Source organism: Mustela erminea, chromosome 2 (genome assembly GCF_009829155.1).
Source record: "Mustela erminea isolate mMusErm1 chromosome 2, mMusErm1.Pri, whole genome shotgun sequence".
NCBI lineage: Eukaryota > Metazoa > Chordata > Mammalia > Carnivora > Mustelidae > Mustela > Mustela erminea.
The window spans coordinates 138721590-138865768 of NC_045615.1; the positions used below are offsets into that span (position 1 = coordinate 138721590).

General features: G+C 43.4%; 3 protein-coding genes and 1 pseudogene across 7 annotated transcripts; 1 reads left to right on the forward strand and 3 right to left on the reverse strand.

Moving 5' to 3' along the window:
- Window positions 1–22882: 22882 nt before the first annotated feature.
- Window positions 22883–46234, reverse strand: LRRC66 (leucine rich repeat containing 66). The gene is made up of 5 exons (XM_032334281.1): window positions 45910–46234; window positions 43440–43937; window positions 31756–31925; window positions 26617–26806; window positions 22883–25328 (listed from the first exon to the last, which is right to left on the reverse strand). Exons 1-5 carry the CDS (start codon window positions 46085–46087, stop codon window positions 23119–23121), a joined length of 3246 nt encoding a protein of 1081 aa, XP_032190172.1. The 5' UTR covers window positions 46088–46234; the 3' UTR covers window positions 22883–23118.
- Window positions 46235–46776: 542 nt separating this feature from the next.
- Window positions 46777–66444, reverse strand: SGCB (sarcoglycan beta). Of its 3 annotated transcripts, none has more exons than XM_032334285.1 (6): window positions 64292–66444; window positions 58330–58539; window positions 54567–54752; window positions 53744–53935; window positions 53299–53430; window positions 46777–49625 (listed from the first exon to the last, which is right to left on the reverse strand). In XM_032334285.1, exons 1-6 carry the CDS (start codon window positions 64385–64387, stop codon window positions 49422–49424), a joined length of 1020 nt encoding a protein of 339 aa, XP_032190176.1. In that variant the 5' UTR covers window positions 64388–66444; the 3' UTR covers window positions 46777–49421. The 3 variants fall into 3 exon arrangements, with proteins under 3 accessions (XP_032190176.1, XP_032190179.1, XP_032190178.1); XM_032334288.1 differs by lacking the exon at window positions 64292–66444 and adding an exon at window positions 63956–63997; XM_032334287.1 differs by lacking the exon at window positions 64292–66444 and adding an exon at window positions 61308–61476.
- A 7650-nt stretch (window positions 66445–74094) lies between these two features.
- Window positions 74095–113056, forward strand: SPATA18 (spermatogenesis associated 18). 3 transcript variants are annotated; one of them, XM_032334283.1, is made up of 13 exons: window positions 74096–74453; window positions 87513–87618; window positions 87732–87847; window positions 89210–89322; window positions 94098–94193; window positions 97537–97788; window positions 99293–99611; window positions 101246–101404; window positions 102263–102438; window positions 105443–105566; window positions 107351–107434; window positions 110563–110608; window positions 110904–113056. In XM_032334283.1, the coding sequence occupies exons 1-13, from the start codon at window positions 74367–74369 to the stop codon at window positions 110909–110911; spliced, it is 1686 nt and encodes a 561-aa protein (XP_032190174.1). In that variant the 5' UTR covers window positions 74096–74366; the 3' UTR covers window positions 110912–113056. The 3 variants fall into 3 exon arrangements, 2 of the variants coding, with proteins under 2 accessions (XP_032190174.1, XP_032190175.1); XR_004283455.1 differs by lacking the exon at window positions 110904–113056 and having other exon boundaries at window positions 74095–74453; window positions 105443–105616; XM_032334284.1 differs by lacking the exon at window positions 94098–94193.
- Window positions 95889–96443, reverse strand: LOC116585076 (annotated as a pseudogene).
- Window positions 113057–144179: the final 31123 nt, after the last annotated feature.

A 144179-nucleotide genomic window follows, 5' to 3' on the forward strand; every position in this document is an offset into this window, starting at 1 on the left:
ATATACAAAAACCAACTCAAAATGTATTAAAGGTTTAAACATAAGACCTGACACTTGACATTGGTCTGGCCAGTGATTTTTTTGGATATGATCCAGCAGCACAAGCCACGAAAGCAGAAAGAGACAAATGGGAACCACATCAAACCAAAAAGCTTCCGTCCAGCAAAGGAAACAAGTCAATGGACTAAAGCAACAATCTGTAGAATGGCAGAAAATATTTGCAAACTATACATCTAAGAGTTAATATCCAAGATACACAAGGAACTCAAACAACTACAGGAAGAAAATAGGTAACGCTATTAGAAAATAGGAAAAGTACCTAAATAGACATTTCTCAAAAGAAGACAAAGGAAAAAAAATAAATAAAAAAAAAACACATAAAACCTTCTATCTTCTTTGGCAGAGAAATGTTTAAATGTTCCGCATCACTATTCATGGGGGAAATACAAAATAAAACCACCATGAGATACCAGCTCACACCTGTTGGAATGGCGAGCACCAACAAGACGAGAGATGAGTGCTGAGATGCGGACAGAGGGGAATCCTGGTGCGCTGCGGGTGGGAATGTGAATGGGAGCCACCGTAATGGACAACAGTATGGAGTTTTCTCAGAAGTTAAAAATAGAGGGGCGCCTGGGTGGCTCAGTGGGTTAAGCCTCTGCCTTCGGCTCAGGTCATGACCTCAGGGTCCTGGGATCGAGCCCTGCATCGGGCTCTCTGCTCAGTGCGTAGCCTGCTTTCCCCCCTCTCTCTCTGCCTACTTGTGATCTCTCTCTCTCTATTAAATAAATACATAAAATATTAAAAAAAATTAAAATAGAACTATGTATTATGATCAAGCCATATTCCTTCTGGGTATATACCCGAAGGAAGGGAAATCAGGAGCCCGGAGAGCCATCTGCCCTCCCGTGTTCACTGCAGCATTATTCACATTAGCTAAGATGTGGCATCAACTTACTTGTCTACCAACAGAGGAATGAAGAAATTGTACACGCACACACATGAATATTATTCAGCCTTGAAAAGGAAGGGAATCCTGTCATTTGGGACAACATGGATAAGCCTGAAGGACATTATGCTCAGGGAAACAAGGAAGACGCAGAAAAAACGAACACTGATCTCCCTTCTTTGTGGGATCTAAGAAAGTCCAACAGAGGCGAAGAGCAGAATGGCGGCTGCCCGGGGTCGGGGGTGGGAGCGGGGGTGGGGGGTGCGGGAGGAGGCGATGTTGGTCAAACCCTACATGGCTGCAGTTACGTAGAATGAAGAGACTCTGGAGGTCAAATGCGCCGCATGGTGACTATGGGTAATACTCTGTATTATATACTTGGTATTTGCTAAGAGAGTAAGTCTTCAGTGCTCTCTCTCTCTACACACACACACACACACACACACACACACACACCCTACACAAACGCTAACTCTGTGAGGTGATGGCTACGTCAGTTGTGTGGATCGTGCCTCGTTGCGCCCACACGCACACACCAGAACCTCACACTGCACACCGTAAATGTACTTTCTATTTGTCAGTTACGCCTCAGTAAAGCTGGGGAGCAGGGAGGGGGGTGGAGTGAAACACTCATGTACCCGCTGGTGTTCAGCTGCTCCCCCAAGTGCCCTGAGAGCCCCCGACCAAAGGCAGAGCAATGGAGCAGCCAGGAGAGCCCTAGATCCTTGATCAGTTCTTATGTTTAAAATAACAGATGGGGCACCTGCGTGGCCCAATCCGATGAGCATTTGACTGCAGCTTTGGTCATGATCCCAGGGTCCCTCGATCGAGCCCCGCATCGGGCTCCTTCCTTCTCCCTCTGCCCCTCCCCCTGCTTGTGCTCCCTCTCTCTCTCTCTGACAAAAGAAAAATAAATAAAATCTTAAAAAATAATAAAATAAATTTAAAAAATAATAGAATATTACCCCTTGCTAAGGGGACTAAAGAAGATCGCACGTTCCCAAGCTCTGATTCCTCCTCTGAAGGTAAGAGTGGACAGAGCCTGGCAGGCTTCCACCAGCCAGGGGACACATCCGGGCTCCTCCCAGAGCCGCCCTGTCCTGGGTAAACTCCCTTGCAGCTGAGGCCTAGGACACTTCACTTCTCCTTTTCTGTTTCTAGCCTAGAACCTGCCTCAGCCCCAACTCCTAGAAACTGGAGTTTGCTGGTCCAATGGTTCGCAAACAGCCCTGAGGGTCAGGGCCCATCCGTGATGAACGTCTTATCTGCCTGCTGGGATGTGATTCGTGCAAGAGATCTGCTCGTGTGGGGTGGGTTTCACGGTGTTTTATTTTGTTTTAAAGAGGAGAATGATGGTTCATTTTATTTTTTTAATTTTTTATCTTGGTGATATACATATAACACAATATTCCATCGTAACCATTTTTAAATGTACAGCTCAATAGTGCTACATATATCCATGTTGCTTTGTAACCCATCTCCAGAACTGTTATCATGGAAAACTGAAACTCTCTACCCGTTAAACAACAACTCCCCAATTCTCCCCTTCCCGAGCCTCTGGCCACCACTATCCCACTTTCTGTGTCTATGGTTCTGACTACTTTAGGTACCATTTATCTGGCAGTGGACACTGGGATTGCTTCCGCGTTTTAACTACCGTGAATCGTGCTGTTACGAACATGAGTGTACAAATATCTCTTCGAGACACAGCTTTCAATTCTTTGGGGTATATGCCCAGAAGTGGAAGGGCTGGGTCAGATGGTAGTGTTGTTTTTAATTGTAGACCATTCAAGTTCTGTACCTTGTGCATAATTCTCAGCACTGGGGGCAGAGGGACTGATTGATTTCGGATGGAGGAATTTACAAAAGATAATGTCACAACATCACTCAGAATATCCAACGCAGGTCCTATAAATGAGAGGAAGCTGTACGTTAGTGGCTGGTTTTCTAACCCAGAAGAATGTGAGGGGATGGATTGGTGTGTCCTTCTAAATGTCATTATCCTGAAGGCTGCACACATCTTGTAATGGTGCTCAGAACACATTCCTGTGGACGATTCCCTGGGCGGCCAGTCGCCCTGCATTCAGAATGGATGTGATTTCTGGAAATAACTGAATGTGATTCACAGCCACATCTGGCGAACATGATTGGAACCACACTGGGAAATGCCAGTTTCCTCCAAAGAGAAGATATGGCAACAAAATAACAGAGCTGACTTGTAAACCTTTCTGAAGGCAATTCCCAGACAGAGGAATTCAGAAATATTTTGCGTCGTGGAAGCATTACAGGTAGAAGGGGGTAGGGGCACAACTTGACTACTCTGAAGGTAAAGGGACAAGTTTAAACTCTGCTGTGAAGATTGGGGGAAGAAGGGGGAAACAAAAACAAAAACATGGCTTTCCAAGGATACCTCTTGGAACGCCACACACGAATGCAGCTCATAGGCTGTAGCTTGGCCCACACTTTGGTTTTCTTTGGCTTTCAGAGTATTTTTTTTTTTTTAAAATACTCTGAGTATTTAAATTGGGAGATTTTTTTTTTTTTTTTTTTGTCTCAGTTTCTGACTACAGAAGAATCAGCAGAATTGGGCCTTATGGGCAGGCACGTTCTGGAGCCAGACTGCCCGAGTCTGGAGCCCTGCTCTGCCCCTTTCCACTCATTTGACCTTGGACTCACTTAACCTCTCTGTGCCTCAGGACTCAAAGTAACTCAGTGAGGAGTTATTTTTCTCATCTGAAAAAGAGGGGTAAGAATAGTATGTCCTCCTGGGGTTATTGCGGGCTTCAGATGAAGTGAGCTATCTGCCTTAATAATGCGAGCTACACTCTGGGGGCACTGAACCCCAGTGGGCAGTGCTAGCCCAGATACGCTGGGTAAGCAGACTCCTGTTGGACACAGTTCCCAGGGAGTCCCCTTCCCCCATCGATGTCACCTGCCTGGTGCCTGTAGGCATATGCCCTTGGCAACCCTAGTTTAGAGTCCTGGATCAAGCCAAACAGCCACATTTCCAGATAAACAAAGAAGGATCTCCCCTTCACCAACATCAGCTTGGGTCAGTTCCAGTGCTCCTGAACCTATAATCCTGGCCCCCCGCAAAGGCTCTCAACTTTGTGGACTCCAGTGAATTCTAGCAACGCCGTCGCACAAGCTCTCACAAGCACCCAGACTCGCAAAGCCAGTGGAATCTCTTCCTGTCAACTTGGACGGATATTCTTTCCGGGATGGCAGGCACAACGTCGCCTTGCTTGTGAAAACCACTGCTATTTCTTCCAGTCTCAATGGTCTTCTCTTTGTTTAAAATGTTAATCTGTTGAAAAAGAAATAAAATTTTAATCTGTTGAAAAGTAATTGAACTCTCTATCAGGAATGGTTGAAGCAGTCTCATTGGAGTGACCTCTCTGGTTTTTGTCTTTGCTCTGTTCCCATCTGCCAGTTGGGATCTGGGTACTCTGAGGTTTGGGGAAAAAGAATTTTCAGGAGGTGACCCTGGACCGCCCAGGGGCTGCTCCTCTTGTTGTCATTCTCTGGCTGTCCCTTGTCCCGTCTTTGGTCTGTGTCTCACTGGCCTGTTCCCATACAGGCTCTCACAGACCCCTGAGTGCCTGCGCCCCTGCACCGCCATCTCTAAAGCCCCACACGGAAAGCCACCTGCCCCATCTCTATGATCTTGGCAAGGTCCCCAGGCAATCCCTCAACTCCCCTCTATAGATGTTGCCTAAGCCAGGGGTCCCTAGAAAAACAGTCTACTGAAATCCAGAAACGCCAGTGTATTATCTGCAGGGAGGCATGAGGACAGAGAGCAGTCCCAGGGGAGCCGAACTGAGAGGAAAGGCTAACTCAGGCAGGGGACAGGAGATGGCAGGTGCAAGGAAACACAGGTGCGGGGATGCCTCCTCGGAGGCTGCGGGGGGCCTCCGGAATGTGAACACCGCTGGAGAGGCTTCCTGCGGCTTGGGATCATTGATGGGGTGGGGGAAAGGGGGGAGGAGGAAGGGCACGGAATTCATCTACTGGTTCCTTCTGGGTTCCTGTCTCTCCCAGTTCAGTCTTCCCAAGTCAGAACTCTTCTGCGCTCCTGGATTGTGTTCCCAGCTCTGCCTGCGGCACTCGCGAGAAGTCAAGTCCGTGTCAAGTGGTGCTGCCTCGGAACTGGGAAATGGCAGGTTCTGCCGTCAGCGACAATGCGTCCCATGGGGTGTGCATTTCAGACAGCTCGGGAGTAGGGTCAAGAGCGCAGCCCAGCTCAGGCCGTGTGGCTGCAGGCTGGACCAAGTGGCCTGGTGGCTGGTTCAAGCTGCCTCCAAAGAAGGGGAGAGGATGGGGAGGGTCCATGTGCCTGGCAGCGGCCCTGACTGTGCCCAGCAGCACGTGGCCCAAGGAGCCTGGGGAGGCACCTGCATCAGGTCCAGTAAAGGCCTCTGGGGGATGGCAGGACCGGCTGGGTCTGAGCCACACCACAGGGGTACGAGGAGCGGCTCTGGGAAGCTCACTTCCAGCCCCTCATCTCCTAACCATGCTGCATGGCTGAGTCTGCCTCTTGGCTGTGGTGGCCCCACGTCTGTGGGGAAATGGGGGCAGGGTGGGTCTGAGGTGTTCCCTTCCCAGAACCCTGACTGATGCCCTCAGCACTTCCCCGGGCTCATGTCACCCATCTTGAGGGACCCTGGTCTCATCCTCCTCCATACTGAGGAAGCACAACTCCTTCCTGCCTTCCTACTTGCGCTCTCCTTACCCCCTCCAGTGCCTCAGACCAGCAGGGGCAGCTTCCGACTTTCCACTTCCACGATTTCAGATCCTCCCGTCCTCAACAGCAAGCCTGTGGCCTAGGCTTGGTGAGCAGAGCAGGATCTACTCCATTCAGTGAAGGAACTTCCTGGGCTGGGTCCTCTGAGACTGGTTCTTGACCTCGTTGGGAGAGGCGACCTGCCATGTTCTTCCTAGGTGTGCCAAGAAGGCAAGCAAGGCTCTCTCCCCTTTTCTGGCTGCTTCTCAGGGCTGTGTTTGTAGGGAGCAGCCTGAGGGCTGAGGTGACCTCTTGCCACAGACGAAGAGCAGGCCTGCTCTAAGAGAGTTGCCTCCCTAAACTCCGTGTTTCCTGGCCATGACACACACTGTTCTCACCACCTTGTCCCCGGCCTTTCTTGTGGGCGCCAAGGAAGGCCCAGTGAACGATTTGGAGGTGGGGAGGGTTGATTATTTGTAGCAGTTTCCTCTTTCCCTGTTGTAGGCAACTCGACCCCATAGCTGTTCTGGAGCCTAAACACGTGCAAAACCAGGTGCTAACAGTGTCCAGAAACACCCAGCTCCTTACTGGCTTCCTGGCTCCAGGTAATCTGATTTGTGATTTGATAGGAGCTCTGACAGAGTAGTGGGAGGAAGGCAAAACTGTTACAGTCCCTACTTTTATAGTTCTCAAGATTATTCATCTATGCCAGGTTTGGGGGCAAGCCCAAGAAAAGATTTTTTAAGATAACAAGAGAGACTTAAAAAGTCACATTAATTACTGTGCTCACCCTCCCTGTCCCGCAGACAGAGGCGTTGTACTAATCTTAGTTCTATAAACCCACTCCTTGCCCTTGAAGAGTGCTAAAACTCAGGATCTGCTCTTTGCTAAGAACACAGAGGATTAGGATAAAAGGCTTCCATTGATGAGTGTCACTTGGGCACGTGGGCCATATGGAAACCAAGGTGATGTCCTAGCATGGGTGAGAAGCCAGGCCCGGTGCCGGACTTTGGCTAACGTGCTGATGGAGGCCGAGGAAGATACCGTCAAACTGAAGAGGTGAGAAGCAAGTGTAGATACCACAGGGACCTAGAAACCCTAGGAATCCTTACCTAACCCCTTTAAAAATATGCTTGGAGGTGGGTTTCCTGTCTCTAAAGCATAAAAAAGTTGGGTAGGAGTGCCTGGGTGGCTCAGTCGGTTAAGCTTCTGACTCTTGGTTTCAGCTCGGGTCATGATCTCAGGGTCAGGAGATGGAAGCCCCTGTTGGGCTCTGCAGTGGGCACAGAGTCTGCTTGTTAAGGTCCTCTCTGTCCTTTTCCCTCTGCCCCACCTCCTCATGCACACGCATGTGTGTGCTCTCTCACTCTAAAAAATAAAATAAAATAAATAATAATAATAATAAAGTTGGGTAACCATCTTTCAAGGGTGAAAATTGTCAGAGAGGCAGTGGTGGGTAGCCCATCTATTGAAATTTTATCAAAATGTTTCAAGTGAAGAAGACTGGAAGTCAGCAATAGTAAACGTTCTTCTCCTAATCTGTATTATTTTATTATTTTTATTTATTTGTTTTTTACATGGAGCTTGAACTCACGACCCCAAGATTAAGACCTGAGTTGAGATCAAGAGTTGGATGCTTAACTGACTGAGCCACCCTTCTAATTTTAAAATCTCAAACACGGGAATTCTTCCCAATAAATCACATATAGTTGTTATTAGGGAAGATTGAATGCATTATTTTTTTTTAGTCGTTTCTCAAAGTGCACAGTCTGGGACTTAGTTCTCATCATTAATGTGTATGTCTTTTCTAATGTAAGTAGGTTGAAAAGCACTATTTCTGGTTTATCTGGAGTTGAAATGTATTTGTTCTGCCAATAAATGTTTACTGAGCACTTACTCTGTGCCAAATACAGTCCCTGGCCCAGGGGTTGCCATAGTGACCAAGACAGATAAAATCTTTGCCCTTAGAAATACACGTCAAAACCATGATGAGATACCCCCTCACATAGGTCAGAAGAACCAAAATTAACAACACAGGAGAGATCAGGTGTTGGTGAGGATGCAGAGAATGGGGAGGAAGGGGAGCCCTCTTGCACGGTCGTGGGAATGCAAACTGGTGCAGCCGCTCTGGACAATGGTATAGTGGTTTAGAGCAAAAAGCTAAAAATAGAACTACCCTATGATCCACAATTGTACTACTAGGTATTTACCCAAAGGATACAAAAATACAGATTTGAAGGGGCACCTGCACCCCAGTGTTTATAGGAGCATTATCAACAATAGCCAAACTCTGAAAAGAACCCAGATGCCCACTGACTGGTGAATGGTAAGGAAGAGGTGGTGTGTATACACACACACACACACACACACACACACGCACATACGCGAATACTACTCAGCCCTCAAAAAGAAAGACATTCAGGGCACCTGAGTGGCTCAGTGGGTTGAAGCCTCTGCCTTCGGCTTGGGTCATGATCCCGGGGTCCAGGGATCAAACCCTGCATCAGGCTTTCTGCTCAGTGCAGAACCTGCTTCCCCCTCTCTCTCTCTGCCTGCCTCTCTGCCTACCTGTGATCTCTGTCTGTCAAATAAATAAAATCTTTGGGAAAAAAAAAAAAAAGAAGAAGGAAATCCTGCCATTTGCAATGACGTGAATGGAGCTAAAGTATTGTGCTAAGCAAAATAAGTCAATCAGAGAAAGAAATATATGATTTCATATGGGGAATTTAAGAAACAAAATGAACACTCAGGAGGAGGAAAAAGAGAGAGGGAAACGAATCATGAGACTGTTCTATAGAGAACAAACTGAGGGTTGCTGGACGGGGGAGGGAGGGGGATGGCATGGATGGGAGGTGGGTGTTAAGGAAGACACTTGTTAGATGAGCACTGGGTATTATATGAAAGTGATGAACCACTGAACTCTACTCCGGAAACCAATATTGAACTCTATGTCAACTAACTAGAATTTAAATTAAAAAATAAAATAAAGGGGCGCCTGGGTGGCTCAGTGGGGTAAGCTTCTGCCTTTGGCTCAGGTCATGATCTCAGGGTCCTCGGATCAAGCCCCGCATGGGGCTCTCTGCTCAGCAGGGAGCCTGCTTCCCCCCTCTCTGCCTGCCTCTCTGCCTACTTGTGATCTCTGTCAAATTAAAAAAAAAATCTTTATAAAAAACAAAACAAAACAAATAAAATAAAATACAAAATAAAGAACAAAACAAATTAGCAAAGGGGGAGAAAAGAGAGAGAGAGAGGCAAACCAAGAAACAGACTCTTAATTGTAGAGAACATGCGGATGGTTACCAGAGGGGAGGTCGGTGGGGGGCTGGGTTAGAGCGGTGATGGGGAGTAAGGAGGGCACTCGTGATGAGCAGTGTGTGTTGAATGAAGCACTGAATCACTCAGTTCTACACCTGAAACTAATATTATACGATGCGTTAACAGGAATTTGCACAAAAACTTAAAAAAAAAGAAAGATAAAAAAAGATGTTTGCCTTTAATGGGAAACCAGACACCGAAATGACAATTTTGTAGATAATTCTAGGAGGTATGAAGACAACACCAAAATGCGCTAAGGAATGCCTCGCGTGGGGTATGCTACTTTAGACAGGCTGAGATGGGCAGGCCCGGCGGTGAGGGGGGAGATGCGCGCTGAGGCCTCGACTGCAAGGAGCACCCACGGTGGGGAGCCCCGTGGTCCTCGCCAGAACGACGCATAGCGCCGGCCATGCAGAGGAAGCGACACATGGGAGGTCCCCTCGTGGTGGGGACCTGGGCGACTTCCTTCCAGGAGCAGAGAGAAGCCTGTGAGGCTGACCAGGCGACATGCGCATGCATATGCTTAGGGAGGTGGGGTGCGGCAGAGGCCCCACGAGGGGTGTGGGGGTTGGGGGGTACCAGGGGATAGTGACAGACCCGGCAGCTATATGGGAACAGAGCCTGTCCCAGTCATGGAAAATCACAAAAGGGCAGTGTGGACATTCACTTCTGGGTCAGGATTCACACTTAAAAACAACAACAACAACAAAAAAAACAAAACAAAACAAAACAAAACAAAACCCTACCTTGTTCTTGTTGAGGGGCAATCTTATTCCCGAAGAAATGACATTCGCATTTCCTCCCATGTGTGGTCTTGGCTCGAGCATGGCCCTTTATAACATGATGTCCTCAGGGACGAGATTTCCGCGCGTCCACGCCGAGATCGGAACCGTCGGAAATGCTCCGCTCCGCCTGGAAACTAAACGTAAATCGATTCTTGCTCATGGATCGGAAGAATCGATTTTTCCTCTCCCGACCCGAGTCAGGCAGTGGCCCATTTCATCTTAGCACGTTTGACTTCGAGTGAACCTTATTTACTTAGATGTGTGCGTTAAACCCTGCGGCGGGCTTCTTCTCGTGCTCCGGACCCGAGGTCCGGCCTCCCCAGCTTCTCCCTCCCGCCCGCGGGCCGCCTCCCCGCCCTCCGCGAACACAAGGCAGGTCTGTACTTCGGGCGGAGGAAGCTCGTCCTTCTGATCCTTCGCTCCGGATTCTAAGCCCTCTGAGGGCAAGACTGTGCGGATCGGGTCCCAGGCGCGCCCTCCCTCACTCCCCGCGCCCCCTCCTCACGCGCGAGCTCGCCCCCACCGCGTTCCGCGCGTCCGCGGTGTCGCGGGGATTGCACGGGAAACGACACGGCGGTGCTGCGCCTGTGCGCGACCGGTGCGCGGCCAGTTCTCCGGGTCATCGTGGCGCCCGCGGTGTTCGCTCTAAGTGTGCGGCGGGCGCGGCTGGAAGTCTCCCATCCGGACGGCCGCGTCCCCCGAAGTAAGAGCTGATGCATGGGAAGCCATGAGGCTGGGAGAAGGTGGAGAGAGAGAGAGAGTGTGTGTGTGTGGTTTGCCCACGGGTGGCTGAGCCTCCCAAGTGGAAAAACGCCAAGAAGGCTCTCCTGTCTGAAATGGCCAGCTTTTACAGAATCCACTTTCTTTCTTTCTTTTTTTAAGATTTTATTTATTTTACAGACAGAGATCACAAGTAGGCAGAGAGAGAGAGGAGGAATCAGGCTCCCCGGTGAGCAGAGAGCCCGATGCGGGGCTCGATCCCAGCACCCTGAGATCATGACCTGAGCAGAAGGCAGAGGATTTAACCCACTGAGCCACCAGACGCCCCAGAATCCACTCTTTCTGTTACAGGTAACTCTTTGCTTCTGTGCGAGGAAACACTTTTGCAATTATTTGGTTTTTTCACCATTATAGTGTGTGTGTGTGTGTGTGTGTGTGTGTGTGGTTGCCTGTTTCTTTTTCCCTCTTGGGTTAACTAACTGCTGGCAGGACTTGATGTCCTGTTTTCTACCCCCTGGATTTGGGTGTGAGTGAATTTCCATTTTTACTGCTTTGTAAATCATTGCCGAGGCTTTGGAGGAGGCACTTCCGTAGGCCTGGGTGGCATGGGCTGAGTGCCTGCTGGGCTCACTGCTCTGCCGGATCCGGACGGGCCGGATCCGGACGGATCTGAGCAGTGTTTGCTCTCCGTTGCCCTTGCTGCAACCACAGACCCTATCTGGCCTGGGAGCGTTTTTGGATCATTTTCTTTGAATATTAAAATAGGTAAACTCCAGGTGGCCCAGCTGAATTGGGATTTCAGGAAAACAATGATATCTTAGTAGAAATAGGTCCCCAGACGGCACGGGGCATACTGAACTATTAAAGAAGTATTTGTTGTTTACCCAAAAGCAGACCTAACTGGGCATTCTGTATTTTTATTTCCTAGATCTGGCAGCCCTGATGACAATCACGGTGGCAGCCAGCCGGGCGGGCCCACAGTCCCCTTCAGTAACTAGGGAGATGTTGAAGGGAGCACTTCTCCTATTCCAGGTCTTCTTCTGCTTGTGCTTGGTCTTTCTGTGGGAGGGGAGCGGGGCCCTCCGTGTGCAGCCGTGATGTGGGGCTGGGAGGAGGCAGGGAGGTGGGGCTCAGAGCGGAGGGGCCTCTGCCGGCTGGGTCACCACCTCTGTAGCAGGAACAAGTCCAGAACAGCTTCCAGTTGCTTAAATTAAAAGGAAAAGAAAAAAGAAAAAACTCGTTGTAAGCAGTTGAGCAGTTACTGTTCGTGTGGCCCTAGAGGTCCCCGCTGCCTGGCCACCCGAGGGAAAGGCCTTGTGGGGATGGAGGACAGGGAGAGGCGCAGGGGGTGATGGAGAGCGAGAAGGAACGTGGGAGTCTGAATGGAAGATGGCTGTGTGGAGCCCCGACAGGCAGGGCAGGGTTAGGAAAGCACAAGGCTACCCCAACTGCGCGGGTCGACCCGGTCCCAGAGAGTGGGAGGCAAGGACACGGGCAGGCAGGTGGTCTTCTTGGGAAGAAGTGTCTGCGGGGACATCCTGAAGAATGTTTTCTAAATCTCCTGGGTGGCAGGGCCTCCCTATGGGGCAGGACTGGTAGACCAAAGATAGGGACTGTCATCAGGGACGGGGGATGTCCTAAGTGAATCGTGGTTGCAAACAAGAGCTAGCTAAGCGACCTTGGGCACGTACATTGACTACTGTGTGCGTCGGTTTCCTTGTCTGCGGAATAAGTTGGAGTATATGGTAAGCTCGTCCAGCTCTGACCTCATTGTTTACCTGGAAACTGCTTCAGATTGGAACGACGCTCCCCCGGAGCCAGGCCAGTTACTTCTGCCATCTGTAAGAAAGAACAGAATGACAAAAAGGGAAAAAGTTGAATTTGTTATTTTCTGCATAATTATCAACATCGTTTCTCGTCTTCCATTAGAATCAGTGGCTCAGCCCTTGCTGAACGGGGTGGGGAGATCGTTTAGAGAAGGTGACCAGCGTTAGTAAACTGTTGCTAAGGCAAAATGAAAATGTAGCTATAGTGATAGATAGAGAGAGTGATAGAGTCTGGAAACCTAGATAATGCCATTTTACTGTTTCTCGCATTGAAGAAGTTAGTGACAACAGAGCACTTCTGGGTAGAGCATAGGTACATTTGCTCATGTTTCTGGGTTATATATATAAATAAAAATGTAAATAAATACCTATCTATATACGAAAACAGAGTGCATATGCATTCAAGACAGCATGAAAGCAAATATGGCTAAATTGTCAATAATTAGTGAATCTAAAAATAGCGAAAGTGTATGTAACTCTCAGTTTTTCCCAGCTGTATCCAGGGTAGTCACTATTCAAACCAAGTATTGCATTTGAATGGAAAATGAGCTTTTAAATCAATAAGATATAAGAAATGACTGTAATATTGACACTAGATATTAAGGACATAAAGTCTAGAGAAAGACTTGACTTCATATGAGTACAAAGAATTGATAGGAAATCTCTAGTATTAATAAAACTTTCTCTTTTCCAAAAATAGACACTGAGAGGTTATTTTTCATTTTTGTTCCTTTTGGTATTTTATATTTGGATTGAAACTATGTCTACTTTCTGCCCCAGATCCTGGGTAAAAGTTACAGGAGCCCCTGGCTTCAGACCTTCCAGCAGAACTGGTTCAAGTCGTGCTAATCCTCCTTGTTTATAAACTACACTTAACTTTTCATTAAAGCTCAAGAGTCAACTCTACATTTACTTTACTTTGATGAACTAATTCACCAAATAGGAATTATTTGAAATTGGATTTTTCTTTAAGTTCTGTTCACTATTTGATACTGGAATGTAGGGGAGAGGGTGGAACTTATGTATAAAACACGGTCCCTGCTCAGTGAGCCTATGGCCCAGATGCTGTCGGACACAGGTGGCTTTGGGACTGACCTTCTGGTTCCAGGGATGGAACTGGAAGCAGATTCTTTTTTTTCTCTAAAGGGGTGGATTTTTTTTTTTTAAAGATTTTATTTATTTATTTGAGAGAGAAGAGAAAGAGAGTGAGCCATAAGCAGGGGTAGGGGCAGAGGTAGAAGCAGACCTCCCCACTCAGCAGGGAGCCTGGAGGGAATCCTCGGATCGTGACCTAAGCTGAAGGCAGACGATTAACTGACTGAGTCACCCTGGTGGCCCTAGGAGTGGATCTTACGAAGCTTCCACGAGATCTGAGTAAAACCCCAGGAGGTTCCAGCGCCATCTCCAGCCCTTCTGGGTAGAGCATAGAGTGTGGTCAGCGAAGGGAGGGGAGAAGTGGTTGTTCTAACAGTCCCGAGCCTCCACGCTGTACCCAGCACGTCTCCTAGTGCACACCCCGTTGCCCTGGGCTACCCCGCAGCAAAAGTCAGCGGGTGCTCCCTGTTGTTGGGGCCAGCGGTGTGGTCCCGGTCCGTATCAAGGGAGGCCAGCTTGAAAGGCCTGGGCTGTGCTGGTACACAGCCCACTAATCCTGTAACAATCAATGGCAGAAAGTGAGACCCAGGCTTACATTTCACAAGCACAATATTGGGGCCTGAATTTAAACTGTTGTTTAGCAATCAAGTTTCATCAGCCAGCTTTTTTGTCCACTACTTTGGGAAGACAGTCGGATGACTCAAGGAAGCATGGTGTTTCAGGGAAGGAGTCAAGCTCCCGAAGGAGATGATCCCGGACCTCTTCCAAGATGCAGCTATGTCCGAAAAATAAGGGTGTTCAAAGCAGAATGAAATAGTTTCAAGAAAATTACAAGCTGTGCATTTAGGGAAAAAGAGAGAGAGAGAGAGAACAATGAGGAAGTTTGATGCTAGAACAATCAGGAGAGGCTTCATGGAAAGGGGAGCTGGATTTGGTGCTGGGTCCTTGAGCGCCCAGCTCGAGGGGGATCTAGCACAGCAAGAGCAGAATTAGAAAAATTAAAAAAAAAAACCCACAACTAATCTACTGTACTGGCTGCAGGATTCCTTGAGTTGTGGTTAGAAAACAAAAAACACCTGCACCAGGCTCAGCAGGCTGGTCTGGGGCTGCTCTTGGCTGCTGTGCCCGGGAGGCTCCCAGCTGTGACTTCTTCCTGGCACCCCCAGCGCACTCCAGCTAAACCAGCCGACATTTCTACTCAAGGGGCTACGTGAATTTTTCATGTACCTTTGTCCGCCTCCACCTATGCCTGCCTGCCTGTGACACCCAAGGTGACAGTCCAGGTACCACTGACTGTTTTCCTTAGTGCTCTGGTTCCAAGGTTGCGTAAGGTTTGAGTGGTCTCCCCACCTTCATTTGTCCCCAAGTCCTGCAGCTTTGATTACTATTTAAAAAAATTTTTATTATGTTGTTAGTCACCATAAAATACATTATTAGTTTTTGATGTAGTGTTCCAAGACTGATTGTTTACATGCAACACCCAGTGCTCTGGGCAATATGTGCCCTCCGTAACACCCATCACGGCGCCCTCCGTGGTCTGCCCTAAATCCCTCAGTTTGTTTATCGAAGGAGTCCACAGTCTGTCATGGTTCATCTCCCCCTCCAATTTCTCCCAATTCACTTCTCTTCCCCATCTCCCCATGTCCTCTGTGTTGTTCCTTATGCTCCACAAATAAGTGAAACCATATGATAATTGACTCTCTCTGCTTGTCTTATTTCACTCAGCATAATCTCCTCCAGTCCCATCCATGTTGCTACAAAAGTTGGGTATTCATCCTTTCTGATGGCTGCGTAATATTCCATGTATTTATGGACCACATTTTCTTTACCCATTTGTCTGTTGAAGGACATCTTGGCTCCTTCCACGTTTTGGATATTGTGGCCATTGCTGCTATGAACATTGTGGTACATATGAACCTTCCTTTCACTGCATCTGTATCTTTGGGGTAAATACCTTATGGATATTGTGGCCATTGCTGCTATGAACATTGTGGTACATATGAACCTTCCTTTCACTGCATCTGTATCTTTGGGGTAAATACCTTAGTCCCGTGGCTTTCAATGTGTGACTTTCCAGAATGGGAGATTTTTCAGAAATGCAAATATTGTATTATAGCAGGAAAGCCTGAATTCTTTATTCTCTGCTACGAGAAAGCAGGAATCTTTGGAGAGAAGCTGATTCCATTCTCAGGGTAATGGTCTAGCCTGGTGTAGAACTTTTATTGCCAGAAGGCAATGATGCTTTAGAAATTCTGGAGAAAGACACAGAAACCAGGTTAAAGGTGGATCTATTGGCCGCGTTACAACAAGTTGAATATCAAAACAAGAACAAAAAATAATGGTTAATTCAATATGTTAAATCATGAAAAGCAAGAGTCAAAAAAATTAAAAATTAAAAAGGAATTGAAAGAAAAAGAATTTTCTTTTTAAATAAGAAATATTATATTTGCATTGTGTTTGTTCAAATGAGCAAAGATGTCACTCATATTTAATTGTACAAATTCCTTCAGGACTGTAGATACATAGACACCCAAAAGGAGATGAAATATATGTCAGGAAAAGACTGGAAAAAAATGTAGCCCCAGGTTTGGACTGTCTTGTCTATTATGGTGACTGAGGGGCATTCATTATATGCTAAATTATAAAGACTCTGTAAAACTTAAAAACTCAATAACACTTTTCATTGTTCACATTACCCAGAATCTTCACAATGTTGTAGAACATTCAAGTGGGATGCTGAAAAATAGAAATTGGCAGAAGTTTGTTCAGAAAGTAAGATTCAGATAGCCAGAGGTCTTGTTCTCAAACTCTCGTCCATGTGTGATTTTTCAGGCAACAGAAAGCAGGTGAGTCAGGTAGAGCTAGAGACAGGAGGCTCTGTGATCCCGCTCGCAGCAGTCCCCAAAATGTAGAGGTGTGCGGATGCCAGAGATAAGGGAACCAAGCAGCCCCCCTTGCCTTAGGCACGTGAGGTGGGTCTCTTTTTGATGATAATTACCTTTGACCAAGAAAGAAAAACCAGACTCGAAAAAGGAAATAAACCACTGAAGGTGTTGTTAGTAGAGACATTAAAAGGATTTAAGGTCCCTGGTTAGCTTTGTATGAAAGACCAGCCCTAAAGGCCATTGTTGACTACCCGGGCACTCTTTTTTTTTTTTTTTTTTTAAATTAAATTAAATTTATTTTTATTTTTATTTTTTTAAAGATTTTATTTATTTATTTGACAGACAGAGATCACAAGTAAACAGAGGAGGGGTGGGGAAGCAGGCTCCCTGCTGAGCAGAGAGCCCGATGCGGGGCTGGATCCCAGGACCCTGAGATCATGAACCGAGCTGAAGGCAGAGGCTTAACCCACTGAGCCACCCAGGCATCCCCAACCCACACACTCTTGACAGCTTTTTCTGTATCTTCAGTTAATAAACTTCTACCGCTTTACTCGCCGTTGTCTGTATGATACATCCTTCAGCTCCGCGAGACAAGAAACTTGCTCTCATGCATCAAAGGAACCCTCTTCCCTTGCTTATTGGTGGGCAGGCTCGTGAGGCCTCCTCTCGTAAGGCCGTGGCCTGCCACTCGTTTGTTTAATGACCTATCAGTCTAGTGTAAAACACTAATGAAATGCATCAAAGCCTTTCATTCATAGGCTACAAGAACCCCTTCTCCTCTTCCCACGTTCATGTCCCTTGGGTCTGAAGGCACTTCAAAGAAGTCGTAGCCTTGAGTGGATTTGATTTTTATCTTTTAAATGGACCAGAAATGAGACATCTGCTTGCTTGCATGTATTTTCTGTTGAATGGTTCAAGTAGTTACCTGTCCTGACTCCCTTGATTTCCCTCTGCCCTGCATGACCACTGCAAAGAACCAGACAAAAGCTTCTGGAGAAAGGCCCAACCCCTCACGTCTTGAACCATTCTAGAGGGTTAATAAAAAAACTTTACCAACTTGATTGAAAATGAGTTTACTGACATCCAGAAATTCATGTAACACCGTGTGTCAACTATTTCAATTTAAAAATATATATATATTAAACCAGAGGGTTTAATAGGAGGGAACGTTAAAAAGACAATTCATTTATGGCATTGGTTGCTCTTCAAGAAGAATAAGATATTTTTCCCCAGTTTTATTGAGATTTAATTGACATATAACACCGTGTAATTTAAGGTCTGTAGCATAATGACTTGACTTAAGAAGACTAAGATCTTAATGTTTCCTATTTTGGGTTTATAGTCATTGGTCCAAGACTTATTTAATAGCTTTAGAAACATGTAAAGGTAAATTATACAAGGGACTCTTCAAATGTTTCTGGGCTGAAAATACGCTATTACAAAATGGTTAGGCCAATAAAAACTTGAGCTACTTTGTTAGAAAAAAATGCAAAAAAGATTTATCTTAATGAAAAGTAAGATAAGTTTTAAAGGTCATGTATGTAATCATAGAATGAGAGACCTAATCAAAATAAGTGAAACTAAAATAGAGGGGAAAATTGAGGTTAAGGAGATCTATGGAACTTTCAGTGGTTTCAGGTTGGAGGCAGTTTGCAGGCAGAGCCTAAAGGTGAGCAGCTTTGGAAATCTGGAAGTCACAGACCTCAAAGGAAGTCACAGGGCAGTGTTAGCCACGCTTACAGCAGGCACATTGAGAGCGGCTGTAAAAACTTATTTTATGAGCCTGGGTGGCTCAGTCTGTTAAGCTGCTGCCTTCGGCTCAGGCCATGATCCCAGAGTCCTGGAATCGAGTCCCACATTGGGCTCTTTGCTTGGCAGGGAGCCTGCCTCTCTCTCCACCTCTGCCTGCCACTCTGCCTACTTGTGTACTCTCTCTCTCTCTCATTCTGACAAATAAATAAATAAAATCTTGAAAAAAAATATATTTAATTAAAAAAACCCCTTATTTTACAAGCGCTTGCTGAGAAATAGAGATACATACCCGCCATGCCTGTGGTGTTTATGCCACATTTCCAGAAGCCTTTTTTTTTTTTTTTTGGAAGCGTGAAGAAAAACAAACAAAAATAGTCAAAACTGTGTATCCCTTTGCTCTGTGATGCCAGAATAGAAAGTAATTTTTCACTTCATAAAATAACCGCCCGCCCTGAGATGATTTTCTGCTTCATAGACTCCAGGTCAGAACTGAATTTCACCCAACCGTTGCAAGCTGGCCTACAGAAGGTCTTCTAGAACTCTCCTCGCGCAAAGCCTGGTTTTTCTTCCACAATACACAGGGGTGCGGTGGGGGGTGGGGAGAAGGAAGTGGTCCACTCTGCTCCGGTGGAATGAGCTGAGAGAGACTCACAGACGAGGTGATCCTTACTCTGTATCTTTTTTTAAAATTATTATTTTTTATTTTTAAATTTTTTCTTACTCTGTATCTTGAAAGCAGAGAAGGTATTTGCCAGGTAGGCGAGGCCGGGCATAGTGGAAAGGTCGGAGGTACAGACCAGAAAGTGGAAGCAGGGCGGGGTAAGGGGTGGGGCGGTGACATTGTCCAGCGCGCTTGTGACTTTGGGGGGCGGGAAGGAGGTAGGGCACAATGAAATAAATACTGGGTGGAGAGCTGCCTGGAAAGCTGGGCCAGATTCATGGACATCCTTGTACCTTGTACTGAAGAGTTTGTTTTCATTCCTTTATTTAATACATTGATATACTGAAATGTACTAAATGACAGGCCTTGGGGAGATAAGACACATTTTGTTGTTGTTGTCCATAGGAAGGTTATAGTATAGAAAGGGCAGACAGACATTAAACCAACAATTACACCAATAACTGGGTAATTTTACTTGGGATAAGCTCTGGTCTGCGAAGGACGATGCTTGTGTCATGAGAGTTTGTAAGGGAGACATCTAACTTAATCTGAGGATCCCAGAAGGCTTCTCGGAGGAAGTGACCCTGAACCTGAGCACAGAGTAGGAGCTACTGAGAGGAGGGCTTGCTTGGGTGGAGTTGTTGGGTGGGGTTGGAAAGAACATTGAGGGCGGATGTGACGGGGGCAAAGGCCTGGGAACAGGGAGTCCTGTAGGGCCCTAGAGGAACAGGAAAAGTGAGTCGCCTCCGAATGGACTCTGATCAGTGGAGCCTCGTGATCATATTAGCATTCTATAAACCGCCCCCTGGTGGAAACCTGGGGAATAGCAACAGCATGCTGGACTGAAGGTAGAGACCACACTGCCCTGTGCTGTTTTTCTAGACCCGGTGAGCGGGTCAGGGTGAGAGCAGAAGCGGTAACAGTGTGGACAGAGAGGAAGGACTAGATTTGATAGTTAAAGGGCTAGAAATGGCTGTTCTTTTTTAATTTTTTAAAAAAAGTTAAACTTTATTTATTTAAGACGGAGAGTGAGAGAGCACAAGCAGGGGGAGCAGCAGAGGGAGAGGGAGAAGCAGGCTCTCCACCAAGCAGAGAGCCTGAGGCAGGACTCACTCCCAGGACTCTGGGATCATGACCTGAGCCGAAGGCAGACGCTGAACCGACCGAGCCACCCAGGCGCCCAGAAACAGCTTCTCTTAATGACCAACGGATCAGATTGGGAGGAAGGGAGGAGGAGGAAGTCAAAAGAGTGACTCCAGGGCTTCTGGATGGAGCAACTGAGTGGGCCGTGAAATGGGGCACAGAGATCAGACGTGCTGGAGGGTTAGGAGGAGCCAAGGAGCTCCATTTCGGACACACTTGGTTGGAAGCGCCTCCAGAAACGTCCCATGGGCAGCGGGACGTGCGTGTAAAGTTCAAGGAGGATTTCAAAGCCGGAGTCCCCGAAACGAAACATTTCAGCCATTGGGTGGTGGCGGAACTGATGACTCACCCAGGGACTGAGAACTGAGTGCGAAGACAAGAGTTTCCGAGACCACAGCCTGGGTATTTCACAGGTGAGCCTAGAAAGAAGAGGTAGAAAGGAGCCGGAAGAAGCATGACCAGAGGGTGAAGAATCAGAAGAAAGCACAGCGGGATGTTCCCCATCTGCCGCTCCCGCTCCGCGTTCTTCCCTCCTCCGTCCTGCTTTGTGACCCCTGGGGACAGCATCTGGGAGCTCTCTTGCTCTCTGGTTTCTAGAGGTCCGAGGCTGGGACGCACTGACAGACTGACAGACAAGGGCTAGAAGAGAGCGAAGCTGGATGGCCCCTCCTGCTGGATTCTGGACTGTTGGTGGCTCTGAGCCTCTGCCCAGGTCCGCACTCCGTTGTGTGTGCGGAGCGGAGGTTCTTTGTCTCTGCAGACCTAAGGGTGGGGAAGGTGGTCCCTGTCGCTGGTCCTTCACCTTCGTTTGCGGAGCCTAGCTATTTAAAGAGAAGGCAGTTTTGTGAGGGAGCTGTCGGGTAGTTTTTTCTTCCTTTGATTTTTAAAAAATATTTTATTTATTTGTTTTAGAGACAGAAAGCTTGAATGGGGGGGAGGGGGAGGGCATGAGGGAGGGGGAGAAGCAGACTCCCTGCTGAGTGTGAAGCCTGATTCAGGGCTCAATCCCAGGACTTTGAGATCACGACCCTAGTTGAAATCAAGAGTCGGATGCTTGGGGTGCCTGGGGTGGTTCAGTCAGTTAAGTATCTGCCTTCGGCTCAGGTCATGATCCTGGAGTTCTAGGATCAAGCCCTGCGTCCGCTCCCTGCTCAGCGGGGAGTCTGCTTCTCCCTCTGTCCCTCACCCCGCTTGTACTCTCTCTCTCTCTCAAATAAATGAATAGATAAAATCATTGAAAAAAAAAAAAAAAGAGGGGCTCCTGGGTGGCTCAGTGGGTTAAAGCCTCTGCCTTCGGCTCAGGTCATGATCTCAGGGTCCTGGGATCCAGCTCCATATCTGGCTCTCTGCTCAGCAGGGAGCCTGCTTCCTCCTCTCTCTGCCTGCCTCTCTGCCTACTTGTGATCTCTCTCTGTCAAATAAATAAATAAAATCTTAAAAAAAAAGAGTTGGATGCCTAACCAACGGAACCACCCAGTTCCTTTTATTTTAATGTTGAAGGGACTTGGCTATGCTTTTAGCCAGTGGGAAGGAGCCACTAGACAGGGAAAGCTTGGAAGTGAAGGAATGGGAAACATGAATGGATCTGTGCCCAGGACTGCAGCAAAAGCTGACCGGAGGGATTAACCTTGACCATAGAATGCTGACTTCTTAGCTCAGAGCTGAGGAGTGTAGACGTGGATAGTCATAACGTGTACTGCAGTGGGGTGGGGAATGAGGGGGCTTCCTTTCTGACAGCCTAAATATTCGCAGTGAAAGTTCAAGGACAAGGAGATTTCAAAATAGCAATGGCAAGCAACAGGGGAGAAACTGATCAGGGACCACTGAAGGTCTCAGAGGTTGGCAAAATAAATGAATAAATGATTGGTCTACATGATATAAACCAGAAGGCAGAATGTGTGCAGAAGTGACAATGTCATGAGAAAAGTCTAGATTATGGAATTCGGTCTTTATATAGGCAATGGTGCGCATCAAAGGTTCTTGGGTTTTTGTTTGTTTGTTTGTTTGTCTTTTTACACCCAATGCGGGCCTTGAACTGACAGCTCAGAGATCCGGAGTTGCGTGTCCTCCCCACTGAAACAGCCAGGTGCCTGCATCGAAGGTTTTTGATTAGTGGCGAGATGAAGAGAATGTAAGACTTTTGGGGTGGGGAGTGCGGGCCAGGAGAAGTACTAAATGTCACCAAAATAATGTCACTTCAAATGATCTAGGAGCTCGATAAGGGTGTGCCTTATTTGGAGGTTGAGAGTGGAGATGGCAAAGTTAAGAGTCACTGAGAAGCCAGGTCCTAGGAGGCTAGTGGCGATGCCACCACGTGGATTGGGGGATGGTTAGCTCCTTTTCCCAAACTCAGTCCACTCCCATCGTAATCCACCCTAAATATACACTCTGAGAAGAAAAAGGGTGCTTTTGGGGCAAACCCTGGTTTGACAACCACTGCCTGGCTCTCTCCAGACTGCCACATTGAAATGTCTCCTTGTATAGACATACACGAACTTCCCCGGCATAGAGCTCAGAGGTCACTCAGATACAGGAAACGCATGACAGAGAGTCAGAGATAAGACAGCAAGTTTAGTCTCTTTCCTGGGTGGATGTCATGATATTTTTGGACAAGAAAGAGACTGTGGGAGATCATATTTGTAAAGGAAAATGATGAATTTTAGGTGCCGGGATGATCTATGTGGATTTGGGCTACTGGGGTTGAGAATGTGAGTCTGGAACTTGGGGAGGGAGGCGGGGCCTCATGGGGCACATGTGGGCGTGGTCTGTGTGGGGCTGGTTGTGAAGCAGCGGCCCGGGGAGAGCAGAACGTGAAGAAGACGGATTAGATCTTTGAGGAATGCTCTTTGAGAGGGCACGCCGAGGTGGACAAGGAGTGTCGGGAAGGAAGTGGAGAAAATGCCAGAGCAGCAGGTGGATACACAGAGGAGAACACAGCTCCTGACAGCCCAGGTTGGAGGTTGCCAAGGAAGGGCAAATGAAGGACAGTGGCAGGATAGCTTCTCCTTTTTACAAAAAATGCCACTTCTTTTCTTGAAGACTGATTTTTAATTTACATTTCCATCTACAAAATGGTCTCTCTTTTGACATCACTTATGAAAAAATATGGAGCTCCTCTGAACCCTCCCTAAACGTCACTTTATAGTTGGTGATCACCCTCCAGAAAGCTGTACGGTTCTCTGTGCAGAATGTGTTGAAGATTGTTCAGCAGACCCAGATGGAAAATCTGGGTCTGTCTAAGGGCTTCGATCTGAACGCAAGATGTTACTTGAGTTCCCTTTGGTTTTCAAGTTCCGCATCGTAGTAGAGCAGGCCCTCGTGCAGCCGGCCAGCTCCCCGCAGGTGGCCGCGGGTCTGCCTTTGAACGTGGACGTGAACATGGTCTGTTTCTGACTGCAGCAGGTTCGCTTCTGAGTATTTACTCCCCTGTCTATCAGCGACGGGCTCCCGTGTTCCTGGTGAGTTGGGTTCATCTGGGGGCTCTTGAAATGACGGTGTCTGGCTCCTGGAACCGTTTTCAGCACAAGCCCCCTCTCCTCTTTCACCCTGGAGAGTCGGCTCATCGCTACTGGGTTGTAACACCTGTGTTCGGCTTCTAACCTTTCTGGAATCCGAGTCCTCCAGAGGGCATACGAACCCCTGGCTCGCATCGGTGTCCATCGGGTGGGAGTTCCTGTGGCCCCCTTCCGAATGTTGTTGTGCGGGTCGCGAGGTTTCACCTGCAGTGATCTTGAGAGGAATATCATGTTGAACTGTGTTTAGTTCCTGAAGGCAGGCTTCGTGTTTATAAACGTCTGAGTCTCTTTCATGACTGTCGCTCTCGTCAGGGTCTGAGGGACCTTCAGCCAACCATGGCCGTGTTTGTGGTACAACATCTACACTGAAAAACTCTAAGTCTCTCAGTGAGTGATGCCATGTTACCGTCTCCGATAGGAGAGCGGCGGCATAATCACCGAGCCCTGTGTCTGGGAGCTCATCACTGGAGGGGCTGTTACTGCCCAGCGATGCAGGCAAGGTCCTTGGACCCTCACATGTATCCGTGTCAGAGGCACCTTCCAGATGATTCTCACACGAACCAGAGTCTGGACCAGAAATGAGAGGTTTTGCAAAACAATCCTCCTGATTCTCACACTCCTCCAGAATCGTCTGGCAGGGGATATGGTCGTCAGGATCCTCCAGTGATGTGACGTGGTCCCTCCTCACCCCTGAGTCCCCATCCTGCGGGGGCTCGCCGGCTCCGTGGTTCTCCTTGCCGCGAGTCTCTTCTTCGGTCTCATCTCTTGCACCCTCTGAACTTGTCGAACTTAGAGTAAATAAAGACCCTTCATCGGAATCAGAATCGTAGTTGCAGTCCATTGTATACTGAGGGCTCGAAGGAGCCCATTTCTGCACCGGTTCCACGTTAGCAGGAGTGACCTGCGGGTCATGGCCCCAGCCTGGAGGAAAGATGGGTGGCGCAGGGCTCTGCTCTCCCCAGTCCCTGAGTGGGACTGCGCTGTGGGAGGCAGGAGGCCCTTCCTCAGCGCGGGTCTCCTGGAGCCTTTGCTGCTGTGTGTCCAGCAAATTCAGGTAACCGCCCCCTTGCATTTCCTTGGAAAACTCCAAAGGGAACCGCTCATTCTCTCCAGCCCTCTGTGCGTTCACAGGCATTTGCATTTTGGAGAGAGAAGCTGCCATTTCTCCTGGAGGCGTGCGGGGAGAACCTTCCTGGGCCCCAGTCGCATAATTTACTTCCCCGAGAACATATTCCTTGCGGATGTGATCCTGTCCTGCTGGAATTCGTTGCTTATGATCAGCATTCGGACGTCCTGGGGGAGCGGAACGGGCTGCACGGTCACTCAGATGTATGTCATCCTTCTCCCCTCCTGGCCCTCTGCTGTCACTGCCCAGCCCCCCGCTCCGCCGGTGACCCTGCTCCCGTCTGCTCTCTCCTGCGGCTCCGTCGGGGATGACAGCAGCGCGGGGGCCTGCGGGCTCTTGGAGGGGCCAATCTGTCCTCCGGTGCTGGGCCTTCCCCGAAGCTTCCGTGTCACCGCAGAAACCCTCATTCCAGTACGCGTTATCCATGTTATCCGCGTTATCCGCGCGGTCCGAGCTGGGCCCCTTGCGTCTGCATCTCTGGTGCCACAGTCTGTCAACGAAAGGCCTGGCGAAAGCCCCCAGGCAGAAGGCCACGAAGAACGTGATAAACACAGCCAGGCAGACGGCCAGGGCGAGGTCCTGGGAAGGGGCTCCCTTTCTGCCAGCCGCGGGCACATCCCTGGGGCTCCTAGCCCACCTGGACCGCCGGTGGGGCCTCCCGCTGGCCGGGGCGCCCACCGCTGCTGGGGTGTCGGAGTGCTCAAACCCACCTGCCGGGGGTCTCTCGGCTCTGCCGGGCGGGAGGCTTTTCACAGGCTTCGTGGGATGGTGAGGAAGGTGGGTCTCCCTGGAACTTCTGCTTTGGGGGGTCCACCAGTATGCCTCCTCATCCCCTGCAAGCGGGGTGGGGGGGAAACACAGTGAGTGGACATGGAAGAAAGGCTCTGTGGGTCCCCCTCAGCCCTCACCTGGCTATGTCTCAAGGGCACACTGCGTGACAGCAAGCAGCTTTACTGACCGATGATGGGCTCAGGTCATGATCTCGTGGGTGGGGAAATCCAGCCCTGAGGGGGGTTCCGTGCTCAGCAGGGAGTCTGCTTGAAGAGTCTCCCCCTGCCCCTCAGCCCCTCTGCCCACTCATGCTCTTTCTCTCAAATACATAAATAAATCTTGAAAAAAAAAAAAAAGACTTCTCTGTGATCTTGATTTCTTCAGAACCTGGTAAGCATGGCCATTTTTCGACTTAAGTGGCAGTCGTGAGTCATGAATGGAATAGAGTCTAGGACTCATTTGAAAAAACCTTACCCTACTCCCCCACCCCCATATCCAGTTAGGAGTTGGGAGATTTAGTCCAGATGGTTAATGGCAAACAAAAGTCTTCCAGAATGTTCAACTCTAGTAACCTAGTCTAGCAATTTGGGAGAATGTCAGGGAATAAATCAAAGAAAAGTATAGTTTTGAAATATGTGTGTTTTGTGGGTATACACACACACACAGACACACACATATAAAGTAGGATTATACTTTCATAGGGTTAGCATGCATTTTGTTTTATTTTAATTCCAGTATAGTTAACATATAGTGTTTTCAGAGGCAAACCCTTTAAATAATCATGTCTCGCATTTTAAAAGTTCCTTTTTTGATCAGTTATTTGTTAAGGATTGGGATTGGGATGCTTGGCTTCAGCTCAGGTCATGATCTCGGGGTCCTGGGAATGGCTCAGGTTGTGATTTTGGGGTCCAGCAGCCTCAGGCTCCTTGCTCAGCAGGGAGTCTGCTTCTCCCCCCTCTCTGCCCCTCCCCCTGCTCCTGTGTGTGCTCTGGCTTACACACTCTCTCAAATAAATAAATGAAATCTTAAAAGGAAAAAAAAGACTTGGGATAAAAAAAGTGACATTTTGGGGCTTTGTCTCCCTGTGAAATTACTGTTTTTGACCAAATCCAATGATTTCTGAGCCACTGGAACTACGTTTCTTTGACCACGTGAGGACAATCATTCATGAACCGAGGGAGACAGGTACCAGTGACTCTTCTGTGACACAGCCAGTGGCTGACTAAATGCCCGAATCAACACTCTGGCTTTCAAGGGGACTGTCGTGGTTTCCAAGGAGACTGACTATTTCACGTGCTTTTCTCAGTTCAGCTGACACCATCTCCGGGAGAAGAGGCGCCACCGACTTACCCACAGACTCGCTGCAGATACCATTCCATGTTTTCCTCCAGGAGTCAGAAATGACATTTTGGAAGGCGGCCACGCTGTAGTCACACTGCCATGGGTTGTTGGCCAAGTCCGCCTCCAGATGGGGAAGTGCCAGAGCAATGACCATCATGGGTAGGATGGCGGTCAGAACATTGTTGCTGAGGTCTACAACCTGTTTGAAAAGAAACAAATTTAGGACAGTCTGTGAATGAAGACATGCAGAGACAAAATCAACAATAGTTACAGATATTGCTTACATTGCTATGGAGGCAATACGAATTTAGGCCTGATTTGACAGTTAGGGAACACTGAGTTTCAATTTCTGCTCTGCCTCTAACAACTCTGTGAGCCTCAGAAAACTGTTCACTTTTTAGGAGCCTCCCTTCTAGGGTGGTCGTAAGGGTTAGATGCATGTGAAAGCTTTCAGTATGGTGCCTATATCAGATGCCCAGTCATTTCCTCTTCCTATGAGTGGTAATTTGTACTTTTAGATAAAATCGAGACTCCCTGTGATTTTCAAGGTCTAGAATTAGATACCAGGTCTAGAATTTCTGGAAGCATTGTGATCTCGAAAGTGACCAAGGATCCTGGGCCATGAGAACATAGAACACAGAAGAACTGTGGTTGAGAAGTAGCAAAGTGAGATCTTTTGGATCAACAATTATCTCCAGGGTAGTAGTACATTTCCCTGCGTCTATGGCCACTGGTGTATCCCAGATGACTAATTTTTCTAGTCTAATCAGAAATGGGGGGGAACCTGGGGAACAAAAAGTCTTCAGTGGCTCTGGAAACAGAGAGCAGGGACCTGCAGAAGTTGGCGATGGCCATGACATGATACAGCGGGGAAGGTAGCTGGTATAGCTCTTGCTACTGTTTGCAGAGTGCTGCTGTGCAACAGGCTTTCTACTGGGTGCTTTGACCTTCCCCTCCCCTTTTTCACAGAGGAGGAAACTGGGCTGGGTCACACAGTGCACGCCACAAAGCCCCTAGTACTGGGGTCTGGTGCACAGCGGGTGCTCAGTAAGTAAAGGAGAAAGGAATGAATGAATGAATGAATGAATGAATGGATTAGATCTCAGAGCTGAGATCTAATCCAGCACCAGGGCTGCATGCCTTTCCCTCTGGAACATGCTGCCTTGGAGAGCCTGGGCTCCCATTGCCTGGGAGGGAAGGGCTGGGGGAAGGAGACCTGGAGCAGCAGGCAGCAGGGGGCGGGGGGCATGGGGCTTAGGGAGGGCCAGGTGGTAGCTAGAAGAACAGAAAATCATAAAAGAGAAAATGGAAACCCTGCTGGAAGGGAAAAAAAAAAAAGTAGGCCATGAATGAAAGTCAGAGAGGCTGAATGTCACCCAGGTCAATTGTTTTATAAACACCAGGGAAAAAACAGCATTGGCATCTTGGGTTCTATAAATTCCTAAATAGAGCTGATTCAAACAAACAGCACCATGACCAAGACCACCACGTGTAGAATCAGAATTCTCCCGGAACCGAGGCAGTGAGGGTAACCTTTTTAGTGCCGAGTAACCAAGCAGTCTTGACTCCCAAAGGAAGGTTCCCAAAGGAAGGAGACTTGGGGTTGGGGGAGAAAAAACTACTTTGCTTCGCCAGGCCTTGCCTGCGATCAAGAGCTTTCTTATGAACCGCACCCCCCACCCCCCCAAACAACTGAAGGGAATACTCCGGTGTGTTTCAGGCAGTGATTTTCCTTTTAGTGCATCTGCATTTTGTTCATCCCGGCGTCTTATATTACAAACCATGGAACCGAAAACAAAACTGAAGCAAGGAGAGAAAACTCATAAAATGATTCAGGAGGAATAAAGATGAAAGCAGAACAGTCTAATTTGCCTAAAGAAAAAGCCATCCACCATCACTGGAAAGGGGTGTGCATTATAGAAAGATTGGGAGGCATCGAATGTTGCTACACGAATCACAGTATCCAAGAAGAATGGGAAAGCTTAAGAAAAGGAATGCTAATTTGAAATGCCAGTGAAACCTATTTCATTCCAGCAAAACACGATGATGACTTTATGATTTGAAAAATCGATCTGGCTTCTGAAAAGATTCCTACGTGGGAAGACACAGAGTGTAGTGTAAGGACTAAATACATTCTCCTGAAAAAGAAAAAAAAAATCAACATCTCTTTTGATATTCTAGCTTTCTGGTACCAGATAGTTTCATCAGGTTCTTTTTTTTTAAAGATTTTATTTATTTGACAGAGAACACAAGTAGGCAGAGAGGCAGGCAGAGAGAGAGAGAGAGAAGCAGGCTCTGCACTGAGCAGAGAGCCCGATGCAGGGCTCGATCCCAGGACCCTGGGATCATGACCTGGGCCGAAGGCAGAGGCTTTAACCCGCTGAGCCACCCAGGCGCCCCCGGGACCTGTTTTTAGAGTCATCAGCAAACATGTAGATAGGATAATGGAGAAGGAGACATGGTATGATCCTGGGCGAGAATTGCAGATGATTTAAAACCTTCTTGGGGCTAAATGCTTTATGCTAACAACATTTTTAGTTTGCCTGTAGCATCTCTTCACTGTGAGCTGCCGAACACTTAGGAAGCACGGTAAAAATGCATAGGAAATAACAGACATAGGGCAACTGCACACACAAATACACTTACAGTCAGTATACAGTATGTGAAATGCGGTTCCCAGGCGATTCGACAACTCATTTGTGGGGCGTTGGGGAGCACTGCCAAGTGCTCTTTTCTCATCTGCTCTGATAATTACTGTGGCAGAGATGGTCCCCAATGGTCCTGCCTCCTGATATTCATGCCCTTGAGGAATCTCCTCCCGTGGAGAGGAGGTAGAGCCTACGACTTGGTTCTAAGCCAGCAAATATGGCAGAACAAGGTGATGTCACTCCCATGATGACATTGTGTTAGCCTGTCATGTTTTTCTTGCTAGCAAGCTCTCCCCTTGAGGCTCGATGGAGAAGCCCACGTGGCCCAGGACTGAGGGCAGGCTGAGGCTGACAGCCAAGAAGGAACTGAGCCCTCAGTGCCACAGCCCACTGGGACCTGCCTCTTGTCTACACCCATGTTGGCTTGGCAGAGGGTCCATCTCCAGCTGGACCTTTCGGGGAGTCTCCAACCCTGGCCAACACCTTGACTGTGGCCCCTTGAAATACCCTTAGCAAAGGACCCAGGGCCTTGCCTGGCTTCCTGACCCACCAGATCAGAATGTTTTATGGGACAGTATGTGTGTGGTTTTGGACGACCAACTTGGTAGTAATTTGTGACCTTCCTATTCATGAGCATCGTTAGTTTATCCATTCGTCTGTTCGGCAAGTGGTTTTAGATACACGTTATGAATTAGACATATGTTAAGCGCTAGAAAGCAAAACAGATGACGATGTCCATCCTCAAAGAGATTATGAGGATGAGGCACTAACAACGAACGATACCTAAAACTGAATGATTTCAGCAGTGAGGAAGAAGCAAGGGAGCAAGGGAGTGTCTTGGGCAATGAGGCTGGAGAGGCAGGCAGGGGCCAGCCCTTGTTGGGAAAGCTTAGAAGGATTTTTAGCAAGAAGTGGCACAGTTTTGTATGTTCAGAGAGTGGAGCGCTGTGGCCACTTTCGAATTTCTCTATGCAGTCTTCATTCAGAAAGACCTTGCTATATTCCAAGTACATTCAAGACATGTTATGTGCATCAAAACATTGAAATCTCACGAACTTCTATCAGAAAGGAATGACGTTACCTGAGAAAACTGAGGCACAGAGAGACATGGTGACTTGCCCAAGACTGCGTGGCGGCAACGTGGCAGAAGCTAGGTAGGTCTCAACCCGGGCAGCTGAGCCCAGAGCCCACCGACCTTACCGCTGCCTCACTCACCTCCTTTCAGTAGAGGAGGGACCTGGGGGGCCCCGGCTGACAGGTGGTCGCTGGAATTTTGTCTCCCATCTATACTTGCATAACACTGTTCATAAAACTGGGAAAAATCAGCTATGTCGATGCTCTCCAGTATGATGGCCCTTTAGCCACACACGGCTTTCAAGCACTGAAAGTGACTCATCCCACTGGGCTGTGGGTACGGATAATATACGCCAGGCTCTGAAGTCTTAGCATGAACAACAATGTAAAATATCTCGTTAATGATCTGTATATTGGTTACATGGGTTAAAGATAATATTTGGGGATACTGGGTTAAAAAAATATATTACTAAACGAAATTCACCTGCTTATTTTTACTTCCTGAATCTAGTTACTAGAGCATCTAAAATTGCCTACGGGGCTCGCAGTTTGTTTCTACGAAATGATGCGGGGCTGTGTAAAAAGTGAGGGTCTGTGATGGAGGGTATGGGGGACTGAATCTTTCCCTAAGACCTCAGTAGGTGTCCCACTGGAAGCCCTTTGGCCTTTCTAAAGGAGCATCGCAGGGAGACTGTAATCCGCCCCCCACCCACCACCAAGAGTGGGGAGGGTGGAGCAGAGTGCTTGAGGCAGGGGCTGCAGTGGCCAAGCCCCATCAGGGCTTTGGTTGGGGGGTTGGGGGTGCCTTTCCGTTCACAGCTGTCAGCACATTATGAGATTACTGCAAGGTGCCTGAGAGACAGGCACGTAGTAAGAACTCTACAAGTATGGGCTGTTATTATGATTATTTTTATTATGTACACCCCGTGTGGGTTTGGAAGCAACTGGCCTTCAGGGCCCCACAATGTCCCATCCAAGGCTGCTCAGCATCGCCCAGAGGTCCCATCCAAGGCTGCTCAGCATCGCCCAGCATCGCGGCCTCAAGTGCTCCAGACTGTGCAGGCCCCGGGGACCTGTGACCCCACCCTGCAGCTCAGGGTGGAAGCCTCGGGGATCACCGAGATTGAATTTCCTGCCAACGGCTAAGTGGAAATGGGAAGTTGGGTTTAATTTGATTTAGAAAAATAATGTGCCAATTCTTGCGGCTGAGTATTATGTTCGAGTGAAATTCATGTGTATGACTGAGGCATTTGATTTTGAGGCAAGAGAAAGACTTCAGCAATTTCGGCTGAGCCTTAAAATAGGCTTCTAGTTTTTGACTAATAGCCAGCACTCCTGGGTGTGGAGAAACTCTCTGGCAGAAATATTCTAATGTAATTGTCCAGCTGCCTGCGTATTGGAAATCCTCTAAAAGTCACTTTATAACCTGTAACTTCTTGAGGTCCTTGAAGGCTTCTGGATGAATCCTGAATATCTTGTTGCTTCTTAAGTAGAGGTTCTCCAGCCGCAGGCAGTTCCGGAGGTCCGACGGACCGATCTGCGTTATCTCATTGAACGACAGGTCCAGACTCTGTAATGATTTCAGGTTCCGAAGTCCTGTTAAGAGAAAAAAGCGCATTAAAATATCCAGGGGTGATGTTCACTGCACCATTGTTGATCGCGGTGAAACCGTGGGGACACCCTGCGGGGCTGTCCGTGGAGGGCCGGCTCAGCGGCGCAGCGGACCGGGATTCTGCACACGGTCACCGCGGGTTGCAGGACAGCCCAGAGTAGGATTCCAGCGTTCCTGGGGGAAAAGAGCCGCACGCAGACACACATGTTCTGAGCGAGCAGAGGAAAAAGGCCGGGAGGGAGATGAACTGATCGGTCAGTGGTAGTAACACTCCACAGTTCTTGTTGGTCCTGTAACACTTCTAGGCATTCGCTTATTTTTCACAGCTAATATGCTGTAGCGAGGTTTTGTTTTCTGGCAAAATTGTTTACTTGGGTTTTAGTCTCTGTCTTTGTATCCAGAGATTAACCAGGAGGCCCATTTGGCACAGAGCACGAAGGCTGGGAAGGAGGTGCCAGGCAGAGCCGAATTCCAAACCTGATTTCCCACAAGAGTCTCATAAGGATGCCCTGCATTTTCCCAACTCCATTCTGCTCTGTTCTCACAGTTTGTGTCTTTTTTTTTTTTTTTAAGATTTTATTTATTTATTTGAGAGAGAGCAAGCAAGAGAGAAAGAACATGAGCAGGAGAGGGTCAGAGGCAGAGGGAGAAGAAGAATCCCCGCTGAGCAGGGAGCCCGATGTGGGGCTCCATCCCAGGATCCTGGAAATCATGACCTGAGCCGCAGGCAGACGCTCGACCGACTGAGCCACCCTGGTGCCCCTCATAGGTCGTCTGTTTCTCCAACCAACTGCTACTTAGCAGAACAGGTTGGTTCAATTCCAGAAGGGAGTATTGCTTGTCTACAGTCTGCAAGGTACTTGTTACCAAATTGATTATGCAGAGATGATGACTTAATGTAAATAGTCGGACACTGATGTTATCATATGTTCACAACAGCTGAACTGATTAAGAGATCATTACAACAACTCAATCAAAACATTAGGAGCCAGGCACTTAGTGCTGAGGACAAACAGAGCACAGCATCCTCGTGTTGGAGTGAGTGCTAAGACATACACACGAGAAAAAGTTCCTGGTTATCCGAGCCCTTACGCTCCAGCATCCTACTCTTACAGTTCCTGTAATGTCTCGTTGCTTAATTTGAATGGAACATGGACCCTAGGAGTTCAGTGGAGGGAAGAAATCATTCTACTTTATTTTATTTTTTTAAGATTTTATTTATTTATTTGACAGATATCATAAGTAGGCAGAGAGGCAGGTGGTGGTGGGGGGAGTAGTCCCCCCACTGAGCAGAGAGTCCAACGTGGGGCTCAATCCCAGGACCCTGAGATCATGACCTGAGCTGAAGGCAGAGGCTTTAACCCACTGAGCCACCCAGGTACCCCGGAAGAAATCATTTAAAAACTCTTGTTTAGGGGCACCTGGGTGGCTCAGTGGGTTAAGTCTCTGCCTTCAGCTCAGGTCCTGGTCTCAGGGTCCTGGGATGGAGCCCCACATCAGGCTCTCTGCTCAGCAGGGAGTCTGCTTCCCCCTCTCTCTCTGCCTGCCTCTCTGTCTACCTGTGATCTCTCTGTCAAATAAATAAATAAAATAAAATAAAATAAAATAAAATAAACAATGTGGCTTAAAAAAAAAAACTCCTGTTTAATTATATACTCTCTTTATGCTCTAAGCACTTCACAGACATCTCCTTTAAATCATCACAAAGCCCTGGACATTGTTAGCATCTCGTCAACAACAAAATCTAGGTGCAGTGAAGTTAAGAGCTTAACCCATGTCTTAGTAGGTGGAGCTGTGGTGCCAGGACTGAAGCTCAGGTCTTTTAGCTGTTACCGTTTAACCATGAACATTTCACACACACACACACACGCAAAAATAGTAAACGTACTGTAGGACTTATAATATATATGTAGGGGTCAATATATATGTAGCATTGTGTATGACAATCCTAGCACAAACACCAGGAGAAAAGAGGTGGAAGAATATAGTTGTAAGTTCCTTGTGTTACAGGCCAACAGTATAACACGACATAAAACAGGCTGTGATGTCAAGGCGTGTATTGCGAATCCCAAAGCAACCACAAAATAACACCACAACAGCAAAAAAGTATGGCTAGTCAGCCTGCAAAGGAGATAGAGAGGATTAATTTTAAGATTAATTAAAGAGGATTAATTAATTAAAGAGGATTAATTTTAAAGATACACAATTAATGCAGAAAAAATCAGAAAAAAATAAAAGGGGGAACAAAGAACAGAAGGAACAAATAGAAAAAATACCAAGATGATAGATAGAAATAACAGTCTAAAAATACCAAATAAAAGGCAAAGATTCCCAGTTTGGATAAAAATTCAAGAGCCAACTATTCAATTCCTACAAGGAAACTGCTTTAAATATAGGAACATGAGCAGGATACATGTAAAAGGATAGAAAAAATAGTCTTTTCTATAAATGGTGTTGGAATAATCGCCCGTCTTTAAAAACTTCTATATGTCATTCATACCACGTACAAAAAATTAAAACTATTTTAAAACTGTCATAAACCTAATGTAAAAACCTAGGTTTTAGGGCACCTGAGTGGCTCAGTCATTAAGCGTCTGCCTTTGGCTCAGTTCATGGTCCCAAGGTCCTGGGATCGAGCCCCGCATTGGGCTCCCTGCTTTGGCGGGGAGCCTGCTTCCCCCTCTCTCACTCCCCCCTGCTTGTGTTCCCATTCTCTGTCTCTCTCTCTGTCAAATAAATAAAATATTTTTTAAAAATCCTTAATTTTAACCTAAATATAAATAGATCATAAACCTAAAATATAAAATGTAAAAAAGTAAAGTTACAAAACTTCTAGAAGAAAACATAGAAAAATCTTCGTGACTTTGGATTCAACAAAGATTTCTTAGATATGACACCAAAACACAATTTATAAACTAACAAAGTGATGAAATGTATTTCACAAAAATTTAAAATTCTGCTCTGTGAAAGACATTATTAAAATAAAAAAATACTCAAGCCTCAGACTGGGAGAGAAAATATTTACAAATCACATATCTGTGAAAAGTCTTGTACGCAGAAGAGATGAAGAACACTCAAAACTCAGTAATTTAAAAAAAAATAGACACTGGCCAAAGATTTATATACATCATTAGAGACATAACGGATGGCAAATAAGCGCACAGAAAGATATTCAATATCAATAGTCACTAGGGAAATCCAAATTAAAATCACAACGATATATGGCTAAAATTAAAAAGATGGCCCATACCTGGTATGGGTAAGGATGTAGGACGACTGAAATCCTCACACAGTGCTGGTGGGGATTTAAACTGATACAACCACTTCATACAACACTGGCAATTTCTTCAAAAGTTAAACATCTACTTGACATACAACACAGGCCTTGTCTGCCTAGGTTATTTACCCAAGAGAAATGCAAGCATGTATCACCACAAAGACTTTGTTTCATTATTCTTTTGACGTTGATAGGAACAGTAGCAATAATCCCTCTCTCATCTCTGATACTGGCAGTTTGTGTCTTCTTATGTTTTTTTTCTTGGTTAGTTTGGCTTGGTTGGTTTAGAGAATTATCAGTTTTATTTTATTTTTTCAAAGAAACACATTTTGGCTTCGTTGATTTTATCCATTGTTTCTCCTGTTTTAAATTTCATCGATTACTTCTGCAATTTCTATTATTTCTTTTCTTCTACTTGCTTTAGGCACACATGGCTCTTACTTAATTTCTCAAGGTGGAAACTTATGTTTTTGATTTTAGACTTCTCTTCCAGTGGATGCTTTTAATGCTACACATTTCCCTTGAACTGCTGCTTTTGCCATATCTCACAAATTTTGATAGACTGAATTTTCATTTTCACTTAGCTTAAAATATTTTCAAATCCCTCTTGAGACTTCTCCTGTGACACATGTGTTATCTAGAAATGTGTTGTTTAAGTTCCAGGGATTTAGGGGTTTGTAGCTTTCTGCTGCTGATTTCCAGTTTAATTCCATTGTAATCTGTGAACATATTTTGCATGCTTTCTGTTTTTTATTCAAGTTTGTTAAGTTGTGCTTTATGGGCCCAGAATGTGGTCTGTCTTGGTAAATGTTTCATGTACAGTGGAAAAAAATGTATATTCTACTATTGTTGGAGGGAGTATCCCATACATGCCAGTTGAATCAAGTTGACTGATAGTGATATTCAAGTCAACTACATCCTTATTGATTACCTGCCGGCTTAATCTATCAACTGGCAGGGGAGTGCTGCAAGTTTCCAACTATAGTGGATTTTTAAAATTTTCTTTTCAGTTGTCAGTTTTTCCTCACATATTTTGACACTCTGTTGTTAAGCACATTCACATTTAAAATTATTCCATCTTCTTCAAGAATTGGACCCTTTATCCCCTTTATATAGTGCTTTATTTATCCCTGATAGTTTTCTTGTTCTAAAGTCTCCTTTGTCTGAAATTAATATAGTCACTCTACTTTTCTTTTGGCTAGTGTTTATCTAATGGTTTATCATTTTTTAATGATTTTATTTGACAGAGAGGGAGATAGAGAGAGAGAGAGAGCAAGAAAGCACAAGCAGGGGGAGCAGCAGAGGCAGAGGGAGAAGCAGGCTCCTTGCTGAGCAGGGAGCCCGATTCAGGGCTTGATCCCAGGACCCTGGGATCATGACCTGAGCCAGAGGCAGACCCTTAACCAGTGGAGCCACCCAGGAACATTTAATGGTTTATATTTTTCCATCCCTTTAGCTATCAGGTTTCTTTATAATAACCAAAAAAGACAGCCAATGTGTCCACAAACAGGTAAATGTATATCCATGCAATGAATTCTGGCAATGAAAAGGAATGAACTTTTAATACATACAATGCCATGGATGAATCTCAAAGTAATTATGCTGAATGCAAGGAGCTATACCAAAAAAAACATATAATTGCATGAATATAAACTTATGGAAAATACAAACTAATATATAGTATCGGGAAGGAGATCATTGGTTACTGAAGGGAGAGGATGGGTGGGAAGGATAAATCATAAAGGGCATGAGAAACTTTGGGGATGCAGCTAGTTCATTATCCAACAGTGGTGATGGTCTCATGGGTCAGTGTGGTTCAGTGAGTCCAAGGACAGATCAAAGAGTGCATAGCAGACAGACGAGCAGGGGCCTCTGATAATGTTCAGACTTCCAGAAGTCTGACCAACAACAAGATAGTTGATGGGTATTCTGAACTTCACATGAACTCTGAACTTTAGCAGAAAGAGAATGGAAATCACCCATTGTACCTCAGATCACAGAAATGACCATCACAGCAAAGACTGGGATGGGGAACAGAGAATTAGAGACTCAGGATGATCAAAGGGCACTAGAGGGGAGCTGACATTGTTCGAGCACCTGTTACGTACCAGATGCTGTGAGAAATGTTTCACATGTATCATCACTCTACGTGTTAAAGTTTTTACAAGCACTGTCGCTAACCCTCATAACCTCCCCATATACGCCATCATCCTCAGTTAAAAATAAGAACCAGGCAGCTTTGTATAGGTTAAGTGTCTTGTTTAAGGTCAGTTAACAGGTAAATAGAGTAATATAAGAGGTATAAGGGTAAATAAGAAGAATGGGACCAAAACATCCTAAGCATGGGTTGGTGGGGGTGGGGGTGGGGGTGGGAATAGGGACTTTGAAGACAGAGAGTTACAAGGATACCCCCTTATTTGACTCCCTTCATAATATCAAGCTAAGATCCCCAAGAGGAAGGTAAACTCTGCAGATAAGAATTAAGACTGTTGGGACACCAGGGTGGCTCAGTTGGTTGAGCAGCTGCCTTCAGCTCAGGTCATGATCCCAGCATCCTGGGATAGAGTCCCACATCGGGCTCCTTGCTCAGCAGGGAGCCTGCTTCTCCCTCTGCCTCTGCCTACCACTCTGTCTGCCTGTGCTTGCTCTCTCTCCCTCTCTCTCTCTCTGATAAATAAATAAAATCTTTAAAAAAAAAAAAAAAGAAGACTGTTAAGTTCAGTTATAGCTCCTACCTGAAAAATTTCCATCTATTTCCAATTTCAGAGAATTAAGGTTTAATTCTATTAAGAGAACTGGTGGGGTCCTATAAATGACATTGTTCGCTTAGGGTCTCCCAGAGTAGAGTTGGGAAATTTGAGCAAATTTTCCACAGTACTTGGGTGCGTTTCTCAATGGGGAAATGTGTTCTTTTAAAAATTTTGCATGGCGAATCAATGTTGAGAGGGTACTCAGGTGAACAAAAGAAGTTGGGAGAGGCAGTGGCAGCTGGGGCGTGGCCATCGGAAGGTAGATTCCATGTTTCCAGAGAGAGGAGTTGAACATTGGGAGGAAAATATGGAGGCACTTTTGTGGAGAAGGAATTATTTATTGAACTGTTTTCCAATGATCACACAAGCCATAGGAGGCAGGAATCTGATTAGTTTTTGCATTTAAGCAGCCAGAGGCATTTTTATTATTTCTAAGAAATTGTCTCAGTGTCTCTTAGAAGAAAGGCCATAGAGGGTATACCCAGACACTAAATTGCCTTAGGAATGTTCCTCTGGACTATGAACTTCTTCTTCTTTTTTTTTTTTTTTTTTTTTTTTTAAGATTTTATTTATTTATTTGACAAACAGATCACAAGTCGGCAGAGAGGCAGGCAGAGAGAGAGGAAGGGAAGCAGGCTCCCTGCTGAGCAGAGAGCCTGACTCGGGGCTCGATCCCAGGATCCTGGGATCATGACCTGGGCTGAAGGCAGAGGCTTAACCCACTGAGCCACCCAGGTGCCCCTGGACTATGAACTTCTTAAATGCTCTCCTAAGAGTGATAATCTGATAACATAGAACAATGATATTCAGGGAGTTATGGCTTTAAGTTCAAAGAGTATTTAGAATTGAAAGAGTCTGAAATGGTCTTAGACAAGATATTTTATTCATTAGGTCAGCCCTCAAGGTGGTCAGTTTTATATAGGTGAGCCAAACAACAGGCCCTCTTAGCTTACTGACATACATTCATGTGGCTATTTTAGAACCTGACCCAGTTTTGAAAATACAGCTTATTGGTATTTCCATAATTCAACAGCACTCGGGAAGAAATATGAAATAGATTAGAACATACTTTTGTTTTTACCATACACTAGTTATGTTTTTTTGTTTTTTGTTTTTTGTTTTTTTCCCTCCACCAGTTTCAAAAGACAGGTATTATTTTGTCTCATTTTAACACATTTATCTCTTGGTTTCCAGAACTTAATGTGTTAAGTTTTTGGTCTGTCAACCTAATTGGAATCCCATGAAGATGTTGGTCCTTCTGCATTTCCAGGTACTCTATGGGCACTCCAAAATACTGCTTGTGGGATAGCTGAACTGGAGATTGATCCCATTGTTTGAAAACTGATTTTTCTGCTATTAACACTGTACTCCAAAGATCTGGGAGCAAGGTGGAATTGAATCAGAAAGTTAAATTGCATTGGCTGGCACTTCCCTTGGGTGTTTCCCCAACGGGAAGCTTGTTGGTGACATCACAGCTGACTTTGATGACAGGGGATCAGTTGAGTCTGGGTGAGTCAGTGTGAGCTTCCGCTCCTACAAAGGTGGGTCTTCCTGAGTGAAAGCGACTTTTCATGGATTCTGTAAGCTGTCACCGCTTGAAGACGTGAGACAGGATTTATAAAAGCACACATGTGGGGTGGGGTTATGGACATTGGGGAGGGTATGTGCTATGGTGAGTGTTACGGCGATTCATAGACCTGTACCCCCAGGGCTAATAATACATTATATGTTTATAAAAATTTTTTAAAAAAAGCACACATGTGTTACAAGGCTGGTTGTTTGATTGCTACTTTGTGAGAATCTCTGATTTATTATTATTTTCGATGAACGCAAGCACTTCTATAAACAGGCAGACACAAATGAGTCTCAGCTCATGAATTATGTGGGCCAGGCCTTCCACACTGCAATAGCTATTGAACATTTTAGAAGATAACTTGAGATTCAGACAAAACAGAATTGATAATTTGTTTCTAAATAGACTGCTATTCTCAGTTTGTGCCAAGACAGAAAAAAAAACTAATATTTGCAAAGTACTTTACATGTATACAAAGTACGTTTCCCATATTTTAATAGCTACCATTTACTATGCCAAACGCCATGTTCCAGTAGGTTCTTGAAATACATTTTTCTGGGGCGCCTGGGTGGTTCAGTGGGTTAAGCCTCTGCCTTCGGCTCAGGTCATGATCTCAGGGTCCTGGGATCGAGCCCCGCATTGGGGGGGTCTCTGCTCAGCGGGGAGCCTGCTTCCCCCCCTCTCTCTGTAGGCCTCTCTGCCTATATTTGTGATCTCTGTCTGTCAAATAAATAAATAAATAAAATCTTTAAAAAAAATACATTTTTCCTTGAATCCTCACTACAATTCTATGAGTAAATATTATATTATCAATATGTTACCTTTGTAACAAAAATTTTTTTAAAGTAAACTGTACCCCCAATGTGAGGTTCAAACTCAGAGCCCCAAGATAATTAGCAGCATGCTGTACCGACTGAGCCAGCCAGGGGCCCCCAGATGCTGCCTTTACACAGGCTTAGAACAAAGGAATCAAAGAACAAAGGGAGGGTCGGAAATAGAAAGGTACTCCCGGCAGCATCGCCCTTTCTTTTACCGGCTCTCCCCCTCCAAAATGGGATTTCAAAGTCAGGGTGACTGAGCGACGGTCACAGAATCGTAGAATGGCAAAGGGATGTTACAGGCGGGCTCAGCTGAAGGATGTGGCGATTAGAGGAAAATAATTCAAGTCACAAAATGCTATGGATAAAAGAACTCTGAATTATATCCAGTTAGATTCAGAGCTTACATTGGCCTCCCACTATCAACTGGTTTCATTTGTCTCTCTACGGTTTTGTCTGCTAGAGTTCTAATGGAGTTTCAGATACATGACTGGCTCATCACCTTTTCTTCTCCTTTGTAAGTGTAACATTTTTTCTGATCTTTTGGGGAGGCAGAAATTCAACTTGGAAAAGAAAGATGGGGTTGTATATGCATTTTATAGGATAGGGGTGTTTGGTCCTTAAATGGTATTGTAGTCCCTCTGACCTCCAATTAGCTCTGGGGAATACATCTGCCTTAAGGAGAGAAGTTAAGTGATGGGATATTATTTTGACATATTGCTCTTTTATCTCTATGTCTCTTTTTCCATTTCTCCCCATTCAACCAGAAAGGAGGCTCTGTGTTAACTACCCCAGGGGAGGCACAGGGCAAGGCAGAAAACAGAGGAGTCTACAAGTCTTTCTGGCTTTGGTTTCCAAAGGCCTAAACCTTTAGACGAAAGGAATTTCTAGATCTAGACAGAGCGTTTTGAAGAAACAAGAAAATGTGAAGAATTTTCTTCGAACTAAAAAACTGAAAAGAAATGTTCTCTGGCTAGCAGGGTTGGTAGGGGACACACGTAGACGGAGAGAGACACGCACACAGACGTGCACGCGTGCGCATGCCCACACACACACAGACACATGCACATGCACACTTTGATGCCTTGTCAGGGTATAAGATTCTAGAGCTGTGGTACAAATTTGGGGAAAAGCAGAGGAAAGCTAATGGAAGACTGATACTAAGTACAAGTGTCTCACACCCCATCCCTAACTGAGTCTACTAGAATGCGAGCTCAGAATCAGAAATTATGTTGGGGTATAGACATCAGAAGGTTATATCTCTAGTACACTTGAACTTATAGGTTGAAATTCACATCTACCATACTAGTTAAAATTATGTTATATCATATGCATATGTGTAGCTACCATGATGATCATCACAGAGTTATAGCAAAAAAGTGGCAGTAGTCTAAATGTTGTTTGATTAACCCAGTTATAATGTATGTATATATCAAAGCTATTCAATAATATAAAATACTATTTATGAGATTGCTTAATTATAGAAAGATGTTCAAAATGGACTGTGACATGAAAATACAAATTATGAAATATTATGGAAAGTATGATCCAATTTTGAAAGATAAATATGCACATAGGCATGAGGAATAGACTTGAAGAATATATACAGTTGATCCTTGAACAACACAGGATGGAGGGGTGCTGATTCCCTGCACAGTAAAAAAATTACATATAACTTTAGCTCCCCCTAACTACTAAAAGCCTGCTTTTGACTAGAAGCCTTGCCCATAACAAAGTCAATTAACAAATATGTTGTATGTTGTATGTATTATATACTGTAGATGTTATTAAGAAAATTGTAAGGAAGAGAAAATATATTTACAGTGTTCTGTAGTACTTATAAAAAGAAATCCATATATAAGTAGATCTGTACCAATGTCAACTGTATAACATGAAGGACTTAAAAGTTTTCTCCTTTAAAATTTTTTTTAAATTACTAATGTTCTACAAATAGCAGGGTTTTAAAAATAATACTACAATAAAAATTATAAAATAAGGTGCAATTAGTTTATACTTCACACTGAAAATCCTGCACATTGCTTTTATAAAAAAGCTTAGGGAGGGAAGACTCTTCCCTTTCCCACATAATTCTGTTGATCTGATGACTAGGATAGTCATTCCTTCACCTGGCAGGCTATTGCCAAAATGATGCTTCAAACAAGACCAAAAGCTGGGGAAAAAGGAAAAAAATAAAATATGAAAGGAAAGAATGGAAAATAAGAAAAAAAAACTAAATATGCATAACTTGGGATGGAGAAAAAAAGACAATATCCTTACATTTTCTTTTTTTAGCAGAATGTCTTATATAAGGTAAGTACTTAGCAAATAGTGACCAAGACTAAAAATAAACAAGGAAAGGAAATTGTCTAGCACTCCTGGATATTAAAAAAGGCAAAGGAAGTTGCAGATTATGAATCTGATATCTTTTCTTAATAAAATATTGGTGATTAGTTAAGGAGGTCCAACATGTGGATTACTGAATGCCAGGAGCCATGAGAATTTATTAAACAACAGGATATGTGGAGTATCCTGTTAGAAACCAGGATAAAGAATTCTGATTTTGATTTGATAATGAGAAAGTTTACATAGTGATCATACAACATTAGCATATTTCTCGTCTACACTTGGAGGACACCATTGTCCTCCAAGCAGATGCAAAACGTATTCTAAGAAAACAAAAATTATAAATATGGCAACATACTTAATTGGAATTGTGCTATACACTGAAAACATATAAACTAGTTATTTCTTAGTACTTCCTATATTTAATAACAAATATATGATAATCAATGTAGATAATCTGAAGTCATGATTATTTAGCACTTAAATACTTCCTAGTCTCTCTCAACAAAGCTCTATTAAATTAATGTAAGTTATAATGATGAGAGATTCAATTGCATTGGCTATGAATTCCACATATTTTAACTTGAAATTCCGCTAAGAAACTCATTTATCTGTCCTGATGAAATTGCTTTACTTTTAGCAATTTCCTCAAAACTGACAACAAACATGGGATTCTTACAGGCATAAAACATCTCCTTGTTTCTCAGGGCTAGCCCATCTCTTAAAATCGTACTTACCCTTGGGAATGTCAGTGAGTTTGTTTCTTTGAAGAATTAACAACTTTAGAAACGGAAGCCCATGCCTGCCGCTGATTCTGTGGCGTTTCCCCCATGAGGACTTGGCACTGGGTAGATCCAGAGAGAGAGAGCGGATGGAACCGTTGCTGAGGTTTAGTATTTCCAAAGTGTGGAAGTGTGCAAGAGGGCTTAAGCTGATGTTCGAAATGTGATTGTTACTGAGGTCCAGATGTTTTATATTCCAGTCTTTTCTCACGCGAGACTGTACGAGATCCCTAAGGAAACTGGCACTCGCATCCAGTGTGGCCGCTGCCCGGGGCATGTCCGCACGGGTATCATGCTTTCCAGTAAAAGAACAGTTTGTCAGAAGATGTCCATTCCATTGACACTCCGAACTGAATAAAATACTGCCTTTTCTGGATGGGTTTGTCATTGTTCCAGTAAAATAAAGACCTGTTAGCATTGTTAGGACTCGGAAATGTAGGTTTTTCATAATGCCTAGAGAAAGGAAAATGAATGGCCTTATTCAAAATAATGTATGTGACAATTAACATCGAAGAAGCAGAAAGTTCAATTTTCAATTTAAGGTTTAGGAAAATTATTTTGCTTTGATTGTCAATTTAAGTGCATTTGATTTCTTAGAACTTGGGGCATTAAAATGTAGCTTAAAAATGGTAAAGCTATGGGGTGCCTGGGTAGTTCAGTCGGTTAAGTGTCTGCCTTAGGCTCAGGTCCCAATCCCAGCTCGGAGTCTGCTGCTTCTTCTCCCTCCTCTCCACCCCAACCACACTCGATTTCTCTCTCTCTCTCTCTCTCTCTCAAAGGCTTTAACAAAATGGTAAAGCTATAGTATGCAATTACATTTATGTCACAATTTAAAGAAATAACTCCTCTGATTTTCTAGAAAATATTCACTTGGTCCTCACCTCTGTGTCTGTTATTCCAAGTACACTCACCGTGCAGTCTGCTTTGGAGGAAAACCTACCAAGATTAAAGACTTCTGTTTTTTTGCTGGTCATTAGTACTGAGCAAAGTCTATTATGCTTATCTACAACCTGTAATCAGCTATGTGGTTTATTATGTGAGTGACAAGCCATCCAGTTACACTAAACTATGAACTATACGAAGGGCAAGTTCAACTCACAAAGGAGACTCTTGATTTTTTAAAAAATTAAATTTATATTTTTTGTGACTTTAAATTTTGAAATTATTTAGACACAACATAAGCAAAATGGGTTATAAAAATGATGTTCTGCATCAGCACCATCAGGATTTAATGAGATACATAAATATCAAGTATCATTTTCATCAAAGTTTGAGAAGCAATTGAAAATTTTAAAGTAAGTATCTACAATGGCTAAATGTGTATACACAAAAATTTTCAAAGAAAATGGATAGTAAACTCCCCAAAAGACTGTAAGTTCCCAGAAGGGCCATGTTTTCCAAATATATATATTTCACATATTTCCAAATATAGATGTGTGTGTGTATATATATAGAGAGAGAAAGAGAGAGAGAGATCCATTCACAAGAGACTTTTTTTTTTATGACTAGAAGAACTACATATATATATATAATTCCTCTCCCTTCTCCCCATGTTTTATATTTTCAATAGTCTGTAGTCTGTCCCAAGGCTATCCTGTTTGGATAAAGAAGTGCACGGAGTGAATGAAATGAAACATGTAACTTTTAAACTTCGGTTTTATACAAGGTCAACTCTCCTACGTTTTAAAGGGCATCTAAATCGAGGTACATGTGTCCAAGAACCGTAACGGTGCCCTACAGCATAGAACAGTGATTTATTCTGATGGCGTACTTCTTACACAATACCAGACATTGAATTAACTTGTCCAGCCAGAAGGATATTTGTCTCTATATTCAAAGCCGCAATCATTATAAATACAATTGTAGACCTTGTGAATATAACAATATGAGCAATCCCAAAACACGGTCATTCACAGGCACCTTATTCTGCAGTACTGAAGAGAAACATATGTTGACAAATACTTATGGGGGCATGTTAAAAATTTTCACTGACCTGGTTCTTTTTAAGTTGAGGTTTATATGTTAACTAATAAATTTGAGTTCAAAAAGCTAGATAACTTTGTCTTAAAATGAAAGACACTGATTTATAAAGAAAAATTATGCGTACTGTATACAGACTTTCATGTACTAGGTAAAGAACTCCTGAGAACTCTAGAAAAACTTTCTAAGGAAACTGGAAAACAATTAGGTAAAATGTCAGTCTTTAAATGGACACATTCAAGCCTAAGTATGAGGAAGCCGAGATACTGGAGGTGTGTGTGTCAGACAGTGAGATAGGAAGGCTCTAGAAAAAACAGAAAGTACAACAGAAACCAAGAGGCCATTCTTCTATAAAAGGGAAGTTAAAACAATTAGAAGAAAGCAGAAGGTATGTTTGATAAGGTATAGGAAGAACACAACAACAGTAACAGTTTCTAAGGCATACCTTCTGGTCCTTGGGTAGTTCTCAAATGGGTCTCTGTCTGGATACAGCCAGGTGGGTGGGGATTTAGACCTGAGCCTTTAAAGCTCCACCCATCTGCCCTTGGAGCCTCCCTGCCCCTGGAAACCTTCGCCCTTTCATCTTCCAGGTTCTGGCCTCTTGCCACAGTGACAGTGTGCATATTCCCCTGCGACACGGAGGGAAGAGACACTAGAGAGAGACAGTCTGCAATGCACAGAGGATAGGACTATCCAAATAGCAACCATACAGCTTCGAATGATGAGCTCTAGGATTCCAGATGGATTACGTAAACACCGATGTATTTAAGTAGACTCAAGGTATAGTTAAATCTATCATGTTTGTATGATCAAGCAGAAACCCACCAGAGTTTTAATCATTAAAAAATCAACAGCAAACAATTTACAGAATCTTTATTGTAAAGAGAGATCATTAATAGTTATTACAAACTGAATTAACTGAAAGTCAGGTTAGCAATCCAAAACAGTTAGAGGTTAATTTTTATATGGCATAATTTGTAGTCTTTGCCCCCTCAACACTTTTTAAAAGACTTCTAAAAATATCAGCATTTCAGTGGTCTCTTTTCGTCAAGTTAAGCACCATAAACATTCTTACCCTCTTTAAAAAAAATTATTTCAAAGCTAGGTAGAACTTCCACCTTTCATCATTAGAACTATCACACAAAATTTATTTCATTTTTGTCATAACGCAAAAAGAATACAAATAAGGATATATTTAAATCTTGCAGACCATATATAGACAGTCCCCCCCCCCCCCCCGTGTGTTGTTTTGCATTTTCCCAGCTGCCTGTTGGATGGTTTCTGAAATACTTGGCTTTTATTTCATTTGTCTCCCTCGTCATTGCGACCTCTCTCTGAAGTAGTGCGGTTATTTACACAAGCGCGAATCTACCCCCCTTCTCCTGGGAGCCTGTCTTTGTCTATCTGCTTTCCCGGAGTCTGCTTCCTGTCCTATCAGTCAGTGCTCAAGGCAGGGGATGAACAACCAGGAGAAAGAGGCAAAGTTAACATTTCGGGTTTTGAAAAATACCATCTGGTGGTGAGAACGAGGAGCTGAAGTTTTACCATTATGCAAAATAGATCGCAAGTGAAATGGACGGTCTGCTCCTGATCTCATTTCCCTTGAGTTTTCCAGGTCTACATCTCAGTGAAAAGGCAAAGGCTACCTGCAAAGTGTCCGAAAATACTGTACCTGTTACCTTTACAGTCCTGTAAAAACATCAAAATATCCTCTCATGTTAAAAGCACTTAATGGAGATGTATCAAAAACACAAGTATTTCTCAAAGAGTTGAGTAAAAATAGATTGCTTCGTGAATTATACTCAATAAATAATACTTTGTAACGTAGTGTTTTGTGGTTTTTGCAAAAATATTTAGAGACTTTCCAAGCAAATCTAAATAGAACAGACAAGAATGTGAAATTAAAAATAGACTATGTGTCTGAATGAAAATTCCAACGGATTTTTCTGAACATTATTCAAATATGAAATGACACTGCATATATTCAAATAAGTTCTGACTATCACAACAATTAATAACACTCAGAGGTCAGAAAGTTCACTTCTTGGGTGACGGGCATTGAGGAGGGCACGTGAGGTGATGAGTACTGGGTGTCATAGGTCACTGATAACTTACTGAACACTGCATCTGAAACTAATGTACTATATATTGGCTAACTGGATTTAAATAAAAAAAAAATAAAGTTCACTTTCCCCCTCATTTAAAAACTGCACTTAGTATTATATAGTAAGCTCATCTCCTTCAGTACACTTTAATGACTGCTCGTAATCTCTAAGGCATCTGGTTGCTCTATCAGAGAGAACTGTGCGTAGGCTGAATGCAGATCCGTCTTTGTATCGATTTTCTTATCTACACAAAGTGACCACAGCAGAATACTGTTAGACTTGAACGCAGAGTGGGGCTTATGATTTATCTCTACTGCTTATTTTACAGCAAACTATTTTGAAAACTTGGCCCCTGATGCTCTGTGTGTGATGAATAATACCAGAGAGTTCCTTTTAAGTCAATTATAAAATACATTAAAAATCAACCGGCTTCAGGGATTGGGATATGAGGAGCAGAGATCAGTTCTCATACTTACTCCAAATCTACTTAAAGACGAATTTTCTCTATCCGCACCCTTCACACCATGCTGCCCAACTTTGTTCCGGCCCAGCGCACAGGGCAACGGGTGCTCCTTGAATGGTGCAGTGGGGCGGACTTGCCTGGGGCCATGGCCTCCAGCTTCGCACTGCGTTGCCCTGAGGCCTGAGGGTCTAAATATCTTAGTGACCCTTTTACCCAATTCAGGTACCCCCAGGGGCCAAGGCCCATCAGTTAGGAAACTGCAGTAGCCTACAGCTAGACTAACTGGACTTTTCTATCGCATAATATTTTGGATTGGCACAAGCTAGTTTAAAATCTGATAGCAGTTGGCCAATTTTTTTGACATGAGATTGATTTTTAATTTTTTAAACTAGAGTAAGCATGGCTGTTTTATTTGATCCTTACCTGCTTAAGTGAGTCTGAATTTGTCTTAATTTTTTAATATATTTTTTATATTTTTAAATATTAAGACTTCAGTGCAGATAGTGAAAAGGACACAGTATTTGGAAGCAGGTACATTTTAGGTTTGAATCACATGTGAGCTCCAGTCCCAACCCGGGCTGCTATTATACTGTGTGACATAAGGTAAGTCTCTTAACTCCTCTGATCCTCAGTTTCCTAAGGGGAAAACCTGGGATAATAAGCCCTACATCCAGAGCTGTGGTGAAAATCAGCGATGTTACAGACACAGTGCCTGGGACAGTGGCTAGAATGAGTCATGTAAACCACAGCTGACATCAGGATCTAACAATTAAAGCTGGTGTTTCAATTTCTACCACATTGTGAACATTTCATACTCATCAATATTTAGCAAGTAAATATTCTATTACAGAGTATTTTCATCCTAGTGCAAAACTAAGAAACCACAGTTTCTTACCACATATGTGACGTTCTTTAATGATTTCACTTGCATTGAGAAAACAGCTGAAAATTAATGCACTAAAAATCTGAGACCATTCTCTTAGAAGCCAAAAGACAGAGCGTGTAACATTTACTTACAGTGCACCTTTCAGTCCCCTTAAGTGGGTGCATCCCCATTTACCAAATGTACTTACAGTGAGTCTAAACGGTTGCTTCAGCCCTTTATCCTTTAGACAAGGAACAGCGGGATTTTAAAAATACTTCCTTCAAGATGAATTTTGCTTGTATTCACTTCTGATAATTACTTTAGAACTGTAATTTGAAGATCAGTACAACTTAATGAAATGTATTCAAATTTAAGCTGAGAATCTTTTAAATATGGAGATTACATAATAGGTACAGTAGTGCTCTGTAGGTGAGAGTTATCGCGAACTCTCTAAAAACATGACTTGCATGCACACTCTTAAAAAAAGTCACGATATGAAGACGCGGGTGACCTCTCGGGTTCTTCTAGTGAGTGTTTCCACAGGGATTGTCTGAGATCTGGCAGCCCATGTTCTGGCCCGTCACTTGTACTTTGAAGAGCGTCCCGTCTGCACACATACACAGCTTGTAGCGCACCCAGTCGCCCGTCCCAAACTGGTCTCCACTGGAGGAACTAGGTAGGCGACTTGTGCTAACCATCACAGTTCCGTTTAGGATGATGCTGTTTTCCTATCAGGAGAATAATAACATGATTTATTTATCTCCACAAATAGAGAGAACAAAATTAATAAACAAAAACAAAATAGTAACCAGGAAAATAAGTGGTGTAAAAAACCAGTAAAGTCATGACCAAAACAACAACAGGGAAAACAAAACCAATGTCAAGATTCAACTAGTGACCTCTTTAGTTCATAGTGTGTATCAATACAGTTATAACACCCTCTATTAAAATTATATCAAAATTCCTAAGTGCGTAAGACTGACACAGGTCATTTTCACTTGTTACTTCTTAAGAGAGTTTTTACAAAGTTACTGACTGGTATGTTTCTGATGATGAGAAGAAAAACACTGTTTTTCTCCTATAGAAAAATTAATTTTAATTTCTAATGTTTTTGCACACCACAAATCAAGATTCAAACCAGATAATTTTGAAGACCGGGCACTCAAAGAAAACTGCCTCGAGGTTCTCTTCTCCATGTGTACTGTTTCAGGAACATTCTTGTACTGTAGCCCCTTTATTTTTGGGAACTCCTAAGCCTCTCTCTCTCTTCTTTCCTCCTCTTTTCTTTTTTTTCTTTTCATTCAATCAACAAATAATTATTAAGTGTCTACTATGTATTAGATATTATTCTAGGTGCTGAGGATCCAGCAATTAACAGAGAGCTAAGTCCAAGCTCTCATACAGCTGATGTTTTAATGGGGAGTGGCAGAAAATAAACAGGTGAACAGGTAAAATAAATAGAACATCACTGGAAAAAAAAGGTAAGCAAAGAGAGTGACCAGGCAGGTGCTCTATTTAAACAGGCTGGTCAGGGAAGGCCTCCCTGAGGTGGTCACAGTGTGGCAGAAACCAGATGAAATGAGTAAGCCATGTGGGCAACCGGGGAAGGGCCCTTCAGGCAGAGGACCCAATACATGCCAAGGCCCCAGTATGAAGACGTGCTAGGTGTTCGAGGAACAGGTGGAAGCCAGTGTAGCTAAAGCAGAGAGCACAAGGGAGTTGAGTAGTAGGAAATGAGTCAAAGAAAGAACTTGGGGCCGGACATGTTGGGGAACGGAATGGACTTTGCGTTTTATCCCCAGTTAGATGAGAAGCCATTGGGAGAGGTCTGAATGTGGAAGTGATGTGATCTCTGAGACAGGATCACTCTGGCTGCTGCACAGATCACTGACTACAGGAATGAATGAGAGCAGCCAGACCATTTGGGAGGCCATTCCAACAGTGCGGCGGGATGTGATGGTTTATATCATCGGTGGTGGTGGTGGAGGCAATGACAAGCAGTCAGGCTCTATTTTTTTAAGGCTTTGCTGATGGACTGATGGGCACCATTTAACAAGATGGGAACACTGAAAGAAAGGCATGTTTGGGGAGAGAGAGAGGGTATGAAGATTTTAGACTTGTTGAATTGGAGATGCCTATTACATACTGGAGTGGAGAACTCAGCTGAATATGTGAGTCTTGGTTCAGAGAAGAGATTAAAGCAGGAGTTCCAAATTGGAGAGTCATTAGGTTATAGAAGGCATTCAAAGCAATGAGACAAAGTTGGGTTTGAAGAAATGTTAATAGCTAAGTGACTATGTAGTGTTAGTATGCATATGGGATAAACAGAGTCCTTGTGATGAATTTTGAAATTTTGTTTCAATGTTGCCATCTTGTGGTCATTTAATTTTACTTTCTTTAAATCTCTAGAGCAGTTATTTCTTTAAATGCAGTTTAATTGATAAAATTCTTACTTAAAAAATTTTTTTTTCTTATAATTAGCTATACATTTAAAAACTAACCATTGGGGGCACCTGGGTGGCTCAGTGGGTTAAGCTGCTGCCTTCGGCTCAGGTCATGATCTCAGGGTCCTTGGATCAAGCCCCACATCGGGCTCTCTGCTCTGCAGGGAGCCTGCTTCCTCCTCTCTCTCTCTCTGCCTGCCTCTCTGCCTACTTGTGATCTCTCTCTGTCAAATAAATAAATAAAATCTTAAAAAAAAAAAAAACTAACCACTGATATTAACTGGATTATAAAGCTAATTATCTTTTCAGTACTGGTGGCTTGTTTTTCTTTAATTGTGGAGAAACTGATATGTATGAATATGTATTTCAAAGTATCTTAATATTTCCCATATCAACTACAGACAGAATTTTCAGGTAGGGAAAAAAAAAAAGATTTAGGTAACTTGCTAATGGCTATATGCCGGCTATCACACCTCTTGCTTCTTTGAGTTTCCAGTGCTGAGAATAATAGCCCCATTGTGATGTTTCCTCAACACTATTCTCTTAAGAGGAATGGCTTCTTACTACAATACAGGCAAAATATACCCAGTATTGCTATTGAGTTTCTGGCAAGAAACACATTTGTATTTATCTTTGTTATTTAGAAATTGTAATATGTGTTTTAGAGGAAAGTGCTATTTATGAAAATGGAAAACTAAATTTTTTAAAGCTTATTTTTTCTAAGTTAAATTAAATTTAAACAAAAGGAAATAATTATTTTATTTTTATAAGTCCTTAGGATTAATTTTATTTCTGTCATATATGATGCTTGGTAAAATAATTTAATTAGCTTTAGTTAAGTAGCACATTGCTGGTGGCCAAGGACATTTTGAATAAATAAGCTTTGATCAAAACTAAGCAGGTAAACAGTTTTTGGATATCTGGCTCCCTTACATGACATATGTTACCTACTGAAGTTCAGATATAATCTGTGAAGGACAAAACTTCACTTTTCGGGGTGCCTGGGTGGCTCAGTGGGTTAAAGCCTCTGCCTTCGTCTCAGATCGTGATCCCAGGGTCCCGGGATGGAGCCCCGCATCAGGCTCTCTGTTCAGTGGGGAGCCTGCTTCCTCCTCTCTCTCTGCCTGCCTCTCTGCCTACTTGTGATCTCTGCCTGTCAAATAAATAAATAAAATCTTTAAAAAAAAACACACATACAACTTCACTTTTCAATTGTTATAATAAAGGCAAAATCTTTTTCCTTTGCAGTTAATAATAGATGGGTAAATAAAATATATTTTGTACATTTGCTAATTGATTTTCACATCACTGGATATAAAACTTGGGAAAGGGCATGAAAAATCTTTAATTAAAAAAAAAACCCAACATGGGGTTATGGACATTGGGGAGGGTATGTGCTATGGTGAGTGCTGTGAAGTGTGTAAACCTGGCGATTCAAGACCTGTAGCCCTGGAGCTAATAATACATTATATGTTAATAAAAAAATAAGAAATTATACATATAAAAAAGAAGCCAAAACCCCACAACTTCAGGGAATGGATAATTCTATGATAATTCTTACTTTGAGAATTCTTCCAGAATTTTGGAAGTTTATTTATTTTTGCCTTTTAAAATAATACAGGTAACATGTTGTAAAAAATTTTTTTAGAAAACAAGAGGCAAGCAGAATGAAAAATAAAATTAAAGTCATCTGTTATCCTGCTACCTATAGTCAACCACTGTTGACATTCTGGCATACCCTTCTAGGTTTTTATGAATGTACATATGTTCTGAAAAATAAAAATGAGACATTTCACAAACTATAACTGTCTTCCACTTCAGAGTCCATTTTGAACATCTCCCCATGTCAAAAAATATACAACTACATTACCATTTTAAATAATTGTATACTGTTTCACATATAGATTTATATGCCCAAGAATCTACAAATTCTCTAAAACTCTTAAGAAATACTCACTGCCTTTAACTCCATATTACCGCCCATGTGAAATTCAATGGTTTTGCCCATAATGAATACACCTTCATTTCCACGCACGATAGCACGCCCGTCAACTTTTATATTTAAGTCACTAGTAGCATTGCTGGTAATCTGAAAATTATTAAAAAAAAGGCAATAAAAAGCATTTCTAAATTAAAGTGAGAATTATTATCAGAGACAGAGGAACAGGAGTTTCACCCATGGAATACGAAAGGCAAGAATTCTCAGTCACGTTTTACAGGGGTTGAGATAAAGAGACGTGACTTGACAATGATCAGATGATGAATCTAGAACTAACTAGTCCTTCCCACTGTTCCAGAACTTATTCTCTCACATCTCTATAAACCAGCAAAACTCCCCTCCCGCTTTGTAACTTTAGACAGTAATTCTCTTCCATCAATAAAGCAAACAAAAGAAATCATACCCTTTCAGTAGATGCTTTTTGAACATTCAAACTTTTCACTCCACTTGGCAAATGAAACTCATGAGTTTCATAGTCTGTGCTGAATAAGATATTCTGAGTCCTCGGGTCAAAAAACTGCATACCAATGTCACTGGTAATAGAAGTTTTGTTCTTTTCTACACTGAGCTTTGTTGTCCCTTGCTGAAAAACAATCTACAGAGAAACACTTTATCATGAATATGTTTTCAAAGGAGGCTGCATCCAAAATACATCAAGAACATTATTAAAAACACTTTACAATAGACTAACTTCCAATAATTTTAACGGCATCTCTCTATCCACTTGGGAAAAGAGTTCCTTAAAATGAGGATTTATACCCTTGTTTGGTTGCACTGCTCTGCACAAATCCATGGGTCAGCAGACAGACGGACCTAGACCTAAGGCGGGCAGGGGTTGGTAAGAATACCTCCTTGAGGTTCTGGTCCACTGAAAACCTGTGTTACAGCAGCCACCTATATGGGCTGCCACGGACTCGACTGGCATACTCCCTTCTAGACTCCCAGAAAGTACAGGGAATTCCAACCTGGGAAGGTGCTCTGTTTGCAGGTTACCTTGCACGGAGGAGAAAGAACACGCTATTCTTAGAGTAATTAATCTATTACAGGAAATGCTGCCCTATTAAGATATTAAGAAAGCATGTAATATTTATAGATTACAAGACCGACAATATTATTAAATATGCTTATGAATAGTCTCTCGAGGAAAATATCCATTTCCAATAATCCACTCTAGGTTTTTACAAAGAATTTTCCTCTAATGTCCCTCGACTGATGTGGGAACTTACAGGCTGGTTGTTGCCAGTGATAACCAAGTTTTCATTTCGCCTTCCTCCTACTGTGCTCTTATAAAGAGGATGTATAACTCCCATGTCAGATACTTGCTTAAACCGGAGCAGGCCGCTTTCATGAAACTCCATGCTGTCACAGCCATTTGGCCCAATGCGAATCACAGCCCAGATAACAAGTGTTATCTACAAGAGAAAACAAGCCCCCTGTTAATTGGTAGCCCACATTTAACATAATTAGAAAACAAACAGAAAAGACAATTGCCAGAGGATTAAACTTCCTAAGATGTCTCACCAGTGATATGAATACATCACCTGGGTTTCCACTTGAAAATTAAACCCATTTCAATTTGATCAGGGTATTACAGGCAAATAGCTGAAAGTCAAAGTACTAGGAGTGCTAGAAGAGCAATTTCTTATTTCTTCTGCTTCCTCCACATCTTGTCTGGTGACAGCCACTTTCAAACAATTTTAGGTATTTCATCTAGAATTTTTCCAGATTTTTAAGTGATGTGATTATATTATTTCTTCACTCATCAATCTAAGGTTTTACCTATTAATTTCTTACTTCAGCAGATGAGAATTTATCTCATTTATATTTCTTCTCCACTAGCTCCCTTCTCGAATGCTAGCTAGACCCAGGTTCAGTATTTTCAGTACTGCAACTGTGTAAGTACTGTTCATTGCTAAGCCAAATACTGTAAATAAGAGAGCAGTTCCTTTTTTGTACTCTGCGTCTCCTGGAGTTTCATACTTGTCTTTCTTTGGCACTGGACCACATTTGCTTAGTTTCTTTGAAAACCCGACTGAAAATTTTCAAAACCTCCAAAGTCTTTATAAAAGGTCACTCAGTAAAAGGTTCTCAAAGTCCAAACCTCTCGGGTAATTTATTCTAGGAGTTCTATTTTTCTGTCTCAGGAAAGCTTACTGGAACTCTGTGCTTGCTCCAATCCGGACTGTTCCCCCTTGGGTCTGTGATGATACAGCTGTCACTGAAAACTTTTCCTTCGTTTCGTGCTGGAACTTCTCTGTCTCTCTCCTGTGCTGGATACCCAGTTTCCCACATCCCTGCCTTCAGTTTTCTGGGTTAGTGCCTTCTGGAAGTGAGCTTCTCCTCCAATGTCCTCCTTAGAAAGAACATATGTGGGCACCTGGGTGGCTCAGTCTGTTGCGCCACTGCTTTTGGCTCAGGTCATGATTCTGGAGTCCCGAGTTGAGCTCCACCCCAGCGGGGTGTCTGTTTCTCCCTCTGACCTTCTCCCCTCTCATGCTCTCTCTCTCTCAAATGAATAAATAAAATCTTAAAAAAAAAAAAAAAGAATGTATGTGAAGGCAATTTTGAGAGTGTGCACGGTTAAAAAATGTCTCTATAAGCCCTCACATTTGATTACTAGTCTAGCTTGATAGACATTCTAGGGTTGGTGCTATTTCCCTCCGAATTTTGAAGGCCCTTGCGGTCTGGTTTGCTGGGCTGCATTTGAGAGGTCTGACATCTCTGATTTTGTGTTCTTCATACACAACCTGCTTTTATTTCTCCTCTGGAAGATTTTAGGATCTTCTCATTATCCCTGGTTTTCTTAAATTTCAGTCATGGCCTTGGTGTGAGTCTTTTATGCATGACATTGGACCTAGAATGGTAGTTTTCAATCTGTTCTAGGAAATTTTCTTGACTTATATGTTTGATAACTTTCTCCCCAGTGTTCCTTCTTACCTTTTTCTGAAACTCCTATTAGCAGAATGTTACACTTCCTGGATTCTTTAATTTTATTGAGCTTTCTAGAAGGGTTCCTTTTCTTTATCGGCCAATCTCTCTGTCTGTCTTTCCATCCATCCATCCATCCATCCATCCATCCATCCATCCATCCATCCCTATGTATTTCTGCAAGTTCTTTCTTATTCTTTAATAGCTCCTTCTTAATGGCATGTTATCCTTGTTTTGTGGATGTAATATCCTCTCTTTTCGCTGAAGATATTGGTTTTAGTTTTTTAAGTTTTCTGTCATTCATTGTATTTTCTCTATTTCCTTGAATTCCTATTTTCCCCATGGTTTGTGTGTTTTTGGTCTCCATCATTTTTCAATTCTGGGAGCTTTCCAAGAGATCCATGGATCCCTAGTGGCTCAGTGTTCATACTGAACAGTGAGGTTTAAAAAAGTGCACAGAAAGTTCTCTGTGTGGGGTGGGGCTTGTGACAGGCTTCATAGCAGGAGATGAGGTGGCTTTTCCACTCGGACTTGCCAGGTGTCAGTATCTACAGGTTTTTTCTCCAGATGCTTCGGTTTTTCCCCGAGCAGGCTACCTCATCTCCTGCCTGGGGGACAGAAGCCTGGGACCAGGGAGCTGGAGAAAGAGACTGAGAAGAGAGCTGGAGAGCTGGGACACAGGGTCTCAGCACTCAGGATTCAGACCTGCCTGCTTCCAGCACCCCTCCCCCCCTCAGGCAGGAAGAATCCTCTCCCTTCCACGACATGCTGTGTGGGGTTACAAGGCAAGGTTGCCTAACTGCTGGCCGGAAGGCAGAGGAAGGCTAGGGATCTCTGACTGCTTCTACAGGGTTCTTGAAAAGCTGTTTTCCATTCCTGCCTCACTCCTGCTTTTCACGGTACTTGTATTTCCAATTCCTGACGATTATGCAAGGCTCTGTCACCAACACAAAGGAACAGGTTCCCTTCTCTGGTAAGTGAACTGCCATTTCTCCTCCTGCTTTCTTGTCTTCATACATTATGGTTTAGGATTTCGGTTGCCTCCCACGTTCCTTCAATGTATTTCTGTTTCTTGACTTTGTTACCTTGGGATGAGCTTTTTAAAGAGGAAGGGGATAAAAATGTCTTCATTCTTCCATCTTAACCAGAAGTTTCCAACAACAACAAAAATGTATAAAATAAAATAAATTCAGAACACGTGCTCCTAGAAAAGCTATTTACAGTACCAGCTCTTTCCAATGTACGGGAAGAATGAAACACAAAGGTTTGGGAGGAACATAAAGTATAAAGGACTGGCTTAAAAGTATTAGGAGCCAAAAATAAAAATAAATGAAATTGCTTTAGACCCTCTGTGGCCCATGTTCATCCGTCACAGGTAGACCAATAACAACCCTTGGCATATGTCATCTCCACACATGCCAGAGAGAGGGGTTCAAGTTTAACCCTCAGGTAGTTACAGCCTTGGATTAAGTCTTCTTCTTTAGAAAAGCAAGTATCTTTGGAAAAGGTAACATATTAGGTCTTCAGCACCTTAGAGTAAACTCGCCTACCAGATCCTTCCAGTCTATAACAACATAGACAACACTACAAAAGATAACTCTCTGTCAAACAAGGGTTACGATTTTAAAATCTGGTTGAGGAGGTAATACTAAATTTAGGAGAAGCTCAATGAGAACAGAAAGGGTTCTATTTTTTTAGGCGAGGTGAAGGCAGTCAAGTGCCACTGGGTGGCTCAGTGGGTTAAGCCGCTGCCTTTGGCTCAGGTCATGGTCTCAGGGTCCTGGGATCGAGCCCCCCGTCGGGCTCTCTGCTCAGCAGGGGGCCTGCTTCCCTCTCTCTCTCTGCCTGCCTCTCTGCCTACTTGTGATCTCTGTCTGTCAAATAAATAAATAAAATCTTTAAAAAAAAAAAAAAAGCAGAAGGTAAGAGGGTTTTGAAAGAAATTATAGAAACAAAGTCTATGATTCCACTAAAAAATTCCCCATGGTAATTAATATATATGCTGCCGAAGTGAGCACTCCATGGTAATTAGAAAAAGAAAATTCTGTACCACATACTTACAATTAAATTGATGACAGCCAGGATAAACAAGAGGATAATGACACAGATGGCTAAATTGCCCTTTCTCCCCCTCAATCCCGTTTTATGGAGGCGATCTTCATCGATTGGAATATATCCGGCCTTGAAATTACTATTATGCTCCTTATTGACATTCCTTCTCTCGACAGCCTTCTCCCGCATGGACTTCTTTACAGGACCGTTGGAACTTTGCTAAAAACAAAATACAACACAATGGAACAGCCATACCCACTCTTTTCAATGCATTTATTTATGAAGTGCAAATTCCTAATGAAAGAAAACTGAACTGCTGAACTGCTGAAACACATATTTTCCATGGATAAACTTGAAGTCATGTTGAGCTGTAGGCTCCAATTCAGGATGTTGTTATGCTTAGAGGGGTAGTGGAGAAGCTTTAGTGTGACTCTTGATAACACATTTCTACCCTCTGCTTTGAACCTGAAGGGTACAGCTAGCTCATCTGGGGTAAGAATTGACATATATATTCCACATGGTTCATCTTTTTTTAATTAATGATTTATATGATTTGTTTCATTATATATATGTAATATACATATATATTTCTTTTGTAAGAAAAAAATTTGGAAAGGCTGACACTGTTTTCTAGTTATCACCCCAGTTGGCTAAAGCTAACATTATCTTCTATCAGCAGTTTTCAAAGTATGGGCAAGGGAGACCAGGAGAAGCTCCCTGAACTCCTACAGAAGCCTGGAGAGTAAAAACTGTGTTCAAAATAATACCAAGATGTTACTTATCTTTTTTACTCTTCTTCTCTCATGAATGTTCAGTGGAGTTTTGCAGAGGCTAAATGACTGTATGTGACATCAATGCTCTAACAGCTAATGGAATGTGTGCTTGTGTATTCCTGTGTTTCAAATTTTCTCCAGTTTAATTTTTAATATGGTAAATATCAATGACTATAACTCACATAAATAAAAGTTATTTGGGGTTCTCAGTAACTTTTTTTTTTTTTTTAGATTTTATTTATTTATGTATTTATTTGACAGAGAGAAATCACAAGTAGATGGAGAGGCAGGCAGAGAGAGAGAGAGAGGGAAGCAGGCTCCCTGCCGAGCAGAGAGCCCGATGTGGGACTCGATCCCAGGACCCTGAGATCATGACCTGAGCCGAAGGCAGCGGCTTAACCCACTGAGCCACCCAGGCGCCCTCTCAGTAACTTTTAAGAGCATAAAAATAACCCAAGACCAGAAAGTTGGAGGACCTCTAACTTACACTATGGTTGAATGGTATTTTTGGTAATATGTTATGAACACAAAATGGATAAAAATGGATACTACCCAACTTATAAATATTTTAGAGCTCTGAGAAAACTTACTTATTGGATAGGGACTTATGAAATATTTTATGCTTAAACACTAATACCACAAATAGGAATACTAAAGAAATACAGGATAGGACCCTTATTCTCTAGATATCATGAATGTGATGTGGGTATAAAATAGTTAGCAGTGCAATAAAGTAATCTGTATGTTCAGATGCCAGAATCAATAGCATGGCCAATTCATGCCACGGGGTCCAACCGGAGGAGACACAGGATGGCTTCGCATTTGTTTTCAAGGAAACAGGAAGTAGGTGGGTCAGAGCGGGCAACACAGGGAGATTACAGTGGCAAAGTAGAGCAGGTCGAGAAAATTCTTGGACTGCTGGGTACAAATTCTAGTCTTTCTGTCTGTTTAACTGGGAGTCCCTGGAGGTTCCTGGACACGAATGACACACATTTCAAGATGCTAAATGTGTGGGTGTTTGTAAGAGAGAGGAAACAGGACATCAGTGAGCAGGCTGCTGGGGATGTTGTCATAATGGAGGTTTGAAGTAATGAGGTAATGAGGGCCTAAACTAACGTGGGATGAAAAAGGAAAGATTAAAAACATACTTCGTGAGAGGAGCTGACTGAATTTGCAGCCAGCTTCAAAGAATCTCATGTTTACTGAATGGTGACTAGCTAAATATGGGGAATGGAGGAGGCAGAAGACTCTGCATATGTCGCACTTAAACTAAATGAGAAATAACCACATGGCTCAAAGGCAAGGGGAAGGACGGAATGGGGTATTCGATCAGTCAGGACTAGAGATACAGATCTGAGAGCTTAGCCCCGAGGTAAATTAAATCCACAAGAGTGCATCAGTGTACTATGAAAAATAGCATACAGGAAAGAGAACAAGTGACCAAGGACACAGTCTTGGGAAAATTTAAATGTGCAGCTACGGTGGAAAGTGAGAAATACAACGAATGGTAGGAAAACCAAGGATATGTAGTGTTGCTGAACCTGTTTTGTCAAGAAGTGCTTCAACCTTCAAAGGTGAACTCTGGGAAGCAAACCAGTAAGCTGGGCACAGTCTAAAAAGATATCACATGTATGCATCTACTTTCCAGTCTAGAAAGAGAAGAGAGAAAAAAAGAGAAGACGATAGCTAAAGAATTATGTACTATCAGAGGAAAACTGTGCTTTTGTGGTTGCTGTTAGTAAACACCTCCCCTCCCCCTGACCCCCACCGATTTGGGGGAAGAGTTGTATCTTTGACGGCGGAGGGAAAGATGCCAAGAGGTGCAAAGATGGAAGATCTCACAGTTGGGCAGGATAATGTAGGAAATGAGACCCTCCAGAAGGCAGGAAAGAAAGTGATACGGGTACATGAGAAAAGACTAGGCTTTCAGGATAGGCTTCCCACTTCAATGAAACAGTTCACACCCAGGAGAGAAAACATTCTTCTTTTTCTTTGGGATGTGAAAGCTAAGGTCATCTGCCAAGAAAGAGTGGAGAAGGCTACCGGAATCTTACCGTGGTGGCAGAGGTAGCAGGCTGGTTAGGGGTTTATGGAAAATAAAATCCTAACATAAAATGACAGGACGAATCATTGTGAATAATGCAGCAGATACAATTTTTGTAATTCCACAAAGCAGCAAGGAAGGCTCTATAGAAGATAATTCAGTCTACTCACCAGATTTTTTTCCCAAAACAGGTTGTTGAGTATTGTGTAGGTTGTGTGTCTGCATGAGGGTACACTCATGCTGCTGACATCTTAGAGTGGAGTGTGCACTTTGATACTTTTTGCAAGAAGGCATAGAATACCTTAAGGGAGATATACTTTCCTCTAATTGTCACAGACATGGTATGGGCAATTTAAAAGTCAGAGCTTGAATAAAAGGTTTACAACAAAGAGAAACAAGACAAAATTGATCCCTCCTGGGATGCATTCTTTACTCTTTTCTGCCAATTCATGTAAATTATTATATTCAATTTGATACATTTATGATTTATTGAAGAGTTATTATATGCCAAATGCCTCAGATCACCAAGATAGGCCAGACAAAGCACCTACCCTCAGTGAACTTCCTGATAGGCCAGGAGAGTAGACAGACCGGGTCACTAGCAGTGGCAGTTCAACAGTGGTGGCAAACGCACAGAATGCTGAAAGGGTACAAAAGAGGACTGCAGCTCTACTTAGCAAGCAGAAGCAGCAGGGGCAGGTTTTTAAGAAAGACTGAGATTTCATCTGAACCTTGGGAGGATAAATAGGAGTAAGCCAGGCAAAAGCACAGAAAAGGCATTCCAGGCAGAGAGAAGAGCAGGGAAACTCTGAATACAAGTTATCTCAGTGTGAACTAATTTTGGTAGTTTCTGTGGATGGGAAGAGGATGAGTATAGAAATGGTGCAAAAAATAAGGTCTGAGATATGGTTTGGGGCCAGCAAATGAATGGACTAAGTACTGTGTCAGGAACAATGGACTTTGTCCTAAAGGTGATGGGGAACTACTAAAATTTTAAAGTGGGTTAGCGATACAATCAGATTTGCATTACGGCAAAATCAAAGTCAGAAAGAGTACTAAAAAGAGATGAACTGGAACAGAAGAGTTTAGAGATAAAGATATCAACTGTCAGGTAAGTGTTGATATTAGTCCAAAGGAGGGCTTGACGGAGCTTTAGATGAAGAGAAGATGGGGAGAGGCATTAAGAAGAAGAACTACAGAACCTGGTGATTGATTGGCTGTGACTGGGACCCAGAGGGGATCTAAGATGACTCTCAGGTAGAGGCCTGCTATATTCATGTGTGGTCTGGAGGAAAAAGGAAATGTGGGGCCCTTTGTTCAAATATCACACCTGGAACAGCAGAACATCAAACCAAGTGTGGGTCCCTTTTGAGCTTCCTTAGATAGGTCCAGCTCTCAAGTTTCTAGCTAGGTTAACCAAGGATGGATGGTTGTAGCCCTTTTAATGGTAAATATGACACAATCCAGTTTTCTACATTTTTGTGTTTGGGGTGCTTGTGGAAATTTCAGTTCAGGCTGGAGACCTATGTTTAACTCTGGAGTAGAAACGAAGGAATGAACCAGATTGCCCAATTTATGTGAAAAGCAAGAATAGAACCTTGGTGGAACCCCCAGAGCATCAACAGGGGATGCAGATTTTAAAAAAAGAACCATCTAAAATAAGAGCTGAGGTGTCAGGAGGGAAATCAGGGAAGCCAAGGAACAATTTTAATCTCAACAACCCCAGGAAGCTTTGCCTCCTTTTACTCTTTCTTATTCCCTTAGATTTTAATTTACTGTTATGATCTGTAGCTTGCCCTCTTAGCTGATTTCTCTGTATTTATTTGGCAGTATGACTTTAAGCTTCTTGAAGGTGGATTTCATCTATTTTTTTGTGTCTTTTAGAATGACTGTTCCAGTGACATACAAAGCAGTTAAGTCTTCTGAGAACAGAATGCTGGCAACTTGACTCGCATTTATTTCTTCAGCAATGCTGTAGAATGAGACTTTTTCAAAGGAAAGTCTCACTCATAGTTTCGTAAAGGGAAATAACAGTTAAGGAAAAAAGTGACTACGAAAATTATTTTTATTACAACAAAATACTCTAGCAACTCTACCTATGTGTATGCAACATGCATGCACGTATGTGTATGTAAATGTTTAGCTTGCTTTGGGGGGGAGATAGTCTTTTAAACTGCTCGGAGGTACACGTTTACAATTCAGATCAGGAAATAGTTGATAAAGCATTAAAAAAATAATTTTAAACCAGCGGGACAGAGGCAGTTTTAAACTGATGACCGAATCTCCAAAACCAAAGCGGTGGGGAGAAACCCGATGCCAGCGTAGGAGGGATGGCAGGCACAGCAGTGGCCGCAAGCTGACCTCCCGGCAACAGCTGACGGGTGTCGGCGGGCGTCAGGGCAGCCTCCCGGCTCCGGGGCTCAGGCTATTTTTACCCGCATCTCCGCTGGCCACCGAAGCCGGCACGTCCCCGGCACGTCCTGGCGCAGGCTCCCGGCTGCCACGGCCGCCACCCCGCCCTTCAGGCGGCGACCCCTCCTCAGCCCCGCCGAGGGGCAGCCGGCCGGACCGAGGGCCGCCGCCGGCTTCCCCTCGGCGACCCGGAGCCCCTGCCCGCGGAGCCGCCGCCCGGCCCTCGCCAGCATCCCCGGCGGCGGACAGCTCCTCCCGCCCGCTCCGCCCCCCGGAGCCCGGCCCGCGGCGGCCCCCGCACGCCCTCGCGTCCCGGCCTCCGCCGACCCGCCCCACGGCGGTCCCCACCGGCCGGTCGCGGCCTCCCCGACCCCTCCTGCCCCCGGCTGCAGCGTGGCTCCCAGACCTGCTCGGCCGCCGCCGCTGCCGCCGCTGCCGCCATCTTCCCGCGCCCGGCGCCGCCGCCCTCCCCGCCGCGGCCGCACCCCGTGCGTCTGCGCCTGCGCCCTGGCCGCGGGGGTTGGGGGGGGGCGAGGGGGCTCCGCTCGCCGGGGGAAAGTCTCCGAGTCCTCCGGCTGCCCGCGGGCGAGGTCCGCCGCCCCCGCCTCCAGCGCTGTGGCCTCCCGGCGTGTCTTCCCGCGCGGGGGTGTTCACGCGGGGCCCCGCGGCCGCGTCTGGATTCTCCCGAAGGGGCGCTTCAGACGACGACGTCGCCCCTTCCGTCGCCGTCGGTTCCCATCACCGAGGGCTGGCGCGGTCCCGAGCTGTCGCGTCCTCCTTGCATTATGGGCCGGGGTCTCCGTGGCCAGGGTGGGAAGAGGCGTTTTGGAGAACACATGGGGACGGGGGTGGTGTCCTGGTGCACGGAAGTTAGTACGTTGCCGATTAGCCAGCTAAAATCTTGGCAAGTGAGAGGACTCGAGGAGGACGTGAAGCCGCTTTAGGGATGCTGCTTAACTTTGGAGAGCCTGTGAAGTCTGATGCTTTCTTCGGTGGTATTGGGGTTGGATTTTCCATTTATTATTGGAGACAGTGTTGTCGGTACACATTGTGGGAAACCCAAGCTAATAGATGCTCACAGCACACTAGAACCCAACGTTGATCTTATTTATTTGTTTGTTTGTTTTCAATGCAATGGGTGGGTAGCAACCGAGGTGTTAAGAGCTGTTTCTCAGGGAGCTGAAACCACTTCTAGAAAGCACCTTTGGGGCCCAGGGCCGTCTAAGTCAGCCGGAAAGAGCAAAGAGACCAGCTGGCAAAAATGTTCTTTTTCTAGGAACCAGCTCAATTTTGCTTTTTTTGATGACTGAACTGTTATTTCATGGCTCTGCCTGCTTTCCATCAGAACATGGCTGTGAAGTTTAAATTAGATCATCTGTTGCATAAGAAATCCCTCACAAACTTTCCCCTTCTCTCTGGTTTTGGCTAATGTCAGTAGCTCACTGGTCATGAATGTGTTTATCTTCGTTCCCAAATGCTAGGACTACTGACTCACATCTCTGTGCTCAGTCCTGCTAGGATCTCTAGGACAAACCTGCATCTTAACCAGGATAACTGTAAATTGTAGCACAAAGGGAGTCAGCAGTAAGTCTGTTAACACTTTTGCTCTGGTCCCGGGCTTCTGACTGATCCTCCAGTTCTGGTACCATAGGTCTTACTTCCTACACTTTACCTCTTTTTCCTCTGCTTGGAAAGAGCTCCTCTTTTTCTCTGGCAGGCACACTCTAGCCATCCTCCTAGAATCCATCCAAATGTCACACACACTCTAAAGCTTTCCCAGTCTCCCACAGGCAGTTTTTAGCTGGTCTGTCCTTGAACTCCGCTTGTCTTTTGTAGCACATTATTGTAATTTATCTTGTTTACCTGTCTGTGTCACCTGAAAGATGGTGAGCTCTAACTGGAAGGTCCATGTCTTACTTGTCCTTTTACCTGGAACGCCTAGCATAGGACAGAAACTTCATAACATCTTAGAAATCTGCCTGGTACCCCAGTTTTTAAGACTAGAAGCCCTGCCTTTGTTTTGCTAACTTCTCTTTGACTTAGATGGTGAGATACCTGGTAATTGATTTTCTTGATGCCAGAAGCCCCTTTGACTATCTGAAAAGTCACCTTCTCTTGGGAGCCCTCATTGCTGATGTCCATCTCTCTGACAGTCACCTCCCCATTCTTCGTGTCTGTTGCTGTAGTCTGAGCACGTGTTATACTCACATAACCCCATCTTTAATGTGGGTCATTTCCAAATGTATTATCTTTAAGCTTTTTTTCAAATAGTAGGGTCTACCATACACCTGAGAATGAGTATTTAACTTCCCTGCCAGTTTTATAATAGGTCATATTATCCCCATTTTAAAAATAAAGAAATCAAGACTCTCAGAGGTTAAAAGCCTAAGTTTTCAACTAATATAGAGCCTGGATTGAACCCAAGTTTCTGCTGGCTAAAGTTTTTGCTCTTTCTACAACATAACACAGTCTTTAATTCTGCATTTCCTTTTGCTTTTGGAAGTGCAAAGCAAGGCTAGAGTACTAGTCAGATGAGGAAGACAGTTATCCTTCATTGAATAGTGTCCCCCCACCAAAATATATCCAAGTCCTAGTCACCAGTACCTGCGAATGTGATATTACTTGAAAATAGGCTTTTCAAAATAGGGTTTTGAGAACAGGGTTTTAACTTATATAAATAAGTTAAGGATCTCAAGAGAGATCACCCTGGATTTGGGTTAGGCTCTAAATCTCATGACTGGTGTTCTTAAAAGAGAACAGGACAAAGACACGCAGAGGAGAAGGCATTGGGAAGACAGAGGCAGAGACTGAAGTAATGTTTCTACAAGGCAAGAAACGCCACGACTTGTCACCAGAAGCTGGGAGTGAGGCATGGATCAGCTTCTCCCTCAAAGCTTCCAGAAGGAACCAACCCTAATGATTTTCTGAATTCTAGCCTTCAGAACTATGAGAAAATAAATTTGCGACTAAATTTGTTATAGTAGCCCTTAGGAAATTAACACACACTTCAAGCCCATCACATCAAAAATTTGGGACTTAAAATCCTTCTCCCCAACCTGCTCTTTGCATGTTCCCATAGTAAATGACACCATCATCCGTCCAGCAACCTTCAGAGTTATTCTATACTCTTTGTAGTGTGACCTTCTTAAAGTACAAACCCAATCATGACATTCATCCTGAACTTGAAAATCCTCCAATAACTTTTGCAATGAAAATTCTTTATATTAGCACATAAAGTTCTATATTTTCTGTCCCCGTCTACCTCTTTTTAGCCTAATTTCTGCCCCTTCCACAAACTATTCCTACACTTCAGCCGTGTGTCTAATTTGCAGTTCTCATCTGTTTGCCTGAATGTATCAAGTTCTTAATGTCTCAGTGCTTCTGCAGATGTGGCTATTTCTGTATTTTATCTAGCAATTCTCCTACTTGGCCACCAAAACTCAGCTCAAGGAATATCTCTTCTGGAAAGCCCTTCTTAATTTTTTTCCTCATGAGCAATTTCTGATTTCTGTGGCCCTCAGTAATTGTTATTGTCCTGATTTGCTATGATGATGCTTTGATACTTAATACATGATATTGTGTTATTTTACCTTTCCTGCATGTATATCTTGCTCCAGAGTAGACTGTAAATTCATTACAAAGCAGGGGCAGTGTGTTACTACTTCTGTGCTCCTGAACATACTAGGAACTAGGTAAATAATAGGTACTTAATAACTGATGAATGAATAATGAATGAATGAATGAATGGATGGATGGATGGGTTAACTTTCTTCTATTGGGTAAAAAATATTACTAACATCTGAGTGTCTATGACATACGTCCACTCTAATGCTCACCATGCATTACTCCAGAGAAGAACCTTATTAACTCTCAAATCTGTGTCCTGTAAGTGCTCTTGCTGGGTCCATCACTCCTCCAAATTTCACCTCTCGAGCACCAACACGATATAAAAAAGAGACTCAAACAAATCATTTTTCTGTTTATAGCTCTTAGCTGCTTCCCCACTGCCTACAAAGTCATGATCAACTTCTTCAGCCTGCTCTACAAGACTTATCACAGTTGAACCCAGGACTATCTTCACAGTCTTGTCTCTGATTCCCCGAGTTTCCTAAAGTCACCCTGGACTAGCATTCATCATTTCCTGCCTATCCATGCAATTTCATGCCTCTTGGCGACTGTCCATTCTGTGCCATCATCTCTTCTCTTCCTGGTGAAACTCCTCTCCATCCTTCCAGATCTGGCTCTAAATGGCGTTCTCTTCTACAGCTTCCTTTGATCTTTTCTTCAGGGAGCTGGAGGAGGAAGTAAGGGAAGGGTTGGTCAGTGTTTCCATAGAATTTTATATTTACTATTGTAACTTGTCACATTGATCTATGGTTATGTGTCTTTCCTCTGAATAGATTGTGAGATGCTGGGGAGCAGAAACCAAGTCTAATCCTGTCTTATGACTTAGGCAGATGTTTCTGTCACCCAGAAATTCAGTCGATGTTTATCAGATGTGATGAAAAAACCTATTTCAACATCCTTCATTTTAGGGACTGCCATCATGCTGTCCTAGGTCCTCTCCTGGGATGTTTAAGGAGATCTCACAGTGTAGATCACACCCTATATACACTGCAACACCTTCATGTATCCTAAGAGCACCCCTTTGATGGCCATTTTCAGAGCCAAGTATCTGCCATTGCATTTAGCTAGTGAGCTGAAAACATGGAGGGCAGGGATGTCTCAATATTCCATCACAATGGTGATGGAAACCTGGGTTGCGACAGGAGGGGTACCTGTAACTCTCAAAAGTCACACTAAATTGGCTCCCTCCTTCTCAGCTGTATTTGCTACAAAAGGTCTATAGTTTGTTTAGGTGCTAAGGTGATACGTTGTGATATATGAACATTTTCCTCTTGTTTTTGTCGTTTGACCAATAAAAGGCATGAAATACTTCGACAGAAACATTCTGAACTGTTGCTGTGAGCAGGGAATGCTTGTTGGCACGACACAGGAGACAGCACCCCTGCTTCTGTGCAGTGGGGGGACCTGCCTTCAGCTCAGATCCCAACCAATTGGTTCTTTCTCCAAGGGTGGAGGATTTTTTCTCCTTTTAAAAACATTTAAAATCTTTCCCTGCAATGTAGCAGAACCCAAAAAGGACCCAATGAAGCTGCTAAAATGAGTACACGGAGTCTCAGACTAGAGAACATGAAGTACATGGACAAACGAGCATTTTGCTCCCCGTGAACGGAGACAGAGCACCCCGGCAAGATCATCAATGAAACTGGGTTTAAAGGAAGCTTCATGCAAGTGGGCAAGAAAGGGTTAAAAGATGTTCTTCAGATGGCACCAGGCCCTACCCTAAAGAAGCTATTGGTCAGAATAGCACAGCATACCTGTAAAAGCATCCAGGCCACAGCTGGGCAGAACATTCTTTCAGCCACACTGGCTAAGGGTTGGGGGGTGGTGGGCAACTGTCCTTAGTGAGGAACTGAAAGTGACGAGGATGCCACTGTATATCCTCGCACGTGTTTATGCTTAGTGCAGCGTGGACCTCCACACCCACACACCTCTCGCTACACTGAGTGGCTTCAGTGAAGCTCTCAGTGGCTTCTTAAAATCCCCAGCTGAAAATCTCCCCAGTTGAGGGATGCATGTAAACTTCAGAGTTAAGGACTCTACAAGTCAGGACTTTTCCTATTCCATCCAGATGTTTGTCACCTGACACTTCTCTAGAACGAGTGGCTCCTGGCTGGGTGGCAGAATTATGATGCCATAAGAACCGCCAACTGGCTATTAAAACTTTGCTTTCTTTTGCCTCAACAGGATTATGACATCAGCTATAAAGCAGCCAATGGGCTCCTGCCTCCCTTCCTTTTTTCCTTTTTTCTTTCACTCTTTATTAAGTTTGGTTCAGCAAACTTTTTTTTTTTTTTTTTTAAAGATTTTATTTATTTGGCAGAGAGAGGGAGAACAAGCAGAGGGAGCTACAGAGGGAGAGGGAGAAGCAGACTCCATGCTGAGCAGGGAGCCCAATGCAGGGCCTGATCCCAGGACCCTGGGATCATGACTAGAGCCAAAGGCAGAGGCTAAACCAACTGAGCCACCCAGGCACTTCAAGTTCAACAAGCTTTTAAACCTCTGTCCCTTTCTTCAAGAAGCTCATACAGGAGGCAGACAAATAAGTTTAATGTCCTGTGATAACTGCAACAGTATCAGCATGTCCAAAAGTGAAAGAAAATAAGCATAAAGAAGAGTGGGGGATGAGCTCTGAGAGCCTGGGGAGAGTTGGGGAGATCTTGTCAGTTTCAGCTGGTTTACATGTATTTAAAGTGCAACTACAAAGAAAACACTTGCTTCTTTCCTGGAGGCTAGGTGCATTAGTTATTCTGGCAAGGCTGCAGAATAAATTGTACTCAAGAAAAATGTTCAGCTTTTGGTGATTGACTAATGCTCTCAGAATCAAGACTTGACCCAAGCTGAACTGTGAACCAAAAATTGAAAATAAGGTGATGGTTGGGAAATAAATTGGAATAAAGGGCAAGATTTGCTCAATCTGACCCATAACCAGTATGTTAAAAGAAACAAGAGAAGAGCATTAAAAAGCATTAAAGCATGTCAGAACTGCAAGAGATCTCAGAGCTGATCTAATCTATGTTTTTCATTATGTAGGTGGAAAAAACCTGACGTCCAGGGTCATTAAAGACTTATGTAAAGTCACAAGAAACCACTGATTGGCAGAGGGAGAGAGAAAACAAGAGTGTGCATCATGATCTGACTTTATTGTTCTTTCAACTTTTTCAACATACCTGATAGTGTACCACAAAAGAAAAATTTGATTTTCTCTTTTCTTTACAAATAATTGCCAAGTGATTATATCCTAAAATAATCAAATTGAGACAAAATTGAAGTGCTGTCCAAATAGAGCCTTTACTAATCTGATGTTTTCTTCCATACGTATAAAAAAGTAGGCTTTAAAAATAGAATCTCAACCTTGTTGCCTGCACACTTGTAATATGAAGCATATGGATTCTTCTTTCATCAGCAACACAGACTATTTGTACTCCAGGCTCCAGCTCTCTCTTAAATCGATTGCTATCTAGCACCCATCAAAAGCTCTGTGGAGGGGATCATTATGAAGGGCACTTATGAGGATGTCCACTTATTGCTACAGGGTATGGAAGTTCTAAGCTTGTATCAGGCAACATCACTAGAGAGCTAAGAAATGGCGTGTCAGTTTCTTGGCGTGTCAGTGTCTCTTTGATGACATGAGTTCTAGTGTCACCCCCTTGGCATTGATGGAAGGTGACCGCAGGAAACAAGCATATCAAGATTGTTTTTCTATTTTTTTTAAAGCGGGGGAAGTATTAAAGACACTGTCATCTGTGTTGTTCTAGGCTCTTTGGAAAAAGATAAACATATTTTGTAACTGGTAGCAGGAAAATGTGTTTCACTCAAAGAAGTGGTACGTATACTTTTAAACTCAAGTAATAATAATCATAAAAGTCATTTTCCTTTCTGTGTTGGCTTCCACAAACTACAGATTCAATGTTAAATAAAGCTCAATTTCATACATAAGCTTAAATTGGGGGTATACTTGCTTTTTCCACTAAAAAAATATTTCTAATCTAATAATGATATTTTCTACAAGGTTCTTATTGTAAGTTATCTCAGGTCTTCTTTTGGAAGTAGTGCGGAGAAAATAATGAATAAATACATAAAACACTTCCTTTGTTTTGAGTCATTGATGACGATGTTGGTTTGTTATTGATAAACCTGAGGTTCCTGCTACCTGTTCCTGAGGTACAGCACACACTTCAGAGATCTGGGGACACCCAAGAGGTACCGGAAATGACTGTAGGCCATTAGGGTTTTGAATCCAGCTGTGGGACTCGAGCCTATGTAGATATAAATAATATCGGGTAGCAAATTCTAAAGTAATTTCAGAGATCCATTCTATCCGAAGACTCTAAGACTATTACATTAGTAATTTGGACATTTGGTCAAAGCATGTTTTGTTTTGAGTCCGCTTAATATTGTTATTTTGGCTAACACTTTTCCTGAAGGTAACTCTTTGGGTAACTCTGCTTCTGAATAAATTTTCAAAAAAGGAATCAGTGTTCATGGTAGAAATTTGGAAAATCAAAGAAGTGTAAAGGAGCAAACTAAAATAATCTATAATCATGCTTTGGGTTGATATTGTATAATATAACTCAATGTAGATTATTTAGTGTCCCTGCTTTTTTCACTTAACTTTATGCAGTGAGAATTCCTAGACAACAGATACTCTTCAGTGACAGGATTTCTATTGTGTAACATTTCACTGAAGGATTTGTTCAACCTTCACTCTATGGCTGGAGATTAGATTGTTTCCAGCCTTGTTATCTCTACTAAATGTACTGTGATGCACATTGTAGTAATAATGATCCTGCGTTTGTGAAGCACTGTGCCAAGTGCTGTGTTAACGCCACATGAGGGGCGCCTGGGTAGCTCAGTGGGTTAAGCATCTGCTTTCATCTCAGGTCACGATCTCAGGGTCCTGGGCTCCAATCCTACATCAGGCTCTCTGCTCAGCAGGGAGCCTGCTTTTCACCCACCTCCAGGGCTGCTCTGCCTAGTTGGGATCTCTCTCTGTCAAATCAATAAATGGAATCTTAAAAAAAAAAAAAAAAGAAGAATGCCACACGAATTTTTTAGTTTAGTCGCATAATAATCCTGTGATGTAAGAACTATTGTCTCTTGTTTATAGATAGCGTAACCAAGGAGTAGCAGTCACAGAGTCCACAGCAAAGAAGAGGATTTAACCCCTAATCTAACATAAGCAAATATTCCAACTTGTTTTTTATGGATAAGTAAATAGGACTGCTCAAAGACTCCAACTGCTTATTGAAATATGCAATTATTGGCTCCCAATTAAAAAATCTGTGGGATTTTTCTCCATTCCCTTCCTCCCTTTTTATGTATTTTTTAAAGGAAGAAAGTGTCTAATGAATACTTAGTGGGGTTTTTTGTTTGTTTGTTTTTTTCTTTTACTTTAGTAATTATTACACTACTCTAATAAAATATGTTATGTACCCTTATGGTCCTTATTGTTCCTTTTGTTGTTATTGAGATCTAAATGACACAGAATATTTTATTAGTTTCAGGTGTACGATGTAATGATTCAGGATTTGCATATGTTGTGAAGTGACCAACACAATAAATCTAGTTAGCATCCATCACTACACATGGTCACAATTTTTTTTTCCTTGTGATGAGAACTTCTCTAGTTCTTATTTTGTAGCCTATAGAAGATAGTACTTCGGCTCTAGAAATGAGCTTCTCGTTTTCATTGGAGGACAGAAAACCACCATAATTAAGAGAAACAACCTCTGAATATTACCATATATTACTATATATTAGATAATATTACCATATTTGGACATGTGCAAAGTTCATATATTTTCAAGTTCCTAAAGAAACGGCACGGAAATAAACTAACTAGCTAGCTGGCTCGCTGTGGCCCGGCCCCACTCCTGCTGTGTTAACGACTAGATAAGAATGATTTGCAATCAGCTCATCATTTGATGCATATAAAATAAGGGCTTCTAAAGTGCTTCATGATGGTTGAAACTGTTTCATTTCTTAAGCGGTTGAAACCATCCCCGTAGCTTCACGCACCCTTTTGAAATAATACCAAGCGCGGTCTGAACTTTCACCAAGTTTCAGTTAGAGAACGAGAATTGAATGAAAACTTCAGAGCACTCGGTGATTCTAAAACTACACCCAGAGGCGCTGGGTGGCTCAGTGGGTTAAAGACGCTGCCTTCGGCTTAAGTCATGATCTCAGGATCTTGGGATCGAGCCCCGCATGGGACTCTCTGCTCAGCGGGGAGCCTGCTTCTCTTCCTCTTTCTCCGCCTGCCTCTCTGCCTACTTGTGATCTCTGTCAAATAGATTTTTAAAAATCTTAAAAAAACAAACAAAAAACAACACTATACCTAACCTTGTCTAAGCCCGAGGATTAACTCGGGTTTGCGGACGCCGGAGCCTCTCCGATCTCCGGACTTGGGCGCCCACCAACCCCTCGGTGCTGCAAAGGAAGCCCCGAAGGTCTGAGAAGTTAACGCATCAAGGGGGCGCCGTCAGACGCTTACCTACTGCCTAACCCGACGGTCCGTGGAGAAACCAACCACCTTCGCTTTTCCCGGCGAGAGGCCGCGGGAAGCCCCCAACCCACAGGGCGGGCGAGTCGCGGTCCTGCAAGGGATGGGGTAGCCGCCCTTGCCGGTCTGCGCCCCGCCCGCCCCAGGCCCCATCCCGAGCGTCAGGGGTCTTGGGCGGCCTCGCCTTCGGCCAGCAGGAGCAGCAGCAGCAGCAGCAGCAGCACGAGCAGGAGCAGGAGCGGCTCCAGGGCGCGCCGGGGCGGGTGCCCCGCCACGAGGGCTCCGGGAGGGCGGCGGGTGGCGGCGGCAGCGGGGGCGCGCGGCGGAGGCCGGCGTTGCCAGGGCGCGCGCGGGGCGCGTCCCTAGCAGCCGGCCGCCCACGTCAAGGTTTGTTTAATAATCGCCGCCGTATTTATGGCGGGGGCTGCGGGCGGCGGCGGGGGAGCGCGAGACCGCGCCGGGCGGCGGCTGAGGCGCGGCGGCTGCGGCCCAGGGCACCTCCCCGCCCCCCGGCTTGCCGAACCCTGCCGGCTCTGACCCGAGGCGGAGGATGGCAGCAGCAGCCGCGCTCTGAGCCCCTGCGGAGAACACCCTTCCCGCCGCGTCGCCCCGGGGGCCCGCGGAGGCCGCCGCCTCGTCCCCTCCACGTCTCCATCTCCCAGAGCGCGGCCGAGCGCAAAAGTGAGCGATGGCAGAAAACCTGAGGAAACTGGTCTCCAGCGAAACTTTGCGACTGATGCACGACAAGCTAGACGGCTGGCTGAGGGAGTACAACGTGAGTCCGCGGGGGACAGCCCCGGGCTCGTCGTCGCTTTAGCTCCCGGCACAGCCCTCGCAGGGCTGGCTCGGGGCGGTCGCTTGGCAAAGCCCGGGCGGGCGTGATGTCTCACCAGGACCGCGTCTCGAACCGGGATCGCCGGGGAGGGAGGAAGGGCACGGGCCTGCCGGTGCAGTTTTCTCCCCTCCGCGCCAGGGGGCGCTGATGGGGGGGGCGGAGCTCGCGGAGCGCAGACTCGGAGCCCGCGCGGAGAGAGCGCCGTCGGCCCAGCGGTAACCAAGGACGCTGGCGGCCCTAGCAACGGCAGAGACCCCAGTCCGCCAGGGCTCCAGCCTGCTGCTTTCCCTCCCATCCGCTCCGTTAGCAACCCACCTCCCTATCCCTAACTCGATTTTTTTTTTTTTAACTATACCCCTGGTCGTGCCTCTCCGCACGTCTCAGAATACTCAGGGATTGTATCACAATGAATTTTTATAAAAATACTCCCAGAAGCCATTACTCAGATGTCAGTGAGATGGACACTTGTCAACGTTGCGGGTTTCACTTGTGTGCTGGTCAGCATGGCAAGAAAGGCACAATTCCACACCAAGGCAGAGAATTCAGGAGGCCTGTAACCAAGGCATTTGTAGGAAGCCAACATTCTGGCATCAAACCCATAGAGCTCCTCAAGTCTCATTAATCCCCACCCCCACTCCGGCTCGCGTTAACCTCCCCCGCACATTAAGTACAACTCGGTGTTGCATTTGCTGGGTTTGATCTGTCTGTCTTAAATAGGAGGGTGCCCCTCATAAAGTGGAACAGTGAGGCAGACAGAGCTGGGCATGCGTGGACCCGGAATGAGCCCGGGTTCTGGTTCTGGCTCTAGATAGTACCAGCTGAATTCCCTGGGGGAATTTATTTCACCTCTGTGGGTCTCAGTACCTCTTTTGTTAAATAGGACAGATTCATTTAACCAGATCTCAATTTTTTTTTTTAATTTAAATTGGCTCATTTCTGAAATCCTACCAGGAAAAATGCAACTGGATGCTGTCTGAGTCTCTGGGCTTTCCCATTCACCCTTTGACCAGGGCTCCTGTGGTAGAGGAGAACTCAAAGAACACCCACAGCTTTCTCGTTGCCCCCTTTGTAGTGTTCCCTGTTTACCATCTCTGCCCACCTTTAAAGAATGAGCACTTCTGCATCAAGATTGCAGGAAAATTAAAATTTACCTCTTTCTACCTCTTACAGCCTATTCTGTCTTCCTTTCTCCCTTCCCCCATTCCTTCCTTCCTTCCTCCCACCCCACCCTCTTCCTTTCATTATTACCCCCTTGGCCTAAATAAACTCTGAATGCTAAAAAGGATATTTAGTTTGGGGGTACCTGGCTGGCTCAGTTGGTAGAACGTGGGACTCCTTATCTCGGGATTGTAAATTTGAGGCCCACGTTGGCTGTAGAGATGACTTTATATATATATATATATATATACATATATATATATATATATATGTATATATATATATATATTACAAAATGTATATTCAGTTTGTCACAAGACAGTGTTTCACATAAATCACACTAACATTTGACTGGGCCAAGTTTAATGATAGAGAAATGCCGAAGTTTATTACACTTTCCTTTCTCAGTAGCAGTAATCCCCCCTGCTCCTCTATTGTCACTGAAATCATTCCAATCTAGACTCTCCCCCCATGCTAAGCTCCTCCCCCCCACCTTCATAGAAACTGCCGTCTTGGAGACCAATGCCTTTCCAAAAAAGATCTGTGGCCGTTTCCCCATGCAATCATTTTCTTGGACTCTTTGGTGTTTCTGTTGCCTGTGACTGTTGCTAGCTCTGTTCTTCTGAGGCTCAAGTGATTGGTCTCCTTGCCTTACCCATTTTCCTCCTATGGCAGTTCTTTAAGACTTTAGGAATCTTCTCTGGGCCTCCATTCTTGCTTCTCTCTTACACATATGCCCATGAATCTCATATCTGTATTCAGGACCTCTTCTCATCTGAGCTCACTTCTCCGATTGCCCATGAGACATTTTCAGTTGTGCTCTCATCATCTTGAAGTCAAATCAGTCTAAAACCTACCTAAGCGACGCCCGTGCCGTGAACACTGATCTCCTTCTTTACTTCAATGTTTTCAGCATGACTCACCCCACAACCTTTTCACCAGCTGAGTCTGTTGGTACCTACTTCGAAATTCGCACGGAACCCTTTCACCACCTGCTGTAACCATCCTTGTCCATCTTCCATCATTGTTCATCTAGATATAAACATATCTCAGAGAGATTCTTCTAAATGTCAAGTGAGATCAAGTTAGTTCTCTGATAGAGCCCTCAGACTTCTGTCCTACTCAGAATAAAAGCCAAAGTTCCTACAATGGCCATCAAAGCCCTACACAATTGTGCTCCTTTAAATGCTGACCTCATCTCTTACTCTCTTCCTCAATCTACTCTAGCAATACTGATCTGGTTGTTGTTTCTAGAGCAAAGCTGTCCAGTAGAACTTTCTATGATAGACTTGTTCTATACAGGCGCTGTCCAATATGGTGGCTATTTGGTACTTGAATTGCGGTAAGTACAAACTGAGAAATGAATTTTAAATTTTAAATTTATTTATTTTTAAAGATTTTATTTATTTATTTGACAGAGAGAGATCACAAGTAGGCAGAGAGGCAGGCTGGGGGGGGGTGCGGTGGGTGGGAAGCAGGCTCCCTGCTGAGCCGAGAGCCCAATTCAGGGCTCGATCCTGGGATCCTGGGATCCTGGGATCAGGACCTGAGCTGAAAGCAGAGGCCCAACCCACTGAGCCACCCAGGTGCCCCTAAATTTAAAATTTAAATGAATTTTAAATTTCATTTAAATTAAAAAAATTAAAACTCATTTAAGTTTAATTAATTTAAATTTAAATAGTCCCATATGACTAGTGGTTACTCTATTGGGCAGAAGAGTCTAGAGCCCATCAGCCAGTCTCATGCTTCAGGGCATTTTCACTTCCTGTTCCTCTCTGCCTGGAAAACTTTTGCTTGTGGGTATTTCCGTAAGCTACCAACAGCTTTGCTTTCTATCCTCCTTCAAGTCTGCTTAAATTTCACCTTCTCAGGAGAGACCATCCTGTTCACAACTGCCATCTTCTACTCCTGGCACACTGTGTCCCTTCTCTGCTTTGTTTCTTCTGTAATAAATGCATCTTCTTATTTTTACTTATTCTTTTATTTTATTGTCGATCTTTCCTCCCCCTCTTGCCACTAAAAGGAGGGCAGAGAGTTCTCCCTTTTCTGCTTATCTCTGTATTCCCAGCACTTAGAATAATGCGTGCCTCCTAGGTTTAAAGACCAAGTAATACAATACTTCAGCTTTTCTTTAATAACTAAAAGAAAGTGAATTTGCAATGTTTGTTCATTGCAATGCAATGTTCATTGAATGCAATGTTCAATTAAATAATGACTGACTGAATGCCACCACCATTCTCCCACACACCTGGGTTCTGGGACACATTTGTCTTCTTAAAACCTCATATCCAGTGTAGAATTAAAGGTGATCCCCAAATATCTTTAATTCAGCCTTTATTAAAATTGATTTGAAACCAAAGCCATGATTTCCAAGTAGGGGCACAATTGAGAGGGCACAAGTGTTTTTAATTGTGTGTGTGTGTGTTTCTGTATGTATGCGTAGCTAAAGAGAGAGGATAAGAAAATATGTATATACACCTACCAAAATTAAGGTTACCTCTAGACTTATTCAGTAACCTGTCACCTACAGGGTGGGTTTTGGTCAATGGCTTAGACGTTCTCTGTAATATAGCAAGTTTGTTTTAATAGTTCTGAGGACTTTTTCCTTGAAACCTTAAGATGAAGAGTAGTCGTTGTAGCAAAGTACGTTTATTAAAATGTTGGCTCTAGAGGTTTATTCATTAAAAGCTTTATATTATATTTGCTATGGAAAGTTGATTTTGCTGACTGTGACCACATTGATTTAGTTCTAGTTAACTCAAGCAAAATAAAAGACCATAAATACCACTCTAGAATTCAGAATGTGATTAAAGTTATCCCCTTGGGAAAAAGTTATTTTCAGTGAAAAAGATCAATGATTTGAACAGATTAGTTCTAAAGCACAATGCAAAATTTTCATTTTCCTTTAAACTAGTCATTATTGGGATTAATAGATCTTAGTTAACTTTTTAAAATTTCTCTTAATTTTCTTCATAAGGCTTCCCATTTCCTCTGCCTTAATCTGTCCACCAACACTCTTTTCCTTGTGTCCTATGTATGTTGTTAGACACAGTAAATTTTTTTAAAAATGTAATTTTCTGCCCCAACGCCTTTGTTTTTTATATGTTGGCTAGTTTTTAAATCCTACAACATCTAGCAATCTTCTTGGCCCTACACAAAACCACTACTTGCTTGATTTTTTAAAAAAGATTTATTTATTTAAAATGACTCCAAGAAGGGATATTTTTCCAAACCTTGCTAGAGAAACACAATAAAACCAAAAGCAAACATTGCAAATTCACTTACTTTTAGTTATTAAAGAAATGCTGAAGTATTGTATTACTTGGTCTTTAAACCTTGGATTGCATTGGCTGTTCAAGGACAGCTTGGTACAAACATGTAACCTTCAGAATTGTTTTTCCTCCTGTGTGGTTACTGAGAATGTTGACGAAAGAGCCATAGAAAATCTCTTCTTGTTCAACCAAGAACTGAGCCAGTTATTAAGGGCTTAATAATTCACTCAATAAATGGTTACTTAGCTTCTGCTTTGTGTGAAGCTTTGGCCTAAACACTCTATATGTATACTTTTGGCAGTGTACCTTTATTTATTTATTTATTTTGAAGATTTTTATTTATTTATTTGACAGACAGAGATCACAAGTAGGCAGAGAAGTAGGCAGAGAGAGAGAGAGAGAGAGAGGAGGAAGCAGGCTCCCCGCTGAGCAGAGAACCCGATGTGGGCTCGATCCCAGCACCTTGAGATCACGACCCGAGCTGAAGGCAGAGGCCTTAACCCACTGAGCCACCCAGGCGCCCACTTTTGGCAATGTACCTTTACTGATTAACTAATTCATTCAACAAAATATTTTTGCAGAGTTTATGATATGTCTGTCTGTGCTAGATGCTGGGAATGGAAATGTGAGCTGCATCTTAACGGGAAACTTCCAGGCAGAGTAGCATATAAAGGACAGAGGAAACATCAGGTGATAAAGCAGGAAGGAAGGAAGAAGCTGGTCTTTGTGGTTGCCCAGAATGGTTCTGGGCAAGGAGAGGAAGTGAGATGGGCTGAGAATGTGGGGTGGTTGGGGCCAGAGAGTAGAGGCCTTGGGTGGTGTGTTAAGGAGCTTGGATGTTATCCCCAGGGGGCAGTGGGAGGTGGGATTTAAAAGCATCATGCAGTGAGGAGACATGTAAACAAGGTCAGACTCTGAGAATGGTCCTTCAAGTAATAGTCTGCTGCCCAAATGCCCCCAACTGATCATGCAGATCAGAATTAGGTCTCGGGACGTAGTTAGTTCACAGAGATGTTAAGATGAGAAATTAACCACCTGGGTGGTTCAGTGGGTTAAGCTTCTGTGTTCGGCTCAGGTCACGAACTTAGGGTCCTGGGATCGAGACCTGCATCGGGCTTTCTGCTCAGCATGGAGCCTGCTTCCCATCCCGTCTCTGCCTGCCTCTCTGCCTATTTGTGATCTCTCTCTCTGTCAAATAAATAAATAAACAAATAAATAAATCTAAAAAAAAATAGAAATTAACCTCCTTCCCATGTTAGCAGTACCTGGAGAAGGTCGGCTCTGGGCTGAAACTCCTCCTCCTCCCGAGACGCATTTATATCCACCCAGAATCTTGTGGACTAGGGAGCTACCTTTGGCTAGATGCTCTGACATTTATTACTTTTTAAAATGTACTGTATGTAATTACAGGAGCAAACGGTAAGAACTTAGCAGATCCTTGATAACACCATCCCTAAGACAGGAGCAGATTCCATTTCTTGATGTATAATAACAGACATCAGGACATTACGAATTGGAAACTTGTGATTATCTGCTATGTGGGTGGGGATGTTAGGGACAGCTGATCACACTTCCCCTTGCATTACTCTCCTCTTGCGTTATAGAAATCTGCCCTTGCGGGGTGCCTGGGTGGCTCAGTGGGTTAAAGTCTCTGCCTTCAGCTCAGGTCATGATCCCAGGGTCCTGGGATCAAGCCCCGCATCGGGCTCTCTGCTCCGCAGACAGCCTGCTTCCTCCACTCTCTCTCTCTGCCTGCTTCTCGGCCTGCTTGTGACCTCTGTCTTTCAAATAAATAAATAAAATTAAAAAAAAAAAGAAAGAAATCTTCCCTTGCAAGCGACAACAGCATATTCAATATCAGTACATAAAAAAGGATTTCTCAAAGAGGTGTCCCTCTGTTTTTGGATAATCTTTGTGTTAAAATAGATGTTGCCGGTATGACAAAATATCCTTGATTCTCAGTACAGAAGCTTTGTTGTAGTTGCTATGGTGTCTTCAAACGGACTCCCTGGCTGCCTTTGTCCTCCCCCATAGTCAATACACTTCCATATTCCTGGGGTTCAGTCTCGTGAATTCATAGAAAACATTTTTTCTTTCCTTTATCTCTTTACTGCTAAGCTGCAGTGATGAACACAGCTCCAAATCTTACTGTCTAAACTTACATGAGAGAGATTTCTCATTCATGCCAACTCTGATGGCCCCTCTTCTCCGTCACTGGCTCAGGTTCGGGTGGCCGCCACCTGGTGGAGCAGTCATCTCATCCCGGGACCGCAAAGGTCCACAGGGGAAGAGAGAGAGAAAGAGGGCACTTACATTATACACATCACTTTCACTCCTCTCTCTTCCCTAGACCAGGATTGTTATACGGCTCCAATCTCCTTGTAAACGAGCCCGAGACCTGGAAAGCATGTGGAATCTTTCACTAGTGCTAAAGTTTCTGCCACAGCTGCTAACGATGAATTCATGGGTAGGAAAGAAATTGACAAGTGATTAGGACAGATTATTCTATTTTTAACAGTGGGGCTATCAACCTTCTTAGACAAACTTGTTAATGGAAACAACATCGTTGTTTCATGTTTTCGGGAAATAATTAATGAAAGAAACCTGGTAGAAATAGTAACTGCAGGTCAAGATGGTAAAATCCAGTGAGGAAGTCTAAATATAAGTTTTTGCTAAGATGTTGGGGTATATATAAGCCTCCTTCTCTTATATCTAAAATTTAGTATTTTGGTTTTAAAATATTGTTGTGGAGGTAGTGGTGTAGTGGGAAAGTCAGCCACACTGTAGAACAGAGGGTTGATTTTGGAAACTGAGTCACGTGAAGGGGCTGCCCATATATGGGACAGCCATTTCCCTGGAGGACAAATTGTAGCCTCTTATAACCAGCACGTAAGGAGGCCTCGAAGGCTTTCAAAGCTCTCTTCCTGCATTATTGCCTTGAAATTTTATAAAAGCTTATGAAATTGCAGGTTTTATTTTCTATATTTTACAGATGAGAAAACCAAACCTCAGGAGGGCAGCTAACCTGCCCGAGGTCACACGAGTAGAAAGGGTAGAACTTGGACTTGAAAGTAGGTCTTTTGCTTGCCAAGTTTATTCTCTTGCCTCCTACAGAGGGAGGGAAGGTGTAAGGAAATTCTACTCATTTGCGGTGTCCATTTCCGCCATCCTCCTCTGCCCATCCCCTCTAGCACACATTAGCCGGACAGTGGGGGAAAAAAGAAGGTAGAAATTCAGGCTTTTGTTTGCCATGTGTGAATTTCCACGACTGGCTACAAGCAACTGCCCACTACTGCCGCTCAGATGAGTCTCTACACACTGACTACTGATCTGTCTTTTCCCTTGCTCATCTGCCCATTCTCCAACTGGCAGGATTGGAATGGCATTCTTGTATGTAAAATGAGGTTTTTCTTAAATGAATGTTTAAAAAACTAAAGTCAGGTAAATCACTTAATGTTATAATAGCATTCATATTTTAAAGGAATGTTGGGCTGAACCCTTTGTACTATTAAGTCTTATCTAATATATATGCTCTATGTTTTGTGTGTGTAGACTGAGGTTTCTTAAAATGTAAATCACTGTATTTTGTGCTCAAAGCGATAGATTTAAATAGCTGTTCCAACTGTAGTTTGTCAGTTGATGAAAGATATTGAGTGATACATTTTGTTGACTTAGCAATGAAAAGTTTTCTCTTTCATGTTGCGGAGGTGGTTCAAGGTGAGGGATAGCATCAAAGGTATGAGAGAATCATTGGTAGAGGCTTGGATGATCAGGCTGTCACAAGGAGAAATGTTAAGGTCAAGGCTGCTCACAAGTAAAGAACGTGAAAGGCATTAAAGCACTGGTGGCGGATCCTGTGTCTATGTAACGTGTGCGTATGCAAGGCAGGATAGTGGCTGGAGAGGAGAGAGTTGTTGGCAGGGGAGCAGAGGCAAGTAAGGCTGGACGAGTCATGCGGAGGCATGTTAGGAAGGATTTAGGAAATCAGGCAATATATGGGCTTGATAGTATTAGGAGCTTTTGTTTGGGGCACGAGAGTGGGGACATCCACATTACTCTTCCCCACACGGGGGAACTTCTCGAAAACGGTCACCTGTCCTCATTGTTTTTGCTTCTTCTTGGCTCCCATTGGTTCCCTCACCCCCATGCAGTCTGGAAATACATCAAATATCCCACACCAGTCTGCCGTCACTGCTCTCATCAAGGTCACCAGAAGTTACCTGAAAACCAGCCTTCTTCTTCTTCCTTGTTCTTAGCTCCTCGATTTCTCAAAAGCAATTGATGCATCAAGTCCTATGGCGTTAGCTATTTCCCAGATGCTGGGGACCCCCAAATCTGTCTCCAGCTTGGGCTTTCTTCAGAGCTCCTGACCTCAGTCATCACCTGCCTTCTAGCCTGCATCATGGGGAGGCTCCAGATTTCTTCCAACCCAACACGAATCCAACAGAACTAGTTTCCCCCCTCTCTAGCCTTGCTGGTTCTCCACTTGCGTCCTGTGGTTGGGCAAAGGCACTGCATTCCACAACCAGAGGGTTACAACCACCCCCACTTCCCATCAGGTTCACTTTCTTATCGGAACCCTGTGTGGTTGGCTTCTGCCAGAGTGAATTTCATAAAATGCAAAGTAAATTGAACCACGTCACCACTCTCCTTTACCTGTCCCCCTTAAATATTCAGTGATGGTATAAGGTTCAGAACCCTTCATGTGACAAGGTTTATCATTACTTGGTCTCTGGACCCGGTATTCCACTTGCCCTTCTGGTACACCTTGTTCCTCCTGGCCCTCGTGCCTGCTGCTCCTCCTCTTGAAATACCTTCATTTCTTACCCCTCACTGCTCACGAGGGTGTGCTTTGTTCCCATGCCAGCTCACTGCCCACAAGACACTCAGTAAACTCTAAGGTAACTATTAATCCTCTGTGTGTCCCCCATTTTCCATCCCACTTCCCCAGCTGGTGAGCTCATTGACAGTAGGAAACTTTTATTTTTTTTCTTTCCTTTTTTAAAAAAAGATTTTATTTATTTATTTTAGAGAGAGAGAGAGTCAGAGAGAGGGCACAGAGGAAAAGGGAGAAGCAGACTCCCCACTGAGCAAGGAGCCCGATGCAGGACTCAATCCCAGGACCCTGAGATCATGACCGGAGCCAAAGGCAGAGGCTTAGCCAATTGAGCCAACCAGGTGCCCCTAATTTTTTCAATGTAGCTTTATTTCCTGAGCTACACATAGTAAGAGTACGGTGATTTATGAATGAATGAACTTTGGAATTAGGAGACAGCAGAATTTGGTCATATCTTTGCTCTGTTTATTTTGTGGGGGACTGTTTGGTAGAGAACACGACCCTACTGCAACTTGAGCGTCTTGCGTGATGCTTTGTGTTAGAAGCTGCAGCGTGTTGAGACAGGTCTTGGGAACAGAAAGGGTTTTATACTATACATTGTCTTCTGTTTAAGTTGTGTGTACAAGCCCACTTAACAAACATTCCTTTGGGCACCTCCTTTGAACCAGACTCTGGGCAAGGCATAGAAGCAAATGGTAATAATAGTACAATAATGCTTCTAATTACTCTGTCCCTCCTCTACTCTGCACCTAGCTTAGTTCATGAGTTCAGCCACTTCCTAAATATGGGTAAACAGAGGCTCATATTTAAAATACCTTTCCTAGGGCGACTGGGTGGATCAGTCGGTTAAGCCTCTGCCTTTGGCTCAGGTTATGATCTCAGGGGCCTGGGATGGAGCCCTGCATCGGGCTCTCTGCTCAGCAGGGAGCCTACTTCCCCGACCCCCACCACAGAGGCCTCTCTGCCTACTTGTGATCTCTCTCTCTGTCAAATAAAAAAAATAAAATCTTTAAAAAGCATCTTTTCTAAAAGAATACAGAAACTAAGTGGGAAACCATATCTGAACCGAGGTCTGCCTTTATTCCTATACCCATTGCTCCTTTAAATAACACATAATACCTCATAGGTACCAATTGTTGAATGCCTTCTGTCTTTGAGGTGCTAGATATGCATTCTTTGGATTTAATTCTCTCCTAATACTTTGCAAGTCGTGATCCCCATCTTCCTGGAGAGGCATTGGGGTCAGAAGGGTTAAGTAATCTGCGTAGGACTGCAGAGAATGGTGGCAAGTGGCAGAGCAGAGATAATCACTCAGGTCTGCTGGACCCTCAGGCCCCATTCCCTGCCCACGTAGCCTATGGCATAATCGAGCCAGAGGGCAAAGCTGTTCTTGAGTAACAGGTTCACCATGATAAGTGCAGGTGTGAGAGCAAGGCCAAGGAGCCGCTGCTTCAACAAGGGAGGGATGGGCACAGCTGTTCAGCTGGGGGTTCCAAGTGTTCTGATGATGTCACTATTACACTGTTAAGTCATTCATTCATTCATTCATCACATACTTTGGGGCCATTAAACATACCAGTGGCAACTGATATAAACATAGGAAAGACAAAGGAACTTTTAAAGAGAGCTCCTGGTCTTTTTAGGAGAAGGGGGTAGAGGGATGAGAAACAGAAACAAATGGCTGCATCAGACATAGGTGCTAAATCAGAGCTTGTCACCAGGTGCCGTCCACCAGGCATGGACATAACACAGCAGCTCCACCTAGGGTCTAGGCTCGAGTCCACTCCCTCCAAACTGCTCCCCAGGCCTGGAAGGCCTTCCAGGATCTGTCCTGCCAATGGCTCTCACCTTCTGTGCTTCTGCTACATACACTTATGGTTCTCAAGGTAACTAAACTCCCTCCTGCCCCTGCCACAGGGCCTTTGCCCCTGCTACTCTACTGTACATCACTGTCTCTCTCTAGTACTCTGCATCTAGTACTCTGCATTCTCTCAGTGTCTCCCCTCTTGTGGAGGGGGGTTTCTGGATGGCCCTCCCCATTCACTCGTGTCCTCCTTCTGCTCCCAGCACCAGTCATACTCTTAAGGGCATGGGTTCCAATCTCAGTTCTGCCATTTTACCGGCAAGGTAAGCTTAGACAAGTTATTTAACCTCTGTGCATCTCATTTTTGTCAACTGAAAATGGAGGTGATAACAATGACACCCCCACCTCCCAGTATACTGCTATGGGGCTTCCCTGAGCTTATATACGTAAACATCGACAACGCCTGCGCATAGGAGGTCTGCGATAAACACGGAGTGTGCGAATCTTCTCGTCATCATGCGTCTGTCCAGTACTTACTGGGTTGGACCACAGAGACCACGGAACACAGGGAACACAGGCCAGGAGTGCAACAGTGCCCAGGTCAGCACAGCCTCTGTCCACAGGGGGCTTGCCTGCCTGCCTGCACCACATCCCCCCTCTACCCACACATGCCTATGACCTGTAGACTTTTGCCTGGAGGCCACTCTTCCTCCCTGTTCTCATTTCTCTCCTCCTCACCCCCACGTCCTGCCCAGCGCCCAGGAGGCCCCCACCGCTCCTGCCTTCTTAGGGCTTGAGACAATACATCAGTCTGTGTGTTTTTACACCCATGTGATCTGTTCATTGCTTGTGGTTCTGTCCCTTCCTTTAGTGGTAGACGCCATTAGAGGTTTGGCTGGTGAGGAAATGGTAAAAATCTCACCAAGGGGGTGAAAAAAGCAGAATAATAGCTAAAGGCCCACCTCTTGGGTTTCTTCGTGTTCTGTTGATGTTCCACCACCCCTGGAACTGCCCATCGCCCCACATCGGCCTGCTCTCCCTGCCTAGATTTCACTTCCTCGCAGAAGTCTTCTCTGCCTTCCCAAGACCGTGGGCTCTGGAGTAGACCTCGTGCGCCCATGTTCCACCGGAGGAACTGTCTCTGCCCCTCTCTCCCCGACAAGTCTGCCCATGCTATATGGCTGGTGCCACGTCTTTTGTCTTATTCTCCTCGGGATCCTTAATGACCCAGTACCTTCCTATTATTAACAAGTAGTGTTCTTAGTCTACATAATGATCTTAGAGGACACGAACCAATAAAGCAGGTAAATTAGGAAACAGTGGTTTGTATTGGGTTACAAAACGTCTATTCACTTTATGAAAGGAGTTTTTGTAGGGTTCCTTTGAATAGCAAGTCGGGGGTATTGCTAGTAAATTAACCCCTAAACCTCAGTGGCTTCACACACACACACACACACACACACACACACACACACACACTCACACTTTCTCAATGATAATCATTGCAAGTGTTGGATGCTTAGTCTTTCAAATTTCAAATCTTGTAGCTCCACCGTCCTTTATGCCCTTGGGGTCCTCTCCTGGGTCTTCGGCATCTGGCTGGCTGATGGGGAAGGAGAGAGAGAAGAGAATTGCTCAAGGGGTTTTCTTCGGGGTCATACCTGCAAGGGGCATATAGCACTTCCTTTCCCAATGACTGGAACTCCGCTGTAATGCCGCTGACTACTGCCGACTACTAGGGCAGCTGGGAGAAGTATTCTAGTTGTGTGCCCAGGAGGAACTGGAAAGATGGTTGGTGAACCCAGGGCAGTCTCTGTGCCTGGGAGCATACCACAGCCCGGCGCCCGTTGGTAAAGTCAGGCCTTGGGTCCCTGCAGTGGGTTCCAGAGGAAAGGAATTGCATTGACTTTTCTGTTTTGATTTTGCAGGCAAACACATGTGATCAAAATCTTAGTCATTGCCTTGAGCTCATCGAACAAATTTCCAAAGTACAAGGACAGCTCTTTCGGATCCTCACCACGGCAGCCCAAGAAGGTGAGAATGGCCCATGTTTCCCCATCCGGCTCTGTCTTCTTTTGCTTCTGTCCTTGCTGCTCTCACCGTATTGCTGAACTTCTCTCCCTGACCTGATTTGTGGGTTCTTTCAGGCGGACATTACGATGGTGTGGAAATAATCAAATCACGCCTTCTGCCTTGGCTGGAGGCCTCCTTTACTGCTGCTTCCCTGGGAAAACCTGTTGACAGCAGGGTGCCCTCTCTACAGGTAGGGATGCTAAAGGATCCCCCTTGACTTTCAGCACCCTGTTCGGGCTCCAGGAATGCAGACATATGTAAGAGATGGCTTTTGCCTAGTGAGGGACTTAGTGCTACTTAGGGAAGGGGGACACAGGTCCAAAAAGTGAGGTTCTGTTTACAGTAGCCTGTGGCATAATGGGTTCAGCTTTCTCTTCAAACAGACTTGTGTTCAACTCTCAGCTTTGCTCACCTCCCAGCGGTATGACCTCAGACGAATCAATGAGCCTCTGCTTCCTCCGCTGGAAGAAGGGACTGGTGATGGTCTACATCTGGGACATTGCCCACCCTCAGCATTAAATAGGAACTTTGGAATGAAGATTAATCCACACAGTTAGGGTACCGTGGAGCCTCAGAAGAGACCATTAGATGGGGGAGAGCTCCAAATTCTGAAAGAGTGAAATGAAACGAATTGGAAACTTAGTTCTCAGAGACTGACAAAGAGTACCATCATTTGCTGTTGCTAGGGGGTAATTTCTATGGGTTAGTGTCAAGTTTTAGACAGGTGAAGCCCAGACTGGAAATAGAACATACACCTTGCTTAAGGCACTGATGTCATTAAACATTAGTAGCCTTGATTTTAAACAATTACATGGATTTCCATAAATTCTCAAATTGAAGCACATAGAGCAGTCTTTTCTTGGCAGTCTTAGGAGGACAGGGGCAAAAGGGTTACTGCTTGGAGGTCACTGGGCACAATTCTGGCTGCTCATCTATGGTCCTGGGTCTGTCGTCTAACCTTCTGTGTCTCACTTGCTGAATGGAGACAATGCTTTTGCTGACCCACTAGGGCCATTTGAGAATTAAATGTGATAAACATGCAAAAACAACTAACATAGGGTAAGCACTCCACAGACATCAGTCGGTTTTAAGCAAGTTTTTCCTCTCCCGGGGATTTTTCACATGCTGCTTAGATTTTTACCCTGTGGGTGTTCTTCTGAGGATAAAGATAATGGGATGATATTTCAATGGCTTTTTAAAAATGTGATGTATAATAAAAAATTGAAGTACAATTTACCTGCAGTGAAATCCATAGGTCGATAAATGCATATATCCGTGTAATTCATACCCTATTAACTTAGAAGACATCTCCATCTCTCTAGAGCATTTCCTTGTGCCAATTCCCAGTCACCTACCCTCCCCCACCGCAGGCAACCACTCTTCTGATTTTTATTGTTCTAGATTAATTTTGCTTGCACTAGAACTGCATATATATGGAACAATGCATTTGTGTCCTTTTGCACCTGACTACTTTTGCTCAGCATAATTGCGTTGCAACCTAACAAGCTGTTTCATGTATTCAAGACTCTTTTTGATTTGTATATCATTTCAGGACACATTTGATAAAGAGAAACATAAAGAATCAGGTGTTCGCGATCGGGACATGCAACAGCTAGACTCTGAGTTGACTTCGACTCGTAATCAACTCAACCAGGTTCAAGACGAGTAAGAGGAATGCAAGTTATCTTTTTCCAAAAAGAATTGTTTGTTCTTAATTTTTAAGTTTGAAAGGGAAATAATGGCTCATGAAAAATGTAGACGTCTGCAAATAACTGTGTGTGTGTGTGAGAGAGAGAGAGAGAGAGAGAGAGTCAGACAGATGTCTTTGAATCTGGGGATAAGATTTCTCTATTATAATAGGTTACCCAAGACGCTGGTCCCCTTGGTTCCATTCCTGGAGCTTTTTCTTCTCTAGAGGTCTATTATCAGCATATCTATATATCTATATAAATATCTATATGAAGATTATTACATAATATAATCTGTCTTTTGAAAGAAAAATAAAATGCAAAATGGGGAGGGTTAGAGAAGCTCAGACAAAGAGTAAAATCAAGAGCAAGAGGAAGAGGCTACATCCATCTGACCGATGTGCTCCTTTAGGGGGTATAGACCCCTGGCTGAGAAGTCAGACTCTTTAAAGAATGAGCATTCCAAGATTTTGGAATAATTTGTAGATATAAAAAAGTATTTTAAAGAAGTCAGGCAATGCCAGGCAGCAGCAGCTATCAGTGGCATAGCCAGGGTAGCAAGCTCAAGGATTCACTATAAAGAAAATCACAAGCCTTGGATTTGCACTTAAGGAAGATGGACAAATGTGTATGAAACTGCGTGCAGCCCAGCTAGCTCAAACCCATCAAACCCATGTTTCCTAATTGGAACCTTGCTCTACCGCTCACATGTATAGGGCAGCAAGGAACTCTTTGGTTAGGGTTTGTGATGGAATAAGGTGTGGCACACTGCCTTGTTCTCTGATGAGATTTCCTTTTAAGGAAAGCATCTCTACAGACTTAGTTTTGCTTGATCATGAAGGTAACAAAAATTTCCTTCTTAAAATGCATACAGCATACAAACATATAAAAGTGGCTGTGTCATAGCCAAGGAGGTTTAATGAGGCACAATCATTGCTAATTCAAAATGCATACAACAAAGACAAGGATAAAGGTGAAAAATCACCTGTTATTTCATCCCTGTTAACACTCTGGTTTATTTTGCTCCAGACATTTTTCTTTGTGCGTGCTTGCATGTGTACACACACATACACACAGAGTTACCTCCATACCCAACATTCATGTTGCAAGTGGAATCATTGTCAATGAACAGTTTTATGTTTGCCAACAGTCAACATTTACAAATGTAATGAGCAAAAAAGCACTGCTCCTCTGAATTTCTGCAACTTACTTCAACTAATATCAGCTGATTTGGAGGGAGGTGAGGATAATTACATTTACCACTTCTTTTCTGGTTTATTATAGCCCTTTTCCTGTAAATATCTGGTGAATTCCAAGTTCAAACTACTGTTAGCGTTTTTTGTTTGTTTGTTTGTTTTTGCATTGTTTTGTTTTGTTTTGTTTTGGCCCTCTCCAGGAGTCTCCTTGGCCCCCCTCCTTCCTTCGACTGGCATCTAGAAGTAGAGGGAGGCTTGCATCTCATGAGGGATGCCTCAGGCTGGAGAGGAGGATCTTTTAGTCTTGTACTGCACTATGGCTTCCTGCTCCTTCATTTCCAACTGGGCAGTAGAGTCTTGTGCCAAGGGGTGCTGATTTGTGGCTTGTCTGGTTAAATCTTCTGGAGAATTTGCTGGCAACTGCTGCTGGCCAGGCCCTTCTGTTTGCCACTAGCTGTGAGGCAGGGCTTCAAGACTTTGCTGGTTTTTGACTTCTGTCAGCACCAAAAGGAGCCAGGAATTCCTTTGTATCTCCCTCTCTTATCATTATGGCTCCGTAAATACCCATCAGGAACATCAGGGTTCAAGGAACCATGACTACATGGTTTTGTTAAAAAAAAAATTATTTGGAAATAATTTCCAATGCAGAAAATTTGTAAGACTAGTACTAAGGACACCCATAGGCACTGTCATGTACCTTTCACACTGTTTGCTTTATCATTCATGTGTACACTATCTAGATGCATCCTCCCCCCTCTCCCCCCACCAAGCCATGTGCATCTCATTTGAAAGTTGCACAGAGGAAGGTATTTTCTCCTTTACCTTGGATTTCCTAGTTTCGTTTGGTTTTTGATCCACCTGTGGTTCTTATTTTTTTAAGGCATCACAAATGATGCTGTCTGTCCTCCACATTCTATAGTAGCTAAGTCTCTTCTTTCTTACTCTACTTGCCTTTAGAGTCAGGGTGCTGTGAAATGAGTGGCCCACCAAGGAGAGTCCCTGTGTCTAACTTTGTGGAGACCAGATCGGTTTTGACTCAGTTCCGAAGGAGCAAATTCTATAGTGCTGAATGGGGACGGATCTGCCCATGTTTGATGAATTCTCGGAAAGGAAGATGTCTAGACTTTATACTTGGGCTCTGGTTATGAATCCCACATGTCCTCATTTCCTATCTCCGATCTATTGGCAAGTCCAGTTGAATCTACCTGCTAAACTTCTCCCACCCTTGGACTTTTCTTCCTATTCTACCTCCATCGTCCTAGGTCAAGGCCCGGATACCTGTTTCTTCAACCAGTTGTCCCTTCCCTGCTTTCATTCTTGCTCTACTATGATCCATTTCACACATAGAAATTAATAAAGGCAGACTCCGCCTTAAAAGCTGTTAGTAGCCTCCTTTCACACTTAGAAAAAAAAATTCTAAACTGCTTACTAGGACTCTCCAAAGCCCTGTGTGATCTGGCCCTACCTCTCTTTCTACCCTCATCTCCTGCCAGGCTCTCCTCACCTAGGCTGTGGTCCTCTTCCTCACCTTGAAACCTTTGTGCTCTTTCAGAAACATGGCAGTCTCTCTCTCTGGTTCTTTGCCTCGCTGCTTCTTTGTTATCTTTCAGGTCTCAGCTGAAATGTGACTTTCTCAGAGTCTTTCTGTGACCACGTATATCGAAAGGTCTTTCCTTACCTCCGCTCCGTAGTTCTCTTTCACCGTGATCTGGGCAGAGCTCTTACTATAATTTGGAACTTGAAAAGATTGGTTTGCATGTTTCTGATCCACTAACCTAGAAGCCCCAAAGGGTTACTGTCTTGTATCTGCTATTCTGACACTGTTGTATCCCCAGCACTCAACATCATGCCTGATACATGGTATATCCTCAATGAATGAATAAATCCCTAATAAAAAATAAATAAAATACATTAACTTGCTTAAAATAATGCTTGGCACCTGAATGTGACTTTCTTTCTTCTCTCTGTATATCATTCAAGGGTGCCAAATTAGCATGTATGTTTGGTTGTATGTACATGTGTTCACACACGAGTGCCATGTCTTAAGAGAAAAACACAACTATTCCTGTCCATACTCTCCTTCCTTACTTCTTATTTGCTTCTTTTAATTTTGTACAGTTTTCTCATGACAAATATGTTAATTTTTTTCTCCATATATACTTTTAAAAACCTGTAACATATTCACCTTTGAATTAAATCACAGCATTTTCCTCTTAACCGCCAGTAACCCTATTATGAAGTTACTGCTACTTTGGCATTTTTAAAAAGCCTTTAAACATTGTGTTCATTCATCACTACCAAGTTCACAGGCACTATTTGAGGTGCTGGGGATAAAAAGATAAGTAAAAAAATAATTCTTTCCCTTAAGTAGCTCACAGTGTATTTGTAATGAGACTGTTAGTGTGAACCAAGTGTTGGAGGCACTCTGGAGAAGGGGAGACTGCTTGAGACAGGCAGGGGCAACAATTGTAAGACCACTCACAGGTTGTCTGCCTGTTAGGGGAGGAGGAGGAGGAGGAGATGGGAAGGAACATTGGGTAATCACACCACCTCTTGTATTGCCTGATCGGCTGGAATCTGTGGGAACTTGGTAGAAATCCTGGTAGACCATTATTTCTCTATCTGCTTCACTGCTTAGGATAGGACCCCAGTGTTTGACCTTCCATTCTTCCATCTAAAAGAAAGGAAGAAGACTAGTGTGAGTCTAGACAGCAACTGCACTCTTTTAGCCTCAGATGAAAGAACCTGGATAGTTCAGGGAAGTAGGGTCCAAGAAGTCAAGAAACCTTTGCCCACCTATGATCTCTCACTGGACTAAGGCAACTTAATGGAGAACCACTGGTCTCCATCCGATGTCATCTACACATTCCCATTTCTTTTAAAAATTTAAATAGACCTGAAGAAATAATATGATTTGTTATGATTTGTCTACAATGAAGAGAGTCCTTGACACTGACAATGACCTAACTATGTTGAAAACTTAGGAAAATCATGCTCAATAAATTATGGAAGTCAGAGGCATGAAATACTTGGTAGGCAAGTTTGAATTTGGAAGATTTTCTTTGTAGGTGGGCAAATAATTTCTTCTTTATATTTAGGAAGTCTGGGAAAATTAGGTCAAATGCAACTCTGCAGTGTAAAGTAATGAGAATACTGCAGAAAATGGTACTAGGAATGGGGCTTTTATAGGGAGAGGCAGCCTGAAGATTTAGTGTGATTAGAACAGATGGATGAGGAGAGAGAGAAGGAGGAAGGGAACAAGTTTCTTTGCCCTTTACATTCTAATGTTAGTAATTATTACATAAACCCTTTGGTGGTAGTCACTTTGTAATGTCTTTGTGTTTAACCTTGAGAAAGAATGCCTGCATATTTTTTGCATACAAGCACAACATAATATTTGCAATGACATCTGATTAGATGCAGATGTATCATAACTTAATCTTGTTTATGTTGAACTTATATCATATGCCAAAAGTTCCTGGGAGAACCTATGCCTTGATTTGGAAAGTCTGCCAATTTTGGAAAATCGGTCTTTAGTTACTGATTTCTCTTACAGTCTGGCTGAAACTGAAAAGACTCTTGAAGAAACCAAGAACAGATCGGCCATATCCCTTTTGGCTGCAGAGGAGGAAATAAATCAGCTAAAAAAGCAGTAAGAAAAAAAAAAATGACAGGATTTTTGCAGCCTGCTGATTGATCTTTGAATTTAGCTTTTTCGTGCTCCATTACAATACAAAAGAAGCTGTTCACAAAGAGGAAAGGCAGAAATATTTTTATTAATTTTATAAAATTTTTTTCTTACTACTAGAATGTTAGCTATCTAGTATAGAAAAATTTCAAAGTACAACAGAGTGTAAGAGGAGCCCAAAGACCCTTTCAAAATTCCAGAGCTAGTTCTGGAATGATCCATTAAAAATTGGACTTAATACTGCAAAAATCAGTATAAGTATACAATTTTGGACCCCATCTTTTCACTTAACATTGTTTTTCTCTATTACTAAGAAAAAATACTGCAAAACTTGGTTTTAAATAGATGCATTGTGTTCCATTATCTAGACATTTCCCTAATATTGAATAGTTACTTTGATACTGATTTTAAACATTGGAAATAACATTGTGATAATCATTGCAGCAAATGTTTAAATTTCAGATTATTCTGTAAATAATCTGGAGGAGGAGAACATAAACACATTCTAGTTGACTCACTATTAGTTTCAGATGTACAACATAGCGATTTGACAGCTCTGTACGTACCTTATGCTATGTTCGTAAGTGTGGCTACTATCTGTCACCCTACAATGCCATTATGGTACGGGTGACTGTATCCCCTATGCCGTGTCTTTTATTCCTGTGACTTACTTCTTCCCTATGCAGAAGCCTATACCGCCCACTCCCCTTCGCCTCCTTTGCTCATCTTCCCATGCCTCCCCCCTCTGACAACCACCAGTTTGTTCTCTGTATATATGGGTCTATTTCTGCTTTTTGCTTATTGATTCATTTGTTTTGTTTTCTTAAATTTCACACATTAGTGAAATCTTATGGCATTTGTCTTTCTCTTTCTGACTTACACTTAGAGTAACACCCTCTAGGTCCATCCATGTTGTCACAGAGGGCAAGATCTAGTTCTTTTTTATAGCTGAGTAATATTCCATTGTATGTCTATGTGTGTGTGTGTGTATATATATATATATAATATATATAAAATGTGTATGTAGACATATATATAAATATGTATGTCACATCATATCACATATACATATATCACATATTTATCTATTCATCTATCTATGGACACAGGTTACTTATGGAAGCTTATTACCATCTTGGCTATCGTAAATAATGCTGCAGTAAATATAGGGGTGCACTTATCTTTTCACATTAATGTTTTTGTTTTCTTTGGGTAAATACCCAGTAGTGGAATTATTAGATTTCAATATTTAATTTTTTGCGGAAACTCCATATCATTTTTCACAGTGGCTGCACCACTTTATATTCCCACCAACAGTGCACAAGGGTTTCCTTTTCCACATCCTCACCAACACTTGTTACTTCTTGTTGTCATCTTTCCAGCCATTCTGACAGGTGTAAGATGCTATACCTTCACTGATCCTAATTTTGATCCCCCCCAACCAAATAAGCAAGTGGGAGTTGTGTACACACACACACACACACACACAATATCTTTTTGCTGCCTTCACACATGTTCCATTGTTCTGGTTTCTTCGGGAACACCCCAACATTGTAGCTGGGAGTACTGCTCTGTTGTCTACATCTCTCCTCCCTCTCACCATCATTTTCTTTTTTTCTCTCTCTCCTTAGTTTTATGTGCACTTATTCAATGCAAAATTTATTCCTGGGCCATATATTTTTGTTTCTTCAATTTCTTCTGGGATATCTTTTTCTTCTGGGCAACCTCCTCTACTGGTTTAGGGGCAGTCCGCTCTTTTCCAGCAATGGCCATCTCGATGTGGCAGGGAGAGCTCATGTAGGGGTTAATCCGACCATGAGCCTTGTAAATTCTTCGTCACATCTTGGGGGACTTGGCTCACCTGGGTGTGCTCAGTGCCCAGAGAACTGACATCAAAACCTTTAAATACATCATGACTCTTGGCATTTTTAAGCACGGGCAGGGATAATTCAGCATTCTTCATGGGCCACAGACCCTGTGTGCAGCCTCACTGTTTGCCCCGGGCACACGTACCATCCCCACCAGTGTAGCGACGGGAGGGCACACTCTGCTTCTGAGAAGCGATGTCCTTCAGATACTTGGTGGCTTTTCAGATCTTCTACCCTTGATGGCCTGGGGAGGCTCACGTGTGTTCTTAAAGTGAAAGTGAAGATTTGAACCTCTAGATTTGCATGATTTTGTAGGGTTCTCTGGGTCATACGAATAGCGGGCCATTTTCAGAGGTTGTCTCAGCCTGCTTAGGGGAAAGAACTCTCACCATCATTTTCATCTCTTATTTCCTACTTGACAGACCTTTTCAGATTCTTTGACCCTATAATTCAGTGATTTCTTATAGCAGCAATTCTGGTCTTTACCGTTTCCAGTGCAGCGGTTAATTCTGCTGTTGCGTTTTTAGCTTCTCTGTGTCCTTCTTGACCTTAGCCCTTACCTTTTCATCTTCCATCATTGGCCTTTTCATCACAGCATGTTCTCTTTGTGTGGCTTTGCTCCTGCTTTAGCTAGTCATGCCTCTCTGCATCTTTTTTTTTTTTTTTAAGATTTTATTTATTGATTTGGCACAGAGTGAGAGATCACAAGTAGGTGGAGAGGCAGGCAGAGAGAGAGGAGGAAGCAGGCTCCCTGCTGAGCAGAGAGCCCGATGCAGAGTTCGATCCCAGGTCCCTGAGACCATGACCTGAGCTGAAGGCAGAGGTTAACCCTCTAAGCCATTCAGGTGCCCTGCTTCTCTCCATCTTTATAAGGATGCCAAGTTTATTTCCAAAGTTTTGTCTCTAGAATACATTATTATTATTATTATTATTTTTTACAAATTCACCCTTTGTCCTAGTACTGTGGATGTTACCGCATCTCCATTGTCATCCCCCCTCCCCCCGCCCCCAGCCATTCCATCTGCTCCGAGAATCAAAGAGCCAATGAAGATCGGAGATTGTATCTTTGGCCAGCTTCAGGACCTAGGTTTTGGAGGTCCAGTGCTTCCAGACTCTGTGCAGTTAGGATCAGCCTAACATAGGACAGCGTGACTATAGGCCCACTCTGCTTTTGCTGAAGAATCTGCCTATGTATTCCTTTTTCAGGAGCCTTTTTCATGCAAGCTGCAGATGTGGGGTGGCCCTCTGACCCTGGCAATTCTGCTCTTTTCTGATTGGTTTTTGTTCCTCCTGTGTTTCCATCAGAGTAGTCCAACGCAGGAAAGGCATTGCTAAGTAGAGTAGCCTCTGTGTGTTAGGTATGCCAGTCGTTGCTGGTATCTTTCTTCCATCCTCCCCCCCTTTCTCTTTTCTTTCCTCAATTTTTGTTTTCTGTTCAGGCTTAAATCTCTTCAAATCCAGGAGGACTCCCGCCACCGAAACTTAGAACACAGAAGCACAGAGCACCGGTGCTCGGAGCCTAGAGCCTCCGAACCGAGGACCTCTGAGCAGAGGAGGCTGGACCAGCGAGGCATTGACAAGCGGGGCTCAGAGCAGCGGCCCGAAGTGATTTCCGATTATGAGAAACAGCTCCGAACACTGAAGGACGAGATAGCGGTTTTGTCTGCTGAAAAATCTGCACTTCAAGGAAGGTCAGACACATTCTCACAGATCTTTTCCTTTAAGTGCTTTTTGGTAGTGGTAAAAGCGTGGCTTGGGGGAAAAAAAAAAAAACAAAAAAACCCAAAATGACCTTTTGTACCCAAACCCCCACAGTATAGGAAACTTAGAATTGCAGAGGGATTGTTTTCTCTAACTGCACCCTTCCAGAGAGAGAAAATACCTCCGGGATTGTCAGCGCTTGGGCCCTAATTAACTGGGGGCTGACATGGAAGCCCAAGGAATGAAACAGAGTTATGTGGCTTGAAAGCAGATTCAGGTGGGCCTATCGTGCGTGCATGGTGCCCGTGCTGGAAGAATGTTCCATAATAGGAGCGTCCTGTTCTCTGAGGCCTGGGAGTCCCCTCTCTGGGATGAGCACCGGTCATTTTACTTTTTGATGGAGTGTGTGGGTGAGTGTTCTGTGACATCCCTTTCTATTGATGAACAGAATGTTAAGACAGGTCATTCGGAGTTCCATGAGGACAGAGCAGGATGCTTCTCTGGGACCATTTCCTTGTTCTTTTTACCACCCACCACCTCCCTCAGCCCCACAGTGAGCCCTGACCCAAGCTATTGGAGCCACTCCCATACCTGGTGCCCATTTCCCTAAATGCCACCTTAGCCTTGCATTCTGGGGAGTGATTCTGCCATGATCAGTTGGTACTAGCTTGTGCTGGCTCCCAAGACCTGATTCTGTGCATTTCTGTCTCCCTCCAAGTTCAGTGTGATGTCACATTCATAGCTTGGGATCGGCCGTGGTGACAGTATTTCTTGCGCCGTAGAAATTGGCGGATACTGCCCAGGGCTTTTGCGCCTTTCTCCAGCTTCAAAACGGGCCTCGCATTACCGTTTGCTTCCTAGTTTCTCCACCACTTCCCTCCTTGGCGGCCCATTTCCTTTGATAATCTGTCTTGTACTCGTAGCGATACTATTCAAGATGCAGGGCTTTAAAATTCACCAAGTGCTTCCGCATGTGTTAGCTCACCGGATCTTTCATTCCCCACTCCCGCCCAGAAATCGGGCGAACCTGTCGCCGGTGAGAACTCGGGATCTGGAGAAGAGAAATGAGTGTGAATGGCCCCACCGCCATAGAACGAGAACACACATCTTCCTCATGGTTGAGTGTTCATCCCGTTTTATACCCTAAAGCCTCTGTGATATGTTAGCACCCCAAGGCTGGGGTACGAAATACTGAGAAGCTGATCTCTTTAATTCTGGCTTGCTGGCGGTGTTACTTTAGTTTTCTGAGCCTCTGGTTCCTTGGCTTTAGAATGGCCAACAATCCATGTTGAGCTCCAAGGGCTGCTTAAAGGATAAGTGAGGAGCCAAGTCCCCGTGCAGATAGAGAGCGCATGACCGTGTACTTGACGCCTGGTAGCTCGCGGGGGCAGCTGCTTCCCCTGCCAGGGCGCGCGGCTCCTGGGTGTCACTTGCTGTTCCCGTGGCCAGAAGCGAATCCCAGTGCTTCTCCTGCTGCTTCTTGCTTGCCAACAGGTCCGCCAGGAGCCGGACTCCCAGCCCTGGCCCTCGCAGCCGTAGCCACAGCCACAGCCGCAGCCACAGCCACAGCCACAGCCGCAGCCGCAGCCACAGCCGCAGCCGCAGCCGGTCCACCAGTCCCTCTGCCGCCGTCGTGAAGATCAGGACCCCATCCCCGAATCGCGCCAAAATGTCCAACGTGGCGCGCAAGGCTGCCCTCTTGTCCCGGTTCAGCGACGCCTATTCCCAGGCCCGCCTGGACGCGCAGTGCCTGCTGCGGCGCTGCATTGACAAAGCCGAGACCGTGCAGCGGATTATCTACATCGCCACCGTGGTAGGTGACGCCGGTGGGGCGGCGCCTTGGAGGGCGGGGGCGGGGGCGGGGGCGGGGGCGGGGTGGGCAGCGATAAGAAGGTGCTGGCTAAACCGGACCCTACAGCCTGAACGGACAGCCTGGACCTGAGGTCACAGAGGGAGGGTAGGATCTCCATTTGCTTGCTTATTTCTTCCTTCCTCCAGTTACAAATATTTGGGATGACTAATTTTTCAGTCAAGAACTCTTCATATATATGAATACTTATACCGCCCAGGCATTTGTTGAAGAAGTATCCATAAATATAGGATTATCTCAGATGAATATAAACTATGAATATAAACTATGTTGATTTGCACCAGTCTTCCAACTGATTTCCTTTCCTTCTCAAATCAGAAGGCTGATTGTGTTAACTCTTCTGTCTATTGAACTAAGAGTAGTTACTAAAACTTTTAGGACATGAGCTACTTGAGGATGGCAGATTAAAAGGGCTCATATAGAATCCTTAGTTCTCAAAGCAAAGGTATTTGTTCTGTGGGTACCTTACTGAGATAGTAAGGGTCCATTATGAGAAATGAGAAAAACAGTTAATATTTAAAAACAAAAGGAAACACTGGTGTGAGAGCAGAATTATCAGAGTCTACTGAGTGTTATCCTGTATTATTAATTTATTTCAGGAGTCCGCAGACTATGATCTGAGGGCCAGATCTTGTCCTGCCCTTTAGTTCTAAGGAAAATACCACCTAAGAGCTAAGAATATAAGAATGGTTTTACATTTTTAGATGAGTGTAAAAAAATAATATGACAAAAGACTATGTATTTTAGGCAAGCCTTAAACATTTAATCTCTGGCTCTTTACAGAAAAAAGTTTGCCAACCGTGGTTCATTTCATTAAGAAGTTGGTGAAGGTTCTGTAAGCTTAACGGCCATGTCTCTCATGCATAACTGAGTTTCCTCGGTGCCTACTACATAACAGGCATTTAATAAATGTTTGTTGAATCAATATACGCCAGGAAACTTGCCGGATACTTGATATGTGTCTTTGTATAACGTAAACACAGATTGATAATTTCATTTTTGGACCAGTAATATGACATTGTGGTGGGATCATAGCATCAACCAGCACTTAAAAAAAAAAAAAAAGATTTATTTACTTATCTGAGCGAGAAAGAGAAAGGGCATCGGGAGAGAAGCAGACTCTGCTAAGCACAGAAGAAGGAGTAAAGAAAGATGCATGGGGCTTGATCCCATGACCCTGAGATCATGATCTGAGCCGAAATCAAGAGTCTGGTGCTTAACCAGCTGAGCCACCCAGGCGCCCCCTAATCAGCACTTTTTAGGTGTTTATTTAACCACAGACGATCTGTTTCCTTGAACCTCTGCACTGTGCTGCCTCTCGAACTTGAGGTTACTGGAACAATGATCAACTGTCTTGAAATAGATGAACATGCATAGTCACAGATGTATTTATGTACTTTTCAAAATTGAGGTACGTATTTTCTCCCAGACTAAAATTAGTTTTGATCAACTGTATTTAATGTTCAGAAGACCCCCACGATGTTGAATTTTTGGTGGGTATTCTTTCTTCTTCTCTTACTTTGGATTTTTTACTCCCCTTCTTCTACCTAATAAATTGGCTGCATTTTTACATGCAGGAGGCATTCCATGTAGCTAAGATGGCATTCAGACATTTCAAGATCCGCGTGAGGAAATCGTTGACACCGTCTCTCGCGGGGTCGAATAACTTTGAAGATGCTGTCTCGGATTATATCATTTGTCATCTTGATCTATATGATTCCCAAAGCAGTGTTAACGTAAGTGTTGGGTCTCTTAGTGAGACTGGTGTTCTGCGGCTGCTCTTCATATGGAAGACCAATAACTCAGAAATCCACCCAGGGCTCAGGATTGCTTTTATGTGACGGGATATCAGAAATGAGCAGCGGCCAACTGACTTTGTAGAACTGGTCATTATTGGCTCTTTCTTAGACTTTTATGGGGAAAAAAAATAGTCTGACCTTTATAGTTCTAGTCTTTGGATGGGTTCTTAAGACTGGAACTAGAATACCATAGGGCTTAAGAGCCATGGCTTTGAGGAAGGTCAGTGTAGACTCGCACCCTGGCTGTGCCACATCCTAGCTGTCTGACCTTGCACATTTACTTCACCTGTTGGTGCTTTACATGGGAGCCACAATGGCCATGACCCCATCAAGAGTTCTTGAGAGGATTAAGTGAAAAACAAGCAAGTAATTTGCTTAGCATAAGACTTGGCACATAGCAAATACCCAATAGGCCCAAGCTATTATAACTGCTGTTATTCTAGATTAGGGACAAGTTGGCACTTCCTGTACTTGCCCAGAATAGAAAATTGAGGAAATAATGAATAAAAGCCACTCAGTGTATTTACTTTTAGTTTGGTGGAGGTGGGGGAGAGACCCTCTTGGCCTTTAGTACGCCATTTGTCCTCTGCATCATCTTTCCTCTTTCCCCAGTAGGGACTCTTTCTCCTTTAGCACGTGTGCAGCTTTCCTAGTTTACAAACTAGTTTCCTAGTCTACAGTATCTTCACCCATGTGCTCTTTCCCTGCCCCCACCCCCCCCAACCCATCATAACCCCTTTTGGACCTTCTTGTCACAGGTTGGTAACAAGGGGATGCCCTCTTTTTGTTTTCCAGGATGTGATCCGAGCCATGAATGTCAATCCCAAGATTTCATTTCCTCCTGAAGTTGACTTTTGCCTCCTCAGCAACTTCATCCAGGAGATATGCTGTATTGCCTTTGCCATGCAGGCTTTAGACCCACCCCTAGATATTGCATTTGGGGCGGACGGAGAAATTTTTAATGATTGCAAGTAAGAGACATAAGAGCACAAGCTAAGGGATTTTTGTTTTTTTAAACAATAAATAACCTTTTCTCTATTGCCTGGAAGCAATTTAAGGAAGAGAGCTCTGGGTGGGGAATCAACAGACAGGAGCTGACTTCCGGTCCCTGCCATGTGCTTCTCTGTGCCACAGGGCAGATGCCACAGGGCAGATGCCACAGGGCAGACCCCTCTCCTGGCCTCGGTCTCTTTCCCAGTCAAATGTGACTCAGAGGTGATGTTATCATTTCCTCGGGCTATATTGGTCTTGGGGGGAGCTAATGAGTACCCGGAACCTGTCTGGAACACTAAGAAAAGGGGCTGCCCTAAAAACACTCAAAAAAGGAACATGAATGTGTATTCCTTTTTACCGGTTCCTACTGGAGTATTTTGGCTGGGTGTCTCCAAGTCGGGCACAGAGATATATCACTTGTGTCAGAATTACTCAAGTCTTGTTAAAAAGGCGGGCTCCTGGATCACACCCCATGCTATTTTATGCAGCAGGTTTGGAGTGGGGCTGAAGAATCTGCCATTTAACAAACACCCAGGTGTTCCTTGCGCACACCAGCGTTTGAGACTCATCAGGACCATTGGATTTCTATCAGCTTTTACGTGGTAGATGTTTCCTATGTAAATGAGAAGAAATTAAATTAATTTAAAACATTTTACTGAAACTTTATGGGATCTTATGATACAGCTGGAGGTTAATGGGAGGAGGCCAAGCTAGTAGTTAAGAACACTGTGAGGCTTGAGGCTCTGGCATCGAGCTGCTTGGGATCAAATCCCAGCTCTCCCACTAATTAGTTCTATAACCTGGGGCATGCTACTTTATTTTTCTGTTTCTTAGTTCCCTCTCTGTCAGATGGGGGAAATAATAATACCTATTTCCTGGGCCTGGAGAATGTTAGTTGAACTTATTCAGAGAAAGTACTTAGGACACTGCTTGGCATGGGGACGCCTGGGTGCTTCAGTGGGTTAAGCGGTTAAGCTCTGATCAAGATCTTGGGGTCCTGGGATTGGGTCCCACATTGGACTCCATGTTCATTGGGGAGCCTACTTCTCTCTCTCTCTCTACTCCTCCTCCCTGCTTGTGCACTTTTTCTTTCTGTCTCATATAAATAAATACAATCTTAAAAAAGAAAACAGAAAAGGACACTGCTTGGCATGTAGTGAGCGCTCAGGGAATGTTAGCTCTTGGTCTTGTTTAGATAGACGGTGGTGGCCCAATGTCCCTACGAGCTACTGATGACAAAGACTACATACCTTTCTTTTGCTTATCCAAATCACAATAATGGTGTTTCCGATGGCCATCTAGCTTGCCATATTTTCCTGCCATTGCCCTGTTGCTGGTTTCTTTCAGATCATCGCTCCTAACACGTGTCCACTCATGGAAGAGCTGCTATTAGAACATTACACTGCAATTGACCTTTTTGATTTTCTTACAGAACATATTATTTTCAATCCTCTTCCCGTATTCCTTTCTCCTTTGCAGAACACATAGAACCACTCAGAAATGTTCATGCACTTTAGTTTATGGAATCTGCACATTTCACAGACCTCTGGGGGTCTCGTGCTTCCGTGCCTTTAATCAGATGGAAGGTGTTGCTTTGTGGAGCAGTCTGTAACCTATACCTCTGGAAGGTTGTGGAGCTGAAACTGGTTTTCCTAATAATGACTATTTGGTTCTACTTGGAGGATGTCACAGAACAAGTTTAACCTTTAAAAAAACAAACAAACCAAAAAACACACACAAATAACCCTGGCAGCCTTTCACTTATTTGAAGCAATTCCTCATATCTTCCTACTTCTGGCCTCATGGCTTTGGGTTTTTCCATATAAACGGGATTTGAGACTTCCTGATAGAGCAGTTTCTTTGGCCTGTGCGCCATGCTCTTTTGAGTATTCCTATTTAAGTGTCTACACTGAATGTAGTCCCCTGCTTTGAATGGAGGAGTTTAGAGAAACTAATACCTTTTCCATTCTTATTCTCTGTCAATCCAGCTAATTTGTAGTAGTGTTTTCTGCTTTTTTTTTTCTTATATAACACTGTTGTTGAACATTTTGAGTTCAACTGAAATCTGTTGTTTACTTGTACCATGATTAAGTCTTTTATCACCTCTATTTGTGCAATTATATGCTTTTTGGACTCAATTACAGAACCTCATATGTATCCACACCACACTGTGTCTTATTATATTCAACTTATTGTTCCTGTCTGTTGAGCTATTTTTTTTAAAAGATTTTATTTATTTATTTGACAGAGAGAGAGAGATTGCAAGTAGGCAGAGAGGCAGGCAGAAAGAGAGAGAGGGGGAAGCAGGCTCCCTGATGATCAGAGAGCCCAATGTGGGGTTCGATCCCAGGACCCTGAGATCATGACCTGAGCTGAAGGCAGAGGCTTAGCTCCCTGAGCTACCCAGGCACCCCTGCTGAGCTATTTCTTAATATTGTCATTTGTTTCTCTTTTCCTACCCATCCCTAGCCTTTGAGTGATTTACCTACAGTTCATGAAGGTCATTGGTGAACATGTTACTTATCAAAAGATTGAGAGAGAGCCGAATTCAAGGTTTTATGGACTCATTAGTTATTTCACTTTGGGGTATGATCATTGAACCAGTTTCTAACCCACCTACTTAAGTCTATCATCCACCTACGTTTCTCTTATTTTGTCCACAAGGAGATCATGAGAAATCTTTCAGGATACCTATAGGATTTCAGATGGTCTCTGTCTCCTGTGTTTCCCTGAATGGTAACTTGTAATTCTGAAAAAAGAAGGAATGTGTTTAGCCTGACCTAGCTTGTTCTATGCGAGTCCATGTTGAGTCTATCCTTGGTTGCTATTCTAAGAGCCCACAACCATCTCTTTGGTAACAGAATCAGGATCCATATTCATCTAGACTGAGCATAATAAAAAATGAAAACTTACACTGATGACCTCCAGTTATACTGCATCATCACTTAACCTTTATTTTGTTCTTTTGTGTGTTTAAAATAGGTACCGTCGCAGCTATGACTCTGATTTCACTGCTCCCTTGGTCCTCTATCACGTGTGGCCTGCTCTCATGGAGAATGACTGTGTCATTATGAAGGGAGAAGCTGTCACCAAGAGAGGGGCTTTTGTACGGTGGCCTTGCATAGTGACAATTCATCCCAAGTGTTTGATTCACAAGTTCGAGAACATTTATAAACCCAGAGATTCTATAGAAGAAGTCTAAAGTTGCTTGATAAGGTTTCATATAAAGGAGAGGAAACAGACTGGTTGGGAAAGAAGAGATTCCTTTCTTTGATTCGTCCATGATTCTTCATAATTTCCTGGCAGTGACTTCTTTGTCTGTTGCTTTCTTTATAAGATGAAACTAGTCATATTTGCCTCCTCCATCTTAGAAATATGTTATTATAAAGGCAAAGCTCTTTGAGCTTGTCTTATTGGAGGCCCTCTATAATTCTAAGCTTTGGGAAGTGATCAATTAACTTTCAGGAAGCAGTTGGCCAAATTTTTACTGACGATTATCCATGTTGGGAAACGATGAATGTGCTGCTTTTCTCTCCTTGGTATGATGTATAGGGAGGGGGGGAGGGATGAAAAAAAGAAGGCAGAGGAGGTGGGGAGAGAGTAGCCCATCAGTTTTGGAGGGTTACTTCCTGTGTGCATTGGTTGTAAAATGTTTTGAACGTGGTAAATAATTGAGCAGCCTTCCAAATGGAGTTGTAGCTATGAAAGTGTATTAATGTGTGTTGTGGTGGGGGCTGGGTGGCTACGAGGGCTTGGGTATTCCATGTAGTTCACACAATGGAGTTTTTATCCTACCCCTCCTAGAAAGAATTAAGTGAATTCTAAAGGGAAGCTCTTCAGTCCAGCGTAAAGCCACCATCTGGGTTGGCTCAGATCCCGTTCTCTTTGAGTGAGAGAATAGAGAAGGGCTTCAGTGGCATTTTTCCTAACATAAGGGAGAATAGGAGTAGAGTATTTTAAAAGAACTTAAGGGTTTTTGCAGCTTAAACATTCCACTGTAGTGAATAGTATCTCAATAAACTATTCTGTACTATGAAAGTTGAACCTACAGAAATTGGGTTGGGTTGATCTGACAGCCACCATGGTCTATGATGAATGAACTCATAAAACATGCTCCTTGCTCCTGCAACTATAACTTTCTGTTAAGAAATTCTAATTGTGGACTCTCTGTAGTGCAATTTGGAAGGGAGGGAGAGGAAATAGCCACTATTTGCATATCCTACATCAAGTAGGCATTTTAATTTCCTTCTTCATCTGCTCAAACATATCACCAACGTTTTCCCCAGCTTAAACTCCTAAAACAAAATGTGAAAACCCTAAAAGGAAGTACTTGGAATAAAAGAAATAGTTGAATGAAGGGAAATTTGTAAGAAGGATTTTGCTAGTAAGATCTATTTATAGTTAATATATAGTTTTCCTATTCATTATTTTCATTAGTAGATGGGCAGCCATGTTGATTCCCCCCTCCCTCCTTCATTCATTAATTCATTTCATCCAACAGTATTCATTTATTCAATAGTCACTTTTGACTATTACGATTCAACAATGAACAAAAGAGACCCAAATCCCTGCCCACATTGGGCTTACATTCTCTGACACTTATAAGCTTGAATGTAATTTCTAATGATTTACTCATCAAAATTAAGTTCTAGCACCAAGACTTTGAGTATCTCAAAGTTCACTGTGATGGGGTTTTATCTGAGAAACACCCTGAAGTGACTGTTAAATATTGAGTAGCTGTAGGATGTGAAGTCTGTGTCTCATGCTGATTGGTGCCCAGTAATGGGCAAGTGTAATCGTATCAGGAAAACCTCCTAGTCCATGGGATTGCATATTGTTTGAAGCCATGCGAGCTTTCACAAATTACTATTTCTCTCTCTCTCTTTTTAGTGGAATTCGGTGCGATCTGTAAGTCGATGTCGAAGCAGGAGTTTAAGCCCCGTCTGCCCTCGTAGCCGTATTGGTTTAAGCACGGTATATATCTAATAATTTTTATGCAAAGCATGTTATGGTTGACATTCTTATCTCCAACAGTCACCTCTACAAGAAGGGATTATAAGTCTATAGGTAGAAAGAGAACCTGTTGCAATAACCCCAAACTGATTTTTATGTTACCTCGCTCTAAGAAATTTATCATTCTAGAAAGAAGGAAGTAGAGGTTATATTTTCCTTAATTACCTCAAAGAATAATAGACTTTGCATATTTCATAGTTTTATTTTTGTTTTGGAATGAAAATGGGAAAGAGACACAGTCTTCTGAACAGAGGATGGAGTGACCCAAACACAGGTCCTCGGTTTCTCTTCAGCTTATTGCACAAGTTTTGAGAAATTGCTCAAATGGTCTGGATTTCAGTTATAAAGGTCATTGTAGGTATTAATTTTCCTCCACACTTCAAAGTAGGAAGAGTAACATTGGTCTCCTTGTGTATTAGTTCTTGGGAGGATTACTAATACCTCTGTCAAAAAAAAAATAACAGCAAAAACATTTTTGAAAACCAAAAACATTATTATGCTTCACCACTGTTGATTTATTCAACAAATAATATTTAGTCAATGCCTTTTGAGTACAGGACTGGATCAAGACATCTGGACACCAAATCGGCTAGTAATTTGCTGTTCCTTCGAATAAAAATTTTTTAAATATTTGTTCAGTCTTGTTTTAGGGAGAGTGGTGGAGGAGAACTGTAGTTGGCAGGGCTCCAGTTATCTGGAATTATTTCTAGTCATGCAACTCATGCCTAAACTTCTAAAACTTCCTCTGTAAAACAAAATAAAATAACAACCACCACCACCCTCCGTTAATAAGGTCTACTTCTCTCAGTTTAGTGAACATCTATTACTTCAACATGCTCTTTAACAAATATCATTTCCTTTTCTGATGGATGCTAGATTTGCAGGGAGGGGACACAAACATGATGAAAATATGGTCTCTTCCCTGAATGGGTTTCAGTATAGGAAGAGCAACATGATTTCAACAAAGTCACTAAGTGTGGTATATGCCACCATCCATGCAAGAGGCATGAAGGACTACAGCCATAGAGGGGATAGGGACTCTTTTTTGGACTTGGTAGTGAGGAAGGGGTTCATGGGCAAATTGGTACTTGATTTGGTTTTTTAGAATGGATGGAATTTCAATGAGCTGGGAAATTAAGGAGGAATATCCAGAAAAAGGAAATAGCCTGAGAATGGAAAAGGCATGTATCTGACACAGATCTTTCCTCATAGAGATTTTAATATAACTGACATCCATATTCATGAATAAGTATTTATGGTGGGTAAAAGCAAAAGGATAGTGCATTTAATGGACTGAAAAATAAAAAAGAAATCTTGAGAATTTTATCCTGCAAGAACCTCAATCTCCTTATTCTAAGATGACATGGCTTACCAAAGAGCAGTATTAGACACCTCAAGCATTCACAGACAGGGCAAGTTTTTCCTCTGGACTCTCACTGGAAGGCTTACTTATTGGTGGGCAGTGTCCCCGCAATAAAACCCTCATGCAGGACTCCCTGGGTGGCTCAGTGGGTTAAGCCTCTGCCTTCAGCCCAGGTCACGATCTCGGGGTCCTGGGATCGAGTCCCATATCAAGCTCTCTGCTAGGCGGGGAGTCTGCTCCTTCCCTTCTCTCTCTCTACTTGTGATCTCTCTCTGTCAAATAAAATGATTTTTTTAAAAAAACACACACAAAAAACCCCTCATGCATGTTTCACACCCCTTCTCTTTCCTGCTTTGTGCCCAAGGAGAATCAAATAATTTAAACTTTAGATGAAAATAAAATACATTTTTTTTTTTAAAGTAGGTTCCACACCCAATGTGGAGCTCGAACTCATGAACCTGAGATCAAGGGTTGCGCGCTCTACTGAGTGAACCAGCCAGGTGCCCCTAAAATATACTATTAACGGTGAAGCCACTGCCCACTTTTTGGCCCTTTCCACCGTCCTTTCCTTACAGTGATTGGGTACACCTGCAAAATAAAATACAAATATTTTTAGTTAGTCTGGTTTTTGGCTTATGAGGTCTTGATGCATCCAGAACAGCTTTCATCTTTGTTAGTGTCTAAAGTTTTTGAAAGCTCAGAGCAGGAATGTTGCTTGTAGTCAGTTATTTCTGAATCATAACAGGTGTGTTGGTATAGGCAATGGATTTTGCTTGGTGAAAGCAAAGGTAAGATTTTTTAAATAAATTTTTTAATTTTTAAAATAATTTAAATGAAATTAAATTATAAATTTAATTAATGAATTTATTTAATCAATAAATTAATAGTTTTAATTATATATAAGTATATAATAAATAATAAATAAAATGATCATTATTAATAAATTAAATAAATTTAATTTAAATTTAAAATTTAATTTAAAATTAAATTAAAATATTTAAAAAGTTTTTTGGGCGCCTGGGTGGCTCCATGGGTTAAAGCTTCTGCCTTCGGCTCAGGTCATGATCCCAGGGTCCTGGGATCGAGCCCTGCATTGGGCTCTCTGCTCAGTGGAGAGCCTGCTTCCCCCACCTGCCCTCTCTGCCTGTCTCTCTGCCTACTTGTGATCTCTGTCTGTCAAATAAATAAAATCTTAAAATTTTTAAAAAAAAATTTTTTAAAAAATATTTAAAAAAGTTTTTAAATAAAAAAATTGCTTTGAAAACAAAGGTGAGATTTTTTGGAAAATGATTCTTTCCAGGGTTTTGGACACAGGACATGATTTATATAGAGATCTGTTAGAGAGCGTTGGATCATTTTAGCTTTAATTGGGTAATCGTACTACTATTAATAACTATTTTCTGGAAAGTGTTGAATTGGACACGGCCACGGAGCACCCAATCTCAATGTCTTCAGCAGCTATTAAAACAAACAAACAAGCAAACAAACCAGCTTAGGCCACTGAGCCCAGATTTTATTGAATGTACATGACTGAAACCACATTTAGGGCCCATTTACTTCAGGACGTATAAGAGGACTCGCATTGCTCAACTTCAGAGTTGACCATCATAGTTCTAAAGTGCCTCAGAACAACTATTTAGCTGGTTTTAGGAATAAAACGTCAAAGGGATTCATTCTTTGAGCTCCATCTCCTGTGTCATTCACATGACTCCTCTGTATTTTCCAGATATCTCGAAGCCGGAGCCCTTCTCCAATAAGATGCGGATTGCCGAGTAAGTGGAAAGGTTTAGACGGCTTTTTGATACCCTTCTTAACCCTCAGCCCCGTGCAGCAAAATGAATGTTTCGCCTCCCAGGGAACATCTCTGACCTCTACCTCACACCTTCATTTTCGGGCCCTTCCGTTGATGGTGCCCTAGCGGGTCCCTTGGGTGACATGGCAGGAGCCTCTGAGTGAGAGGTTTTATCGATGTAGACCCAGATCCGTCACCCCACTTTCATTTAGGTCCTTCCAAAAGAAAGTCGAAGAAAGTGACCGTAATCAAGAACTCTTTGTTTTTCTTCCTAGGGTTTTAAAGCCACCAGACGTGTCCCTTTGCTACAGTACGTCTGCACCAGCAACTTCCCCAGTGCCTGTCTCCTGTGCCTGCCTCAGAACTCACTAAAGATGATGTGAAAATGCAATTCTGTGTATCCCTCCACACGGAGAGTTAAATGTTTTGGCTTAGCATGTTTGTAACTTCAGATATATTGCATTTTATTTTATTTTAGAGATACAAATTCCATTACTTTGATAAAAATGATTGCATAGGTGTTTAGGATCATATTCATTTGAAGCAAAGTCCCTCAGGGTTTTCATCCTCAAATACTAGGCTCTTCTGTGGCAACTGTAGAAACTCAAGCTGAGGATATTTGCCAAGTGGAGTTGAAAAGACAGAGTCAGTTTAGTTTATAGATGAATCATAAATGTTATAATTGCTGGTATTAGCTTAAGGCTTAGAAACAATATTGAGTGTTTTAATTTTCTTTTGTTTGGAAGACAGCCCTAATCCCAGGCTGGGGAATTTGTCCTAGTAGCGGTGACTTTGGGCTACCCGAAGATGGCATTGATTTCAGAGAATCGAGTTCACTGGCTGGCTTCTCTTTTCCTGATTTGCGACTGTCCTGTTTGGTTTAGTTGGGTACCAATGCCAAAGCTCCTTACCGAAGGAAATGTTTTTGCTTCATAAATGGGGAGAAATGATTTGGCTGGAAGCCAGCTTTGAGAGAAATGTTAATTACTTCGTGTTTAACTCGTGGGAATGTTTCATACAGTTTTAATGTACATGTTACATATAGAAACGACATGGACGTGTGCTGTATCTGTTCCACATAGTTGTTTGCAAATTCAGACCTCCTAAGAAGAGCATCTGACTAAAAATGTCTAAGCTTGGAGCTGAAAACTAGGGGTCCCATTTATTGATTTTTAAAATTGAGCTGCTATACCTTGATTTCTATACTGTGAAGGACTGTTGAAAAAGTTCAAGTTTAATGTAATAACGGAACGTAGCTTTCCCAAGATAAGTGATGTTTTGTCTGCTCTCCCCGCCACACACTTTAATGTGGTCTTAGACACAAGACTCATGAATGACTGCTCTCTCTGTGTGCCTTTTGGAGAGAAACTCTGAATTGACCACAGCTCGATCTGCACAAACTCAGTGCCTAAACTAGCACCTAATGCTTTTTAGGTGGAAAACAAAACAAAACAAGAGAAACCCAAAGCAAGAACTTCTCTGAACCATCTTGTCCCCTGTGCTGGCAGCTAGAGATCAGGAGAGACCTCCTCCAGCCCTGTCCCTTAGGTCTAATGGTCACCAACTTCATTCTCAAGTGTGAGGCTCATTTTTCTCCCTCTGTGTGTTTTTATGTAGTCATTGCATCGAGGCGAGGCAGCCTGCTGAAAGGAGGACTTGGTGTTTAGGTAGTTCCAGTTCTGGCTTGGTCATCAGTTGGCTGTGTGGCCTTGAACAAGTTACTCCACCTCTCTGAGTCTCAGTTTTATTTTAGAGTGTGTAGGTTGGATGAGATTAGTTGTTCTCTCAATGCTTGCAGATTCAGTGTTCCTTTATAACAAATGTTCTGGTTATTCTGAAATAAAATTCCATGTCCATATGACCCAAATGCATATATACTTTTAAGCAATGAGTATAGTATCCTAACTTTAGTACAAAGCAGAAAAAAGGAAAAGCAGTTTTTAATAACATGGGCTTCAGTCAGAAGGCTTCGGTCTTGCCATCCTAGATGATAAAATGAAATCATAGATGCTTACCCCTGTGTGTAATCATGAGCTACAAATGCAGATCAATGAGCATTGTATTGGCAATATCATGAACAGCATTGGATATGATATTCTGAAATGGAGCACAACTCCCAATAAAGTTTTGAACAAAATCTTAGTCATGCATTGATTTACATAGTAAGCACATTTCTGGAAAAGTCAGTGTACATTAAAACCATGCAACTATTACTTTGTGTTTTGTGTTAAAAAAAAACCCTTTAAAAAAATCTCACTAAGCAATGAGAATTCATTTTTAGGAGTTGAACTGGGGAACACATGCCCTGACTTAGAAAATGTTGACACATAGCTCAGTTTATTTGCTCTATATCTTGTCTGGCCACTTGTCATTTCTCAGGTCTCTCATTTGAACTGTAACCACACAGGGAACAGTGGTGAAGAGTCTAGAATAATTTTTGAAAGGATTCACAAAAGTAAAAAAGGTTGACCTGTACTCATCTGGGCACGCACCTTTGTCGGTGCCCGAGTGGCTTGTAGCGCATGCGCGGTGATGCTTTTGGGCTCCGCCGTGCCCGCTCGTTGCCTCGGCCGCCGCTGCCTCAAGCCGTCGCCGCCGCCAGGGGGCGACGATGCGGAGCTGCTCCGGCTGGGCCCGTGGGGGTCTCGGCCGCCGCAGGACTTTTTCAGTGCCCGAAAGTAAACACGCCATTAAGATGGCGGCTGGATGCGAGCCAGTAGGCGGAACTTAAAATTTTGTATCTATGTGGCTGCGAGTGATTGGTTGTGCAACCTTGGTATATATAGACATGCATGGGCGGGGGAGAGGGAGATCCCAACAGCTACCCAGAAATAAAGCTTGCTTCGCTGAGGTCTCCTGGTCGTTCTTGCTGGCGAGAGCGACAAGTGGTGCCGAAACCCGGGAAACCTGAAACCTACACCGAGGAGTGCTCAGTGAACGCAACGATCCGGTAAGTGTGCACAAAATTTCAGATAAGAAAGTTCCTAAGTATAGGACGAGAAGTGAGAAAGTTCCTAAGCATAGGATGAGAAGTGAGAAAGTTCCTAAGTATAGGACGAGAAGTGAGAAAGTTCCTAAGTGTAGGACGAGAAGTAAAAGGGTTCCTAGGCATAGGACAAGAAATAATGGGATCAAAGTTTACTAAGATGGGAGGATTACTGACGGAGGTGCTTAAGGCTGACGGCACTCCGCTAGACTCTAACCATAAAATGGTTAAAAATGTTATCGAGGAGCAGGTCAGAGAAGCCTCTAAGGCAGGATCTAGCAGAGGGGGGGAAAATTCAGAGGAGAGCTCCTCTGAAGATGAGCTTGGCGAAGCCATGACACACTTAAAATTAAAAGAGGAAGTCCCTAATGAACCTTTAAAGGGAAAGACATACAAAGAAGCCAGGAAAAAATATGACTCCCTAGCGCCCTCTGTCAGAAGGTCAAGAATTCCTACCCCTGAATGTAGGCCTATAGCGCCTCCTGCAGAATGGCCGCCACCATATAACACTTCATGCTCCCGAGGGGCATGCGGTTGTCCAGAATGTAGAAATGCAGGATGGAGGGACATTACGGACTTTACTAAACCCTCCCCTCTTGCATACCCAGTGTTAGAAGATCAAAATCAACAGAGGTTTCATCAACCACTAGACTTCAAACTTATTAAACAGTTTAAGGAAGCAGTCACTACTTATGGGCCACAGGCTGCTTATACACTTTCACTTTTGGAAGCAGTCGGTAGCATGAACCTTACCCCAGACGATTGGACTAACATGGCAAAAGCAACTCTGTCTGGTGGACAATACTTGATATGGAAAACTGCTTGGCAAGAGTGTAGCTCAGAAACTGCCCGGCGTAACGCTGCGTCAGGGAATCCCCACTGGAATATTGACATGCTCATGGGAGGAGGTCAATTTGTGGGACAAAACAGATTGGGTACCCCCCAGGGGTGTATGTACACATAGCAGCTGCAGCCACTAGGGCTTGGAAGACCATACAGGGTTCTGGCGATTTGCAGGGACAACTTTCCAAGGTGTTGCAGGGGCCTAATGAACCCTATGCTGACTTTGTAGATCGTCTGCTCCAAGTAGCAAGGCGCATATTTGGGGATGTGGACCAAGCAATGCCCCTTGTTAAACAATTAGCCTATGAACAAGCAAATAAATGGTGTAAAGAGGCTATCCGCCCTTGGAAGTCTAAGGACCTGATTACATATATCAAAGTGTGTCGAGACATCACTGATACAGTTGTTCAGGGCCAAGTTGTGGCAGCAGCAGTAGCCCAAGGGATAAAAAGTTTCAATGGAGGAACCAGGAGTTCTTCCAAGGCTTGTTTCCTTTGTGGAAGGGACGGTCATCTTAAGAGGGATTGTCCAAAGGGTAAAGGACCTCCTAGACCAGTCAAGCCCGCACCTGGGTTGTGCCCTCGTTGCCGTAAAGGGAATCATTGGGCTAATGAATGTAGGTCCCAGAGAGATATTCAAGGAAATCCCCTGCCACCGAATAACTGGATTCAATCCAATTACTCAAAAAACGGGAAGCAGGGCCCTGCGCCCCGGGGCCCAACACAAATATATGGGGCACTAATGCAAATGCCCAGGACATGGTATCCTCCCTTGGAGAAAGGCGCGCAACCTCTGGATCAGCAAGGCTCGATATCAGAGCAGCCGCCCGAATGGTCCTAACTCCGGAGATGGGCATTCAAGCATTGGCCTCCGATCTAAGAGGGGGCCCCCCTCATGGTACTGTAGGTTTATTACTTGGCCAAAGCTCCACTTATCTCAAAGGTCTGATAGTTCACCCTGGGGTAATAGATTCAGATTATGAGGGAGAGATCAAGATACTGGTGTCTTCACCAAGGGGAGTTACTGCAATTAGCCCAGGAGATAAGATAGCTCAACTTCTCATACTCCCTAGCCATCATGAAGCCTTTCCCAGTAAAGGAAAAGAAAAAGGTACGAGAGGTTTGGGGCCTACGGGAGTTGACCTAACATGCCTGACCCTGGATATGACTGATAGGCCCATAATTACCCTCAAAGTGCAAGGAAGGAAATTTTTAGGGTTACTGGATATGGGCGCCGATAAGAGCATCATCAGCCAACAAGAGTGGCCTCCGAGATGGCCCCTAACACAAGCAAAACAAACACTCAGGGGTTTAGGAATCGCTCAAAGTCCTGATCAAAGCGCAGCTACCCTTGAGTGGGAGGATGACGAAGGCCATAGGGGAACTTTTCAGCCCTATGTCTGCAATATTCCTATTTCCCTCTGGGGACGAGACGTTTTGGAACAGATGAGCGTCCACCTGACAACTGAAACTATATACAGCCCCCGATCAATAGCTATGATGCAAAAAATGGGATACATACCAGGAAAAGGGTTAGGGAAACAGGAGCAAGGTAAAATAGACACCATCCCTTTCACCTCAGAATATAAGGGGCAAGGCCTGGGTTTTCGGTAAGGGCCACTGAGGCAATGAAAATAACGTGGAAGACAGATACGCCCTGCTGGGTCCTCAGTGGCCCCTTACTAGCGAAAAACTATCAGCTGCTAAAGCCCTGGTACAGGAACAGTTAGAGGCGGGCCATATGAAACCTTCTACCTCACCTTGGAATACACCTATCTTTGTTATTAAAAAGAAATCTGGTAAATGGAGACTTTTACATGATCTTAGAGAAATTAATAGGCAAATGCAGAACATGGGACCAATACAGCTGGGATTACCCATGATAACCGCCTTACCGAGAAACTGGCCATCAATAGTGGTTGACATAAAAGATTGCTTTTTCTCTATCCCTCTGCATCCTGAGGATACAATTAAATTTGCCTTTACCCTACCTTCTATTAATCATGCAGAGCCTAACCAAAGATATGAGTGGACTGTCCTCCCTCAGGGCATGGCTAATAGCCCCACTATGTGTCAATTATATGTTTCTAAAGCCATACAGCCTATTAGAGAGACTTACCCTGATTTAATGTGTTACCATTACATGGACGACATATTGTTGTGTGGATCTGACTCTACTACAGTTTCAGAAGCCTTAGTAATGTTACAAAAGGAGCTAAATTCATGGGAGTTAATTATAGCCCCCGAAAAGATACAGGCTTCCAACATCAAAGACTATTTAGGCATGAAACTATACAATACCATGGTAAAACCTTCAAAAGCCTCCATTAGAACTGACAAATTACAAACACTCAATGATTTCCAAAAGTTATTGGGGGACATAAATTGGATCCGACCCTACCTGAAAATAACTACAGGAGAATTACAACCATTGTTTGATATTCTGAAGGGTGATGCCCGTCTAGACTCTCCTAGGAGCCTTACTCTGGAGGCGAAACAGGCTTTGAAAATTGTGGAGGACAGGCTTGCCTTGACTTCAGCAGATAGATGTGATCCTAACCAGATAGTCCAAGCCATAGTGATTCCATCCCCTTCTTCACCTACTGGAGTGCTATGGCAAGGTGGGCCCTTATAATGGCTGTACCTCCCAAACACTCTTCCTCGGATAATCACAACATATCCAGTTGCAGTAGCCATGCTAGCTAACAAATTGATCACTGTTTGTATTTCTACTCTTGGAATCATACCTGACAATTGCATCGTGCCGTATACTAAGGAACAGATTCGCCTACTATGTGCTACCCTAGATGATTGGGCGATACTGACCACCTCTTACTCAATAGAATTTGATAATCATTATCCTTCACACCCACTTATAGAATTCACAAAGGGTATTGAATTCATACTACCAAAAATTAGTAGATCGACACCACTAAAAGAAGCCTCTACTGTCTTTACAGATGGAAGTAAAGAGGGCACAGGAGCTTATATCATAAATGGAATCGTGAACCCAGTCATAGTTCCTGCCAGGTCGGCTCAACAAGTAGAGCTACTAGTAGTGCTCCTAGTGCTCCAAAGATTTTCAGACACTCCCCTAAACATTATTTCTGATAGTCAATATGTGGTAAATGCAACAAAAAATATTGAAACAGCCATCCTCTCCTTAAGTGATTCACCTATTCCATGGATCTTAAGGCAACTACAAGAGGTTGTGCAACTGCGCACTGCACCATTTTTTATAGATCACATCAGAGCCCATATGAGCCTACCAGGACCATTATCCGAGGGCAATGCTCTAGCAGACCACAGTAGTCGTTTCCAACTCATTTGCCCTACCTTAGAACAGGCGAAGCTGTTCCATAGCAAATGGCATGTGAATTCTAATACTTTAAGATATAGATTCCATATCACCAAAGAACAGGCAAGAGATATAGTAAGGACCTGTGGGAATTGTGTCACATTACTCCCTCAGCCTTCCTTAGGGGTAAATCCCAAAGGCCTTCAAGCTAATCACCTATGGCAAATGGATGTCACACATGTACCTGAATTCGGGCAACAAAAGTACGTACATATATCAGTGGACACTTATTCGGGTATCATAATGGCTACTCCCCTCACAGGGGAGAATTCAAAACAAGTCATCACACACTGCCTACGATGCTTCGCAGATTGGGGTATCCCAAAACAAATAAAGACAGATAATGGACCTGCATATACATCAAAATCTATCCATCAATTCCTAAGTCAATTTGGTATAGTCCATACTACAGGTATACCTTACAATCCACAAGGTCAAGGAATAATTGAACGCGCCAATGGCACCTTCAAACGATGCTTACAAAAAATAAGAAAAGGGGGAATAGGGGATGACTACAAGTCACCCCGTGATCTTACATCTCTCACCCTTTACATTTTAAATTTTTTGTCCTTGGACCATAATAGTACATCTGCAGCGGACAGGCATGCGGCGGTTACCGAACACACTCTAGCCCAGGCAAAGTGGAAGGATATACTCACGGGCCAATGGAGAGGCCCTGACCCGGTCCTAAGATGGCACCGAGGTTCTGTTTGTCTTTTTCCACAGGATGCCCAAGTGCCTATCTGGGTCCCGGAGCGACTGATTAGAAGAATCGATCAACAAGGCCCGCCCCGTCCTGATGCTTGGCCTGATAGCGATCCTGGCGCCACCAGCATCCCTTCAACAGATGCACCAATGGGCAATAGTGAAAGCCTGGCCGTTCCCCATGCCACTGACGAATGAGTCTGCCATTCTCCCTCCTGTATACCTACTTTCATTCCCATGCCCGTTTCTGCAAATCCTAACAATTCGCCTGTATTGCTCTCAAGACATAAAAGAGACTTTGGGATCACTGCAGCCATTATTGCGGCTGTAGCAGCCTCTGCAGCTGCAGCAACGGCAGCGGCTGTAGCTCTCACCACATCTGTAACAAGTGGACATTCTCCAGAAACTATTGACAACCAGATGCATCCAATCACTTTCTGGACTTTGCATAACCTCCGTGGCCTATAATGACCTTTCTATTGCTGCTAATCTGTGGAAAGAGTTAAGCAGATAAGATTGACATGGCTCCATTACGGGATTGGGTATCTGTTGTAAAGCCTTATGTTCCGCCGTTTTGCATCATTATGTAAACAACAATGTAGGCAACAGTTGGCGCTAGTACAAGCTTGCATGGCACTGGAAGCTGGTACATTTCCCCAAATCTGGCTGGCAGCGCTAGATCGGTAGTCAATGACGGGTAAGATTGGCTGCATGCACATAGCAACCTAAGCCAGGAGTTCTCCAACCAGGGGGAATTATCCGATGACGGGTAAGCATGTTCATGGCAGCTGACAACCTAAGACAGGCACGATCTCCTGCCTTGTATGCCTAATATAAAAGAAAAGGGGGAGATGTCGGTGCCCGAGCGGCTTGTAGCGCATGTGCGGTGATGCTTTTGGGCTCCGCCGTGCCCGCTCGTTGCCTCGGCCGCCGCTGCCTCAAGCCGTCGCCGCCGCCAGGGGGCGATGATGCGGAGCTGCTCCGGCTGGGCCCGTGGGGGTCTCGGCCGCCGCAGGACTTTTTCAGTGCCCGAAAGTAAACACGTCATTAAGATGGCGGCTGGATGCGAGCCAGTAGGCGGAACTTAAAATTTTGTATCTATGTGGCTGCGAGTGATTGGTTGTGCAACCTTGGTATATATAGACATGCATGGGCGGGGGAGAGGGAGATCCCAACAGCTACCCAGAAATAAAGCTTGCTTCGCTGAGGTCTCCTGGTCGTTCTTGCTGGCGAGAGCGACACACCTTAATCTTAGTAACTTTGAAATATGAAAAACTCCTGCTTTGTCAACAGGTAAATGTCAATTTTTGTATGATTGATTTAACATCTAATAAAAAATCAAGAAAAGGAGCACTTCTGTATCTGTAGATTCTTTGCTATGAGATGCTTTCTTTCTAGATCCCCAAGTTGAGCAATAGCTTTTCCCCATCTCCATTCTGTAAGGTCTGAACCAGGGCCATGAATTCATTCCATAAGTCTGGACCGCACCCCTGCTCTGGTGTTAACCCTTTGATTGCTTCAATTTTATGCTGTAGCTTAACTGCCAGCTTTAGTTAATTTTATTCACAGTCTATTGTCATCATATTCGAGATACCATCTCTGAATAGTGCTTTACCATTTTTATGGAGCTCACACTTAACATTATTTCAGTTGTTCCTACAGCAAATTCAGGCGTGTCTTCAACTTATAGGTAAGGAAGCTGCTCCTTTGATACACCATGCCAACTTCTTCCAAGACCTTTTTGTTCAGAATCACATTCTTTTTTTTTTTTCCCCCTTCTGTCATGGCCTATAGCATCAGTTCTTTTGTTTACTGGTTCATTCATTCCTACACTCTTGAATACTTACTCAGCATGTAGCCTGGGTATGCTAGATTCGGTACCCACTCTTGGAGATAGAGCAGTGGACAGGGTTCTGGCCCTCAGGGAGCTTGATGTTATGTCCAGTTGCATTCTTTGGTCACAGGAGGCAGATACTGACAGAAGACAAAAAGAAAATGGAATCAGCACAGCATATCAGTTGAGGGATTTAAATAGATTAATTGGGAGGGCAAATACCCATATAGAAGGAAGTTATGCAAGGCAATAAGAGATATGTGGTGAACTGCAGAAGAGACCGTAACTCAGTGCAACTCACTTGTCATTCACAGGTGAATTATTCAACCTTTTAACAAATACCTACTACACCTATGATCCCAGGATCATTAATAATAAAATGAGTGTGAGGAGGAGGAACTCCCAAGGTCAGTTTTAACCCTTCCCATTACTACAGCTGTGCATTCCACCTGCTGTTACTCCTAAGCTCCAGGGTGATTTGCAGACCATTCTAATTCATTTCTAGGCACACCACGTCCTTCATGAGGAAGATTGCTGCCAATGGTGTTCTATAAGGTTAGAGTTGAGTGAGAGATTTCTTAGTAATGTGATTTTGGATAGTATCATACCTATAATTAAGGGCAGAGAGTTGTGGAGCTCTTAAGAAACTAGTATTACAAACTGCATTAGGTCATTGAAATGTGAGCCCAGGAACCATATGGGTAAGTGACATTCAGTGGGTGTCTACTGTTCAAATACCAAAGCAGTAAAGTCTGTTGGCCTTAATACAGTGAGTGAACAGGGGCCTTGGAAATAAAGCAGGAACTAATTTTCTTATTTTAAAATGAAATGTAATGGGACAATTTTATGCTTTAAAAATTGCCCACTGGGTGCCAACATGAATATTATACTTTCCATAGTTTCACTGGCAATTAGTGTTCCAAGACTGGGCAGCTAACTCTGTTTTTTATTGGATGAGCAACAAAAGAATGTGACAAATGGGTATGTAATACTCTATTTCAGTAGAGCTTAAGCCATGATTTTTGTGATACAACCAAAATAACATATTGAAATATGTTGTGAAATATAGGTTAGAAAAGGTCTTTAGTAATTGGACAGATGTCAGAAGATCTGGAGTACCATTTGATAAATCAGACCTTTTAGCAGTTGATAGCTGTTCTTGGGAAGCTGGGGTGAGACATTTCATTTCTCTTGTCCGTAGTTTTCTTGTCTTAGACCAGGGAATAAGGTTTGGAGCCATGTCTTCAGAGTAAGAGAGTTTAGGATTGGCTCAGCTGGGCGAGGCACCAGTTGAAGCAAGACTGGAAATGTCAGTTGTTCCTTTGTCATTACTTCTCTTAAGAAGCCCTTGCTGATGCTAGTAAAATGGTGCACCAGGCACTGTGTGAGGCCCTGGGGACACAATGGTGAACAAGACTTTGAGCTGTGAAGAGAACGTGCTCAGTAGTCTTTGGCAATGTGTACCCGTGGGATGGGTCTGCAATCTCTCTTAAAGACGGCACAGTGACTGGTGATGACCTCTTGTTTGGGAGATCATCTTAAGTCCATTATGTTGATAGTGGGTTGAATCAATCTTCCATCGTACTGTCATCTACAAACCCAGACTTAGCACCTAGTAATAACTTACTGAAGGAGGTTTCTCAGCTTAATGTGACCTGTGGTGAGAATGATCTGAGGAGATACACATGCAGCTTAAAATAACACGCTGGAAGTAGCGTGGAGGTCATAAAGGACTTTGGACTCACCGTTAGGAGGGAGGCATGAATCAGAATCAGAGAAGACGCATTGTCAAGGCTAATGAGTCTACTTTCCACAGAAGCAATTTTAGGTAACCTTACAGGAAGGCCTTCCTACTCACTTGCATTTAATTGGCAGATTCTTGACATTTCAGTTTGAGAGCTGTACTCAGACTGAAGACTCTGAAGGATGTTAGAATACAAATGCAAATAACTTGGAGCAGTAACCCCAGAGTTCTAATGAGGTTTTGGATTCTTTCCTGAAAAGTGATAGGGATAGAGGGAGAGACAAGGGACAGAGGGACTATAGCCCCGAGTAGGTGACTAGTATTCGTGGGTTATGTAATGGCAAGGTTTTTTCCATTTGAATGGGCGTAGTCCAGGGCATGAAAACCAGCTTTCACCTCTTCTAGTGCTGGGTCTGGTGTGAGCAGTCTTACTGGCCAGTCAGAGTTTTCTTTCCAAAAGGCAGCTTCATCTCAGAAATGGTTGCTACAGCCTGGTCCCCCTGCCCCAAATTCATATGTTGAAACCTAATCCCCAAAATGATAGTTTTTGGGAGGTGAGTCCTTTGGGAGGTGTTTAGGGCATTTGGGTGGAGCCCTCATGAGTAGGATCGGTGCCCTTATAAAAGAGATCCCAGAGAACTCCCTCATCCCTCTCGTCATGTCAGCAAGAAGATGGTTGTCCATGAAGGATGAAGTGGTCTTTGCCAGGCACCAAATCTGCTGGCACCTTAATCTTGGACTTTCCAGCCTCCAGAACTGCAAGAAATAAATGTTTGTTGTCTAAAGTACCCACTCTATGATATTTTTGTTATAACATCCTGAACAGACTAAGACAGGGGTTGCCTTTGGTCCAAGACCCATTTGTGTGCATACTTGAGGATATCCCTACAAATCACTGGCCTTGATGTGTTATCACTGACCTTTCTTGGTTTGATTTGAAATTGTCCAGCTGAAAATAAAAAGGAGAGGGGTAGGTGGGGGTGGAAAAAATAAAATAAAAACTTTTGGGTTTTCTTTGATTAGAAAAATAAATTTCTCTTGGATGTTTTAAGAGTGATAGTGTAATCCAATATTTATACTTCATGTTGATAATTTGGCAGAAAACTTAAGAAGACCCAACATTTCCCAGAAAATCCTCTGTGGAATACTAGTAACAAGTATTTAATCTGGCGTTTCCTATATACCAGACACTGTGCCAAGCACTCGGTGTTATTAAACCTCCTGTACAGATGGAGAAGCGAAGACTGTGGGTCATTAATAAGTAACCTAATCCCAAGTCATGAAGTTAGTAAGTGTTGCAACGAAAGTTCAAACCCATGTTTTCTCATGTTGAGCCCGCCGTCTTTCACCGAGTCTGTAGGATGTTAGCAAGACGTGAGGTGAAAAAAAGTATCCTGTGATTTGGAAAAAGGAGTTAAAAGATGAGTTGAACTCTTCTTTTCTGCCAGACCCTGAAGAGCCCTCCATCAGCTGCTGTTCATAGGAAAGTTCGGGGAGAATATTATATGCAGCCCCTTACAAATTTATTTCACCATGGACCCCTTGTTTCATGGCGGTCTTCTAAAAGTATTGTTCTAGAAGACCCATCTTCTGAATGCCTCTTTAGGACCTATTTATTGTGTTTTAGAATTACAGATGCTGCTAACCACTGGGAGTTAGGCTTTCTCAACTTTTACATGTGGAGGAAGAATCTTGGTTTTATCACCTGTTGAGACTTTTCCCCAATAAATAAGTTCCTAAATAAGGAGCCTAAAATGGAAATCACTTTTTATCTCTATTTTTTTTTTTTTTTTTGGAGATGAGAGGGAGAGAGAACACAAGCAGGGTAGGGAGGGGCAGAGAGAGAGAGAGAAAGAGAGAGAATTTCAACCAGTCTCCACACCCAGCCTGATGTGGGGCTCAATCTCACCACCCTGAAATCATGACCTGAGCAGTGACTGAGCCGAAATCAAGAGTCAGACACTTAACTGACGGAGCCACCAGGTGCTCCTATTTTTATTCCTTATACCTCTGCTTATCTTTTCTTTTTTCTTATTTTCTTCACACTTCTATTAATTGTATCATGAAATAGAATCCCCTCGAGCCCCATATCTAGGTCAGGGTGGTTTTTCTAGCATTCGTGTTTTTCCTTAAATCTCTGACCCTGTCACACCTTTGTTACTTTGTTTCTACTTTTTTGTTGTTGTTGTTAAGGTTTAATTTATTTATTTGACAGACAGAGATCACAAGCAGGCAGAGAGGCAGGCATGGGGGCGGGTGGAAGCAGGCTACCCGCTGAGCAGAGAGCCTGATGTGGGGCTCGATCCCAGGACCCCAAGATCATGACCTGAGCCGAAGGCAGAGGCTTTAACCCACTGAGCCACCCAGGTGCCACTGTTTCTACTTTCTTTCTCATTCTCTTCTACTTTCTCTCTTTTCCAGAGTTTCAGTTTCCTAGTTAGTATCCCTAATGCACATTCATGTACATGTCTTAAAAACAGGTACACAAACTTTAATATCGTTATAAATCAATGAAAGAAACAAGTGACTATTACTCAAAATTAAGACACTGAACAGCATTAAATATAAAAATGGGCATATCCTGAATCATATAATGCATTAATCTATGAAAATTTCAAATAATTATTTTCTAAAATTTTGAATATTTAGGTTATTAAAAATAATTCTTTGAATTATACTTAAACGTTCAATAAGTTGGAGCTCTGTTCATATTTATGTCTTAAATCACTTCAATCAAAATGTTGACTAGTGTTTCCCAAATTTATTTGATGATGAAAATCACTTGGCAAGTTTATCAGAGACAGATTCTTGAGCTCCACTCCAAGTGTCTGAATCAGAATCTCCAGGGGCATCTGTATTTTTAATACCAGCAGACACGTTTGAAAAACACTGGTCTATATCTGGCCCTAAAGATCCATAAGCAAAATATTGCAGAAATAATTTATTGCGTATGTTATGTTGTCCTTAGCTTTCTAAATGGAAAAAAAAATAATGTATTAATTTAAAAACCTCTGAAATTTTTAAATTATTTGCTATACTCTAGTAATAGGTAAATTATGGAAATTTGGCATATTCATTCTTTTTCTGCACACCTAACAGTATGGCCAGTTATAGGCTATACAAGTAGATTTTTGACAAAAGAAAAGGAAGAAAAAGGATAGCAGTCTTATTTTTCTTCCTTAGAGGTTAAAATTGTCCTCTTTTGTGTTTCATGCTTGGATAGTTTCTCTGTTGAATTGTCAGAATAAGTATTTCTTACTAAACTCCTAAGTTATCTATCCCCTTCGACCCTGTGTTTGCTGTGTGTAACTAAGAGAGTCGTAGTTAGAGTAATGACTCTCCACTGGCCATAGTTTGCCTAGTCATGGTTTTATTCCAAATGGAGCTAGTCACCTGAATGATTCAGGCTTAGGAACATCTTTATGATTATTCATAGGAGTCTCTAGAGAAAAATCTAAAACAGACTCCAACTGACCTCCAAATATTAGACCTCACAGATGGCCTACCTCCACTGGGATTTTCCCAAACATTGAGTAGAGGAGAGAAATTTGGTTCTTTCTGTTTAATTTGCAAAGTCCCAAATGACCCAAAGAGAAGATTGGAAGTGAACCTGTTTCACCTTCCATTCATAAAAACTGAAGCACTTTTTCTTCTTTTCTTTTTAGAGCCTGATGTAATCTCACATCAAGACAGTGTCTAAGCTGAAAAGCAGGTTCTAAACTAGCTCCAGAAAAGAAATACTAATTCATATGGGCCAAATGAAACCCCGGTTTGAATGTGCCAATATTTGAAATGGGTGAGCTAACAGTTCTAATAGAGATGCTTTAGTGGAAACGATAGATTTTTTTTCTTAATATTTTCCTTGCCTGAATTTAGCTTTTCTTCATTGAATAGCCAGATGTGGTAACGTAAGATGAAACAACATTGATCATTGGAAACTAAAGTTGCGAAATTTCTTGAGATGATTTCTCCCTTCTTAACTAAGTTGATCCACAATTAGAGGAAATTCTAGGGACATAAATCCATTCTAATTTTTGGTGAATCTGAATCTCTTTAGTTCATTTAGGCTGGGGTTTTTCTCCTGGAAAATGTTATGGATTTAGCCACGAGATGGCAATGTTGCTTAAGAAGTGAGAGGATGCCAGTAGTGAGACAAACTGGGGAAGAAATAGCCAATTCCTTCGATAAAGTCTGTAACTTAATTACTAGCTTTAACTGCTCTCCATAAATTTGGAGAATAACTTAAATTAATGGCCGAATGGTCAGGCATGAAATACAAAGAGTATGCTAAAAAATGTGAGTGTTAAATAACTATATCATTATACCTAATAAAGGGTATGGCATTTAATACCCAAGGCTTGGGAAGAAATCCCTCTGTGAAAACAAATTTTTTTTTATAATTTAATTTTAAAATCCTCTTATGCAACCTAACACCAGAGTCCTGTCAACTTAGAGTTCTTATTAAGACATAATTCAGTTTGTTAATAAATTTTTTTAAACAAAGCTCTTTGCTCTTAAACATGGAGGAGGAGAACTTGATTTTGGTTTCTTTAATGATCTTCTAAGACGTCCAAGATTTTTCAAATTATTAAGATTTCCCATGGCTCAGTTTCAGAAATCCTTGAGTTATTTCAAGAAAATATTTTAGTTTTCACCTGGAAGATGGAATAATATTGCTGAGAAACTCTCTTCAGAAACTGCAGGAACTCACTGGAATAATATTGCTAGAATGTTTGAAAAAAACCCACAATTCTACATGACAGGAAGACAAATTTATAACATTAATAACTATTTTCTTTAAAATCACCTCTCAGAAGCAGAGATGTTTCTTGTCAAGAATGAAGATTTCTGGGGCACCTGGGTGGCTCTGTGGGTTAAAGCTGCTGCCTTCAGCTCAGGTCATGATCTCAGGGTCCTGGGATCCAGCGCTGCATTGGGCTCTCTGCTCAGTGGGGATCCTGCTTCCCCCTCTCTCTCTGCCTGACTCTCTGCCTACTTGTGACCTCTGTCAAATAAATAAATAAATAAAGTCTTTAAACAAAACAAAAAAAAGAATGAAGATTTCCATTTTGGCTTTCCTAAGCCTCTGCTTTTTTTATCCCCCCTATTTTATTTTTTAACAAGATAATTTTTCTTTTTTTTTTTTTTAAGGTTTTGTTTGACAGAGAGAGCATAAATAGGCAGAGCATTTTTCAAATAACGTTCGTCTTTTAAATTGATATCCTTGTAGTCAGTGAATTGATAAATTTCCCTTCTGTCAATCGTAACTCATCTAAGTTTGAGTTAAAATACTAGTCTGAAAGCAAAATTTTACGAAGGACTTCCTACTCCTGCCTTTCTCACTGAGGCTTTCACCAAGCCCTTTAGGCCCCACACCATCTGTGTCAGACTTCTGGGAAAGGGCCTCAATCCCCAGTGTTTCTGGCATCCTCATAGGTATAACAGCTTAAGATACTGTGACTGGGTGGCTGAAGGAAAAGAAACTCTTCTTTGGTGTGGCAGAGCATCCACGTTATTTGTGTTTAATTTTAAGAAATCAGTATTGCGTATGGGTTTCAGGATTGCGGGAGTCCTCCTGGGTGAGTACCTCGCTCTCCTAACCAGAACAGTGTCCAAGAGCTTTCACCTCCAGGAAAGGAACAGGAAAGTTTCAAATGTTGGAGATGTAGGGATAAGGGCGAGGATTAAAGGGGAGGCTGAAGAGATCTTTCTGCTGGTTTCGCGAGGGGAGATGCATCTATCAAGAAGGAAGGAGAGGTGAAAACAGAAGGTCCATGCTCAGCTGTGTAGATTTTGTTTTCCACAATCTGAGACCCTCTCATCGGGATTGCTGCTACCCAAAGTGCACGTCTTCAAAGAACTTGGAGCAGAATGTCCCTCAATGCGCTGATTCCTTCATTGACCAAGTCTTGTTATTTAAAAAAAAATTGCATGAACCAGTGTGCTTAGGGACACAGTTGATTTAGATTCTGAGGCAATCTCTTTATTTAATGGTGGACCCACGACCAACAGCTTGTGGACCGACGGTGGTAGCAATGGGGAGCGCTGATTAAACTCTAATGAGAGCAGTGTCCCCTAGAATTGTGCATTGTCCAACAGTACACAGTGGACCTTCAGCTTTGGTCCAGGGGCATCTTCAAAGTTCTTGGAAATCCTCATATAAGAAGAGATTGTCAGGACCATTTTTGTTGTTCCCCTGTTGAAGGAATATGAACTGTATTCTTCCGTGGAACTTCTGCATTTCTTCTGAGATTCGTTAGGAAGAGGAGTGTGCACTGGAATCTGGACGAGGGTGATGTGAACAATGCAGCTGCCCTGGGTACCAAAAAAACAAAGCAATAAAATATTTTCATGCAATATTAAAAAAACCACCAAAGTTAATGAAAAAAACTATGATGAACAAAATGTCAGCATTTTAAGTAAAGACAGGATGATACTGATAATATAGTCTCCCGAGTTTTCAATGCATGCTATGAATTGTCTGCAAAATTGTCTGATCAGTATGGGTGGTATCACTGGGCAATGGTGGATCTCATTGTGATCAATACTTTTTCAGTAAATCCTATTGGAAACAAAGACAAACCCAAGGCAGAAAGTATCTTACATCAGATGAAATTGCATTCATCAGCAACTTTTCTCTGTAAGCCACAAAAGAGAAAAATGTGGGATCTAAGAAATAATGAGGGGGCACCTGGGTGGCTCAGTTGGTTAAGCGTCTGCCTTTGGCTCAGGTCATGATCTCTGGGTCCTGGGGTTGGGCCCTGTGCAACCTGAGAGGGAGCCTGCTTTTCCTTCTCCCTCTGCCTCTCCCCCTGCTTGTGTGCTTTCTTTCTCCCTGTCAAATAAATAGATAAAATCTTAAAAAAAGAAAAAAAAGAAAGTGACCTATTTCCGTTTCTATTCACATGAACTGTGTTACATGGATGTAATCAATATTCTTTTTCATCCTAGACATGTTTCAGACCAATATAGAATGAAGGATGGAATTGCCAGTCTTTTATATTCCAATCATGCTGGTGGACCTAGAAGGCATTTCTAATCAAGTGTACAGTGGATATTAATTTAAAGAGATTTGACGAACATAACATAATAAAAAAGAGATTCAACAAAGCAACTTTTATTTCAGCAAAACAGAAACTCTCACACTCACACTGAAAGAGAACATCTTGAGTCAGTAAGATAGATAACTTCCTTGGGGAAGTCTAAGATAATGGGGGTTTGGTAATTACTGGATGCAATTCCATTGTGCCTTCTTGGATGGAACTTTCTGAAATATGTGTCCTGTTTGGCTTTAGACTTTATACACTGGAGAGTTGCCTTAGGACTTCATGTTTAGCAATTGCAGGATGGGGCAGCCCTACACTAGCACTGGAATTCTATCTGCTTTGAAAAACAAAGAGAATTTTATGAAGAAACTTCAAAAAGACATTCCATTTGGAGATAATCCCAAAGGTCCCAGTAAGCCTCCTCTGTTGGAACACTGCTTTTCCAAGAGCAGTAAATACATTTAGGTGAGGTTGTTTATTTCTAAATATTCTTAACAATGGTAATAGAATGACTGAAAACAAAAGAAGGCTTATTTTTTAACTTCTTCCCATGAACCTGAGATCTGTGTATGCTTGTAGCCCAGAGCAACGATGCTCTCTTTTGGTTTTTGCAACTGGAAAGAAGACCAGGATCGATCTTAGGCTGCCACTGGTCAGACTTCACATGAACCAGGGTATCAGCAAAACAAGGTCACCCCCCAAAGAAAAACAATTTAGTGTCTGTTATTTTTAAAAAGTACCATTAGTAGCTTTAGGAAAAATCAGAATTTTGTTGAACTCCTTTAGTCTTTTAGACAGTGAAGAAAATTGAGTTATCAATAAATGTTGGTGTGACTGAAGTCTTTGAGCAAAATCCCACGTATGGACACAAAACATGAAGCTGTCTATCAACCAAGACCTTCAGAAGAGGTGGTCAACCTGCATGGGCCCCACAGCTTCTTGGGCTTCTTGCCCATGTTCAGCGATGATCTTGACTGACAAAGGAAGTGCTCTCCACAGTTCCCCTGGCAGCATCCCAGGCAGTTGGGCCTAACTTCAGTGCGGGCTCCTACTCCACCACATTTTTTTTTTAATTTATTTTTTATTTATTTTCGGCATAACAGTATTCATTATTTTTTCACCACACCCAGTGCTCCATGCAATCCGTGCCCTCTATAATACCCACCACCTGGTACCCCAACCTCCCACCCACCCGCCAATTCAAACCCCTCAGATTGTTTTTTAGAGTCCATAGTCTCTCATGGTTCACCTCCCCGCATTTGTCTGTGGCCACAGAGGCAGCTTTGCATGCCATGTCTCAGAACCACCAGGGAGCCACGCCAAAGGCTGTGGAAACTGAATGGGGGACAGTATGTTGCCGTCTCAGTAAATGGGCTACCTCCCCAGGTTTCACTGTTCCCCATCCTCCCACACTGGGCTGCTTTCTCTTCCACTTTCCAACCAACCCACAGACCTTCCAGAAGCAGCCTGAGGGAGAGATTCTGTCCATGCCACGAGAGTGCAGGAACGCACGTCTACCACATACAAACGTGCTGATGAAGGCTGGAGACTTGGCTGTGGGTGATTTGACTTTGAATATTCGAAGTTTGCCTTGAAGCTGGAAGTCTGCCTCAGAGAGGGAGGGTCTGGAGAGACTATCCCCAGGCCATGAGTCTTTGACAAAGATCACTCACGCCTCAGGAAGTAAAACATTTGCCTTAGAAAAGTAGCCTTTGTGTTGAGTTGGTGCCTGTTCAAAAATAACCCTCAGGCCAGAAATTTTAGAAGGAAGATGCAACGATTCCTGTGAGAGGAAAAAAAATCTCCCCAGAGGTTCACCTCCTGGATGTCAAATGAAGTGTTGGTGGGGGGGTGGTCCTGGCTTTCTGTGAGGTGACTTGAGGGCGCTCTTCCTGCCAGACAGACAGGCCCTCACAGGCATGTCAGCACAAATTTGCTCAGGGCCTATTCCCTGCTCGGGGCAGTCTGGTACAGAGCTTGGGAGGTTTCAGATAGGTCTCAGGGCGGCTCCACTGCCTCAGGGAAGGAGACTTCGTCCAATTCCCTGAAGCTCCACCAGGAAGACATTCAGGTGGCCAGAGCTCCCACCATTGCCCCCAGGGAATATTATTCACGTTAGAAGGTCAGCTGCAGGGCCATTCCTCCATCTGTGTTGGGGGTGGAGGAGTGCCACTAGCCAGGGCTATGCAAGGCTTGGTTTCCACAGAGACACACAGGGCGTTGTAGGGAGATATGTCAGGAATAAGACGGTACAGAAGGAGGACCTAAAGGACCCCCTGTCCCCGCTGACTCCTACTGAGACATTATCTTGAAAACACTATGTGTTGTTTTGGGTTCCTTGTCTTCTCATCATTCTCCCTTCTTCTCTGTCTTTTGGGATTTGGCCCTAACCAGGAAGAATCCCTTGTTGCACCAAGGCAATCCTGCCAGCAGGTGGGAGCTCCCTTTGGACACTGGGAGGAAGGAGAGAGGTGATTGGATGAGTGAGAGAGATGTATTTGAGTGGGGGGATAATGATGGACAGAGGGGGAAGGGGAAGCTCTGGTAGGAGTGAAAAGGTAGATAAGAGGATGGGTAACAACTACCAAGTAACTGGGTGGGTCTGAGGTCTCACCATTTGCTTCTACCTGGAGGTGGCCATCAAACTGTCCAGTTCCCCTTGTCTCCTTCCCCCAGCGCAGCCCCCAGACCAGCAGAGCCTGAGTGACTCCATTGCTCAAGCAGAGCCAACTCTTGACCCTCTGGGCAGTATTATCAGGCTGTTTGGTCTGTGGAACAAGTGCCCAGGTCTTGGGCTTCTGGACATGGGGGTGGGAATCCCTATTGTGCCTGTGGCTCCTTCGTGAACTTGGTCAAGTCCATTAACTTTCCAGAGACTCACTTTCTTGATGGATAAAATGGGATGTTTACCTGAGAACTAAGTTTGAAATAATGTAGAGCAGGTGTTCAGTAAATGTGTTGAGAATCCAGGTCTCCTTAGAACATCAAAATTGCTGCTGTCAGAGTGAAGCTATCTCTCGCTAAAGATGGTGGGCACCTCACTTCCCTGCTTCTCCCCCTCCAGCCCTGTTCCTTCCTCCCACAGTGATGAGGATCCTTTTCCTAGTTCCCAGGATCTCAGTTCCCAGGCATGTGTCATGGTGGATACTTCTAGGAATCTTGGGGTTTTACTTGGGAAAAGCTGCTAGTGAAGACAGGACACTGTCAGCCAAGGAAAACCCACTGTAGAGTGTCCAGGGTACCAGGTCAAACCTGGTTTGACTGTGGTGAAAACACATTTCTGCTCTTTCTGTACAAGGAACGTTTTTGAAAAGCAGTGGTTAAAAATTGTGTGCAGGAAAAAGGACTGAATAGCACATTGTTTTAACAGGGAAGGAAGCAGACATCTCAAAAAACAGGAGTGTCCTGCAATACTATCCTTCGATTTTAGAGTATTCTACACTAGTATACTAAAAAGGCAAAACATGTATGAAGCAGAGCAACTTTACCTCTAAGTCTTTCTCCTACAACATAAAGAGCTCCTCAGAGTTTAGGACAAGACCCCTGTCCTAATCCCTTGTGTCAGGAGATCCCTCTACAAAGCCTCTCTCCGTGCTATGTCTACAGAAGTGACCGGTGCAATTTCTGGTCTGGTCTGGCCTGGAGCTTTGATGACAGGAAGAGAGGATCCATTTCCTCTTTGTATGGCTGGTTCTCACAGCAAATGGAAGTGTTTCCGAGAAGAAATGTTTTGTCTGGTCCTAGCCGAATTCAAAAGCTAAAGACATTATGGCTTCCACTCTGCAGATGCAAAAGCTTAGTGAAATTTGAATGTTCTCAGCTCTGCTCCTCCCTTCCTGTAAAAATATATGATAGCAATGAGTCTCCAAACTTACTGTATCAGGGGAGCTTTGGAGAAAATTTGCCTCAATGATGTGTTATTTTAATACTTAGTTCACTAAATCCCTTGCCTGGCTGGGATCACTTTTAATAATTAAGAACTCAATTAACTCAAATATATAAACACAGGGAATGTGCAAGCTCGTGTTTCCTTTGGAGCCCAACTTCAACGAACGGCAGCCAGTAGACGGGCTCTTACTTTCTTCAGAGCTGAACCTGCAGGGGCTTATTACCCAGCGTCTGCCTCTCTGACTGCCATATGCTTCCCTCCCTGCAACTTTAATCAAGACCAGACTTCGCTTGATGTGAAATAAGATCTGAGGGCCCTGAGAAGTCATCCTCATGAAACTCGAGCAGCTGGAGCCCGCAGAGTGAGAGTGCGATTTAGACACATCATTTCAAGGCTAGATTTCCAATGCATCTTAAAGGAAACGCAGCTCACATCCTTGGACCCTGGAAAAGTTTCCTGAGATCTTGGAGCTTCCTGCGAACCTGAACCTGTCTATTTAACTAGTTTAGGAAGTGAGAAATGAGTATTTGGATGATCATATGGTTGAGTCTTCAGTCCGTGGGTTCAGTGGGGGCCTCAGTATGGTTTTCCAGTAAATTAGCAAGGAAGGACAAGTGAACATTGTTATAAGGCGAGTACTGGGTGTGCGCTTTTTCAAGATTTGATTTTAATTAAATCAGATCAACGGAGGTACAGTGAGGTCTTATGGGAGTTGGGGAAGCTGCAAATAAACTGTCCTTGGAACAGAATGAAATGAGGAGCACAGTCTGGAGCTTTAACAGAATTTGTGGGTGCCTGGGGAGAACAGAACCCTGAGAGAGGGGGAAGCTGGTTGTTTCTCCCAGGCCTTGGTGTGTGGGGCCTTTTCTGTGTAAGAACTTACTCTTTGGCTGGAATGAGAAACTTTAGTATATTCAGAGAGCTGTGCCCAGAATGTGTCTGTTATCTCTGAAAAAAAAAAAATTTTTTTTTTTGGGGGGTGGGGGGGGTGTCTTTGGTGGAGAATCTGGAGCCAGTGGAGAGAGAACTAGCTGGAGAAACAGAACCCTTTCCTCCAGTTCTGCTACTTCCTATTTTATGAGCCATTTATTTTGTCTTTATTTGTCGATGGAGTTAACAATGTCCCCAGACCTACCTCAAGTGAGACTACATGAGACAACAGTTACGGAATGAAGCAGAACATTCTGACCCCTAGATCATTAAAGAATTTAACCAGTTCTGGTGAAGTCACAAATGGCCTCTCCTCAATCCGACATGCAAAGAAAGATTATGGAGTTAAAAATAACTGATAAGTTCTGCCTCACGAACTCCTCTCATCTCTAGTTCCTTTGGGGAATGGGAACTGACTTAGCCCAATCCAATATAAAACGCGGTCTGATTCCATGATTTAAAATTATTCAGGGTCAGTACCATGTCTCAGGGAATAATTTCCTAGTATTTCAGATCTCTTCCTTCTTCTCTCTACTCCTCTCCAAGATGGCGCTGGAGTACGTGGAAGACAGGCTTCCACAACCTCATGGTCTTCTAGGAAAAGGGTCTAGACTTTTGTGTCTTGTGCTAGACTTTTGGCAGGTATAGCTTATGTCCCCTGAGGTAGGCCTGGCCTGGTCCTGTCCTTGAATGTTCCGCTGGCATCTCTGCTGATGTTTGTGGGTTCTACATATGTAGTCCTTGGTCTTTCTCAGGTCAGAATGTAGAGGATCTAGATGATCCCTGTCTTCCCTCTTCCCTGACCTCTTTTGGGAGTCCCTGCCATGGGTCCATCCAGTTCTCAGTTCAACCATCTAACCTGTAGTAGGGGTAGTGGGTGTATCTGTTTGTCCCAAGAAGGTAGGCACATGGCAGACCAACTGGTCAATCTACCATTCACAAAACAGAAAACAAAGAGGGCTCAGGAGGAGAAACTGAACCCCTTCTCTGCCTGAGCATTCTATCTGTTGTCTTGGAGGCCACCAGAGGTACAGGGTTATCTTGCGAGCAGTTTCTAACTAGGTACAAATGGCCTGTAAAGCAAGAGGTCCTCTGGACTTAACCAACTATACTTTCTCCGCAAGCAGGGGAAGGGAGATGGGCACATTTCTGACCTTCTATCTCCCCAGCCTCTGACTCATCTGCCTCACCTTGCAATCCTTCTGGACTGATGGAGCAGGCTTTTCTTTTTCTTGCCCTTTCTGTCTGCTTGGGCTTCTTTGTGTCAAACTCTTTCTGTGGGTCTCTCCTGTAGGCTTCTCTTTGCTTTTCTAATGTTCTCTTTTACCAAACTGGTGTCTATTTTCTCCCAGATTTGCTAAGAAATAAATATAATATACATTTAACTTTTTATGGAGGGATACACAAGAAATACTTAATAGTGGTTACCTTTGAGGAAAACAATGGGGGTGGGAATTACAATTTTAAATATTCAGGGATTTAAAAAGTCATAAGGAATAGTATTTGTACTCTCTCCAATATCAGTAGGAGTAGCATAAAATTTTCTTGAGATAACATAAAAGTGCAATATTTGATATTAGAAAGTTTTACTTTGGTAGAAATAATATACACAAAAGAAGTCTCACAATGGCATAAACTGTATTTGGTAAAATTAGTTATGGACTAAAATGTAGGAGTCAATGAAATTTCTAGTGTAAATTTCAAATAAAAAGGAATTAATACTAACTAATTTTAGGTAAAATGAAATATGGAAAAATCTGGAACTTTTGAACTGTGCCAAATAGAAAATTAATCAAAAATTAAACTGGTGTGGTTAGACTTAAGGTGGCCTTTCCTATCTGTTTCCCCCATTTTCTCAGGGGAATGCTGGGAGAGGCACCCTGCTGAAAAATGACATTTCCCAGTTTTCCTTGCTGTTAATGTAGCCCTTTATACACCAGAGCTGGACCCTTACCAGGCAAATCCAGAATAAGCAGAGTTGGTAGATGGGATTTCTGAAGAGGTTCATTAAGAAGAGGTAACTAGCCCTTCTTTCTTTTTCCTCCTGTCATAGCCGGATTTCCAGCAGCCTTCTCTAGAATGAGTCCTTAAAGATGAAAGCCACAGGCTGAGGATAGAGGAGGAGGACAGTGGGAGAGGTGGGGGGTCTTGATGACTTCTTGGAATCATAGTCTCCTCTTTGGAGAATCTCCAGACTTCTTTTACATGACAGCATAAACTCTTGTGTGATCAATATACTATTTTTTTCAGGTCTCAGTTTACTCATAGCTGGATATAATTCCTAACTAATATTCTGGCTTAATTGTATTTGCTCTGAAAAATGGTTTATGAATATTCATCAATATTCATATCATTCTAATTAAAACATCTGTAGAAAGAGTCCTCAGTGTCAAGAGTTTGAGGTAAAAATTTCCACTGGGTCAAGATGACAAAATGTCTTGCATTCTGAAGACATTATTTTTAAAAGTAAAGCTCAGTAAAAGCTTAGTGCAAGTTAAGGATTTATGTTATTTATACCTCATGGAGAAACCTCAAATTCCTTTTTCTCTCATACAACTACATATGCCCATCTTGAATTACAAAGTTCTCTAATTGCAGAGACTGCTGGGAAAATACACATACCATGACTTACACATTCATTTTGTCTGGGTACCCTGTCCCTCAGTTAGGGTCAAATACCTGTGGTTTGTATTTGCCTGGGACAGGCGAATGGAAACAGATGGGAGATTTTGGTGGGAAATTCTTGATTAAACACAAAGGCTTGGATACCATCTGGGGTCTCCTGGACCCTTATGATCTAGATGAAAGTGGCCTAGACCACCCCCCCCCCCAAAAAAAAAGACCTCAAATAAACTTCAATATCCACCTAAGATTCTGTAATTCACTGTCGTGTCTGGCTCTGATATCCTGTATCCTTGCCATCAGTCATCAGAATGGTACCTTTTTTTTTTTTTTTTAACCAAGGATGAAACTATATGGAAATACCACAATCACCTAAAGTCTGTAGTTTTCTTTAGTGTTCACTCTTCATGTTGTTCTGTAGATTTGTAGATTATAATCTACAATCTGTTTGTAGATTATAAGATCATTCAGAGTATGTTCACTGTCCTAAAAATCTTCCGTGCTCTTGTCTATTCATCTCCCTATCCCCCTTTCCTTGGCAACTACTGGTCTTTTTATTGTCTCCATAGTTTTGCCTTTTCTAGAATGTCAGATACTTGGAATCATATAGCCAGGATATCTTTTTCATATTAGCTTCTTTCACTTAGTAATATGCATTTAAGGTTCTTACGTGCCTTTTCATGTCTTGATAGCTCAATTCCTTTAATTTTTTTCCTTTTTTATTTTTTAGAGATTTTATTTATTTGAGAGAGAGAGAGTGCATGAGGAGGGGGGGTGGGGCAGAAGGAGAGGGAGAAGCAGACTCCCCGCTGAGCAGGGAGCCTGTCAAGCACCAGCTCTTTCCCTTTTAACATGGAATAATATTCCATGCCTAGATGTGCCTCAGTTTATCCACTCAATTTGAAGGACATCTCGGTTGCTCTCAAGTGTTGGTAGTTATGAAAGAAGCTGCTATGACTGTGTGCAGGTTTTTGTGTAGACATAAGTTTTCAGCTGGTTTGGGTAAATACCGAGGATTGTGATAGGCGGGTTTTATGGTAAGAGTTACACTAAACCTACTGCCTAAGTGTCTGTAGCATTTTGCATTCCCACTAGCAATGAATGACGATTCCTGTAGTTCCACATCCTCACCAAGACTTGCTGTTGTCCGTGTTCTGGATTTGGCTGGTAAGGGTCTAGTGATAGCTCGTTGTTGTTTTAATTTGTATTTCCCTGATGACGTATGATGAGGAGCATCTTTTCATGGGCTTATTTGCCACCTGTATATTTTCTCTGGGAAGGTTTCTGTTAAGATCTTTGCTCCATTTTTGAAATCAGGTTGTTTGTTTTCTTGTTATTGAGTGCTAAGTGTTTATTGGGTATTTTGGATAGTAGTCCTTTAGCAGGTATGTCTTTTGCAAATGTTTTCTCTCAGTTTGTGGCTTGTCTTCTCATTCTCTCTCTCTCTTTTTAAAGATTTTATTATTTATTTGAAAGAGAGAAGGAACACAAGCAGGGGAAGTGGGAGAGAAAGAAGCAAGTTTCCAGCTGAGCAGGGAGCCCAATGTGGGGCTTGATCCCAGGACCCTGGGATCATGATCTGAGCCGAAGGCAGCCGCTTAATGACTGAGCCATCCAGGTGCCCCTCATTCTCTTGATATTGTCTTTTGCAGAGCAGAAGTATTTAATGAAGTCCAGTCTATCAAACATTCAGTTTAAAATTCTTCATACTTGATCGACATCCGTGCTTCCCATATATTTAGCAGTCTTGAGGCAGCAAGATATCTAACTTACCATTTTAACCCAAGACCTAAGACCTTTCAAGACTTCCATCCAAGGTCAATGGCATCTCTGGGGGAGAAAACAGTGAAAAGTTAAAAACTACTAGAGATGGAGAGATTGTGTAAATAAGTGAATAGAACTAGATCCAATACAATAGGGAGAAATGAAGATTCTAGGGAAGTATAAACTCATGCCCTAATGAGGCAGTTTCAGCCAGTTATTGCTGCTGTGGACTGAATGTGTGTGCCCTGCCCCCCTCATTCATATGCTGAAGCTCTAACCTCCAATGTGATAATATTTGGATTTGGGGTCATTGGGAGGTGATGAGGCTTAGAGGAGGTCAAGAGAGTAAAGTCCCCATGGTGTGCTCAGTGGTGTCAGAAGTGGGAAAGACACCAGGGCTCCGTCTCTCTCCCATGTGAGGACACTGGGAGAAGGTGGCTGGCCATCTGCAAGCCAGGAAGAGAGTTCTCACTAAGAACGGAGTCTGCTGGCACCTGATTGTGGACTTGCAGGCGCCAGAATTGGAGAAATAACAGTCTCATTTAAACCATCCAGTTGATGGTATTTTGTTAGAGCAGCTCAGAATGACTGAGACGACTGACTGTGTGAGAAACCAGGCTCACAGTTGCTACACCCTACAATTTTTAAAAGAAAAGCTAAAATTTTCTGGTATTTAAAACAGTAGGTGAGCCAAAAGAGACAAAGCTGTATGCTGACTGTGACCTTTGAGGCAAACTTGACCACTTTTCCTGCTGTAGTGAAGCATTCTGGCTCGACAGTAAGGAAGTCCTGCATTTCTCAAACTCTAGCACTCATTTGCTGTGTGTCTGTGGGCCAGCTAATTTAGCATCTATGAGTTCAGTTCTTTTAGCTGTAAACTGAGCGAGAAATAGCACCCTGCAGTGTTAAGTGAGTTAATTTAGGAAAAACAGCACTAGGAGAGACATAGAAAATGTTAAGATAAGCTGATCAGAAAAGGATATATGTATTTCATGATTCCAACTACATGACATTCTGGAAAAGACAAAACTATGGAGATGGTAACCCCAGCTGTTTCCAGGGGTTCAGGGTGGTGGGGGGAAGGAGGGATGAATAGGTAGAGCATAGGGGAGTTTTAGGGCAATGCAACTATTCTGTATGTTACTGTAATGGGTGATACATGTCATCACACATTTGTCAAACAGGTCGTGTGTGCAACACAGTGAACTCTAATTTAACAATGGAGTTTAGCTAATAATAATGTATTGATATTAGCTCATTGATTGTAAAAAGGTACCACACTAATGCAGAATGTTAATAATAGCAGAAACTGGGGGTAGGGTGAAAGACTCTATGGAAAAACATGTTAAAATGAATGATGATTACTGATGATGGAGAGATCATGGTGATTATGTTTGTATCAGTTAGTCACTGCTGCATACCAAGCCCTCAAAGTGGTTTAAGTCAGTTTAGTGGTGTCATTAACTTAGTAGTTAAGTTACAGTTAAGTCATTTACTATATACTGTTGCTCACAAGTTGATGGGGGTCGCTGGGAGGTTCTGATGACTTCGGCCAGGGCTGGCTGATCTCAGCTGGGCTCATTCATGCATCTCTAGTCAGCTGCAGCTCAACAAGCTCATCTGGGCTAGACTTTGTCATGTGAGGATCTAGAACCAGGTATTGCAGATGCCATACGACGGTACGATGTAGCTGGTACACTGGGCTGACCGACCACAGGCCATGTGTTCTCTCATTGTCCATCAGGCTAACTCAGGCTTGTTCACATGGTGAAGTCAGGGAAGTATGCAAGGACTCATACCCTTGCGTACTCTTGCATGCATAGAAGAAGACACTTCTTCCACATTCTGTTGGCCAAAGCCGGTTATGAGGCCAGCCCAGATCCAAGGACTGGGAAGACAGGCTGCATCCTTTGATGGTAGGAGCTGAAATGTTATATTGCCATCACATTGCAAAAGGCATGGATACACAGAGAGGAATGATTGGAACCATTTCCCCTCTGGACAATCTACCAGACTGATGATAATAGAAATTCGCTTCTTACCTACCCCTAGGAGGTCACTCCTCATCCATGCCCCTTTGGCCATTTTCCCAGGTTTAGCTGACTGTATCACTGGCACATTTTCTCTTTCATTTAGTTGGAAGTTTGGATTGGAAAGCTGAACTTGACCAGAGCCCATGATTTTAATCCAGAGAGACTAAAAGAATACAGGAATCACTCAAGCTGACGTCGAAGTCAGCACTGGAAAAACATGGGCCTTAAAATATGGAAGATCTTGTGAAAGGGACCTATAAACCTGTCACATGTCCTGTGAGCATGTTGACAAACTAACTTTTTGTTATCAAAAGAAATGATTTTTGTTGCTCAATTCTATCGGAAAAAGAAAATATGACTCAATTTACCACCATTTACAAAGCCCCAGGACACCCAAACATGACTCATATATTTTGCAGGCAGGAGTAAAGGTAGCAGCTACCCTGGGAATAAATAGGGCACAGATGCTGTTCTGTATTTGGCTCCAGACTTTAGGGATGTTTGAGGAGAAATGTTCTCACGACACATGCACCGAGGACCTTGGACTGCTGTTTACTTCTGTGGACAGGCAGTGCGCAATTTACTAGAACAGTATTCTTAAAAATCCCAAACACCCACGTTACAGAGAAATAGGTTTGAAAATTTTCCAGTTTTGTAGCTGAGTGTAGAGCCCTAAGAAAATATTTAGAATTATTTCATTGACTCAGTACTTCAAGTATTCCAAGGGAAGAAGCCCAAACACCATCAGCTACTGAAGGCAAGTATTGTGTAGCTGACATCCCTGTGTCTGTCTTCTCTTGACCCCAGGTGTGGGAGACTCCTCTGAGTGGGGCGAAGCTCTTTTTTTTTTTTTTTTTTAAATCTCCAGAGGGCTCTGGTTGTGCTGCATAATCCAGCATTTCTCTCCTTATTCTACTTCTTCAGTTCTGCCAGGGAGGTATGAACTCTCAATGAAGTTCCATTTCTCCAATACTGCTTCAGGATGTTTCCAGAATAACATTGTCCAAAGTGTATTCCATGTAACACAGGTCCCATGAAATGATTCTCAAGAATGTGTTCCACGGTCAGATAATTAGTGAGAAGCAATGCAAACCATATTCCTCTCTTGGAAAGCTGCGATGTGATTAGTGAGTAAAAGCTCTGAGAAGTTTCCCAGTAAAGAAATATATTCAATTTCTTACTAATCCAGTGTTTCCCACTTGTTTACCCAAGGAATCATTTTAAGAATGTTTATAATAATTTAATAGTTACTATTGCTTTGTGTAATACTTCGAACAGTTTTGTAAAAGCTATTGTACATCAAAATGGAGCTAGTGGGGGGAGTTAGGGCCAGAGTCTTAGTCCATTTGGGCAACTATAACAGGAATATCATAGACTTGATCACTTGAACAACAAACATTTATTTCTCACAGAAGTCCAAGATCAAGATGCCAGAAGATTCCATGTTTGGTGGGGGCCTTTGTCCTGGTTCATAGATGGCTATCTTCATGTTATAACCTCACATGGAAGTGGGTTGAGGGAGCTCCCTGGGGTCTTTTTTATAAGGGCACTAATTCCATTCAGGTGACCTGTTCATCTCCTAGAGACCCACCTCCTAATAGCAACACATTCAGGGTTATATACGATTTTGTTATATGAATTTTGGGGGCCACAGGCATTCAATCCGTAACAACCACTTACATTCCCCATTCATGGCAGCTTGGGCATTCTCTTTCTTCCCCAAAGTGCTTTCAGAGCATGCGACCCTTCTCATTTCAGACAGGAGTCTCCAATGCCAGTGTCTGTTTGCTGTGGATAATCGTAACACTTTGGGTCAAAAACAAACAAATGAAAAACCCCGAAGCAACACAGCCACAGCACTGAAATTGATTCTCTTAAAGGCACATGCTTTCATTGGGCAATAAAAGGGGGACAAAGAAACTCTTTTAGGCAGCTGGGACCCCAGTACCATTTGTATTACCTAATCAGAAAAAAAAAACACTTGCTATGGCCTCTCACTAGGTTTAGTATGTCTAACACCTGGTACACTGCCTGTCGGAGAACAGGGATTCAGTGACTGCCGACTGACTGAATTCGATCTGTGTTTTCTAAAACATGTTCCATGAGATAGATTTGGCCCAGGAAGTTGGTAGAGTTTTTTTTTTTTCCCCCATGATTCTGTTTTATTTTCAAGTATATTAGTAAAAAAGAAACATTTTCCCCCATGATTTAATGGATATTATTGCTTAGGGCATGGCTAACATTTAAGATGGGCACTGATTAAAGAAAATGTTAAATAAATGAAAGAGCAATGGACATGTAGCTATAGCGAAAAGCATAAAAATGGTATACATCTGACTGGAGTTTAGGGAAACAATCCGTTTGTCACATCCTGTCTGAGTCTAGGCTCTGAAATGGGAGAGAACAGAAGGGTGATGGCTGCTCCCTAAAGGAAAGAAGGGCCACACCTACCTTTTCTTAATGATGGAAAATCATACACCAACTGAAAAACATGAAGAAGAAGCAATGCTTTCTTAAATTCACTCCGTTTGCTAACTGACCATAATGCTTTGTCAAAGAATCCTGGCGATGGTAACATAAATGAACCTGAAGATTCTTGCCTAGTCCTAAAATAAGACGCTTACTGGCTTCAGGACGGACAAGACTGAGCATAATGTGAGTTGGGCATAATGTGACTTTAGTGCTATTAAAAAATAAAAAAAAATTAGGATCAGATTGGCTACTTTCAACTCTTTTTTTTTTTTTTTTTTTTTAAATCTTAGAGGCCCTCCTTTCAATCAAATCTTACTTGGAAATCGTAGACAAATAAAAATCAGATCCAAATGGAGCCTCTCAATGTGATTGATGGGGGCAATGGCAGAGAGGTTGAGTCAGGGGAGGGTGAGCTGTTCTCTCATGGCCTCACCTCATCCTCTGTTGTGGCCCCTAAGTGCAGTTGGAAGAACCCATAGATGAATGAGTTCCTAAGGTTTCCTGTAGATTGAAAATTCTAGTGTTCAACTTCCTTGGTGTTGTGAGACTCATGAACACCCACAATGCGTAAGGATAACCCAGATCCGTGTTTTCCCTCACAATTTTGTGGAACATCTAATAACATAAGAAAGAATTAACATGCAATCCTGTCATAACATGCCTGCCTGGTCTGAAAAAGTAGCCAAAAGCATCTTTTATAAGTGTGAAACTTTGAGAGCTCCAACTTTTTCTTCAGAGCCCCTAACAATTCCTAATTGCCCTGCTGGTCAGGGGATGAGATGTAGTAAGTCTATAAATTTGGGGAACCAGACTGAATGAAAGAGACCCAACCCTGCTCATTTGGTGGTTTCTCTACTCTATCAATGTCAGGTTTTGGTAATTTAGATTCCTATGTTTAAGAATATAAAAATGCCAAATATATGTTTCCTTTCTAGGTCTTTGAGTGAATTGATACTTCAGGGAGATGGCTCCCTGAGGCTTCATGTGTTCATGGCACACCTTAAATTCCTTGGAAATCTAAGTCTACCTGGTAGACTTAGATTTATAGTTGCTAAGGGGCAGTGTGTATATATGGGGGGATGTTTCCCGACATTGACCGGAAGTGATGCATGATTTCACAATGCAGTTTTGTCCTCAGCTTAGACTCTCCATGGAAAATGGCCCTTGTCAACAAAGGCATTACCTACCCCTTCCCATTTCTGCAGGTGGCTGGAAGGGCTCCCAGCACAGTGAACCCAGACACAATAATGCTCAGGTTAGAGGCACAACAAATTCCAGCATCATAAAGCCACAGTAAATACCTTACAGGACATACTGGCGAGAAAC

Excerpts from the sequence above, each read along its gene's own strand:
- LRRC66 (XM_032334281.1), bottom strand. The coding sequence starts at position 46,087 with ATGCACACTGTCACTGTGGCAAGAGGCCAGAACCTGGAAGATGAAAGG. Across the intron at positions 43,938-45,909 it reads AACTACCCAAGGACCAGAAG|GCATTATGAAAAACCTACAT; the intron begins GTATGCCTTAGA and ends TCCTTTCTCTAG. Across the intron at positions 26,807-31,755 it reads AGGACCTCAAGAAGTTACAG|GTTGTAGACCTCAGCAACAA; the intron begins GTTATAAAGTGA and ends CTTTTCAAACAG.
- SGCB (XM_032334285.1), bottom strand. The coding sequence starts at position 64,387 with ATGTGTTCTCCAAAACGCCTCTTCCCACCCTGGCCACGGAGACCCCGG. Across the intron at positions 53,936-54,566 it reads TCACTGGCAACAACCAGCCT|ATTGTTTTTCAGCAAGGGAC; the intron begins GTAAGTTCCCAC and ends GTTTCTCTGTAG. Across the intron at positions 53,431-53,743 it reads AAAAAGCATCTACTGAAAGG|ATTACCAGCAATGCTACTAG; the intron begins GTATGATTTCTT and ends AATAATTTTCAG.
- SPATA18 (XM_032334283.1), top strand. The coding sequence starts at position 74,367 with ATGGCAGAAAACCTGAGGAAACTGGTCTCCAGCGAAACTTTGCGACTG. Across the intron at positions 74,454-87,512 it reads GCTGGCTGAGGGAGTACAAC|GCAAACACATGTGATCAAAA; the intron begins GTGAGTCCGCGG and ends TTGATTTTGCAG. Across the intron at positions 107,435-110,562 it reads GCCGTATTGGTTTAAGCACG|ATATCTCGAAGCCGGAGCCC; the intron begins GTATATATCTAA and ends TGTATTTTCCAG.